The 106,260-nt window shown below is 35.7% G+C and overlaps 1 protein-coding gene and 1 long non-coding RNA gene across 5 annotated transcripts; one reads left to right on the top strand and one right to left on the bottom strand.

Annotated features, from left to right (window-relative positions):
- Positions 1-6,667: 6,667 nt before the first annotated feature.
- TMEM196 (transmembrane protein 196) lies at positions 6,668-64,587 on the bottom strand. 4 transcript variants are annotated; one of them, XM_077856603.1, is made up of 5 exons: positions 63,625-64,586; positions 16,458-16,514; positions 13,397-13,651; positions 12,158-12,231; positions 6,668-9,494 (listed from the first exon to the last, which is right to left on the bottom strand). In XM_077856603.1, exons 1-5 carry the CDS (start codon positions 63,787-63,789, stop codon positions 9,488-9,490), a joined length of 558 nt encoding a protein of 185 aa, XP_077712729.1. In that variant the 5' UTR covers positions 63,790-64,586; the 3' UTR covers positions 6,668-9,487. The 4 variants fall into 4 exon arrangements, with proteins under 4 accessions (XP_077712729.1, XP_077712730.1, XP_077712731.1 ...); XM_077856604.1 differs by having other exon boundaries at positions 63,643-64,585; XM_077856605.1 differs by lacking the exon at positions 12,158-12,231 and having other exon boundaries at positions 63,625-64,587.
- Positions 38,471-55,368, top strand: LOC144288315 (uncharacterized). The gene is made up of 3 exons (XR_013356274.1): positions 38,471-38,802; positions 41,300-41,374; positions 55,230-55,368. It is a non-coding gene; the product is annotated as an uncharacterized LOC144288315 (long non-coding RNA).
- Positions 64,588-106,260: the final 41,673 nt, after the last annotated feature.

Below are 106,260 nucleotides of genomic sequence, written 5' to 3'. Positions count from 1 at the left end.
AGACCTGTTCTCCTGTGTCTCCTGGTTTGGCTGCCTCTCAAATAAAACCCTTTCCTTGCTACATACCTGGTGTTTCAGTGATTGGCTTTACTGTGCATCCATCGGGAAGGGAGATATGGGTTTGGTTACAGTAGTCCTTAAAGTCAGGTCCCTGGGTGTCTTCAGCATCACCTGAAATGTGGTTAGAAATGCAAATCTCAGGCCCCACCCTAGGTTTACTGAATTAGAACTCTGGAGGTGGTGCTCAGCTATCTGTTTACCAAGCCCTCCAGGAGATTATAATACCTGGGAAGTTTGAGAACCAGGACCTTAAAAGAAACTTGAAATACGGGATGGAGATTCTGAACTGATCATTTTTATTTAGGTATAATTGACATAAATGCAATAAAATTTAACAATGTAGTTGATTATTTCTTTCATATGATTTAGTGTTCACACACAGTAAAGTTTGCAAAATAAGGAACGTAAAATAGCACATAATTTACATAGACTCAGGGAGGTAAAATGCCATTATTTAATTTCCACACATTTCTTAAATGGAATGAAAAATTTCAGTTTATGTACCCTTCTAGATTTACTAAAAGGGATAATATTATGGTAAATTATATGTTGGAACTTAACCAACAAATTAAAATTACATCAAAATGTGATTATTTCCAAGGAGTATAGAACAATCTTTAGGAAGCTAAATAGTTCCCTATTAAAAGGGTGTTACTCTTATTTGTATTAACACATGGGCATATTCCATTCTTTCTCAGGCATAGTTAAATTGTCCTGCAATTCCGTTACTGAAATAAGGGGTATAACCACTTAAATTAACAACAAATCCACCCGGGCCACATTTTCATTTGTAAATAAGAGAAAGTATGCAAAAATTGTTTATCACTGTGATAATTTTATCCTAAATACTTCTTTGCCTCAATTACCTTCCTACCAATTTTTTTTTAGTAATTTTTGTACTAATTCAGAATTTTTTTTTAATTCAGAATTTCTAAAGAACACATAAACTACTGATTCCCATGAAGAGGCAGTGTTTACTCAACTTCAGTCTAGAGGCAACCTTTCTTCTTGTTAATGTATGAATAGTTTTTACAGTGTTAGTAAATGGATTATTTGTAAATCACATTAGGTACTTTTGAGGGAAATAAAAGAGCAAAAAAACCCATAAGTAATCATTGTATTCTTACTCTCTCTAACAATGGAATTGTGTCTTTCTCACTTTTGTGGTAATCAGATGCAATAATGTGCAAACACCCTGATGTTTATGCTTGGATTTTATCTCTTGGCCGTAGTATAGATGCTTTGATTATTACCTAGAATTTTTGTGTTAGAATTCAATAAATATATACATGCATAGTTTAAACCTGAACTTTAAAATGTAGACTTTCATAAAATCATACTAATTTTCAGCTCCACTTACCTGGGGTTACAAGTATCTATCTAGGTATCAATTATTAGCAGGAAGGCAACTACATACCCTTTGGATGAAAGATTCTAGTTAAAATTAGGATTGTTTTAAATAGTAAAATGAACATAATGCTCTCTAGCTCCATCCATGTTGTTACAAATGGCAATATTTCATCCTTTTTTATAGCTGAATAATATGGTAGAATAAATACATATATTTATCTGCTTTTTTATGGCTGAATAATATGGTGGATAAATACATATATATTTATCTACCATATATATCCCATTATATATATTTACCACAACTTATTTTTTTATTCACATACACTTGAGATACTTCCATAATTTGACTACTGTAAATAATATTGCTATAAACATAAGGGTGCATGTATCCCTTTGAATTAGTATTTTTGTATTTTGGGGGTAAATATCCAGTAGCGTAATTAGTGAAATAAGTCAATCAGAGAAAGACAAATACCATATGATTTCACTCATATGTGGAATTTAAGAAACAAAACAAATGAGCAAGGGAGAAAGAGAGAGGGAGAAGGTGAGAGAGAGAAAGAGAAAACAAGAAACAGACTCTTAACTGTAGAGAACAAACTGATGGTTACCAGATGGTAAGTGGGTGGGGAGATGGGAGAAATAAGTGTTGGGAGTTGAGGAGTGCACTTTTCCTGGTGAACACTGGGTAATATATGTGATGTATGGAATTGTTTAGAATTCCAAAATTCCATGTTTGGAATTTGATGTATGGAATTGAGTCACTATTTTATATACCTGAAAATAATACAACACTGCATGTTAACTATACTGGAATTAAACATTTTTTTAAAGAAAAAAAACAGTAAAATAGTTTGTATGTGTGAGTAGCTATGTAATCTTGAGAGTCTTGGTTAGGAAGGAATAAAGGAGGTACAAGATGGGGGTGGGGCTACTTTCGGAAGCTATGATGTCATCTTTATATAATTTACTGACCTTTTATGAAAATTAGAGTTAGTATTTCTTTTAAGGCCCTAGTTCCTTCCCAACCAGACTTTACTGCAGCAGAGTTTCAACATCTTTTGAAAGGTTTTTTAATCCAAGGAATCTAGCCAGTAAAATTAACCATGGTGCTTGCAAGAATACCTATTGACATTCCCCTTTACTTCCATCTGCCTTTAGCTCACTGCAGAACAAAAATAGGAAATGACTTCCTTTTTTCTTTGACTATTACCTTAAAATTGTAGTTGAATAAACCACCTGCTGGCTGCAGAGTTTGCGTGGGTGTGAATTCACAGATCCTTGACACTAAATACATTCCAAAGAATGTGATATGGGAAGTTTGAGGGTGGAAAGTAGATAAAAATGAAATTTAGACACAGTACATTTTTGATACACAATTTACTCTCAAGTCATTAAATACATGCTTATTAATGAATCATATGCTAGACTCCCTCTTATGGTCACAGGGTGCTCTTAATATCTCTATGCTTTGGAAATTATTACAATAATGAATTCATCTTTATCCAGTGGCAAAGGGGACCTTCCCAGTTGTGAAAGAATGCAACAGCAAACAGAATTTTATAAGGGAAGATACTACATAAAAGCCACAATTTGTCAATAAAATAAAAATCCAGAACTCCAAGATTCACACTGAAAGGAGTATTCCTAGTCAAGAAGGATCAATGACTAATGAAAGCATCCCTTGTGTCTCACTTTCTCTTGACGTTTCTTGTGATCCCTGCTGTCATGCATATATCGACTTTAGTGTGACACATACAGGGTTAGCTCCCTTGAATAAAACCTCTTCCTCTAATGTTCTTGGCAAAGATAAGTAGGTTAAGCTAGAGATTTAAAAGAAGAAAAAGACAACTACTACAAGAAATGAACATATCTGATAATAAAGGCAAAATTTTGTCATGACAAAATTCATTTTTTTCTATAGCTTACTGATCTAATCCCCTGATGAAACCCAGGGGGAATATGATCTTGCCTCAGTTTCTTACTTACAGCTCCCTGCCTGTTTCCAAAGACCTCGTATAGATTTTCCAACCTTTTTACATTCAAGTTATGGAGAGCTCATGTTTTCTCTTTAGTTATCTGGGATCCTTTTTTTTTTGCATTCCTAGTTCCATTTGGAGCACATGCCTGTTTGCTTGTGACTAACATTTGTGTTGAGGCTGCTTTTGTCACTAGCTGCCACTGGCTTGGTGACCAAGGCTGGACTTCACCAGCTGGCTCAGGGGTAGGGAGTCCTGTTAAACAAACCCAAGTGCCTAGAGTGAAGTGAGTAGCTGTAGCGGTGAAAACTTGACAACTACAGAGATAATGTCTCAGGTTCGAGTGCAGGAACCAGAAACGGAAATCAAAGTACCACCACAGAACCAGAAATTTGGATCTGAAATCAAAAGAAGCTGAACAAATAAAGAGCAGTGGTTCCTATATGATAGAGCTGTGGTTTTATAAACTTACGGGTGTATAAATTGCAAGATTTGGTTGAATGGCTCTATGATTCATGGGTACAGCAAGAAATGACCTTACTTTTCAGATGAAATATTAATAATGTCTTAACACATTATCCACATTTCATATTAAATAAATTATATTAATATGATAGAGGAATATTTACATTTATAGACAATGCACATTATAATAACACTTGATAGATGTTTTTCAACTGCTGCACTGCCATCCTTTTTGCTGATAGATAGCAACAGGCTAATATTAACACTACTTATTCTATTGTGACTTGGAGACAGTCTTTTTTCCAGCAATTTGTTTTATTTTAGAAGACCTAGGGCCCTTTTAAATCAAATTAAAATTTTAAAATTCTTTTTTCTCAGACATTGATGCGGAAGTATTAGTATAATTAAAAGATAGAGAAGACCCAGAAGTCCAGATATCAAAAGGCATTTTAGATATTAATGAATGGAGTGGACATCTAAGCACAGGGTCCTTAGAGTACATTTATATAAGACTGAGTGTTACCTCTTTCCTGTCTGACTTACAATGAGGAACAGAGTGAGGGGTGGTAGATCCCTTCCTGCAACCCCCAATGAAGGAAACTGTAGCTTTTCTTTCCTGAGCAATGGTCTTAGAGAGCCCAAGGGGTATCTTCCAGCCCTCCATCAGGATGCTGTGAAATGACATTTCTGTCTTAATGAGTAGGTGAGGACAAATAGCCTGATTAATAACAAGGAACAGTCATGAGTCCTGATTCCTTGAGGTTAATAGAACACTTGCTGAAAATGTGACAAGATTTTAGGATTTTCTGTGAAGCTTCAGCCAAATTCTAAAGTGTCTCTGGCAATTTCCAGTAACACAATGCACTTTGGCTTTTGGAATAGGGCTTGCAATGTATTATGTGGCTAAGAGAGTAGAGTCTTAGGGTGTTAATGAAGAAAAACTTCAAAATCAATAGTCCCTACTTGATGTGAAGGAAAGTTTAAAGACGGAACCTAGTTCTTAAAGATTTCCAGGTAAATGAAAGCTGTGTGCCTATAACTAGTTAATGCATACAATATTGAACTATTAAAATATTGAATCAATTTGTTTAGATCTAGAGTTTGACTTTTTACAATATATTTCTTGGGAAATACATTCCTAATAAAAGGCTTTTGTATTCAGTAAATATTTTTCCTGCCAATAGGAGTAAAAAACCAAAACCAACAAGAACCAAAAAACTTTAGTGTAATTTTACGAGGCACCCACATTTCAAGCAATTTCTGAATTGGTTTCCTCTTCTCTGAGTAACTCACAACCTGTGATTTATGGTTTTGGAATAATTGAATTTCTTGGTTGTCACACACTTTGAGTAAGAAATATTACATAAGTTTCCAGAAAAAAAAATGATTTAAGGAAGACAAGAGTGAAGTGATGCCAAGTTCTAAAACTTTATTTGGAAACTGTGTTCTAACCAAATGGTACTTAAGATGCTCGATCTAAATTTCTGAAACATGTTTGCTAAATAATCTTTGAAAATGCAGCCTTGGACATACGGTTTCTAAACATGCCACGCTTGAGCTCAAGTCAGTGAAAAAAGTGGAGGGCCGCATATTGTTCTCACCTTCCCAAGCATAAGAAATGCAGAGTTTTTCATTGATGTGTGGTAATAGGCTGAGTAAATTTCTTCAAAAATAGAAGTTACACAACATCTCATTTTACCTGTCAAACATAAAATATTTAGTTATTTAGTGGAATGTTTCTGTGAACAGAATTTTTTAAACATGAAACCTCTACAACTTTTCGACTTTATTAAGGATTTGGCCTACACTGCATTTTTGCTAGTTTTTCCTAGTCCATGGATTTAACTGGTCCATCAACTTTAAATTCCATGGAGAGTTTACTAATTTTTTTCACATATTTTATTATAATGATAATTGGTTGACTGAGGGTTAAGGACAGTTTTCCTCTCTGTGGTTTTGACTAGCATTGTCTGATAGGATGTTCTGAGGTGATGTTGTCCATATGTGGCTATTCAGCACTTGGAATGTGGCTAGCTCAGTTCAACTGAGAAACTGAATATTTAATATTGTTTTGATTAATTTATATATATATGTTTAACCACACATGGTTAGGTTAGTGGCTACTGTATCAGATAATATAGGTAGATCTTAGAACAGTGAGTTTATGACCCTGAGCAATTCAAGTCTACATTTGTAAAAAAACATTAATATTGGCCAGTCTGCATTGTATTCAAGGGTTATTCTCAGTGGTTCTAGGTTAGGAATCAATACTTACCTGCCAAAAAGATAGGTTAAAATTTGTTAGGACACTTCTGTTTGCTATGCCTGCAGTATCTTCCTGACATTTAGTACATGGGGGATCAAAGATGCTTAATGGCCTAAGATGCATAGGACAGTCTGCACAATGAATTACTGTCCACCCCAAATGCCAGTAACAATTATTTGACAAATATAAGGACAGCAGAGTTCTCTGAATATTGTGGTTTCATCTGTGAGATCTCCCATAACTTCAGTCCTATCTATCACTAAATCCGTCTCCTATAAAGTGTATCTTATGGACGAACGCCTGCCTCCATGGGACCTCACTTTCTCACATTCATTTTGTCCTGCATCATCAACCACTCCCTCTCTATATTTGAACACACTTTAATCTCTTCTATCTCAGAAAAACCCCTTTCTGAATTCCATATCCTCTAGCTGGCACTCTCTCTGTCTCTTCACTCACAGCATCCTGTCCCCTGCCAATCTCAGAACCTAGCAGGAGAAATTATTTTTTTCTATCATGATGAAAAGAGAGGTCACACCATATGTAGTTTCAAAGCACACCATTTTATTATATAGACATATCAATAGAGTCATCATACCATGTTCCACTTCTAAACAATTGTATATGTGTTTGTGTGTGCACACATATACATATATGTTTAAAAATTTCAAAGCAGAGTCCACTTTTATTCTTTTATGCTTATTATAACTTTACCTTTGTGTAGCTAGTCTTTACAGCACACCACCACACTAGTTTCACATATTTTTTCCTAATTTACTTTCCCCCAAAGGTAGGCTCATACTAAAAGTGTAAAGTAGTCACTTAAAATATTCTAATTCATAGTTTGATTTATTGTGAAAAATAAATTTTCAAGTACTTGAACAATGTCTTCCAACTTCCCCTACTAATCTCAGAAAGAATCACTATACATCCTAAATAAATCCCTCTAAATACTGAGCCCTGAAAATATTGGGTTAAAAGAACTACATTTAAAGACATATCTATACCTGGTTATATACACTGTAGACTATTTGGATAATTGTAATGGTTGCATCTCTTCTTAACTCTATATCAAAGCAGTGATATGCCTACTTTTGTCCTTTGATGGGTGATTTCATAAATTATTTCAAAAGGCATTAAAACATATTACTGATGTACTAGAACTCTGCATTATACAAATATGTCTACAAAGAAACACCACCTAAAATTAGTCAGTGGTTATCCCTTCAGTACAAAACTACATCCTTGCATAAACTCAGTAGAGTCATATATATATACAAAATGTCTGCATTGTATAGTTCAGATTTTCAGTGATAAAGATTATGTCAGTTTGTGGCATCAAAAGAAATGTGATAATGCTGATTCACTATTTGAGGTTGCATTTATGGGCAACTTCTGTAATCTGGATAATGAAGTTTTTCATATGAGTTAGGAGACTTCAAATGCTACACCAAACAACCATAGTCCAGCTATTTCTTTTGACTATATATGGGTAGAATTTTTTTATGAGTTGACTTAAATAGGGTAGGTGATGATCATGTTGCTTTAAAACTAGAAGAACTTCAGATTTCTGTTAACTAGAATTATTATTTTGTTATCACAATTAAAACCCATATTTTGTTTCTAAATTACAACATGTTCTCCTCCTGAATATTAAAGGTTGAATCTACCTGTCGTTCAATAAGTAACTCATAAAAATGGCTCAAAAATAGATAAGCCTTAGGGAAAAATAAAAGCATACAATACAGTGAGAATTACATATTTTAAAATATTAGATTTCTTTATCTGTTACCAGAGGTTGTGTTCTCATAAATATTTTTAAAGACCATGCTATTTTCTTGCCTATTCATAATGTCATGAATTGCTATTTTAACATTTCATTATGGAAGAGAAGGATTGAATCTAGCTATATAAATGTAAGCCTATGTTTTGTATTTCCTTCTACAAAAAAAAAAAAACTCTTTTAGATTCTTTGGGTATATATATTTATTCTTAAAAGTGGTCTTTTGTATTATTTCATGTAAATTAAAATTTTTTAATTTTAAATTAAATTCTAGCAAAATGAATTGTAAATTTAACTTTGGGACATACATCATTTGTCCTTCTATATAATTTAATTGGGTTGTAAAGTGTTTGAAATGTAAGTATCATGAATAATCACAAGTCATTATGTCTATTTTTATAAATGTGTAAGCATGTGATTTAAAGTTAGGTTTATAAATCAGTATTAATCATTGTTATTACATAAATACCATAATAGTAAAATAGTCAAATAATTAATCTATCTTTATACTACACTATTCAGATCACTCAATTCCATAAATATCAGTCACAATGATATTTACACACAGCATATATAATAAAAAGAATAAAAATGAACAAATTTAGTAGAAATCAAACATGTGATTTTGTGGGCATAGAAAAGCCTTGAAAAAATGCTTTCCCAACTCTTTGGGAATAGAATTTTAGTAATACCCCAAAAGCATTACAATTTCTTTTCAACTACCTATTTACATTCATGAATGCTATAAATATATGCTGTATATATTTTCTATATTTACAGTCTATATACACACATACATACACATATTTTATTCTTAGGCTCATTCATAAACATGCAGATCAATCTGCACGGTATAATCAAAACATATTTATTTTCCTTAAGTGATATTCATTTATAACTTTTCACCCTTGTGCAAAAATGCAAAAATATGATACAGATTAGTATTGTCTCTCTAAAAAAAATTTCTTTTTTATATGTCAGGGTTTTTGTCATTTACAAATAAATTATGAAATATAGTTCATTCACAAATTGGAAATAATTATGTTTTTACAACAAGGCATTACTGAGGTCTTGAATTGTGGTATTCTTGAAGCCATTGTCTTTAAAAACAAAGACATTGATAAGTTATTGTTATTCTTGATATTCGCACTTTTGATTATTTATATGAAATATGTCATTACAAATCTAATACTCATGCTAGTGAAATACTGTGTTTATAGAATAGGAGTCTTTCTGTTTATTCCTTTTTTTTTTTTTTCCTGAAAAGTCTTTAGAATAATCTAGAAAGTCTGTTCAAATTACTGCACCAGAACATTTCAGGAAAGTTCTCACCCAATATAAAAAGCTGAAGAAATAAGTGAGGCAAAACTGAGGGAGAATGTTTATATTGGGTGCTCACAAGAGATAATAGCAAATTCAAGAACTGTTTTAATTTTATCCCCTAGTCCTTTGGTATTTCCTCTCCTCATGAAAATCCTAAAAAAAAAAAAAAAAAAAAAAAAAAATGTACGGGTCTTTAAAATATTGATTATACTCTTCCATTAAATATCAGTTGTGGTCCTCCATTGCTCATGTTGTCTGTCATTTCCTGTTAGGAAAATAAGATGAATTAGTTAAAATTTACTTCCAGAGTAAGATATTGACTTGGTTAATGGGTTTGCAAAACATAGACTTCAAGCTACTGAAAAACTTGCTGAGTTTTGGGGAAGGACGAGGATTGATACTGTTGTTGCATTTGAGAAAATAAAATTTCATGGCATCTTGGAGCACATGAAAATGCTGAAATGACAGTCTGTTAGACCAAAGTCTTCTACACATAAAAATAGTTCAATCTGTGCCTAGTCCCCTGAGTCTCCCCTTTTATTTCTCAACTTTATTTTGGAAAGACCTCACCTAGAAAGAAGAAGATGGTTAAATGCCTACATTTCCCCCCCTTGCATTGGCTTCTCTGCTGAGCATATCAACAAAGTGCCAACATATTCTGGGGGTTACCTCATTCTACAGAAAAATGTGTGGCCTTTTTGCAAAGAACTGAAATAGGCCCACAGGCGATCACTGCTTACATGTAACAGTGGATCACAAATAAATCAGGGTGGGAAAGATTGGTTTTCATGACACTATCACTCATACAGTAAAAAAAAAAACCCAACAAACAAATAAAAGCTCTTAATATGTTTCTTAAGGGATCAATTACTAGGATATTAATAAGGAAAACTATATGGAAAGCAAATGAAAACTTAGATAGAAAGGATGAACTGATAAAAGTTTCATTTGCAATTTTAGAAAATGTTAATTTAAGAAAAATTTAGATGTTTTGAATTCATATATTTTATTGAACATTAAATTCCTCCCTAAACATTAAAGGGTAATGAGATGTGAAGCCCATTCACATTTATAATGGTCAGTACACCATATTATAAATAACATTTAGGCAAAAATATCTAAAAATCTTTCATCCTTGAACAAGCCTATTTGCAAAAGTGTGGTAAAGAAAATTCAAATCAAAATTATTGCTCATTTATCTCAAGCCTATCAGTTTATATTTGATTTCTGTTTGGGAGAATTAGGAATGTTTGCTTTTGTAAACTTCAGAAATTCTTCCAAATATTTATTTGAAAAATGAAAAGGTATCCATGTCTTATTTTGACTATCTTCTCTTTGAAAATTCAATATAGGAGATAAAATAGAATAAAGATGCTTGCTCCTTGTTTTGACTGGTTTGGAAAGTTCCTTAGAAGGAGGATCCATGAGGGACTGGAAGGTAAAAATTGGCCTGGTCACTGAGCTTTGTTTTTGAAAACATTATTGTCTTTTGAAAGTTGTGGAAATTCTTCCAAGGAAATTCTGAGAAAGGAGACTATTTGCACTGGAGACTTGTTCTCCTTTCACATCAAGATCTGTCTTTCCAGGCAAAGAGCTTGCCCCTTCTAGGCCCTAGGGAGTTATCTCACACCTGAGTATCCATTATATCTCCCCAGTAAGATGCCAAGGAATTACAAGAAAAAGCCTAGAAACTCAAACTCCTTTAGTGTAAAAACTCTGACAGAAGGCGAAGGTCCTTTGGCACCAGCTGCCTGTTTCTATGGCCCAGCAATGGCTCAGTGACTGGCTCTGCTAGACGTGCACATGGCAAAAGTGTAGAAACATAGTAGGGTTGTCAGGCTGAGGTTAAGTTTATAGGTAAGAAACCTGATTTGAGGTTTCATTCAAGAACTCACTGTGGGTGGCAAGATAAATAGAAACAATTCTTCAAAAATGATTTTTAACAAAATTACTCATATAGCTTTTCTATTCTTCATACTAGTACAAAAACAATTTTCTAGTGAATTTATAGAAGTAAGATTCTTAGGTGCTTGTTCTTCTCCTAAAATAAATTTGCATAAAAAATTAGCTTAAAAACCATAAAAATTAATGTATAATGTTTTATTATAGGATTAAGAAAAAAATCCAGTTTTTAAAAATCTTACAAAGAAAAGCATTTTCTTAGCTAAATTCACACTACTATGGACACAGCAAAATCATAGAAGAAAACACAAAAATTAGATTTTAAATGTATTAGTATTTTCAGTTTATTTGCAAATAGGCATGTCCAATTTACATAAAGAATATTCTCTAAATTTACACAGGACCAAATGTGACTATTTGCAAGTGGGTATACTTTCTGCCATTGGGCTATAGTATCAGTGTGACTTTCTACATTTTCAATTATATTGTATAGCCAAAGTGAGAGTGGTGACTATTTTTAGCAATCCAAAATATAATAAATAAATTTGAAATTTATCACATAAGATAATCTTATAAAAAGATGGCTTTCATAAAGCATTTTTACTGTATTAGTGTCAAACTTAATGTCTGCTCATGCAATTTTGGCACGAGGAAGATACAGTCTGTCTTTATCAGACACACCTATTATTAAAAACAAAACTCTGGTCTGTGAATGATGGTATTGAGTCAGAATCATGATACAGCAGAAAATAAAGGAGTCATGAATCATCCAAACAGAAATGTGTTTGGATGTTTATAGGAGGTTGAATATTTTAAATACTCAACCAACTTTCAAGCTGCAAGACTCTGCCATGTAGGTTTATGTTGGTCCTCAAAAGCAGTTCCCATGAAAGTGCTACTTTGAGGAACAACAAACATCACAGCATCAGCCCAGACTGATCTGCTGACATCATGGCTTCCTACAAGAGGCATTGCTGCTTCCTGCAGTGACATTACAACATGGTAACTCCCTAGAAATCAGCGTACCTTGTAGGTAACTCTGGTGTCGGGGGCACCACCGGGCAGCTGGGCAAGTCGGTAATTTCAATAGCCCTCAATCTCTAATATAAATATAACAATCATATAATAAATATTGCACAAACATATACACAAAAAAACTAAATCACAGTAGTATAAAAATAGAGCACAAAAGAGTCACTATCCAAATACGTAATGGTAATCTATTTTTAACAACCCATTTCTTTAAATTACCAGTCCTGCTAATTGTCCTATAAAACTTTTTTTGAAGAACATGTGTACATCTGTTTCACATTGCTTTTTTCATGGAACAATTTAAGAATATCTATTCTCTTTATTTTAATGTATTGATTGCATACAAAATGGAAACATAAAACTATAGAATAAATATTTTTGCTTCAAAAGAACATTATAAAGAAATATGCCGTTGTAACTCTTGCTACTCTGTCTTCTATCCTGTGGTTATGCAGTTTTATTTCCATGGTATCAAGTGAAATATCATGTGGTCATTATCTTAGCTGGTTTATTTTACAGATGTTTTATCTTTTCCTTCATAGATCCAGTAACAGGAACTGAATTAAGAAATACGTACAAAATGTAATAGAAACACAGCTCACTATATCATTTGTCCTCCAAGCAATAAATGTTACTCCCTGTTTGAATGAGTTTCATGAAACAAGTATGCAAGAATACTATTTAAAATATAGGCAAAGCTACCCAAATATGCATGAAGTTTAGATGAGAATTTAATGAAGCCTTATGTGGATTGTACTATCTGCACTGTTAGGCAAGGCTTTTTGCTGTCTTATTAAAAGGTCCTTTTATGCTTCCAAATCTAATTTACATAATCAAATGCATCTACTTACAAGCACAAGAGGTGAGCTAGAAAGGAGAATTCATCAGATTTCTAAAACTGGCATTATTGAGTTGAGAGAGTATTTAGTTTATATGTTTTTCCTCAGCACAATACATAAAAATCCATATTTATAAGGTATTCAATATTTTATGAAATGCTATTTTAGGAATGGTGTTTTTGTATAGCTAGAGAGCTATGAAATTGTTGAGAATAGGTGTACCCAAAATAGCAGAGAAAAAAAAAGAAAGAATTCTATTCTTAGCCCAATAGGGCCCAACTTTTATAAAACTCAATTCCTCAAGTTCTCGCCTAGAGCTGCAAGTTGATTGACCATGATTTGACTGCAGTCTTCATCACATGCTAGCAGTGAGTGAAAAAGGTATAAAACTCACTTTTTCAGCCATTTCATGAGAGTGGTGCAGCGAATGCTCCCTTTCTGAGAACATCCTCCTCTGTTCGTAGCTGGCTAGTCGACAAGTGAGCCAGGAAGACAGGGTGCAACCACCGATCCCAATGCATGCAAGGGACATGGAGGCGAGATGCAGAGGGTAGAGAGAAGAGGTCTTCTTTGTCACTGCCCGAAGAAACTGAAAATTCAGGATGCCCCCAATGAGTCCACAGATGCAGCAGGCAGAAAAAAGGATCATCTGATAAGAAAAAGAAAGGGAATGTCAAAGTTGAGGAAGCAAAGCTGACCAGAACACAGTGTGCTGTCCTGTGGCACCTCTAGGATGGCAGAGCTATATTAAAGAGAAGAGGCTTTGGGTGCTTCCTGGAGGACAGGAGCTCTCCTTTCTGAGTTTCTGTGCAATCTGACTCAATGGTGAGAGAGCCGACCACAGTGTTTCAGAATTAATAATTGACTGTATGAAGGCCAGGGATAGATCTTTCAAAAATCCTAAAATAAGCAAAATTTATCTTCAAGGTAGATTCAGATTTCAATAATATTTACTCACTATCTATCATGCGCTTACTACACTAGGAGCTTGAACACATAGCTCAATTAACCCAACCAGTAAACCTCAGAGAGAAGTTATAATATACATTTTGGACAATGAACAGTGAGCAGGTAAACACTCAAGTTGAGGGACTGAATCCAGATTTTCTGACTCTAAATCCAGTTTCACTATGTTAATGCTCCTATCACATGTCTTCTCATTGAACTATCTACCAAACTTCCGATCTTTATATTTCTCTAGCTAAGTGAGCTTGGGGAATCTGGTTACTTCTCTTTTTCATACCTAGGAGTTTGTGTATCTAGTTCCCCAAAGGAGAATTTAGGGATTCCTTGTGAGCTGGCCCATTCTATTACATTTTTTTTTGTTACTCTGTAGCACCACAGTGAAGAATACACAATAGACATTACAAAAATACAGAATGGTTGGTTTGGGGAAACATAGGATGTGCCTTTGCTTTTGATCCAATTATTGGTTTGATTTGGATCTCTGTTAAGAACCGTGAGTGTTTAATTCTACCTAAATATTATAAATTTAACTGAATATTACAAAAGCTTTAATGATTTTATTTTGTATTTGCATTTAGTCTAAATTCCCCTGGGGGCTTTCCTTATATTTTATAGTGTGATACTAATTTAATTATCTACACCTATTTCCATTTTTCTCCTGAACATGGTCTCCACTCCAGCTATCTCTCTTTGCCAATCCTACAGCTTGTTCATTCCCATCTCAATGATATTTTCCATTTCCTGGAAATGATTTTGCTTCTTTCATGGACTCCTAGACAGAAGGCCCAAAGGGAATCCTAACTTCTTCAGAAAGCCTTCCTGGATTTGATTGTCTCCTTTGGCATAATTCCATAGGGAAAACAGCTGTAAAACTCAATTTAGCATTTAATTTTACATTATCAGAAACTATTTGCTGTAGACAGTTGAGTTTAACAAGCATTTATTGAGCACCTAGCATCTGTTAGGCCCTGAGCGAGGCAGCTGTTGGCATAATATTTGCAGGTGGGATATTGAAGGTAATTAGGTCAGGAAGGTAGAGTCCGCATAAATGGAGTCAGTGCCTTTTTGAAAGATTCTAGAGAGTTCTCATGCCCCTTTGCCACATGAAGACACAATCAAACATTTGCAACCTGGAGAAGAACCTTACCAGAACCCAATCACACTAATCTGGGCCCAGCCTCTATCACTGTGAGTAATAAATTTCTGTTGTTTATAAGTCACCCAGTCTATGGTACTTCGTTATAACAGCCCAGATAGATGAAGATATCTCCCCTCTCTTCCTTTCCCCCTCACTGATTCCCTTTCTCCTCTCTCTCCCTCCCTATTTTCTTCTCCCTCCCTCATTCTTTCTATCCTTGACTTCTCTTTTCTTCTCTCTCTCTCTCTCTCTCTTTCTTTTTTCTAAGTGCCAAGAAATTGTTATTATACAGCCATAAAGATTCTGGTAAAATAAAAGTAGAGAGACAATGAAGGCCATGTCTAAAAAGTGATGGAAGATTCAGATGCAAATTACAAGCCTGAAGAAATTTGTATCTAATGGTTTCCTTTTAGGTAACTTTTAAAAAGTACATCTCACATGTCTAAAGCAATGGGTGCTTCATTTTTTTGTCACAATAGGTATTCTCACAAAAAAAGATATAATTTCAGAAAAAAGTAGTGAAACAGAAATAATTCTCCCATCCCTGCCCTCCTCAGATAACTGGCCTCCCCCTGGAAAGCTCTTTTTAGACTCAAAGACCACTTTCTAGGGTCCAAGTGTAGTATTAATTTTGTCAACTTATAAAGGTCTATGATCTTTCCTTTTACACACAACAAAATAATGTTTTTTCCTTCTTTTGAACTCTCAAAAAAATGTCACAGAGGGAAGTGGAGAATCTACCCTTCAGCATACAGCAGTTCTCCTCCAGCCATTATCAGAGGTAACAGGGAGCATGTTCCATACCCTGGAAACCCATGATAGTACTGTAAAACATCTGAAAACACTTACGTTTGCATTCACAGTAATAAAATAAAATTAAATAAAAAATCATTGGGAATTAACTGTAACTATAACAACACAGCTGTTTTGCTGCATTGCAAAATTGACTTCACAGTCAAAGCCAGTAATCCATAGGCCAAGTTCCACATTTAAACAGTTAAATTTCCCATGAACTCAAGCTATGTCTTTTTTAGCTTACTGAAGGATTCATGTGAGTGTCTGGGCGTCTTTAAACTGGAAAAGTGGAGATTGTCAACCACAGCAGTCATTATGAGTTGCATATTCATGCATTTAAAGAGTATATCAAAGCTTTTCTTTCTTTTTCTTTTGTCATGGTCTCTAATAATCTTGATTTTTTTAAAATGAAAAAGCCAGTATTTATTTGTCAGTCCTCTTTTCATCCTCAATGAGTAACATTCTCTATGTGAAAGTTGGCATGTCATCATTTCCATTTTCGCGTTCCTACATTTCAAATGCTTCAATGCAAAATATAAACGAGGCAGAAACTTACGACAAGTCCAGATTTTTTTTTGGCGCACAATATTCCACATATGCCACAAAGAAGAAACTGAAAGGGAAAAGAATAAAAATTATTCCATATTCAAAGATAAGAAAACTGCTAGTTTTTAGCTTATAGCTCACTCATGACACTTGCTCCAGGGAAGCTTGAAAATTTTTATATTCCCATCAAAAGCCAGAAAGAAAAATACCTCATTCTAGAGTAGTAAGAAATAAAAATGCTAACTCTAGTGAAAATTTGTTCTTTGCAAGGTTGATATAGGTAATTGTGGGACTTAAGCAAAACCTGAGTCAGTTTTATGCCAGGCAAATTATGAAGTAAATAAATTTAGAGTTTTATTCCGCCTATTTTCTTTCACTGTCTTCTTATCCCTTTCTACTTTCTTAAGGAGAGAAGTAGTGTGATACATTCATTCAGAATTGACTTTTAAGCAATTAGAAATCAGTGGGCTTCACTACAGGTAGTGAACCTCATGTAAACAAAAAGATAAGGCTGAAAGGGAGGTGTTCTTTAGAGACATTCTTTGTACCTCTCAAACTATGTCAGGTAAAATGGTGACATCTTCATTCTCCCAGAAATATGGTCCTTGTAGATACGTTGGAAGAACTCAAGGAAATGAAGCTATTAATGGCATGTCATTTCTTGTAAATAAGCACTTTGGTGACAAAATTGCTTTGCAAAGCAGATGCATCAAAAAGTCTACCAATGATGCACTATTAGATATTTTGGTTATTGGAAAGTGATAAATCATTTAACTTGGTTAGAAACATTTAGGGATATTTGAATGCACATTTATACATACATCTGGCTGGAAGCAAACCATTAAAAAAAAAAAAAAGCCCACTAAGGGCTTTCAGACTAACAAATAAAGCTTTGAATGCAGTTAAGTTTATCTTTTTGATTTTCTTTTAAATTGTGCTGTTTCAAGTCAACTAATAATTTAAATGGTTTCAACTAAGTGTTTCACACATATGTAGATTTTTAAGTATACACATAAAACTATTCTAAGAATTACCTGAAATAAATAATATGCTTGTGAGAAAGACCAACAAAATTTGATAAAGAAATAATGAATTAGGGAAGTTTACCTTAACAGGAAACTTTCCTTATAAAAAGAACAAAATAATTACAAAGCAGACAATGATGCAGCAAGACAGATAAGAGAACACAAGGATATATAAGAATTTTCTTATAATTAGATGATATTTCAAATTAATGCAAAAAAAAGAGCAAGATCCAAAGGAATTAGGACAGTTTATAAACCTCCCCTAACGTCGTACACTAAAATGTCAATGAAACAGGTGAATATTTAAGAGTATAAGAAAATAAGTATAGTAACATTCAACAAAGTAAAATATTTATGTAATTTTACAGGAGTGGGAAAGATTTACTAAACATAACAGCAAAGTCACAGACCAAAATGGAAAATATTTATAAATATTAATACATAAAATTATATTTTTATAGTAAAAAGTAACATAACTCTCAAAGGCAAAAAAGAAATTGGGATTATATTTAGAAAGCATATGCAGACAAGGGTTAACATACCATAGAAATTGATCTAATAAGATAATTTTAATACCTCAAAACCATGAGAAGATAAAAACTCAGAAATTTATAAAACTTGAATATTTGCATGCTTTACTTTTCCGAAGTTTTAACAAGCTACTTCTGAGTAACCATTTGTCACCCTTGCCCCACTTTGTGTCCTGGTCTTGATGAACTTGTCTTTAAGAGTCCTTCAGGACTCTTCCTAACTTACTGATCCTGTCTCCTATCTACCAAGGCTGTGCTCAGTCCATTCCAGTTTGGACCAGTTGTGTACCTCTCCATGCTTCCAGGCTTCAGATCAAAGCCTCAGCATGTCCTTCTTGCTTGCCTGACTAACCCATTACTCACCCTGAAAGTCCATTTAACCAGAATTCATTCCTGAAATAATTTGAAAGCAATGTAGTTTTGTATTCCTTGGACCTCCTCTGAAATCTATAAACATTGCCATTATTTATTCACAGCCAAGCTTGAGGGGACCTCTGGAGTTTTAGCAGAGTTCTCCTTCCCAGCCACTTGGTTAAAACATCTAGGTGGCAATAAAATTGCTTCCTTCCATGGTCCACTAAGGAAAGAAAGTTCAGGGCTTGGGAGGGGGAAAGAGAGACTATGAGGGCAATCAAACAATATGTTTCTACTCCCAATCAGGCCTGGAGTGTAAATACATCTCGATAGTTACTCGATAGTCAGGGTAACCAAAATCCACATTTCCTGGAGGAAACTTGTAATCTGAGAAAAAACTTACCCATGTAATCCACCCTATATAAAAGCACAGAATTTTTAAGGAGTCTTTTAAGGGATGCTAGCTAAAATTCAGCTGTTACAGTTTATAGAGAAGTGTAAAAGGAGCACAAAAAAAGCAGTAAATGATCTTTTGGTTTCACCGGCTATCTGTATCCCAAGTGAGAGCACTGGAAGGGATCTTAAAAGATGACTTAATTCAGTCCTTGCATTTTTGCATGTGGGGGAGTACAGGTCCAAATAGGCTTAGTGCCTCAAGGTCACTCATCAAGGTCACAAATCACATAATTTAAGGCTCCTATTAGTGTCGAGGGTAATTTATTTCTAAAAACGTAATGAAATGCTCTTCAAAAGGATTTTTCAGTTCTAATACAGTGCGTTATACTAGCAAATCCAACCAGAAGTGATTGGTGAACACTTAGTCATCTATAATTACTCTCTTTGACCCTGCCATTGTTAATTTTTGTTGTAATAAGAATGATTATAAGATAATCAGTTGAATTACAGTCTACAGTTAAGTGTATCCTATTATATAGGGAATTTGTTATATTTCAAAATACTCTTTTTTGCTCAATATCACTTTATCAAGGATGCTAAGCATTTATACCACATTATGAAAAAAGTGAAAAAAATCTGTTTACAAAAGTAAAATTCATGGCTGGAGGTATACATTATCTGAATTAGATATACAACTTTATATATAATATAATAATATAAAATAAAATATAATTTTATTTCTGAGAAGATGGGATATTTAAACCCAGGGAGAGTTATTTCCTTTGCTTTTACTACAAAGTTGTATAAATGAAGTGATCCAATAGGAAGTGGAACTATATAATGAAACTAGTTAGCCCTCCAAGTGGAATTCATTTGATTCCAATTTAGATTAAATTCAATAGATAACTAAGGTGTGACTTGTTGTAGGATGAAAGGGAGAATAATGGAAATAGCATTCTATATTTTGAATGGATTTTCTTCATGAAAGGTCTATGGAGCCTTCTGCTTTAGTTAAGATGCAGAAAGAACAAAGATGCCATTCCCACTTAAACAATACAAAAAAGCAGAAAAACTAATAGATTGATAACTTTAAGAACCCATCAGAATGCTGAGGTCCAAGACAATAAAATAACTGCAATTCAAAGAGGAATAAGGCCCTCGGAAGAAATTCTGGTTACACAAAGCATGTCATTTGTTGCAGAGACAGGAAGAGGGAACAAGGGTTGTCACATAAATGGGTATGTGGGGAGGCAAGGGAGGTAGTGCATAGCTCTGCTCTGTCCTTAGGCCTTCTTTCTTATGAAGCACATGTTTAAGCCCCTGGCCAAGGAGTAGCAAAGTCTATTATTTCCAGGATATATGCAAATATGGATTGCAACTCTAACTAGAGGAAACAGAAAAAGATATCTGCACCAAACATAATCACTGCAATAGTACAATCAGTTCCTCACTAGAATGACTCTGCCTTTTGTACTAACAGCCTAAAAGAATTTATCAAGATATAATACAAGATTCTGAAAAAAAGTACATTTGAACTTTTGACATCCAGTCAAATTCTCATTCACACAAGAGATTATAAAAAAGACAAGATCATTTGGACAGAAGCACTGTGGTGGGCTGAATTATGGCTTTCCAAAGAGATGTGTGTCCTAATCCCCAGAATCCATGAATGCTGACTTTATATGGGGAAAAAGAAAAAAAAGGGGGGGGGGGCTTTGCAAATGTGATTAAATTAAGAAGCTCAAGATGACACAATTGTGCATTGTCCAGGTAGGCCCTAAATATATTCACAAGAGTCCTTTAAAAGGAAGACAAGAAGGTCAAAAGACACAAGTTCCAAGAAGGCATAAAGAGACACAGAGAAAGAGATCTGAAGGAGTCATACGGCTGGCTTTGAAGGGAGAGGAGATCTGTGAGGCTGAAGCTATAGGCAGCTTCTGTGAGCTAGGAGTGGATTCTCCCCTGTGGCCTCCAAAAGGAATCTAGCCCCACAGACATATTTTAGATTTCTGGCCCCCAGAACTTTCAGAGAATAAATGTCTGTTGTTTTAAGCCACAATGTTTGTGGCAATTTGTTCTAGCAGCAAGGGAAACTAACACAGGCTCCGAAACGTCTGACATGAGACACTCTACAAGCACCACTAAAAACTGTTCAGGAAAACAAACCAAGAAAGCCATAGGATAAGAAAGAAATGTAGTAGAAAAAACACAAAAGAAAACAAAACAGTAAATCATTTGGATTGAAAAGTATTGATTGGAAAAATTACCATCTGTTTAGAATGAATATCCCAGGCGATTTTACCATGGGAGATGGTGAGGTGCAGGTAAAGAAGACGTAAGTAGTGTTCTAAAACTCTTATCATTTAGAACATAACAGAAGAGCTGACTAGTTCTAGATAGTTTTTAGACAGAAAAGTACAACTTTAAATTTGTGCATTGATATAGAGACAGAGAAAATAAAAATAAAGAGAAAAATACAATTTGACAGTAAAGATTGAACCAAGATATATCAGAGAAGTTGAAAATTAATGAGAGGAAATGAAGTGAAAATATAAAATAAGTTACAATAAATAATTCAATATTATAAGCAATCACACTACATGTGAATGTATTCAATTTCCCTAATAAGAGGGAAAAACAGAAAGGAAAAAACAGTCTACTAGGCAAAGAAGGAAAGGAATTTGTTTAAAGATCCCTAAAATAAATAAATGAATGAAAACGTCTTCTTTCCTTCTGCTTTTCTCTCTCTGTGTCTCTCTCTGTTTTGTTTCTCTCTGTTTCTCTCTCAGCACTGACCAAGATGCTCATTAATAAATTCTTTATTAGGATTTTTTTCTGTCCAAGGAAGTTTATTTTGGGAAAGACTAAGAGTGAAAAAGGCTATTGTAGAATTTCTCAATTTTAAATTGTGAGTGGAAAATGTTGAAACCATGATTGTAATGGAAGCAGATAAAAACAATAGCCAGAAGAACAAACAAGTGTGTGGTGAGGGGGTTTTATGAAAGATGGTGGGTCTACCTTGTTTTAAGAGAACTTATTAACATTTTTGCCACACCACATTTAACGACCTCAGATGAAATAATTTTCACTGAAATTTACTAGTCATTACATAAAATATACATACTAGAAAGTAGAAATGATGCTACTTCCCCCACACTAAGATAATGAACTGAACCACAAATTGAATGTAATACTTTGATAAACATTAATGATTTATACATTTTTGTCAAAATTAATGTTTCTTTAAAATATATAGAAAAATATCAAGAAAACAAATATTAAATGTTGGGAGACTGATTGGAAAGAAATCTATTTCTGGTTAAACAATATATTTTTCCTTGTAAATAGATTAAAAGTTTGGTAATTTACTTTGCTACTACCAGTTCTCGAATATTTTTATTCTACTTCAATCACCTGTTAAAGATTGATAACTGGAGTCTTTTTACGGATTATTTTGTAGTTTAGCACACAAAATGCTACTGTGCTAATGTAGTTCATATTTTCCCTGACACTATCCTGGTGTGATAGTAATTTTCTGGCTAGACTCATCAGGATGAGTAGTTTTATTCTCAGTTAAATATAACGAATCATAAACCACTGCATATTAAAGTAGATGCAGCTTCAATGACAACCATATTTTATTTTTACTTAGAATTTTTTTTAGTTCTACACATTCATAATAGTGGCTGAAATAAAGCTTTTATGCTGTAAAGCATTTTGATAGTCTCTCAATTCTCTAGAAAAAAGTGTATTGAAAAAGGGAACTTTCATGATGGGCAAGTCAGTGAAGAAATTATGGAGCAAAGAAACAGTTCTGAACCTCATGCTACATAAAAAAGAAATAGAATGTGTTATTTCATTCGCCATTACTGGTATTGCTAGGGTGAGAGATCATCTATTTTTATATCTAGCGTTGCCATAGCTCCTCAGACAAAGCTGTGCTGTTGAAATGAAGTTTCTAGATAACATAATGGAATTTCAAACTGAATAAATGAATTAGTAAATGGGTGGAAGAATGTATCACAGTATGCATGGAGAGGGGGAGAAATTAATCAGATTTAGCCAATTCCAGACACATAACTGGATGCAATTAGTCTTTTTACTGAATCAAATCCCATTAACTTTTTTTTTCCTGAAACACTCATGATTGGTCAGATTAGGTTAATTCTCTTCTCAATGGTGGCATTTGAAAATAATTTGGATGGTGTTAACCTTTTAAATGTTGCAATCATAGCTTTGTGGGTTTCAAAAGTTTCCTTCTCAAACCTCAGATGTCCTTGAGATGTCAGCATGAGTAGACCTTTCTATAGGAAAAGGAACACACACACACACACACAAAACCTCATTGAAAAAGATATGGCCTTGACACTGAGTGGTAACTGCCGAGATCCTTTTTAAACATGAGAAGTACCTTCCCAAACTAGAAAATGTTGTGCTGTTTTTAAATTTTTTATTGATGGGCAACCCGGGTGGCTCAGCAGTTTAGCGCTTCAGCCCAGGGTATAATCCTGGAGACCCAGGATGGAGTCCCACGTCAGGCTCCCTGCATGGAGCCTGTTTCTCCCTCCTCCTGTGTCTCTGCCTGTCTCTCTCTCTGTGTCTCTCATGAATTAATAAAATATTTAAAAATAAATAAATAATTTTTGATTGATATTTAATTGACAAATTACATTATATTGATTTGTGTACTCAGTTGAGACAAAATGGCTTGAGAAAGAGCCCTATGAGTATATAATCCAGCTTTTGATTTATTTTCCCTCAACAGACACACTATAGGTATTTTCCCTTGGTGAAACTAGAAATTGGGCAGTGTCTCAGCACTCTCAAATGAATGCAATTACCTACTATCACCTAATCTGTTTTGTAAGCTGCTCTGAGTGATTAGAATCCATTCTCCCCAATAGTTCATTTTTGCTTTTGTTTCTTTTGCCTTCGTGGATGTATCTTGCAAGAACTTACTGTGGCTGAATTCAAAAAGGGTGTTGCCTGTGTTCTCCTCTAGAATTTTGATGGAATCTTGTCTCACATTTAGATCTTTCATCCATTTTGAGTTTATCTTTGTGTATGGTGCAAGAGAGTGGTCTAGTTTCATTCTTCTGCATGTGGATGTCCAATTTTCCCAGCACCATTTATTGAAGAGACTTTCTTCCAGTGGGTAGTCTTTCCTCCTTTATCGAATATTAGTTGACCATAAAGTTGAGGGTCCACTTCTGGATTCTCTATTCTGTTCCATTGATCTATGTGTCTGTTTTTGTGCCAATACCACACTGTCTTGATGACCACAGCTTTGTAGTACAACCTGAAATCTGGCATTGTGATGCCCCCAGATATGGTTTTCTTTTTTAAAATTCCCCTGGCTATTTGGGGTCTTTTCTGATTCCACACAAATCTTAAAATAATTTGTCCTAACTCTCTGAAGAAAGTCCATGGTATTTTGATAGGGATTGCATTAAACGTGTAAATTGCCGTGGGTAACATTGACATTTTCACAATATTAATTCTGCCAATCCATGAGCATGGGATATTTTTCCATCTCTTTGTGTCTTCCTCAATTTCTTTATAGTGTTCTATAGTTTTTAGGGTATATAAGAAGCTTTTGCACAGCAAAGGATACAGTCAACAAAACTAAAAGACAACCTACAGAATGGGAGAAGATAGTTGCAAATGACGTATCAGATAAAGGGCTAGTTTCCAATATCTGTAAAGAACTTATTAACCTCAACACCAAAGAAACAAACAATCCAATCATGAAATGGGCAAAAGACATGAAGAGAAATCTCACAGAGGAAGACATAGACATGGCCAACATGCACATGAGAAAGTGCTCTGCATCACTTGCCATCAGGGAAATACAAATCAAAACCACAATGAGATACCACCTCACACCAGTGAGAATGGGGAAAATTAACAAGGCAGGAAACCACAAATGTTGGAGAGGATGTGGAGAAAAGGGAACCCTCTTACACTGTTGGTGGGAATGTGAACTGGTGCAGCCACTCTGGAAAACTGTGTGGAGGTTCCTCAAACAGTTAAAAATAGACCTGCCCTATGACCCAGCAATTGCACTGTTGGGGATTTACCCCAAAGATACAGATGCAATGAAACCCCGGGACACCTGCACCCCAATGTTTATAAGCAGCAATGGCCACAATAGCCAAACTGTGGAAGGAGCCTCGGTGTCCATCGAAAGATGAATGGATAAAGAAGATGTGGTCTATGTATACAATGGAATATTCCTCAGCCATTAGAAACGACAAATACCCACCATTTGCTTCAACGTGGATGGAACTGGAGGGTATTATGCTGAGGGAAATAAGTCAATCAGAGAAGGACAAACATTATATGTTCTCATTCATTTGAGGAATATAAATGATAATGAAAGGTAATATAAGGGAAGGGAGAAGAAATGTGTAGGAAATATCAGAAAGGGAGACAGAACATAAAGACTCCTAACTCTGGGAAATGAACTAGGGGTGGTGGAAAGGGAGGAGGGCAGGGGATGGGGGTGAATGGGTGATGGGCACTGAGGGGGGCACTTGACAGGATGAGCACTGGGTGTTATTCTGTATGTTGGTAAATTGAACAACAATAAAAAATAAATTTATTATAAAAAAAAAAGAATCCATTCTCCCCTTTGAATACCCTTTATACAGACACTATCCCTTGATGCACACACTATCCCAATCACATTCAGAAATTTGCTCCAGGAAGAAATCAAGATACTTGTCATTTAGTCAAGATCAAGCAATGTAAAAAAAACAAAAAAACAAAAAAAAACCAAAAAAACTGCACACCACAAAACAGTCAACAGTTATGACAAAAAGCTTCAGGACATTAAAAAAGCAGAATATAATTCTTTAAAATATAAGATTAATTGGTTTGTTACTTTGGGGTACTTTCAAGCCCTCAGGTACCATAGCTGGCAAGCCTTTCTGTCTAAAAGCAGAGATTCTAAAGGAAGGAGAGGAGTTCCACATTTAATGATTGTAAACAATGGCCTGTCCTGGATGGACCATGGCTAAAGATAGGTAACTACCACCTGTATGTGTTCTGTCTGGGAAAACAGAGTAGGGAGATTAGGATCCCTAAAAACAACTTCATCAAACTTTATAGAGCTTTTGTCACAATTATAACAATCCTGACCATATGTAACCTCCTTGAAATCCTTTGTAAGATCTCAAAGTGAAAGGTTCTCTTCCCATTTGAGGACATGTCTCACACAATCATCCCTTCTGAATATGTAGCTATCTAGTTTCAGGTAACAAGATTTTCCTCAACACTCTTGAGATTTAGGCAGGGTACAAAAGTTGCTCATGCTACCTCCCTTTTGATTTTACCAGGATAATCTTTGAGAATACACTTTGGCTACCTTATTGATTAGACCCAATTTGACTTATATGACCTCAGTTACGAAACCTTGATAAGGATTTTTTAAATAATGGCATCTGTAAACTATTTTTATCAGGATGTCTTGAGGATACTTATCATAAATGCAGAGTTGTGAGCCCCCATCGAATCAAATTTTGGTGAGGTGGAGCCCAAGAACCAGCATCTTAGATAAATTCTGGGGTAACTGCTATGCTCCTTAGAGTAGGAGAACATTAGGTGTAGAATCACTGGATTGACTTAATTGTCTAGTTTGACTTAGGTGAGCTGTCCCTACCAAGAGCTGGCCAGATGTGGGACCTACCATGGGAGTAGTATGCCTGAAGGGAGCAGCAATGGATGGATGTCTAATACCAGACTCTAGAGATACCCTACACTTATATGATGAACAAAGCTTCTTCTCTTTCCTGAAGGATTTAATAGAGAATATTTGTCTCTTTATTCCCACGTGTAAAGACAGTTATCAGCAGCACTCCAGCAGAAGTAAGGATGTTTTATTCATACATACCTCTATCAAACATGGTGGGTGGAGTGGGGAAGGAAATTGATTTTGCTTTCTCTGAATCCTACTGTTGACATTTTATGCCTTTACATGGTAAGTTTTAAGGGGCTTATTTTTGATAGGTTCATTTGTTCATTTCCCCGAATAAAAAATAGTGGCTTTTAAGGTCTTCAAGCACTTTTCTTTCCTTCCCTGTTTCTCCTGATGACAAATCACTTCTAGTGATCAGAACACCTAGACAGAAGCACAGGTGAGGCTGTCAGTGCTCCACACAGAGCCTCTAAGCAATGAGAGACTAGTTCCTTTAAAGGACATTAACAAAAGGGAAATTTTCTTGTCCAACTTTTCCTGTTCATTGTTTTCTGTCTTCTAAGAGAGTTTGGAGCAGTCGATTAGCGTCTCTCAAAAGTAACACAGAGAAGAATTTTATTCCCACTCTGTGGTCCAGCATTATAGTTCATATTATTTTGCCAGGTTTCTGTGTCTGCTACAGTTCTCATAATGAATATTCTGGATCAGGTAAGAAATTATAGTTTTCTTCCTGAATGTATTTATGCCAGAGCCTGTCAGTATATGTAATTGGACTGTGAAAACCATTAAGTTGGAAAGAGTAAACTAGAATAAGATGCTTCCAAACTCCCTGGGTAATCAGAGTGCAGAGCACTATTTATAAGGCACCTGAAATTCACCAGAGGTGGAAGTGTCTTTTCTCTCCACATACCTGTTTAGTTAACTTCAAACTGATTTTAAATGATGGCAAACATGCATTACATCTTTCCTGTAACCTGGCTCAATTTGATTGCCAGAGAGCCCTAAAACCTTAACAAAGTAAATAGGGAAATTTGTAGGTCAATCCTCAAAAGAGGTCATTGGAAAACTTAAAAATTGGGAGCTGATTAAAAATCTTTGTTGCCTGAAAAGATCTAAAATAATATCTTTTCAGAACATGAGTTAGGCTGTTAAAACTAGCAGATTCTGGGAAGTGACTCTAGAGAGTGAGGTTTTTGAGGACTAAATTTTGGAAAGAATCATTTAATTGAAGTGCAATAATAGTGTAGAAGATTTATAAATGTAAGTTAATAAAGGACCCAGGGAAGATGCCGAGTTTCTGAATTGTTTTGGAATAGCTCTAAATGGTGGTTTCTGAGCCTCGGTGATTTATGTTATTAATCTGACGGCTTTCAGCTTTCTCTGGATAAAGAGGACCATCATAAAATAATTTCGAGACCTCCTTCCAATCTCCCACTGATTCATTTCTTCATTACTCAGCAACTCTATTATCCCCCTGAAGTTGCATAGACACTAATCCATCTTTGTAGTTTATAAAGTGATACAACAGTGAGTAAAAAATAAGTTAGACACTTAGTTGAACCAGACAATAGGTGCTGGCTCTTAAGGAGGTAAAAAGATTAAGTCTGACAGATTTTCTATTTCCTGGAGTTAAGGTGTACTTTTACCGAAACCCCCACAAAGATTGCAGAAAGAAATAAAAATGTAACAAAAAGAAATAATTTCGGATCATTAAAAACATGCTTGGGTAATGGGCTCCGAAGAAAATATCACATGCTGTATTTTCCATCAATATCCTTCAGCACAAAGATTATTTGCCTTACTGGAAGAAAGTTTACAAGATATCTTAGCAGATGGACTTTTACCCTCATCTTCCAGTCCTTTTAGTTTGGTTCCTGTTAAAGGACCCAAAATGGAAACATTTTCTCAAGTATTCTGTTAGGATAAATTCTCAAATTTCCAAAGTTTACTTTTTCAAAAGTTCACAACACTTACTATTTGGGTTCTCTCTCCCAGTATTTCTGGGAAGGCTAAAAAAACCACTCTTTGCTATTTCCACTTTGTGGGTAGAGGAATTAAGACGCCAAAAAAATCATACAGTAAGTCAGTTGCAGAAATTCAATAAGAGTGGAAAATGGGGGTTCACAAATAATTGCTTATTGTACACTATACCCCTTTTCACGTTAGCTCTGTGTAGATTAGAAACACCTTGTCAAAAAATATTCTTTTTAGTAGACAAGTCATAAAATGTCCCTAATGAAAAGCTTGTAAGAGAAATCTATCTGGTGGGAAGGATGGCTATGTAAGAATGACTGTCACCTTGGCTTTAAACTTCCTTTTGGAATTGGTTTTCCTTTTCCTCACAGTGACTATCATACTTGGTCTCCCATTCCCAGCTGCATCTCTAGCTTACTTGCAGATAAAACCTAATGTAAGATAAATCCCTGTTTAATCCTCCCCACACAACTAAAATAAGGTTATACTTTCCAAAGTACTTGGTAAAAAACCAAAGGGAGTACAAGAGCAAAATTAAGGAAGAAATTGTAAGCTACATGGCAGTTGTCCCCTTCTTGATGTATATCTCATCTCCTCTGGAGGACCTGGGCCAACCCACATCCAATCTGCAGGACCCAAGATTAACGATTCCAAGAGGATACAAAACCTTAGGAGACAAAGTGTCAGGGGCCTCTTTTGGGGTCATCTGCTCCCAATTAAAATTATTCTTTTGAGGATTCTGTGAGTTGATTTAATAAAAAATCATGATTCTTTTGCATTTCATTCTGATTTCTATCTAGATTTTATGAAATAACTCAGAGGACCTTTATTTTTATGTATTTTAAAGTACTGAGACCATAAAAATGCCTATCTGTGAGATAGCCTGATTGATGAAAGATAACTCATAAAGAAAAGGTGCATTCAGTACTGCAGGATGTGCATATTCATCAGTGGAAACTAGGACTACTGAAAATTCTGTTCATTGGTATATCTGGGAAATGGGGGGTAGTTTAAACTATTGCCTATTATTTCTGGATTTAAATGCTAGAATCAGGAATAATGGGTAGGAGTTACAAGGAGGGAAATTTCCACTCATCACCAGGAACCTTTTTCCAGTGAACAGATCAGTCCACAAAGTAGCTTGGGCTTCCTCATATTAATGAGGTCCCTTTGGAAATGTTTGGAGAGTGCCGGAATGACCACTTCCTAGGGTGCAGAGAACAAATTGGTACAATCCTGACAGGGGATTGAAGTAGGGTTTTATGTAATATACTAACATTCTGATTGAGATTAATTTACCACATGGCTACAAGATCCATTTTCAAAGAACTGGAAATCAGTGACAAAGTGGTGTTGTGCAATCTATCTCTGATGAAACAGAAGACATTTCAGGCTCCTCAGTGTCTTGGGCTATTTATTGTTGTGACCATAAATTAGCCAAGACAACATATAGATGTATGGTTAATTGACGCTACTGAATATAGAATGCCGGGTAACCCTTTACTTAACTGCAGAAACAGCTGTGCTATTTTTATCTTTCTTTTTCTTTCAGGTTAATAATAGATGACTCTTGATGGTTCTTAGTGTTTAAAATTATAACTGGCATCCACAAACAGATTTTATAGTTTAGGCCACTTTCTGAAACGTTAGTTAATATACATTCTTTATAGCACCGTGGGAGTTAGGGGACATTATTACTTTGTCTAGAACCTCAGCAGGAAAGAACTACAGTCAGATCTAAATTTAGAACTTAGAGTGACATGATTGAGATGGTAACAGAGATTGTTCCTGACTTCGCTCCCTGCCAGGAGAAGAAGGACTAACAGCCATTCAAGAAGACACCACTGAAGGAGCCCTGGAATCCAGCAGGGGTTGGGTGGGGACTGAGGGCATCCCTTAGTGCCAGGGACACCAGGACAGACTGCATCTGTAGGATAAGAGAAGCAGCTACCCAGTGACCACATTGCCCCTCCCCCAGGCCAGCGCATCACCATGCAGCAAGGTCTTCCCTGAGCCTCAGGCTCCTCCAGTGAGAGAAGAGAACTCGGGAGGGACAACCAACGCCACCAGCATTGTGGGTCATTTTGTGGGAGCCTCTACTCTGACCTCATACCGTGGGGATTGCAGGGAAATCTATGGAACTTACCCATTTGTAATGTGACTGTGATGGAGAAGTGGGGGAGGGGCTTACAACCACCAGCACAGGGATCTCAGGAGACTGAGTTCTTACCTTCAGGGCTCAAGTGGTAATCCCAATCAGCAGCTCTGGCCATCTGTAGAACCAACCAGGAACTCTGGGGTGTAGATATGCTCTGATTCAGATACTGAGTCAAGTAGTTCTGCTGGCCCTTGAGCCAGATCTGCCCATGCTCAGGCAAAGAGCTGAATCACAGCCCTACCTGCTGTTGGGAGTGTCTTCTGGGCCCATCTGTTCAGAAGGGCTGGCAACAACCCCTGAAGCTGTATGGCCCAGTGACACTCAGCCTCAAGCTGAGAGTGGGGAGGCAGAGCTAAACACCCCCAGAGCAAAGCTAGTACCAGGTGTGGAGCCCAAAATAAGCAGAAGAAAGGATATAATAGATACTGGAGCAGAAATTAATGTAGTAGAGAACAGAAAAATCATAGAAAAAATGAACCAAAGTAAGAATTGGCCCTTGAAGAGATAAATAAAATAGACAAACCCTTAGCTAGACTGACCAAGGAAAAAAGAGAAAGAACCCAAATCAACAGAATATAAATGAAAAAAAGGGACATTACAACTGAAACGTAAAAAGACTCCAAATAGCCAAAGAAATCCTAAGAAGAAAGAACAAAGCAGGAGGCATCACACTTCCTGAATTCAAACTGTACTATAAAGCTAGTCATCAAAACAGTATGTACAGGCATAAAAACAGACAAATAGAATGATGGAATAAACTCAAGAGCCCAGAAAAAAGTTAGGCATATATGCTCAATATATGACAAGGCAACCAAGAATGCTCAATGGAGAAAAGATAGTCTTTCCAATAAATGGTGCTGAGATAATTGGATATTCACATGTAAAAGAATGAAACTGGACCACTATCTTATATTACTAAGAAAAATTAACTCAAAATGGATTAAAGACTTAAATATAAAACCTGGAACCATGAAACTGCTAGAAGAGAGCATAGGAATAAAGCTGCTTAACATGGATTTTGACAACGATTTTTTAAGTATGACACTTAAAGCACCACCAACAAAATAAAAAATAAACATGTGGGATTACATCAAACTAAAAAACTTCTACACAGCAAAATAAACCATCAACAAAGTGAAAAGACAACCTACAGAATGAGAAAAAAAAATTGTACTCATATATCTGATAAGAGATTAATATCCAGAATATATAAATACATATCCCGAATGTATTAAAAACACATACAATCCAATATTAAAAAAAGTCACAAAACAACCCAATTAAAAAGCAAGCAAAGGACCCAAATAGAGAGTTCTACAAAGAAGATATGCAAAAAGCCAACACGTACATGAAAAGATGCTCAACATCACCAGTCATTAGGAAAATGCAAATTAAAACCTAAAGAGGTATTACCTGAAGCCCGTTACAATGGCCATTATCAAAAAGATAAGATATAACATTTATTGAGCACTTGCTAGATACCAGGCTCTGGGCAAAACATTTTATACACATCACCTAATTTAATTCACATATTCAGTTGAGAAAACTGATCCTTAGAACATTTTTTTTCACACTATACGGCTAGCATTTGGCAGAAGTGGTATTCAAACACTGGCTTCTCTAACTCTAGCGGCTGAAATAATTTAGGATTTTCCAATCATAATACTACCCCAGCTCTTTGTTGGTGTAATGATGCAATGGGAAAGGATGAAATAAATTGAGGTCCACAGGTAATTACTAAATTGTGATAAGGGAGCTTTTCCCCCTAAAGGCTGCTGGATTCTAGTCCCTAAAGAAGTATTTTCCTACCACTTGGTGGCAGTAGCTACCAATTAATTCACAGCGTTGTTTTTCTTTTTTTTTTTTTTTTTTTTCACAGCGTTGTTTTTCAATTTAACTGAAGAAGTCTATTTCTATTTAGGAGTTTTTTAAAAAGATTTCTCCTTTCAATTAATTAACTTTTTCATGTAATACATTTATTTCCAATTAAAAAATATATTTATTATTATTATTATTACTATTTATTTACTATTGTCATGGATCTCATTCAGTTCTTTGGATTTCCTTTGGAATAAAGGCCATAGACAATAACAGAGGAAAAGTTTCCAGTTTCCTCCATTCAACATTATAGCTTCAGAGGTGTTCACCGTGAGGATGACCAAAATAGGGTAATGACAGAGCTTGGAAAGAACGACAGGACTGCTTATCAAACCATAAATAGAAGGGAATCTATAATCAATGAGTATTAACTTAATATGGGTTTATAATAATCAAGAAACTTCAAGCATGTTTTCCCAATCCACACATGCAGTCCTTTTCACAGAAGAATAAGCTAAGGTCCACAGAAGTTTAAGTAATCTTATCCAAGATACACATGAATGGAGTTTACAGCTAATAAATAACAGAAGCAGATTCAAATCCAGATGGCTCTGACTCCAAAGTGTGTGCACTCCCCATTGTCTCATACGGCCTTTCTGACAGTGGTATTATTATTATTCTAAGAAAGTAGTCACAAAATACCTCTAATTTTCAGACTCAAGAGAAATATCAACATTCTAAGTATGTTTAACTCTCCAATATAGAGACCAGAGGAAGAAATGAGGGTATGGTGATAAAGAATATATTTCGTTTAGCTTTAAAGTCAGGTAGAAAGTTAGAGTAGTCTACCAAAATGAACTAAGGTGAATCTTTTTGGGGAGATGCAGATAATATTAGTCTTACATAATTGTATGACACTATTTGAAAGTAGTACTAAAATTTAGGACTTAAAATCATGGATTCTTTTTAGAATATGTTAGGCCATGATGAAATGCTTATAACTCTATTTTAACAAAACAGCAGACTGCAAAACTGTACACATTTTGTTCTTATATTACAAACATTATTAATTTCATACATGCAAAGCTGAGGCACAATGTAAATAGTGATTTTCTCTGAGTGGTGAGATCACTCGTCATTTTAATGTCATTTTGGCTCTTTTGTATTTTCCCAATTCTTTAAGGTAAACTTATTAAACTAATAGGATGTTTCATTTAATCTTTCCAGAACTTTGTTTTAATCCATCATATCATATTGGCGTATGGCTTTAGCATTTAGAGGAGTTAATGAATATAACAAGAAGGGGAAAAAAGCCAGCAGAGGCAATGTTCTCAAAAGTGAAGGAGGATCTCCTCATAAAGTACGCTATGGACAGAGCTCATCAAAATATTTTCACTGCTGACTTTTAAGTTCCTACCATGTGAATGACTTACTTGAATTAAGTCACAGAATCCCCAAAGGGCATCCATTTAAAATCCATCCTATAATTTGGGTGGGTTTTACATACACAAAACTAGCACCCATGTGGGAAACACTATTTTCCTGCTTTATGTCTGTGTGAGAACCCTCTATAATAATCCAGAACAATGCTAAATGTCCTGGAGAGTCCCATTTTCAGTGAAGCGGAAGGTCAAGGCTTTTTGTGAGTGAGCCTTGTATTCATTAACTCCTCCAGATTCCTCTTTTCCACTAATCTTCCTTCTTCCAAATAAACAACATTCACAAACAATTCTGTTAACGGAGGCTAAGCTCAGTCTGTGCCAGTGGAAACTAGAATGCTAGTGAATCATAAGGTGCCCAACATCAATAGATTATTTGCACTTCTGACTTGATGAGAGTCTTTACAGTTTAGGATCAATATCTTCCACTAAGAGAGGCAGGCTTTTTCACCTTTAAGGAATTCTGATTGTCAAAGTTTGTTCTTTCTTTCTTTCTTTCTTTCTTTCTTTCTTTCTTTCTTTCTTTCTCTTTCTTTCTTTCTTTCTTTCTTCTTTCTTTCTTCTTTCTTTCTTTCTTTCTTCTTTCTTTCTTTCTCTTTCTTTCTTTCTTTCTTTCTCTTTCTTTCTTTCTTTTTCTTTTTCTTTTCTTTCTTTCTTTCTTTCTTTCTTTCTTTCTTTCTTTCTTTCTTTCTTTCTTTCTTTCCTTCCTTCTTCTTCTTCTTTCTTTCTTTCTTTCTTTCTTTCTTTCTTTCTTTCATTAAGCCTGAAGACTTTATCCCTGTGATATACACTCATTGCTCCTCATTTTATGACAATTACACCATTTAACCCTGTGTTTTCTCTAGGGCAAACATACCCTGGTTTCTCAGCCATCTTGATGATAATTTTCTCTTAAATGTTCTGTTGTCTTTCTCTCTGTGTATGTCTCTCTCTTTTTAATTTTTTTAAGTAGGTTCCACGCCCAGTGAGGAGCCTAATTCAGGGCTTTAACTCATGACCCTGAGATCCAGACCCAAGCTGAGATCAAGAGTTGGGTGCTTAATTGACTCAGCCACCCAGGTGCCCTACTCTCTCTGTGCCTCTTTAAGGAAAAAAAATGCCACCCATAGAATTACCTGGTAAGTGAACTGATAAATTGGCAGACCTTCTTCTTTCAGTCAAGAGACTTCTTTCTAGAAAGTTTCCAGCTCATGATGCTCTTAATCATTATTATGTCTGTCCATAACATACGCCCTCACTACAGGTATCTGTATCTTAGGAGAATTAACACAAATCAGTTTTTACCTATGGTGATTGGCTGCCAGGTGGGAGATACTTTTAAGCATTGGCTTTTTGGTGTTCTTTATTAATTGCAGGCCATTTTCTACTCTCAAAAAGTACAACAGAAATTAAAATATATTGGGTCTATGACTTTTAGAAGTCTATAAACAAACACCATCCATTATCCAAATCCTTTCCGAGTAGTTCTCTAATTTATAAAACTCAATAGAAATGACATCATTCCCTCAGAAATAAAGTGAGGCTTGCACAATTTGTAACCAAAATACAGCTTCAGAATCTGTGAAGGAGGAACAATCACATATCATGTCTTTTTAAATATTTGTTTTAAAGATTACAATTTCCTAATGCTCGTTTCCTTGAAGAGTGTTTTGTTTGTTTGAATAGTGTTTGACAACCTTTGTCTCTGAGAAGCAACTAGAGCAGTTGGAAGAGGTTGAGAGGAATGGTTAAAATGTAATGTGACTTTAAGTTCTACTCTGATTTCAGGGGGGAAATAGTAAGGAGAGCATCTGATTAGATAAAAAGGATATTATGATTATTTTAGGGTTTAGTGCAGAACTAGAAAGAGGTGGGTTGGCATGATTTTTCTCTTAAATGGCATGAAGAGGAGACACATATATTGGGAGAGAAAATAATCCCTTTGCCCTGACAAGATAGATAGTGTGATGGTTATGCATCAGCTAGCAGAACGAGATTACAAGCAGGAAAAAGGTATTTGTGATGGCTTTTCAGATTGAACTTCTGGGGACTGTGAAGCATTAGAGGAGTCATATGTATGCTCCAGGACATTTCTCAGTCTTAGGAAAGATTAGTTGGTAGGTCTGTCTACTAGGGTCTGGGATATACATCAGCACTGTCTGTTAAGAACAGAGCTTTACAGACAGAGCTTAAAAGAAATGGATGGAGAATAGCATAATGGTTAAAAGTACAGAATTTGGAGTAAGGGAAACATGGGCTTTATATCTGGCTATGCCACATATTAGTGAGACTTGTAGCATCTACTTAAACTCTTTGAATCTCAACTTCCCCATTTGTAAAATAGGGATACTACTACAAGTATCCAAAGCTTATCCTGCGGTGCTATTAAAAGGATTAATGAAAAAAGGATTAATTATATAATGTTTATGATGTGCTTGGTATAATTTCTACTATCCAATAAACCATAAATCAATGGAGTTATTAATAACATTATTAAAATTATGTGATATTTTTTAGTATCTGATGAGTACAGACCAGTGTCTGAATTCCTGATAGGAATTATAAAAAAATATTTTAGATATTCATTCTTTTTTTTCTCATTCACAGAATCTTGCTATAGACCAAAATTGTGTCCTATGTTTGTTTGCTCATGTTCTCTCCTTCATGGAGGTAGATTGTTCCATATCAAATCAATATGTACTCATTAATGTATACACTACTACTTTCTCCAATTTCCATCCATGATATGCTGTGTAGCAGTATAAGACTTTAAGGCTTATGACTGGACTACCTTTCAGAAAGTAATTATCAAATGTATTAATTTCTATTTGATACAGGGAAGTCCTCTAAGTGTTTCCAATAATACTTGCCTTTGAATGTGATATTTCGAAGCAAAATGTCATGTCTACAGTGGGTCCATGTTCCAAGAGATCAGAGAATAACACAGGATGTTGGTCACCATGAAAGCTTCATCTATTTTTAGCTCAGCCTACAATCATTTCACAGTTTAGTGTGCTCACAGCCAGACGCATGAGAGTCAACAAAAGAGATCCAGCAGGGATACTATAGTCATAAAATATGAGTTTCAAATCTGCTTCCACTCATAGCTTTCTTGTTTATATCACTCTTACCGCTATTTTCTCAAAACTCAGAGGCACTTTGGATCCTCCCTTCCCCTTTCCATATAATTTCTATCAATCCAATTACTGTTTGCCATTAATTCTACATCCACAGTGAACCTCTTTTTTCATTCTGGCCTTTACTAGCTTGCCCCTGGATAATCTAAAAGCTTTCTAGAGAGCCTCTCTGCCTTCTGTTTCCCTAACATCATTTGTAGTCCATTCTAAGGATGATTTTTAGTACCTCACTCCTTCATACAATTTTTTTTAATGGCTCGACAAATGTCTTAGCTTGTTATCAGAGCCTAGATGGATAGTTTCAATCCAGTTTGCAAACTGGTCTCCTGCTGATATCCTACAGCCAAAGTGGACTTAATAATCCTTGTACATACTCAGTTTATCATCTTTGCTTATAACCACTTCTCTATTTGCAAAATTTTGTCCTTGTTCTTATCTATTCTCTAGGGCCTATCTCAAGTTTTCTGACCAGATGTGATTCTATCTTTTTTTTTCCTGATTTCTCATAGTGCATCTCCTTATGTGCATCTCTTTTGGACCTTGTTACATTTTGACTCATAGTTATTTTAGTGTTTGCTACCTGTATCACTAGATAGGTTTTCATGTTTTCTTGTCCTACAAACTTGTCTTTTTGAGGAAGAGACTTTTTTTCATATTTATATCTACCACCAATACCCCAGTCCCAAACAGAATAATTAAAATGGTCCCTGGTGTAACATTACTCACTTATGACATTGTTGGAATGGAAAAAGGAAGATCTTTGGTCATGGTACTATCAAGCAGAAGGTTCTCAATAATTTGTTGATTAAAGTAATACATACAGTTTTTGTTCCTACGCTTCACTAAAATTGCTCATTCAAAGATCATCAATGACACTCTCCTTACTATTCTTTTATTTTTCAAATAGTCTCCTCACAGAATTCCATTCCACTGTCCCAATTGCTTTCTTTCTTTTCTGTCCTTCACTCCTCAGTCCCTATTGTTGGGTTCATTTTTTCCTACCCTTACTGTACACTGGTATTCCTGAAGTGTTGGTTCCCACTCTATGCTCTTTGCAGCTTTTCACTATTACTTCTCTGCCAACAACTTCTCACATCTATTGAGTGATAGATTCTCACTCACATTGAGTGCTGGCTTCTATCTGAAGTCAGAAACAGAGTTCTAACTGTATTTTTCACAAAGATACCCTCCCCAAATTTCAACCTATACATTTTTATCTTTATTCAATTCTACAGTATCAGTTATTATATGTGGTGGCAGAAAGCCATTATTTTGGTCTTCAGAATGTATTTTCCCATTTTCTGACAATCATGTCTCATTTTTCTACGGAGGAGGTCATCTATCCCTCACTCTCAGTCATGTGTTTCCCATCTCCCACAGCCCTGTGAACCAACTTTAATGAATTAGGATGTTCTGTCCTCCTTGTCACAGTGATTGCTTCAGAGATGGCCACAAGATATAAGTAAGGCCAATCAGAGGGAATTAGAATACATTCTAGACATTTTATTTCATCATTCAAGGAGGCAGACTGTCTTTTCCACTGGCCTAGGTATGGTGATGATGTGACCTGAGGACTGCTCAGGGCCACAATGTGAAAAGTAAAAATGAAGTCAACCAGAAAAATCAGGCACAGAGGTGCCTCACAAAAATATCTGCAGTCAGAACATCCTAATAATTTCCTGAAGATATTGAGATAATATTCTCTTGAAAATACTGTCATCATCCCCCTGAAGATATTATTCTCCTCCAAAACTTCTCACGTCTGGAAATAGCATAGCCATCCACTGAGTTCTCATTCTTGACATCTGGGACTCCTTACTGACACCTCACTCAAACTCTCATATATGTAAGTGAACCGCACAGTATTCTTTATGTCTTCAGAATATAGCTGAAATATATCTGCTTCTGTTCACTCCCATTGCTTCCACTCTATCCCAAATCACTATCATCTCTAGTCAGTGTTACAGCAAAAGCTTCCAAATTTGTTCTTCCCATCCTTGCCTTCATCAAACCCACTCTTCTCTGAACTTGTTACTTTCACATTTCAAATCTTTCAATTTTATACCATTGCCTTTAAGAAAAAATGCAAAATCTTTACATGGTCTATAAAGTATTTCATAATCTGCCTTCTACAGCCTCAGCCTTCACTGACTTGTCTACTGACTTCTTGGAACTCACCAAATTCCTTTTCCCTCAAGGACTTCATATCTGATGTTTCCATAGCCTGAAATAGTACTATTCTTCTCTGCCTGGCTATTATTCCTGGTTTAAATATTAGCCAAATATTACTTCTTCATAGAAGACCCCCCCCCCTTAACTTTCTGGACTGAGTTTCCATTTTAAGCTCTTTTGGCATCCCGACTTTTTCCCTTTGTAGCGTTATAATTAAATACTTACTTGTATATTTATTTGTTAAATGTTTGTATCCCTGCCATAGATTGTGTCCTGAAGGCAGGAACATTATCTTCTTGTTCTTTATTGTATCCCCAGAATATAACACAAAGTCTATTATAAATTGATGGATGAATATTTTATGAATAAATGAATCAAAGAGGCACAACTTGTAATTTGTTTCCTTGCCCTACAAACTTGCCTCTGTTTTTGTTTTTCTGAGCACAGTATACTCTCATTCTCTTTAACCAGGGCAGAAAGTCAGCCTTAATTTCCGATCTCTTCCACTTTTATTTTTCATAGCCTGTTTCCTACCAAGTCTTGTTGAATCTTCCTCCATAAAGTTTCTCACATATGCCCTTTTTATTTCCATTCCCACTAGAGTGAGCTTCCTTTTGATTCTAAATTTCAACATGAAAGATATACATAATCCCCCGGCTCTAATTCTTTACACTGCTGCCTAGGTGATTATTCCTAAAATACATGTTGACTCATGTTACTCCTATCCTCAAAACCTTTAAAATATTCTTAGTACCATCCATTTCTTAAAAAGTGTGCTGTTCCAATTCCATAGTATACTACTCATATTTCATAATATACTACTCAAGGTCTTCACAGTTAGGTCAAGCCTCTCTTTACACTCTCTTCTTTCTGCATGTTGTGTGTTCTAAAACCAATGATCTCTTTACCATTCTTGAGCTCTCCATACATCATGTCTCCACCAACCTAGAATGCCTTTTTTTCCTCATTTCCCATCAAGCCCTCTCTACTTTATTTTTCCAGACTTGCCACCAAAAGCACATCTTCCATGAAGTTATCTGTCTCTCTCTTTACTTTCTTTTATGTAACCACAGGATGTTCATATGCTGCATTATGTATTTAACTATATTTATTTGGATTTAGTAGAAGACAATATAGTTTAGTGATAAGAATGGCTTCTCTACTGTCAAATGGGCTGGGTTTAGATCATGATATCATCATTTTCAATCTCTGTGACTTTGAGAGAGCTGCTTAAATTATCTGCCATAGTTTCCTCTTTAATTGGATGCAGAAGAGAACATACTTCATAGAATTTTTGTAAATAATTAGATGATATAATTGGTACAAAGCACTTAGAAGAATTCAAGTGTTCAATATCTGTTATTGTTTGCATACATTTGTGTTACCAGCTATAAAGCCCTTGAATCCAGAGTACAGATAATTATCTATCTCCAAATTCTCAGCAAAGTGCTTCATTTAGAGTAAAACCAGTAATTATTTGTCACATTAATTAATTGGGAAGTTCTAGCGTCCTGTATATCTTCAGGCTTTGTATTACCACAACTGCCTCAAGAAGATCTTGTTAAAGTTCCTGTTAAAGGAACAACTATTTAGGAAAGCAAAGAAAGGGAGGGGAAATTATTAGAATTTTTAAAAAGGAGGAAATTATGTGTAAACATTATCAATAATATTGTAATTGCAACTCTAAACAGGAGAATACACAAGGGAATCTTGCATAAACAAGCTGAAAACTTATAGCAAATGATGGTAGGGCTTGATATGTGCTGTTACCAAAATGCAGCTTTTGATGGAACTGTTTTTTGTAGTCGTGAGGTAAGAGGCTATGACCATGTACTACTGAGAAAAATCTTCTGTACTTTACAACAGAACACCTTGACTCCCATTCAGTCTTCCTCTGTCATTTAACTACATTGGGCAAATCAAATGAATTCTCTTGGGCTTAATCTTTAAAAGGGAAGAGTTAGATTGGATGGGATTCCTGCATTCCTCCTTGCTCTGACACTCTCTGATCACAAATTTAAGTGGCCCTGTTTTCTCTCCCACTCATTTTTAGCAGACATTTCACCAGTATTTACGAGGTATTTCCTGAGTATCTACGTTGACACTATCACAGCTCTCTGACACTGAATATGTCATTTATAATGAAATTATATTCTCTATTCCCTTTATAGAAAGGAGGAGACTAATGTCACATGATTATGGAATTAAAAGAAGCAATTCATGTGAAACTGCTCTGTCTTGCAATGGTATGTGGTGGGTGCTGATAAATGTTTATATTCTCCCTCTACTTGGGAAATTTTTATTAAGTTTCAGGATCCTGTATAAAGTTTATTTATGAAGACTTTTCAACCCCTCCATGTACTCCTGGTCAGAACCTAACAAAATACATTATATTCATGTCTATTATTACACTGATGCCCTGATCATATTATATAGTAATTATTCACTACTTATCTGTCATTCCAAAAGGTTCTGAACTCCTAGTCAGGTGTTATATATTTTTAATTTTAAAACTTCAGCACTAATACAGGTCCTCATATGTACAAAAAATTTAATGAATCCTTGTTGATGAATGGATAAAAGAATGATTAAATTTCCAGTTAGTAAGAGAAGTGGGAAAAAGCTTCTCTTCTTTCAAAACACCTTTGGTAGTTGGCAAACGATACTTGAAATTTTCTTAATGAAAGGTCACCCACAGGGGGGAGGAGCAAGATGGCGGAAGAGTAGGGTCCCCAAATCACCTGTCTCCACCAAACTACCTAGAAAACCTTCAAATTATCCTGAAAATCTATGAATTCGGCCTGAGATTTAAAGAGAGACCAGCTGGAATGCTACAGTAAGAAGAGTTCGCGCATCTATCAAGGTAGGAAGACGGGGAAAAAGAAGTAAAGGAACAAAGGCCTCCAAGGGGGAGGGGCCCCGCGAGGAGCCGGGCTGAGGCCGGGGCGAGTGTCCCCAGGACAGGAGAGCCCCGTCCCGGAGGAGCAGGAGCTGCACCGACCTTCCCGGGGGAAAGGGGCTCGCAGGGAGTTGGAGCAGGACCCAGGAGGGCGGGGATGCCCTCGGGCTCCCGGGGACAGTAACAGAGCAACTGCGCGCCCAGGAGAGTGCGCCGAGCTCCCTAAGGGCTGCAGCGCGCACGGCGGGACCCGGCGGGACCCGGAGCAGCTCGGAGGGGCTCGGGCGGCGGCTCCGCGGAGGGGGCTGCGCGGCCCCGGGAGCAGCTCGGGGGGGCTCGGGCAGAGGAAGAGGCTCCGTGCGGAGGGGGCTGCGCGGTTCCAGGAGCAGCTCGGAGGGACTTGGGCGGCGGCTCCGCGGAGGGGGTTGCGCGGCCCGGGAGCGCGAATCCAACAGCGCAGGCTCCGGAGCACAGGGCGCCGGGACACAGCCCAGGATCCGGCCTCCCCGGGACAGGCAGAGGCCGGGAGGGCCCAGGACAGCGAGGACGCTCCTGCCCCAGCTGAGCACATCAGCGGCCCCGCCCCGGAGCCTCCAGGCCCTGCAGAAGGAGTTCCTGCGGGAGCTGAATCCAGGTTTCCAGAGCTGCCCCGCCACTGGGGCTGTTCCTCCTGCGGCCTCACGGGGTAAACAACCCCCACCGAGCCCTGCACCAGGCAGGGGCACAGCAGCTCCCCCAACTGCTAACACCTGAAAATCAGCACAACAGGCCCCTCCCCCAGAACACCAGCTAGACGGACAACTTCCAGGAGAAGCCAAGGGACTTAAAGTACACAGAATCAGAAGATACTCCCCGATGGTTCTTTTTTTTGTTTGTTTTTGTTTTTGTTTTTGTTTTTGTTTTGTTTTGCTTTTTGATTTGTTTCCTTCCCCCACCCCCTTTTTTTCTCCTTTCTTTTTCTTTCTCTTTTTCTTCTTTTTTTTTTCTTTTTCTTCCCTTTTTTTTCTCTTTCTCTTTTCTTTCCTTCTTTCTCTCCTCTCTTTTTCTCTTTTTCCCAATACAACTTGCTTTTGGCCACTCTGCACTGAGCAAAATGACTAGAAGGAAAACCTCACCTCAAAAGAAAGAATCAGAAACAGTCCTCTCTCCCACAGAGTTACAAAATCTGGATTACAATTCAATGTCAGAAAGCCAATTCAGAAGCACTATTATACAGCTACTGGTGGCTCTAGAAAAAAGTATAAAGGACTCAAGAGACTTCATGACTGCAGAATTTAGAGCTAATCAGGCAGAAATTAAAAATCAATTGAATGAGATGCAATCCAAACTAGAAGTCCTAACGACGAGGGTTAACGAGGTGGAAGAACGAGTGAGTGACCTAGAAGACAAGTTGATAGCAAAGAGGGAAACTGAGGAAAAAAGAGACAAACAATTAAAAGACCATGAAGATAGATTAAGGGAAATAAACGACAGCCTGAGGAAGAAAAACCTACGTTTAATTGGGGTTCCCGAGGGCGCCGAAAGGGACAGAGGGCCAGAATATGTATTTGAACAAATTCTAGCTGAAAACTTTCCTAATCTGGGAAGGGAAACAGGCATTCAGATCCAGGAAATAGAGAGATCCCCCCCTAAAATCAATAAAAACCGTTCAACACCTCGACATTTAATTGTGAAGCTTGCAAATTCCAAAGATAAAGAGAAGATCCTTAAAGCAGCAAGAGACAAGAAATCCCTGACTTTTATGGGGAGGAGTATTAGGGTAACAGCAGACCTCTCCACAGAGACCTGGCAGGCCAGAAAGGGCTGGCAGGATATATTCAGGGTCCTAAATGAGAAGAACATGCAACCAAGAATACTTTATCCAGCAAGGCTCTCATTCAAAATGGAAGGAGAGAGAAAGAGCTTCCAAGACAGGCAGCAACTAAAAGAATATGTGACCTCCAAACCAGCTCTGCAAGAAATTTTAAGGGGGCCTCTTAAAATTCCCCTTTAAGAAGAAGTTCAGTGGAACAGTCCACAAAAACAAAGACTGAATAGATATCATGATGACACTAAACTCATATCTCTCAATAGTAACTCTGAATGTGAACGGGCTTAATGACCCCATCAAAAGGCGCAGGGTTTCAGACTGGATAAAAAAGCAGGACCCATCTATTTGCTGTCTACAAGAGACTCATTTTAGACAGAAGGACACCTACAGCCTGAAAATAAAAGGTTGGAGAACCATTTACCATTCGAATGGTCCTCAAAAGAAAGCAGGGGTAGCCATCCTTATATCAGATAAACTAAAATTTACCCCAAAGACTGTAGTGAGAGATGAAGAGGGACACTATATCATACTTAAAGGATCTATTCAACAAGAGGACTTAACAATCCTCAGTATATATGCTCCGAATGTGGGAGCTGCCAAATATATAAATCAATTATTAACCAAAGTGAAGAAATACTTAGATAATAATACACTTATACTTGGTGACTTCAATCTAGCTCTTTCTATACTCGATAGGTCTTCTAAGCAAAACATCTCCAAAGAAACGAGAGCTTTAAATGATACACTGGACCAGATGGATTTCACAGATATCTACAGAACTTTACATCCAAACTCAACTGAATACACATTCTTTTCAAGCGCACATGGAACTTTCTCCAGAATAGACCACATATTGGGTCACAAATCGGGTCTGAACCGATACCAAAAGATTCGGATTCTCCCCTGCATATTCTCAGACCATAATGCCTTGAAATTAGAACTAAATCACAACAAGAAGTTTGGAAGGACCTCAAACACATGGAGGTTAAGGACCATCCTGCTAAAAGATAAAAGGGTCAACCAGGAAATTAAGGAAGAATTAAAAAGATTCATGGAAACTAATGAGAATGAAGATACAACTGTTCAAAATCTTTGGGATGCAGCAAAAGCAGTCCTAAGGGGGAAATACATCGCAATACAAGCATCCATTCAAAAACTGGAAAGAACTCAAATACAAAAGCTAACCTTACACATAAAGGAGCTAGAGAAAAAACAGCAAATAGATCCTACACCCAAGAGAAGAAGGGAGTTAATAAAGATTCGAGCAGAACTCAACGAAATCGAGACCAGAAGAACTGTGGAACAGATCAACAGAACCAGGAGTTGGTTCTTTGAAAGAATTAATAAGATAGATAAACCATTAGCCAGCCTTATTAAAAAGAAGAGAGAGAAGACTCAAATTAATAAAATCATGAATGAGAAAGGAGAGATCACTACCAACACCAAGGAAATACAAACGATTTTAAAAACATATTATGAACAGCTATACGCCAATAAATTAGGCAATCTAGAAGAAATGGACGCATTCCTGGAAAGCCACAAACTACCAAAACTGGAACAGGAAGAAATAGAAAACCTGAACAGGCCAATAACCAGGGAGGAAATTGAAGCAGTCATCAAAAACCTCCCAAGACACAAGAGTCCAGGGCCAGATGGCTTCCCAGGAGAATTTTATCAAACGTTTAAAGAAGAAATCATACCTATTCTCCTAAAGCTGTTTGGAAAGATAGAAAGAGATGGAGTACTTCCAAATTCATTCTATGAAGCCAGCATCACCTTAATTCCAAAGCCAGACAAAGACCCCGCCAAAAAGGAGAATTACAGACCAATATCCCTGATGAACATGGATGCAAAAATTCTCAACAAGATACTGGCCAATAGGATCCAACAGTACATTAAGAAAATTATTCACCGTGACCAAGTAGGATTTATCCCTGGGACACAAGGCTGGTTCAACACCCGTAAAACAATCAATGTGATTCATCATATCAACAAGAGAAAAACCAAGAACCATATGATCCTCTCATTGGATGCAGAGAAAGCATTTGACAAAATACAGCATCCATTCCTGATCAAAACTCTTCAGAGTGTAGGGATAGAGGGAACATTCCTCGACATCTTAAAAGCCATCTATGAAAAGCCCACAGCAAATATCATTCTCAATGGGGAAGCACTGGGAGCCTTTCCCCTAAGATCAGGAACAAGACAGGGATGTCCACTCTCACCACTGCTGTTCAACATAGTACTGGAAGTCCTAGCCTCTGCAATCAGACAACAAAAAGACATTAAAGGCATTCAAATTGGCAAAGAAGAAGTCAAACTCTCCCTCTTCGCCGATGACATGATACTCTACATAGAAAACCCAAAAGTCTCCACCCCAAGATTGCTAGAACTCATACAGCAATTCGGTAGCGTGGCAGGATACAAAATCAATGCCCAGAAGTCAGTGGCATTTCTATACACAAACAATGAGACTGAAGAAAGAGAAATTAAGGAGTCAATCCCATTTACAATTGCACCCAAAAGCATAAGATACCTCGGAATAAACCTAACCAAATAGGTAAAGGATCTATACCCGAAAAACTATAGAACACTTCTGAAAGAAATTGAGGAAGACACAAAGAGATGGAAAAATATTCCATGCTCATGGATTGGCAGAATTAATATTGTGAAAATGTCAATGTTACCCAGGGCAATATACACGTTTAATGCAATCCCTATCAAAATACCATGGACTTTCTTCAGAGAGTTAGAACAAATTATTTTAAGATTTGTGTGGAATCAGAAAAGACCCCGAATAGCCAGGGGAATTTTAAAAAAGAAAACCATGTCTGGGGGCATCACAATGCCAGATTTCAGGTTGTACTACAAAGCTGTGGTCATCAAGACAGTGTGGTACTGGCACAAAAACAGACACATAGATCAGGGGAACAGAATAGAGAATCCAGAAGTGGACCCTGAACTTTATGGGCAACTAATATTCGATAAAGGAGGAAAGACTATCCATTGGAAGAAAGACAGTCTCTTCAATAAATGGTGCTGGGAAAATTGGACATCCACATGCAGAAGAATGAAACTAGACCACTCTCTTTCACCATACACAAAGATAAACTCAAAATGGATGAAAGATCTAAATGTGAGACAAGATTCCATCAAAATCCTAGAGAAGAACACAGGCAACACCCTTTTTGAACTCGGCCATAGTAACTTCTTGCAAGATACATCCACGAAGGCAAAAGAAACAAAAGCAAAAATGAACTATTGGGACTTCATCAAGATAAGAAGCTTTTGCACAGCAAAGGATACAGTCAACAAAACTCAAAGACAACCTACAGAATGGGAGAAGATATTTGCAAATGACGTATCAGATAAAGGGCTAGTTTCCAAGATCTATAAAGAACTTCTTAAACTCAACACCAAAGAAACAAACAATCCAATCATGAAATGGGCAAAAGACATGAACAGAAATCTCACAGAGGAAGACATAGACATGGCCAACATGCATATGAGAAAATGCTCTGCATCACTTGCCATCAGGGAAATACAAATCAAAACCACAATGAGATACCACCTCACACCAGTGAGAATGGGGAAAATTAACAAGGCAGGAAACCACAAATGTTGGAGAGGATGCGGAGAAAAGGGAACCCTCTTACACTATTGGTGGGAATGTGAACTGGTGCAGCCACTCTGGAAAACTGTGTGGAGGTTCCTCAAACAGTTAAAAATATACCTGCCCTACGACCCAGCAATTGCACTGTTGGGGATTTACCCCAAAGATACAAATGCAATGAAACGCCGGGACACCTGCACCCCGATGTTTCTAGCAGCAATGGCCACTATAGCCAAACTGTGGAAGGAGCCTCGGTGTCCAACGAAAGATGAATGGATAAAGAAGATGTGGTTTATGTATACAATGGAATATTACTCAGCTATTAGAAATGACAAATACCCACCATTTGCTTCAACGTGGATGGAACTGGAGGGTATTATGCTGAGTGAAGTAAGTCAGTCGGAGAAGGACAAACATTATATGTTCTCATTCATTTGGGGAATATAAATAATAGTGAAAGGGAAAATAAGGGAAGGGAGAAGAAATGTGTGGGAAATATCAGAAAGGGAGACAGAACGTAAAGACTGCTAACTCTGGGAAACGAACTAGGGGTGGTAGAAGGGGAGGAGGGCGGGGGGTGGGAGTGAATGGGTGATGGGCACTGGGTGTTATTCTGTATGTTAGTAAATTGAGCACCAATAAAAAAAAAACAAAAAAAAAAACAACAACAAAAAAAAAGAAAGGTCACCCACAGACTTGAATTTCACCATTTAAACAAGAAAGGTTGAAAGGGTTATGTCATGAGGACAGGAAACTTGGGTGTCCACTTCGGGAAATGCCACTGGAATACTCAGCAGTTTCTGCTGTCTCTACCAGCCAACTAAGACAATTTAGCCTTCCAGTTCACTAATAACTCAAATTGTCCTAAAGTTCCTCATCCATAGTTCACATCTTAGGTAAACAAAGCATGAAGATTTGCCTGACCAGCTAATTATTTCTTTTCATAAGAAAAATGTATCCAGATGAGAGAAATTAGAAATCTAACATAAGCCACAGATTTGAGTCACATATACAACTTTTCATTTTCTAAGTTACATTAAAAAGAAAAAAGTGAAAATGTTAATATTAAATTTTAATATTAATTTAATAATATATTTTATTCAACTCAATATATTCAAGTTATTAATATTTCTTGGGCTCAATCCCAAGACCCCAAGATCCTACCTGGGCAGAAATCAAGAGTTGGAGGCTTAATCAACTGAGCCACTCAGGTGACCCTCCCTCCCAAATATCTTATCACCCAGGAGATAAGATGCCTTCCTAAATTAATTAATTTCAGTTATGTGTGAGCATCAGAAGCAACTTACTTTCTATTGGCCCAGCTTTTCTGATAATCCATTGAGTGATGTCTGCCAAACTTGTATCTTTTAACTCATCCAATCCTTTTACTTTGATATTTCCTAAACTCCTCATGTATCTCTCTAAGACTATTTTGAAGGTCTGAGGGCCTAAGATGTTTGGTGGTACCCCTTAGCTACAGGTGAAAAGACATTAGCATAATCATGAGTTAAAGTTCTACCTCTTTCTCAAAAAAAAAAAAAAACTGTTCCTTTGAGAACATCATTTATTTTATAAGTGATTGGGGTATAAATGTGGTGAATACCAATTATCTTTCATAATGATATTTTAATTTCTTAATGTCACAGTAGAAAACAGCTTACCCTATCACTAGTAAGTACTACTCTGCTGTATCTACAGTCAAAGATAGATTTATGGAAAAGTGCACCTTTTTAATGTGGCCTTTTTAAAGTCATCTATGTTTATAAAATATTTTGACAATTTTTAAACCAGTATTGGATGAAAGCCTAATATATATACAAACATATACAAATATATATTTGTTCCTAGCCACTTTAGGCAAATTGTATACTAAATCTCATTGTTAATTTGATTTCTATATGTTTAAATTAAAAAAAGAAAAGCCTCAGAACTACAGGACTTTAACATTCCCTGTCCAAGCCCTGCAAATGTGTATAGTTTGATAAATGAACTTTGAATCTCTTCTTTAAAGGCTTCTTGAAAGCAATTTGCTTACTTATCTAAATTGATCACTAACTCTTGTGGTTTGAAATATTAGCTAACCTCTAAAAATTAGTTTAAATTTCCCCATTACTTTGGAAAAGCACCATGGAGTATATGCCACAATTTCTGTAGTAAGCCTTGAAACTCCCAACTGGGAGGAGATCCTTAAAATTCGTTAAAATACTTATCTCCTCATGATAGTTTAGCAGTGCCAATAATTTGAGATCATTCCTGTTCAGTTTGAGGCAGTAACCCAGTAACTGCATTTTCCTTTTGGTTTAGCACTTATCTTAAGGATTACTTAATATTTTGAGGCATCTGTGAGAACTATGTTAGACTAAGAATTAGATGAATTGCCCTCTTGTCCTGGCTCTATAGTGAGCCAGCAGTGCTATGCTAACTCTCTGAGCTTTAGTTTGCTTATCATAAAAGGATGAATTTGGAATAAATTATTTCTATGTTTCCATCCAGTTTATATTGTGTGACTTAACTATAATTCTCAACCAACAGGGAGAGGAAACATTTTAATGGCGTCCTTTCCCTTACCCTTAGCTATGACAGACCTCAGATTAGACAGAAAACGCAAAAGCCATCAGAGACTCCTCTCACCATTTGCCATTAAATGTGACAAACTGCATCAGTCATGCTCATCTTGCTTTCCTTTTTTAAATATACAAAAACGAAATTTGTCAGCACAAAACATGCATTTCATCTCTAAATTCAATCACCCGTTTTCTACTCAGAGACTTTCTCCTCCCTTTCTCCTCCATTATTCACCTCAGCAGGGAAAAAAATTCCAAAATATCTCTTAAAAACAAAAACCTTCCTTGACTCTGAATCCTTTTACATCATTTGCTCTATCTCTCTACACAGATTGATTTTCCCTTTACCACCACTATGCTTGTTATCTCCATATTCTTCCCATTCTTTCTTTAGCAAACTTCGCACTCAAGTATATGCCCATTACTTCAACTGCTTTTGCTAAGGTCAACAATGACTTCCATGTTACAGTCCTCACCTTACAAGGAAGCTCTCTCCTTTAGACATCTCTGACGCCCTACTATCCTGATTTTCCACACATTTCTCTGGTCACAACTTCTCAGTTTCTCTTTTCTATCTCCTCATTGATATCCAGCTTTTGAATATTATAATAACTAAAGTCTTTGTTTTGGGGTTTCAATCAGTAATATGGCTTTAAAAATACCTTTAAATGTGCTTAATGTATTTACAGACTACTCCCATGTTTAGATTTCTAGTACAGTCTTGTGTTCTGGACTCTAGACCCGTCCAATAGTCCACAGCATGTTTCCAATCTTACTTAACAGATAACAGGTAACTCTAACTTATAGATCACAAATAAATTCTTGATCTCTCCCCACCCAACACAATTATATCCTGCACACACATATGCACACACACGCATGCACACACATGCACGCACATGCACACATACACATAGTGTTTTTACTTTTCTATTTATTTATTTATTTATTTAAAAGAGTGAGAGAGAGCATGCACAAACTGAGTGGAGGGGCAGAGGGAGAGGGAGAAGCAGACTGCCTGCTGAGCAGGGAGCCGGATGCTGGACTGGGTCCCAGGACTCTGGGATCATGACCTGAACCAGATGCAGACATTTAACTGTCAGAGCCACATAGGCGCCACAGTTTTTCCTTTTCTAATCATCTAATTCTCAAAAGAATAAATGGGATCCTATCAGTTGTTAGTCCCCCAATCTAAGACTCATTCTTAATACTTTATTCAACAATGGCATCTAATCAAACACAAAGTCTTGTCAACCCTGTGTCTCAAATATCTGCTTCTATGTTTATTTTATTCTTTCACTGTCATCCATGCAACCATAATATCATACATGTCAGTAGCCTCCTAATAGACATGTGACTTTTTGTCCAATTCCAATATATTTTATAAACTGCAGGCCCAAATGAGCTTCTTTGAATGTCAATATAATCTTGTCACTTAATACCTTTCTACTGCTTTTAATAGACTCCTGTTATAATTAAGGCACTTTATGGCAAAGTGCCATAATCGAAACATTGTAGCTTGCATATAAAGCCTTATGTGAGCTTTTCCCTGTTTGCCTCTCCATCTCTATCTCCTCCTGCTCATGTGCCATAATCCAGTCACTCTGCCCCTCTTTCAGATTTTATTTTCTTTTTGTTTTTTAAATATTTTATTTATTTATTTATTTATTTATTTATTTATTAATGAAAGACACACACACACACACACAGAGAGAGAGAGAGAGAGAGAGGCAGAGACAGAGACAGAAGCAGGCTCCATGCAGGGAGCCTGACATGGGACTCGATCCCGGGGCCTCCAGGATCACACCCTGGGCTGAAGGTGGTGCTAAACCGCTGAGCTACCCAGGCTGCCCACTTCTTTCAGAACATGAAACCTTTCTTATCCAAGGATCTTACCCATGCTATTCCCTCCAGTTTCCCTGCTTCATGTGGCCAATGTCTCAACATCTTTTAGAAAATATTGCTTCCTTAGAGATGTTTTTGCTAATTCTCCCATTATTAATAAGTTATATTCTTCATAAGCCTACATATCTCCTGTTTAACATGTCACAACCCGTAATTGTTAATTTGTGCATTATTTGTTCGTTGTCTGTATTTTTTTAAATTAAGCTTCAGAAGACCAGGGATCATGATTATTTTATTCACAGCTAGATCCTCAAAACCTAAATCAGATTGTAAAACGCTGTAGCTGTAGAATAAATATTTGTTGACTAAATCTTATAAGAAAAAGAACTAAGGAGAATAAGCATCTGGCTCATGAAATTGGAATAAAACCTGACTCTTCTGACTTACTTTAGCGCTTTCTCCACATTACATTGTACATTTCTCTTCTTCACTCATCCCAACCCAGCACAGACCATGTAGCTCAGGCCCATTAAATATTTTTCCCTTTGATCTCTACATTGATTTGGCCCCATCTCCATGAGCCTAAACCCTATAGGTCCCAGGCCCTGAGTTGTGCTATTCCACAACCCAGCTCCCTGGGATTTCTCTGCCTTTATTAGATTTACAGATATTCTCAATGGCCTCTGCTTTCCCCTCTCCCAATTCTTTTGCATTTTTAGCATAGTGTTCATCTTTAAAAGAAATCACTTTTCCACATTCCTATTTATATTTCTTTCTTTTCTTAGTCCATGGAAAACCCTGCTATTTATGCAGTGTTATTTTTTCCCTTAAGCTAGAACTAATTTCTTATTTTCCACCCCAAAACAGAGCACTGAAAAAAGCAAGGCAAATAGATCCATATACCATATTTCTTCCACTCCAGAAAATGTTGAAATTTTCAATATTTCAAAAATTCAACTGGAAAAGGGTAAATGTACATTCTTATCAATAGAGCCATGAACTCTCATAAATATGATCAGATCACCTTCACATTAAAAAAATACCAAAAAGGTAAGATGTACAATAGATATGCTGTTGTGATAAGCAGTTCTCCATTAGCATGAGGCCATCTTGGTGGCTTAGCAGATAGCATGGGATAGAAGGCAACCACAGTGAATAAAGAAATTAACCAAAAGCACTAAAGAGAGAAATGGAAAAACAAACCCCACAGTTGTAAATGGGGATGCACAGCACGTAGTGAGAGAAGCCTTTTTTCAGAGACTGTAAAGCAACTGAATGAAACCAACAATCACGGAATGAATTTCAGAATAAATCATCATAGAATGTAGCTAGCTGGCATGTCAAACTCTTCTAAAAGAATCCACGTCCAAAAACCTCAGAAACTTCCCACTGCCCCAGAACCCAAACCCTTCTGTGTATAGAAAAAAAATCAGCCTTGATTCTCAGAATGCCATTCCTTCACATCTCCCTTTCAGTGTTGGTGGAATGCAATCTTTCTTGTATTTAATGCATTATGCATTGTATTCTATTCCAAGTCTGCTTTGTGATAGTGTTCCTTTTTAAAAAATAATCTGTTGACTATTTTGAGTATGCTAAGTAAATACAACGTTTTGATGTTAGACCTATTTCTGCTCCAAAAGTAGCAAGGGAAATTAAACTAAACTTGTGAATTTTGAATAAGAGGGACTTGGAATTTGCAGTATATTTAAGAGTCAATTGTCTAAGTCATTTTTATGTATACTTATTACTCATGTTAATCTTTAAAATAAAACATCTCATAGATTGTAGTAACACAATCAAAAGAATTTGTCTCCTGAGCCCAAATTTCTGTTATTTTAGCCAATTAAATAAATAAATGAATTTAAAATTTCAAACTAATATAAAAATTTAAGATAATGATTATTTCTGGAGGGAAGCAAAAGAGGATGTAATCAATATTGAACACCCACATATGGAAATATTGTCAAATAACATTCTGTTTATTAAGGCAACTTAATTTATGTCTCTTTTGAGTAAAATTAATGTAGGTGCTATAATATATTTGGACAACATTCAAATATAACACCCACTACTTGATACATGTGGAAAACATAACAAAGTTTATAATGTAGAAGATGGATTTGGTGAGGATGAAACAAACAAAAAAATATTCCCTTGGGTATTCGCCAGCTTTGAGTCTATGATTTGTGACCTGTTCTCACAGAATTGAAAACAGCCAGGGACTCCAGGGGACTAGAGGGTAGAAGTTATGCTCTTCCCAAGAATTGTCAACACCATAGAAGAATGTTCATCCAACATGCCAGGCAGTTTCTGAAAGCTAGCCAGTTATGGAAATAAGTTGCAGCTCATAGAGGATCACAACATTGTGAGGTTGTACCAAATCAGGGTACTAGCAGCCTAAATTCAGCATACATTGCATATCAATGACAATTAACAACTTCCTTGTATGATTTTATCTCTTCATCTCTCCTGCACACGCATATGAGCACATGCATGTGCACATGCACACACATACACACATGCACATGTGCTTTCTTCAGTTGATTTAGATCACTAAATCCTAAATTCTTTAGGTTTTCATCCTTTAAGTGAAGAAACTCATCTGCTGAGATAAATGGTACAAGAAAGCAGTTGGAATTCTTAGGCGATGTAGTACATTGTAAATATAAGCTGCCATTGTTACTATTATTAATGTCCTTATTATCATTATTATTTTAATTCCTCAGAGTAAATGATGTCCAAAAATAGTTGATGGAAAACAAATAGAAAGAACTAAGAATTTCAATAGTCCATCCAAAAATAATGATAAAATCAAACACACATCTCCATTTGGTAGAACAAACAAAAATTATGCCTTTCTATATCAACATTGACCCAGAAAATATTCTTAGGACCCTAGGACATGCAAACTAAATCACAACTAACTATTAATGTTCAAAATTGGTTATGAAAACTACATATTTTCTAAGAGGAAGTATACGACCTAACTGTTACCAAGCCTTGAGTCCAAGATCAATTTCATCAATGGCCTTACAAGAAGCTCCCCCTCGGAAATGTATAAAAATAAAATGTCTATTAATACACAAATAGAAACCACACACAGAAAATTGAATTTCCAAGAATACAGCACTAGCATGCAATCATTACTGTGGGCTAGTCATAGTTATTAAACACTTAACATGTATCAAGCCCTTTGTATAAGTATTACTTTTAATTTTTCGAACTCCATGAGATAGATAGTAATATTGTTATTTTACAGATAAATAGCTGATTGCTCTGGGAGATAATGTAACTCATTCAAACTTAAACAATTAACAAATGCTAGACCTAGAATTTAAACCAAGTCTTAACCTCTAAAATCTATTTTCAGGGCATCCCGGGAGGCTCAGCGGTTTAGCGCCGCCTTCCGCCCAGGGCCTGATCCTGGAGACCCAGGATCGAGTCCCATGTTGGTCTTCCCGCATGGAGCCTGCTTCTCCCTCTGCCTGTGTCTCTGCCTCTGTGTGTGTGTGTGTCTCTCATGAATAAATAAATAAAATCTAATAAAATAAAATATATTTTCATGTATTAATGTCATGCTAGTATCTCCTATTAAATAAATGAACTCTTTGTCAGGCAGCTGTAGGACTAATTGAACACAGGAAATTATGATCTTACAAATGCACCATCAACAGGAAAATCACCTGAAATGAGGTTAGGTTGTGATGGTAGATTTACACTTCCTTCAAGTCTCAAGATTTCCCTCAAGCCTTTCTTTTGACACAGGACACACACTTGGAATCAAAGGCTGGTGTTTTGACTTAAAATTGAGCAGCAATTCCTGGCCCATCTGCCTTGGCCTCATTGATTGTCAAGTTTTACACAGCAGACCTCACCAAGTTTAGTTAAGAATCAAGAGCACTGAGGTGGGCACTTGACAGGATGAGCACTGGGTGTTATTCTATATGTTGGCAAATTGAACACCAATAAAAAATAAATTTATATAAAAAAAAGAATCAAGGGCAGACTAATCCTATCATTCTTTCAGGACCCTTTTAAAGTTGGTCCCATTGTATTTAGATGAATTAGATCTTGCCACTTATTATGTGAACGTACCTTTGCTCTAACAACTCCAATCTCCTCTATCTTCCACAAATTCTCCAACTTTGCACATGTTAATAGCTCTGCTTAGCACTCCTTCTCTCTTCTGCCCACTGGAAAGCTACCCAATCTATCAGACCTGGATAAAAATCTCCCTCCACGGGGAGTCAACCCTGATCCCTCACTGATAACACTCATTTTGAACTACATTTAAATATATTGTTTGATGTCTTCCTGACTTGCTCTCATAACATTTAATGAACATTTGAGATGCATAATTTTGTTTTACTTTTTAAGGCTAAAGCCTAAGCTCTAAAGGTAGGAACAATTGAGTCAAATATTTCATGCTCTTCTTGGAATATGGAGGTGTGCTTGTTGATCAGTTGACTATGCCAATCTCTTCTGGAAAATAGATACAAAGGGTGATAGGGATTGATCTTTATGCCATTTTGCCTGACTCATATATTCAAGGATGGGAGCAAATAATGAGGTCAGACCTCAGTGAATGACTTTTTCATGACAATTTCCCATGTTCCACACAATGCAATAGAAAAAATACAAATTTTAAAATAAGACTACCAGCTTTAAATACGAATTCAACTGATTAAATAACAGTGGATTCTAGGGACGTCCTTTTCTCTACATAAACTTTATAAGGTACTATATTCTTTACAAAGTTGTTAATATTGGAAATAATAGCATATATAAAAGCATCTGGGGCACAGTTAACTATTAATAAATCACATATTGTATTATTTCTACAGGGCAAATAGCTTGAGGAACGCTATCTTCCAAGGTGGTCTTCTTAAACACTAATATTTTCTTTTTTGTATTGACTACATAATTTTGTCCAATATTTAATAATAGATCATGAACTAATAGAACTTAGAATTTCTTTTCAGGAGTCTTAATACTGGTGTTAAAAACATGAGCACTAATTAATGTCACAAGAAACATTATTGAAATCCAGATATTTGATTGATGCACCTATTAATAATACATGTTATAAGCATTGCTTCAAAAACTACTTGGGTAATTCAAGCAAAACCATATAAGTCTCTAAGATATTAAGTAATTTTATTAGACATATTAATTTGTACTTATAATTTGACTACTGACAAGAACTCATATAGTTTAAATGTTTTCAAGGACTTTGTTTTGTGGCATAAATAGTGGTTCCTATATCCCCACTGTTTCATTTGCCTAACTTAGATAATTGTTTAATGTCTGATTATAGCAGTAGCTGTTACCCCATGCAGTTTTAAGCTGAATATTTTATATGACCTATCCAATGCAGGTATTTTGGTACATTTTTGTAGTTGCTAATATATATATATATATATATATATATATATATATATATATATATATATATATATAAAATCAAAAGCTAAAGACACATACTATATAAAAAAAAAAGAAATTAAAGTTGATTGAGGGCGTTGGAGGAATGTTGAGAACCAGAGCAGTACTAGTGTGGTCTAGGTCCTAGGCAGTCATAGGACAGCATGAAGACAGTAGAGGAAAAAAGAAACTAATGCTCCCTGAGCACTTAATCTGTGCCAGGCTTGGTAATGGCAGTAACCCATGAAACTGGTACTGGTATTTCTCTCCTTGACTTCATGAAGAAACATAAGTTATCCAATACCACAGTTATATGGAGTGAGATACATGAATTCAATCTGTCATTCAATTTGAATTAATTTATAGAGATTAGATAGATCTACATACGTGAGAAGAACTGCATGGCTTCTTATATCACAACGGAAAGTAGTCATACAATTTCTTCTCTCTCTCTCCTAAAATATGTTGAATGAGAGTCTTTATATATCACCATCCATTTATTTTGGAACTGTCCACTTGGCATATTGAAATAAACATCTATCTGTAGAGTGACCACAGTAATTTTACTAAGACAGTGAAGTAAAATATATTTTAAGACTTTCAGCTTAGTTATTTATATATAGATATGCTTTTTGAATGAATAAGATTATATATAGATACATACAGTACAGTAGTAAAATGAAATTTTGTTTGCTTCACAAGTAAATGACCCAATATCATTTGGACATAAAATTGTTGGGGTTTCCCCCCTTCGTGGGTGTTTACACACACCGTGACCAAAATATATTCTAGTTTTTATAGAAGTTTAAAGGCAAGTATTTCAGTTTGAAGGGCTGGCCTGTGCCTCCCAACTACCAGTAGAATTAAATATTATCTGAGGCTAAGTGACTATACAAAAAGTTAAATTTCTTGACCATATCTGAAGTATATATTGGATGATCTGGCTAATAATCATGTCAATACTGAAAGCTAATTTGAATGCTTTAGGCAAAATCATCTAAATAAAAGAATGATTTTACTCATGTTTGCATCAACCAAATTGCCAACAAATAGGTGACCAATGCAATTATTAATTATTCTCTAATATTTCTATTCTAAAGTCTTCAAGATCAGTTATATCCTTGGATAAGGGTCAAAATCCTGAGACAGAATTTGTTACAGGCTCTAAATGGGAATTCAAACACATGTCACTTATATGTGAATGAAATATAGACTAAAACAAAATATCTCATTAGGTAATGGCAAAAGTCATCATTTTTCTTCTATCATACCATTACCAATCAATACTAGAAATAGACATTTTATTTATGTTTCCTTGGCACACAATATGGTTCCCTGATTAATAACTACACTTCCTAGTAGTTTGTCTTGTCTAACTGATTTAATTGTCCCAACCCCAGTAGATAAAAGTGGCACTTAAGAACAACAGTATGAATCAGATTAGGATGATATTCTTTAACTGAGGTTTACAGAGTCCACGAATGGGCTTTATTATATCAAAAAACTTAAAATTGATCTATATGTTCAAACAATACTATTTATATAACAGAAATACCTATGAGATTACATACTAAATTTATAATGGTGGCTAATTTTAATGAAGTGGTAGAGAACTTCAGTTTTGATTCTTTTTTTTAACCCTTTGAAATAAGAATTTATGCATGAATTACTTACATGATTAAAATTAATTCTAAAATTGGCTATAATGTATATTTGTAATTTTTATGAGGATGGGACAATGCTTTCATCTCATGCTAAGAAATACAAATCCCTTATGTTATATATTTTGAATCTGGAGAAAAGTGACGTATCTGATTAGAGATACACTAGCCTCAAATTCTATACATTTGAAGTAACTTCAAATATTTGAGGAGTTTCTTTCACCTCATTTTATTTGTTTTAGCATTAGTGAATTGGACTAGATTTAATTATTAAAAATAATACTTTGAGGTAGCTCTCATTTATATATAGCACCTCTCATATTGCTACATTATGGATCAGAATGTATAGTAGGTGAATTTCAGCACAAACTTATAATTGGCTAAGTTGTTGCCATGGTGAATCAAGAGTTCCCATAACAGGTAGCCTTGATTATGCTATAAATTTCACTCACCTCAAGAATCAGATTTAGTAAGTGGAGAAAGTCATAATATACAAATCAAGTATTGTCCATAAAGATAACCAATAAAAATCATTCAAACTTCATATGATTTAGATAAAATTTTTTGAATATTCAAGAAGACTGTGTTTGCATGTGGTGTAAACAAGGCTTAGAAAAGTTCCTCTTAATACATTTAATTTATAAAATAATTATCAGATATAGATGGATGAAATTTAGCATGATATATATCAAATACAACTTAGCACCAGATGTTCTGTACACAACCATTTGAATCTCTACATTTCCAAGTGCCAATCTAGGCAACAAAATAAAGTTTTCTTGAAACCATGAATCTATGTAGTACTAACTACAGTCCATTTCCATTATTGATGATGCACTGGAGACTGAGAAAAGTGACTATCATACAGCAACTTGAAACAGAACCCTGTCTATTTAACTCTGTCAATAAATCTTTCACATCAGTTATATTTCAAAAGACTGTCTTTTCCAAAGCAGATTACTCAATGGTTGTTTCATTGCTATCTAGCAGTAATGTCTTTTATTATGCTTTCAACAGGTGACTACATCAGCTATAACAAATGGACAACAAGAAACAAAAATCCTGTAAGGTTTTTATAGCTTTCTTTCTCTGTGAAATTATAGTGAAATATTTTTTTCTTGCTAATTGCCCACACCTTTAAACTGATCACAGGAAGCACTCTTGCCTGATTATGAAATAGTGACTAAAAATATAAGCATCTGGCCCGTGGATTTTTAAGCCCTTTATTTTATTTTACTATTTTAAGTCACATTTTAAAAACTTTGTATATTAGGGTTCAAAGATCAAAATAGTTGCCTGAATTCTTAGTGCACTCGACCTAGATAAAAAGCTTATGATGTCAGAATCCATAAAAAAAAGTAATCCTTAATAGTATGGTTTTATTTGACTTCTAAAATTTAATTCAAAGATCTTGTAATAATGACAATAATGTATTGAAAAAAACCTTCATGGCACCAATCCAAACACACTCTGATTATAGACTGGTTATCGTGACAGGTTAATTATTATAAAAATCCCATCTAGTGTCCATAAATAATACAGATTTTTAAATTCATAAAATACCAAAGAGATTAATATTTTTTATCTAGTTTTCCTCTGCATCTCCTTGACTCTCTTTGGGAAGTAGGAATTGATGTCATTATTATTATTAAAAATATGGGGGTGGGGATCCCTGGGTGGCTCAGCGGTTTGGTGCCTGCCTTTGGCCCAGGGCGTTATCCTGGAGACCCGGGATCGAGTCCCACATCAGGCTCCCGGTGCATGGAGGCTGCTTCTCCCTCTGCCTGTGTCTCTGCCTCTCTCTCTCTCTCTCTCTCTCTCTGTCTATTATAAATAAATAAATAAATAAATAAATAAATAAATAAATACATCTTTAAAAAAATAAAAATATGAGGAAATAAATCTATTGCCTTTGACTAGCACACAGCCTCTTGTGATCTGGTCCCAACCACTCTTTCCATCCTTATCTTCCCCTCACACATAAGCCCCAGAAAAATAGAAGATCCTGTTCCTCCTGGAACATAACCCACATCATCCCAGTTTGTGACTTCATCTATGCTACCTAAAAGGCTCTCATTTCTCATGCCCTTCACTGCCATTATGTGCACCCAGTATTAGCAGCTTGCATTTAATCAGGGCTTAGTATACACCATGCATTTACTAAGAGCATTATTTCATTTGTGCCTTTTAACAACCCTATTTTACAGAATATGAGAAACTTTGGAATTGTCCAGATGGTTAATGACAGATCTGGGATCTGCACCCAGGTAGACTTCAGATTTCACTCTGTGATGCATTACTTAGTACTGTGATACATAAATTACAAGTCCCAGCAAACTGTCAAGATCAAGATAAAACAACTGTTCTCCCATGGATATTTCATTGACCACCCAAATTTTCCTCCCCTTTTTCTGCCTCTGTATCACTCTGAGGTCAAACTTTAATTTCTCACCTCTGATAAAGTTAGTGATATACTCCTCTTGTTTTCTCTACTAGGTATTCTGATTCATCTTAATTGTCTTTGCATTAAATAGTAAAATGCATATGGTAAGCCTTCTGTTAATATAGGTTAAATGAATTCAGCATTAACCAATATAAGAGATAATTCAGAGTATATCACAAATGACTTCTGAAAAACAATTTAAAAAATCAATTTGGCAAGTCTATAATTTAATAAATAATGAACAAAACTGAGTATCTCTTCACAAATTTGATTTTCTAACTTGAGTTTATAAAAGCCAGCAAAAAAGTGACCCATTTGGGCATCCTAGTTTCAAATCCATTCATTCAATTACATTCGCTTTTAAAAATGTTTATTGAATCAGACAACAGAATTCAAAACTATTGTTCAAGGATCCTCGGTGAATTTTGGCTACTCTAAAGAACCAGTTGAAAACGGAACTAATTCTTTGTGATAATGATTATATATTCTTTTATTTGCTTTTTACTGAGCTGCTACAAAATTTTCATTTTTTTGTACAAATAAACATGTTGACTCATTTAGATAATGGTAAATAGTCTGGGAAAATAAAAAAAAAATAATTTAATTACTTTTCTTACATCATGCCAAGCAAATGTAACCATCTTTTTAAGTTCTTGAAGATAAAATGGATACTTTAATACTATTTAGAGACAACCTATGTTTATTCACCCAATTTTTCACATTTAAGAGGGGAAGTGATTTAAAGAGTATTTGAGGCTTCTCCTTCATAATCCATCAAAAGGTCATATTTTCCCCTTTGTTTTAAATGTTGGTATTATATTTCATTTTGACAGTTGTTTGATAGAAGTTTTAAAGTCTGATTTTTTCTGTTTAAATAAGAACTACAACTCACAAAATACTATGACATATAAGATGTAAAATGATTAATTTTAAGGTTTGCCTTTTAGCCTTTCATACTTAAATTTAAAATGCATATTGACAAAAATTATGTAATAAAGAAAAAATTTGCAAGTTGATAGTAACTTACTGAATTTAGAACAAGGATTCTTAGGAAAAATTCAGCGTTAAAATCGAGTACCATTTTTACTTTTCTTTTTAACTTCTGCAATTTAAAAACACTTGCCTTATTTTGAAAAATTAAAATACAAAAACTATTTTTCCAAAGCACAATTGTACCAGTTTTTAAGATGCTAGAACTTTCCTCAAAAATGAATTACTTCAAAGTGATTTTTCTTGAACTCATAGTCATTTTTTTTCCTCAGTGACTTAAAGCACAAATAACCAAACCATGATTGTTAATTACACCTATTGATCATCAGTGACAGAATAGCATCCTATTAAATTATCTTGGAAACTGAAATCAAGCTAGAAACCAAGAAGGACATAGCAGCTATACAACTTATAGAAGAAGGAAAGATTATTTTCACAATTAGGCCCCCAGTAGGTAGGAATAGTCCTGCTATTTTATTGATCATTGGTGGAAGGAATGGGTTTCTGAGGCTTCCTTGGAGATTCACCCAAAGTAAACAAGCAGGTCATTGGGTCTGACATCACAACTGACATAGAGGAAATTATGACATTTTCTCTGAGCTGTTAGGTACTCTTTAAGATGAGTTATTCTCCAATTAGAATGTTGTTACATATCATACTGTTTATTGTTTAACTTACAACTTACAATAGAGTCTTTAGATGTGAAGTATCAGAAAGCTAGCAAAGAAAGAATAAGAGCAATGTTTTCTGGAGTAAAATACTCCTTTTACACTCACACATTTCTTTTTGTTGTATCAGTGTTGCCTTTAGTGTACCTTGGGCACTGTTGCCCAGAAATAAATGCATAAATCTACCCTTGCTTGTTCCTGATACAAGAAAATGATGTAACACTTTCATTTTGATTTTCGTTGTAAAAAGAAACAGGCTAAGTGAGTCTGCCCTTGACAGGTGTGACTCCCTAATCAGCACCACTAGGCAGCCTTATGCAGCTTCAGCCAGTGGAAACTCCCCTCCCCCACCCCCAACTTTAAACAAAGCCATTTAATTTGGTCTTAAGCCGAGGTAAGGGGGGGGGGGACCAATTAGTAAATAAAGGGACAACATAAAAAGGCATAGTCTGCCAACAAGAAACTACATGCAAGCCAGAGGAGATTTATGGTTTTCATCCCCAGGGAAGGAGTGACTAACGCACGCACACTGACCATCACCGTAAAGAGGTAAAGAGAGAGTGAAATGGCTCAACGTACACACACCCCGCTCCATACCGGGGACGAGTCTCCGAGCTGCGGCTTGTGCTCTCGGAGGGCCAGGCTGAAGCTGACCGCCCCCACGGCCACGCTGGACACCCCCAGCCCTATCTCCAGCACAGAGAGCACCAAGAGGCTCCCAATAATCTGGCCGCTGGTGCACATCCTTCCTCGGTCATCATTCCTTCCAGATCACAGAGGGGAAACCAACCATCCACCTTCTTTCTTCCACTATCCTCCTTCCCCTTCCGCCCCCTACCCGACCCCAAAACTTTTCTTTCTTCACCAGTGAAGCATTATCCGCAAGGGTTAGATTTGCAGAATCGGAGACCCTCTTCCCTGACCGGGTGAGAGGCAAAAAAAAAAAAAAAAAAAAAAAGAAAGAAAGAAAGAAAGAAAAAAAAAGAGTCGCTCCACCCCCTGGCACGTTCCGACAGGAATCGTAGGATTTTCCTGGGTTCGGTGGTCCGAGTCCGGGGAGAGGGGCTTTCAAGAAGGAGCCAGAAACCTGGAGCCGGGAGCGCGGAGCCCCGCTCGCGAGGCGCTGTCCAGAGTCCTGCCGCGTCCCAAGTCTCCGCCAGAAACCCGCTCGCTTCTAACCTCCTAGACCCCCAGGCTCCCCTTTGGTTCCTTGCGGAGGAGATGGCCCTTGCTTCCCGGAGAACCAAAGCGGAACTGCTCAGAGCTTCTCTCTCTCTCTCTCTCTGCTCTCGTCTCCTCTCCTTTGTTTTCGTGGTAACACCAAGTGCTTCTGCGAGTCCCAGGCTGAGCGGGCGGATATATTCAGTACCACGCTCCTCTCAGTTGCTGTGTCGCCAGCAAAAGCGACCTTGTCTGATGGCCTTTTCCCGTCTGGGTTTCTTCTCCCTCGTCGTCGTCCTCTTCCTCCCCCCGCCCCCCCATCCTCTCTCTCTTGGTCTGATTTTCTTTCATTTCAGTGACCTCACTGGGGTTTGAGAGGTTGATGGAGGAAGGAAAAGCCTGATACATTCGTGGGTCTAGAACCAATACTCCTGGCTGACTCCTGATGGGGCCTCGCCTGGGGACCCTGACCACAGGGATCCGAACCATCCCTGCCTCCGCATCTCCCCCTACCCTGTTCCCTTCTGGGCTGTTAGCCAGATGGAAGGGGAAGGATGCCTGCGTCAACGTGGGGCTCATTCTGTGTAAAACTTTCTTCTGCGTGTCCATGGGGGTAAGGTCGGGGCGCAGTGGGCAAAGAGAGGCAGAAAGAGCAGAAAAGGGATGGAGAAAGGCCGGACTCCAAATTCACTGGGACTCTGCTAAGGATTCTCACCCAGGAACTTTCTCTCCCCTAAAGAGCTAGACTCAAGCCTGCTCATAAGGAGTGTCAACTCTCCATTGTCAGGACCTGTCCCTTGTGTGTAGGCAGTGGACTGGTGTGGAGATGCAATTGGCCGGACACTCTTCTGTGGGGATATTGGCAGAGGTTCCTGCCAGCAGACCCTTGGTCTTACCCAGTAGCAATGCTGTATGTTTGGGATGCATCCCCAGACTGAGCATGACTGGGACCGTGTGTTTTCACTCAAATTCAAGAGATGTGTACATTTAAGTGTTTTATTGGAAAGGGTTTATTAAAAACAAAAATCTGGCTCATTGAACAACTGACAGTCATCAGAATGATTAGCGCAGGAGCCAACCCTAGCTTGGTGTTTTCGCGTTGTAATCTGATGCACGTGAGGCTATAGAAGTCTAAGAATTGCTGTGTCTGGACCCTTTTTTTTGTCCCTGATTTTACCTTGTGAAAAAAGTATAAGGTAGTTCCTCAAGGAGACTCAGGAAGCAGGGAGACGAGAAGGTGTTTTGGGATGGGAGCCATCTTTCTCAAAAACTGGGTTTCACAGTTGGAGTTAGATTGAAGGAAAATAGAAGAAAGAAAGATTGAGTTAGGACATATTATACAAAACCAGGATATCTTGACCTCTGAATACATGCAGACTAGTGCAATGCAGGCATCTCTGATTAGAAATTTCTTTTTTTTAAAAGTCCCAATGCTGAGATCTTTAAACCTGAGTGATATACAATCTATAGCATAAGTGCCAATTTCAGTTTTCTTAAATTTGGTTCAGGGCTTGTTTTAATAGTTTAAATTCAATTTTACACTATAATTTACTTACTTTATGATATATTTATACTCTACATTTTCAAAAACTTGAGACATCTTCCTTCGAAAATATAAAAGCAGGAAGGAAGAATTTTAACTTATTAAGCCTTAGAGAGTCCTCAGTTATTGTGATATTTGGAGAACAACTCAAACATTTATGTTGACTAATTGGTGAATTCATTTTCCACATCTTGAAATTCATTCTGCTAAACAACCAATTGTTAGAATCCTTCAAATATTTTTTTTGGTTTTAATGAAGCACAGTTTATTTTATTTAGATCTTGTAGAAGTCATCTAAATGATCTGATTAATATGTACAAATAATGAAGTATCTAGGTTGCCTAACTTTGGTTTGTCTACAGTCATTGCTTTTCCTTTTTTTTTTTTTTATTCTTCCCCATTTGAAAGAGAATAACAAGCTACAGTAATTCTTAAAATAGATTGGCTAATGCAGACTTTTGGAAGGTGTGTAACTTATAGGAAGGGAAATTAATCTTATAGAGGATGCACAGGTAGTATTAATAATAGACGGATTTCAAGGAGAGAAAGAAATGAGTAAATCATATATTATGTTTGAACACTCTAAATGTGATGACTAAAAATATGTTTACTTAAATACCCCAAAGCCTAATCATACGCCTGAATACAACCAGTCTTGAGTGATCCTGGGTCAGTGGTGCAAAACCCAAATCTTTTGAAAATCAAAAGTACATAAAAAAATTATATCCATCTTCACTTATCAATGACTACCAGTGAGCCACACTTAAACAGAAACATTTATAGGAATAAAATAAAAACAATAATTATTCACAGGATCAATAAACACAGGATTTTGTGTTTCAAAACATGAGGATCGATGTTATTAGAACTTTCAAAAGAATATTACTAGTTCTGGGAACAAAGTAGATTTTACATGTCCCTTTAAGTTATATAGAGTTCCCCCCAAAGTAAACAAAAGGGCCACTAAAATTAATTATAGTCATGGAAATCATAACAAAAATGGACTCAAATTGGCATTCTATATTTCTCAAAACTATTTGTCAGAGAAAGAATTATAGGATAAAGCAGCAAGTCAAATTAAAACTAAATAAATACATGCATAAAAAAGTACATTGCTATCCAAATACCAATGGCTCTACATTTAGAGGGCTTAATTTTTCTCATGTCATGTTACCCTAAAAGAACTATTCATGAGATCCAGTGATACATGGCTTAATACTTGTACATCTTCAATAAAGGCCATAGTATAAAAAAATCTCAGGTTTGCCACCTGCTGGCTTGTATATGGTACAGTGAATATGAACATGTAGATAACTTTAAAATAATTCTAGTTAAACTCATTAGCTAATCAGAAAAAGTCCTTCACAACTGTTCTCTTTAAGGAACTTAGTTCTGCCAATAAGTATTTAAGAGTTCTGAGAAACTCAGGCCTTCATCTTCCCAAGTAAGACTTAAAGAAATTTTAATATATGGATAAAAGAAAAGCCAAGCGTTGGTAAACAAGTACCACCTGTCTTAATATAATGAAGTAAGTTGATGAAATGAGCAATTCAATCACTAATACAGGCAAATGAAAAGGTCAAAAATTTTAAATGATTAATTTGGGGATCTGATTTAAAATGTTTAAGCTTTTGTAAACTAAATTTGTATGGTGACCCTAAGCACTGGACTGAATCACTAATGTAGTATAAAGATTAAGGAAAAGAAAAATCACAAAATCATTACAAACCATTTAGCAGTTTTTTTTAAGTGTTACAAGTCTATTTTATATCTTAATGCTCTTGTCAATGTGGTTAGAAAAGATTGTCCCTAAAGACTCAGGATTTGATGAAGTGATTCTGATAAGAAAGGGGAAAAAGAAAACAATATTTGAAGATTTTTTTAATTTAAATATCAAGAAGCAAAGATAATTAAAACTGAATTTGTCTTTTGTTTTTATTTTGTCTTCTAGTGATAGTAGATCTTAGAAGTCATTATATGATAGTTTTGCCAGTGCTTATGAAAATTAGAGACTATAGTACTTAGTTCTGTATTTATTATAATTTTCCATTTATGGCTGAAATATCCTTTGATTACCAACAACTTCAAACATGAAAAAATTCCACAAATGACATATTTTATAGTGATTTCTACTTTTAAGAAGGTGTGGGTATTTCTACTTCTGGCTATTATGAAGTAAATGGGACTGGACTTACTTTCCTACTGTATATAGTGTATTCAAATAAAATGTTCAGATACTGAATGATAGGCAGTGCAGCACTGTAATCTCCAGGAGAGGAGAAATAAAGCAAGGTTTTCTGTCCTGATTTTTTTTTTTTTACAAGAAAAGTAGTACCAAGCAGAGCATTGTGGTCTTATTGAATTTCTGGGACAACTAGCAGAGTTTCTGGATACTCAGGTAGCCAACATTTGCCAGATGAAGTGCTAGAGGGGAGGGTGTTTCATGGAGAAAGAGGTCTTCATAAGGATTCCTTGATTCTGCTGTTAGATTCTTAGCCACACATCCATGGGGTGCAACTCCATAACACTAGAAACAGAATGACTAGAGAACTAAAATCTGAAGCTTACAAGATGTCATGGAATGTTAAGGTTCATAGCAGCCAACAAGAGTCTTTGGTGAACACTCAGCCTTCAGTGAAAATTCAAATTGGGCACACACAGATAGTAGGACTAAACTTATTCCAGGATTATAGGCGACTCTATATCTGACCTGAAAATACTTCAAAACAGGCCTCTAAAGTATCAGTGTGCTCTGTCAGTAACTAACAAAATCTAACACATTTTAAAGAAAATTACAAACCATCACTCAATGGTTAAAAGTCACAGTATGCACTATCTAATTATCTGAAATATGAAAAAAGCTGGAAAATGTGGTCCATAACTGAGATATCAAAGATGATAGAATTAGAAAACACATTAAAATCTCTATTATATATATTAGAAATATATTCCAAGATGAAGTGGAAAACATTAATGTGATACTATATAAATTGAAGATATACAACAAAGTACAATTTCTATAGGTGAAAAATTGTATACCTGAAATCAAAAACAGAACATTTGAAAATAATAGCAGATTAGACACTAAAGAATAAAAGACCAGTGAACATTAAGATAACAACAATAGAAATTAGAATTACAGCAAAAAACAAAACAAAACAAAACAAAAAAACCAAACATAAGAAAATGAAAAACCTACAATACACATTAAATCAGAGAGAAAAACAAGACTGAAAGAGAGAGAGAGAGAGAGTCAATGACCTGTAGGACAATTTAAGAAGTGAGGCATAGATATAATACAAATTCTAGAAGACACAGGTGAAAATACTTGAAGTAATCATGGCCTATTATTCCCCAAATGAGGTGAAAACTGCAAACCCACATATCCAAGAATCTCAATAAACTGCAAGTAAGATAAACACAACAAGGTATATCACAATCAAATTGCTGGAAACCAATGATAAGGATTAAAATTAAAAGCAGGCAGAGGAAAAATAACACATTATGTACAGAAGAAAAGAAGCAGGGATTCCAGATTTCTCATCTAAAATTATTCAGTCCAGAAGACAAATGAATGACATTTTAAAGTACTGAAATTTAAAAACAAAGAAATTAACCTAGAATTATATACATAGAAAAATGCCTTAAAAAATGAAAGGGAAACAGATTCTTTCAGACCAAATGCTGAGATAATTTACTTAGTAAATTTATTTAGTAAAGACATAAGATCTTCACGATAGGAAATATTAAAAGAAATATTCTTCAAGCAGAATTAAAATAAGCCAGAAGGAAACTTGGGTCTATACCAATGAATTTTGAGCATGATAGTGGCAGATATTTGGTAACCAGGAACAATGTTTCTGCAACTGAGACCAGAGATGCCATGCAAGATACAGAGTTTGCAATTCCAGCAGAGCCAAGCAAATTAATAGCTAAAACAAAGGAGAAGACCCCAATCTTGCAGCTGGAAATATGCAGGCTTCACACCTATCTATTTTTTATTTTTATTTTTTTAGGTTTTATTTAAATTCCAGTTAGTTACCATATTGTGTAATTAGTTTTAGGTGTACAATACAGTGCTTCAATACTTCCATACAACACTTGGTGCCCATCCACAACAATTGCCCTCTTTAATCCTTATCACCTATTTCACCCAACCCCCGAGTCACCTCCCCTCTGTAACCATCAGTTTGCCAGTCTCTATGGTTAAGAATCTGTTTCTTAGTTTGTTTCTCCCTCTTTCTGCTTCCCTTTGCTCATTTGTTTTGTTTCTTAAATTCCATATATAAATGAAATCATATGGTGTTTATCTTTCTCTGACTTATTACATTTAGCATAATATTCTTTAGCTCCATGTCATTGCAAATGGCAAAATTTCATTCTTTTCTATTGGCTAAGTAATACTCTATTATATATATGTATATTCCATTGTGTATATATGTGTGTGTATATATATATGTGTGTATATATATATGTATATATATATATATACCACTTTTTCTTTATCCATTCATCTATCGATGGACATTTGGACTCTTTCTATTGTCTGGCTATTGTTGATAAGTGCTGCTTTAAACACTGGGGTACATGTGCCCCTGAAATCAGTATTTTGTATCCTTTGGGTAAATACCTACTAGTACAATTGCTGGATTATAGGGTAGCTCTATTTTTAACTCTTTGAGGGAATGCCATATTGTTTTCCAGAGTGACTGCACCAGTTGGCATTCCTACCAACAATGCAAGAGGTTTCCCCTTCCTCCACATCCTCATCAACACCTGTTGTTTCCTGTGTTGTTAATTTTAGCCATTTTGACAGGTGTGGGGTGATATTTCATTGTACTTTTGATTTGCATCTTCCTAATGAGTGATGTTGAACATCTTGTCATGTGTCTATTAGTCAACTATATGTCTTCTTTGGGGAAACGTGTTCATGTCTTCTGCCCATTTTTTAATTGGATTACTTGTTTTTGAAGTGTGGAGTTTTATTTTTCTTTACAAATAAACAATCTAACCTTACATTTAAAGGAGCTAGAAAAAGAACACATAAAACCTAAAGTCACCAGAAGGAAGGAAATAATAAAGATTAGAGCAGAAATTAAAACAATAGATCAATGAAACCAGGAGCTGTTATTTTTTTGTAAAAAAATAATATTGATAAACCTCTAGTCAGACTTATAAAAAAGAAAAGAGAAGGACTCAAATAGATAAAATCACAAATGAGAAAGCAGAAATCATAACTAGCAGCATAGAAATAAAAACAATTATAAGAGAACATTATGAAAAACTATATGCCAGTATATTGGAAAACCTGGAAGAATGGATAAATGCCTAGAAACATATAAACTACCAAAAAAGAAACAGGAAGAAATAGAAAACTCAAACAGACCAATAACCAGTGAAGAAATGGAATCAGTAATAAAATAAACTCACAACAAACAAAAGTTCAGGGCCCATTGGCTTCACAGGGGAATTCTACCAAACATTTAAGAAAGAATTAAGACCTATTCTTTTCAACCTACACCCATTTCTAATTTGTGATACTCTTACACTTAAGAAATGAGTGCTGAGATATAATACTTTTGTTATGTATTTCTCAACTGAATGATCACTTACATAATTACTTCAGGGGCAAAGAAATGGATAAGAACAAACTAGTAGGTTGCATTAATAAACACAAAAAGTAGGTTAGCACAAAATGTAGAATTGATAGAATCCTGAGAACTCCTTTTGTGTTATTTCATCCTATATTTAGATCCTTTCTACCACATTCCTGACCTCTTCTTCAATTCTTCCCGTGACCAGGAACAGACTACATTTTAAAAAGTCTGTCTATTAAACCAACAGTTACATTTTTTGTGAATTCCACCCACTGCATTCAATTCTATCTTCTGGAATAACAAAAAACAAGTGAACACTATTTTTATTGTCAGAAGCATGCAAATATCTTGCAATTTTCATGACTGTGTCATAGCCAACGTTTACAGGAGAAATTTCCAAGTAGCTTCAAGATCACATAAAATGGTCCAGGTCACTGATAATAAAGAATCTTAACTTGTCCCTGTTTCTCTAAAGTAGAAATACGTATAACTGTTTAAACTACAGGGGATCCCTGGGTGGCGCAGTGGTTTAGCGCCTGCCTTTGGCCCAGGACGTGATCCTGGAGACCCGGGATCGAGTCCCACGTCGGGCTCCCGGTGCATGGAGCCTGCTTCTGCCTGTGTCTCTGCCTCTCTCTCTCACTGTGTGCCTATCATAAATAGTTTTTAAAAAAAATTAAAAAAAAATTAAAATACACCACATGTGTTCCAATAAGAACCAACTACTAGAGGAAAATTATCTCTGTAGTTCTATATTTTTGTAAATGTGCCCTATAATGACTGTGCCCATTTTTGGCCACACTCTGAACCACTGATTCAGGCCAAGTTATCAACCAATAAATACCCCATAGTATTTTTCCTGTGGACAGTCCTGTTTCCCCAATCTTGTACTTAAGTTGATTTTTTTAACCTAAGGGCGGGTTGATTCATTTATCACTACCTAATTTCATCTTATTGGCTTTGGCCCTTAATTCTTTCCTGCTGAGATCTTTTTGAATGCTTTCTGTCATCCCATGCACCAGCTATTCCTTCCAGAATTATATGTCATATACCCCCAAGCAGTGGGTCTATTCTGGCCTCATTCTTCTTGTTCTGAACATTTCTAAAAATGTCATTTTTATTGTTTTTGTCATTTTTAACAAGCTTCTGCTCATTTATGCTTTTGCTTTTCTGTCTCTGTATTTCCAGATTCCTGCTACTCTAGGGTTTATCAGTATGTAAATGTCCCAACTTTCAGCTTTTCATTTTTCCCTCAAGTATATACTTATCTGAATAGTTCTTGGACAGATACAAGATTTAATGATTTTTATTTATTTATTTTCCCTTAAATGGGGAATTTGTAGTTATAATCAGAATTTTGGTTTACAGAGATTCCTGTCCAGTTCAGCTATCTTACAATTAAAGTATGGGGCAAGGGGCTCATCTTACATATTGTAGAGATTCGAGTATATATCTCACTATGTCAATGTTTGTTTCTCCTATTTTGAGTTGGTGCTAACATGTAAACTCAACTGAATACTTAACAAATACCTGTTGAAAAATTTATGAAAAATTAAAATAAAAAAGAATTGATGAATGTTATTTTTCCAAAACTTTATCCACAACTCCTTCAATTACTTATATTTAATTACAAAAAATCAAATCAACATGGTAATTCCTCTCTTTGCTTCCTTCACGGACTCATTTAAAAAGAAAATGATAAAAGCAAATAACATCCTGGAAAAATGAGAAACAATTATGACAGTTCTCTTCTTCACCTATATATAAATAGCTATTTCCAACCAAAAAGAAAACAACTTGATTGAAAAGCTCACAATGCGGCAGCCCGGGTGGCTCCCAGTTTAGCACTGTCTTCAGCTCGAGGCCTGATCCTGGAGACCCGGGATCGAGTCCCACGTCAGACTCCCTGCATGGAGCCTGCTTCTCCCTCTGCCTGTGTCTCTGCCTCTCTCTCTCTCTCTCTCTCTGTGTCTCTCATGAATAAATAAATAAATAATCCTAAAAAAAAAAAAAAAAGGAAAGGTCACAACGTATGAACAGGCAGTGTTCATACCCAAACAAATATAACAAATGGCTAGTTATTTATTTTAAAATGATAATTAGGGATCCCTGAGTGGCGCAGTGGTTTAGCGCCTGTCTTTGGCCAAGGGCGCGATCCTGGAGACTGAGGATCGAATCCCACATCGGGCTCCCGGTGCATGGAGCCTGCTTCTCCCCTCTGTCTATGTCTCTGCCTCTCTCTCTCTCTGTGACTGTCATAAATAAATAAAAATTAAAAAAAATAAATAAAATGATAATTAGTATTGTTGAGTGAAGTTAGTTATTTTCATAAATACCATGGAAATTTAATTGGATAAGATATTTTTAAAAGATATTTAATAATATATATCTGGAACTAATCAAACTGCTTTTATACTTTGACTTGTAATTTAACATGCATTTTTAGTCTAATGAAATATTTATTGATGATCAAAAGGATTACATATAAAAAATGTTCATAACAGTATCATTTGCAGAAAAAGTTAAAACTATCCTAATTTTCCAATTACAGTAAAAAACTGTAAAGTTATAAAGTAGAATAATTTATAGTCATTAAAATTACACTTTAAATCACATATTATCTAGCAATAAATAATTTGAAACTATAAAATCATGTTAGTAAACAAAACAATCCTAATTTTCTTTAAAAGTATGAATACAAAGAACACTGTAAGGAATTACACGTTTTATTAGTGCTCTAGGTGGTGATTATAGGTATTGTATTCTCTCCTTTACACTTTGTGTACTTTTCAATTTTGAACAAAGAACTTGTATTAATTTTTAATCAGAGCAAGTTATACAATGAGAAACAGGAACTAAAAAGCATAGCAGTTTGGGGTTGCTTAATGTGGGTGGGAATTATCTATGAACCTCAATACCTCCATAGAACATCATTATATTTAAATTTAAAATTTAGTTAATGATAATGTTTGGAAATTAAAGTTATATTATGTCAAACATTCACAGCTTAAGAAGCCAGGGGAATAAATCAGGAGCTTAAAAGTATTTTTTTAAACAGAAATCTTAAAGCTTTAAAAGAATAAATTCTTCTGCCTTTAAGGAATTATAAGGGAATAGGGAAAATACAATGAGAAGAAAGAATTTATTCCTCCAGTGATAGGCCATAACTTTAGTAAATCAAAAGCCACAGTAAGGTTTCTGAGATTTCTTTTTTCTTTTTTAAAGATTTTATTTATTCATGAGACACGGAGAGAGAGGCAGAGACACAGGCAGAGGGAGAAGCAGGCTCCATGCAGGGAGACTGAAGCAGGACTCGATCCTGGGTCTCCAGGATCATGCCCTGGGCTGAAGGCAGAACTAAACCGCTGAACCACCCAGGCTGCCCAGTTTCTGAGATTTCAAAGCAAACTCTTTTTGTTCAGCTGACACTCTATTCTCTTAGCTTGTATGCCAATTGCTGGGAATAAATAAGAAACATCAGAAGTTCTGTTCACTTTTTGAGGCCACTGAGACACAAATAAAATTAGTATTATTTTACTTCCTGAATCTTCAATTAGTAAGATCTTAAAGAATAAAAGCAGGTTTTACATTTCATTGATAACTTAGGAATGTTCTTTGTTCAGAACTCTGTACATAGCCAACAGCAGTTAAAAATTTTAGGTTTACCAATTGACTGGGCAGTTGCATTGTCCATAACAGAAGATCTACAGAAGTAGGTCAATCCTTCTTTTGAAGGATGGAGTTAGAAAGATACTATTATATAATATCAAAAGTAAGTTAAATTAATTTTTCTTCTCAATTATTGTAATTAGTTTATACCCTCACCCACACACCAGATCCTGTGTATGGGCTCAGACTCTGGAAACATTTTCTGAGCAGAATAAGGCAATATTGATTTATGAGATAATATTGAAGATGAATAATAGCTAATATCCATGGAATGCTTACCCTGTACCAGACACTATTCTAGCAACTAAGGATAGATCATAAATACTCTGCCCTAAAGAGTTTACACTCTGTTGGGGATTCATATGACAAATAAGTCAATAAATGATTACATGATATAGTTTTAGATACAGAAGTAAGTTGTAAAAGTATGGGAATGAAGTAATAGATCAGTATTTTTTTTAAGATTTTATTTATTTATTTATTTATTTGAGAGAGAGATAGTGATAGCAACAGATAGCATGAGCTGGGGAGAAGGAGAAGCAGGCTCCCTGCTCAGCAGGGAGCTCTAAGGGGGCTTGATCCCAGGACCCTGGGATCATGACCTGAGCTGAAGGCAGATGCCAAACCAACTGAGCCACGGAGGCACCCATATAGATGGGTATCTTAGATAGCATCCAGTGGGTGACACATGATCAGAGAGACCTGGATGAAGTGAGTGTGTGAACCTGAGGAGGAGCTGGAGAAAAAGCATAGCAGGCAAAGGGCAGGAATGGGCATTGAATGTTTCTATAATGGCCAAAGCCTAGTTAGTTAGGCAGAAAGTAGTCAGAAATGAAGTTAAAGAGGTAGCCAGAGATTAGACTGCTTAAGGCCGCTCGACTGTGGTAATATTTTGTATTTAATTCTAAATTGAGAGATTAGAAGTTTTGAGAAGGGAAGTGACATGAAATGATTTATATTTTAATAAAATCTATTTCTGAAGCTACTGACTCCAGATATAATCCACTGAGGGGTGGGGTGGGAATGAAATAAATACAAGTCTATTACAATTATAAGTGACGGCTGGAACTAGAGAGGTAGTGCTATAGGTGGTAAGAAGAACATTTTGACAAATCATGCAAGGGGGAAAATCTGAATTAAAAAAAATAGAGTACTCAAGGAGGTGCCTGGCTGACTCAGTTGGTGGAGCAAGAAATTCCTGATTTTGGGGTTGTGAGTTCAAGCCCGATATTGGGTATAGAGATTACTTTAAAAAAATAAAAATATTTTTTAAAATCGAGTATTCAACTGTAATCTTATTTTACAGTGCCCTTTCATCTTATCTTCATTGGTGATATATCCTTCAATGGATATGTCTCACTGCAGGATGAATCTGCAATCACTGGAGCCAGAAGAGTACTCAGTATCTTCTGGAACTTGCTGGTATGGTATGTGATACTAAACATAGCCAAGGAGGTACTCTCTTTTTTGGGCACCTACTTCAATAGCCAACTGCAAATACACTCTGCGGATTAAGTAGCTAATGAGGTGACCCTAAGGATTACTAGTGCCTAAGAATCACTGAAGCAGCACAAGGTAACAAAGTCAGGGGAGAGGGACAGGTGGCCAGATAGAAGCTCCTAGAGGGTTCAGCCTTAGGTAGTAGTGTCTTTACTTTTATTGGAAAAAATAAATTTTATTTTTTTAAGATTTTTAAAATTTATGTGTTTGAGAGAGAGAAAGAGAGGGAGAGAGATAAAAAGCATGAGCGGGGGGGGGGGGGGCAGAGGGAGAGAGAGTAGCAGACTTCCCACTGAACAGAGAGCCTGAAGGTGGGCTCCATCCCAGGACTCTGCCTGAGAACATGACCTAAGCTGAAGGTAGATGCTTAACCATATGAACCACCCATGTTCTCTTAAAAAAGGTTTTTAAATAAGATTTATTTACTTATTTGAGAGAGAGAGAGAGGTAGCAGAGGGAGAGGAGGGGAAGAGGGAGAGGGAGAGAAAGATTCTCCAGCAGGCTCCCCTCTGATCACAGAGCCCAAAAAAGGGCTCCATATGGGGCTCCATGAGGGATCCACATGCGGTTTGATGCAGGGCTCAATCCCAGACTCAGATCAGCATTAGATGCTTAACCAACTGAGCCACTGAGGTGTCCCTATTGGGAAATATTTTTTTTGTGATTCTTGTGCCCTTGTAGTGCCATGTAAGCCAGTCAAAAGCAATCTTGCATTACAGATGGTTATTAGGAAACACTTGTAAAAAAATATCCACTTGAATTTGAGGAATATTCACATTATTATAACAAATTTCATAAATATGTATGTAAATTACAGAAAAGAAATAGTGTTAAAGTTTTTACATTCCAAATTTTATGATGATTTATAGCAATGACTAAAATTATCCAATACTGATCCAAAAATAGTTTCTTGTAAAGATTTGAAAAGATCAGGGACACCTGGGTGGTTCAGCAGTTGACCATCTGCCTTCAGCTCAGGGCGTGATCCTGGGTTCCTGGGATTGAGTCCTGCATGGAGATCCCCACGGGGAGCCTGCTTCTCCCTCTGCCTGTGTCTCTAACTCTTTCTCTGTGTCTCTCATGAGTAAATAAATAAAATCTTTAAAAAAGATTTGAAAAGATCATTTTGACAAAGGTTTAATTAGAGATGATATAGCCCATTAATAGGAAAAATTGATATATTCTTATTTTCATAATAGCTTTGTTAGATGATATTTGAAAATTTTATACAAATTCAAAATGTAATATTTTCTCTAATACTTTATATGGTTTTTAATCATATTTATGCCATATAATGATTTCTTTATCAAACCTCATAGGAATGTCCCCAAATTCCCTCCATTTTTTTACCAGTGGGTCATTCATCTTCAATCGTCTCTACGTGCCACAATTTGAAGAAGGCAAGGAAACTCACTTAATACTGTCTGTTAGAAGGAACAGTTAAGAACATGGAGATAGTTCAGATGCTCATGTCTAAATAAAGTGAGAACTTATCTTGCCCTACTGCTCCTTAGGCTCTTTCAGAAAGAATAGGAGTAATGTCTCCTATTTCAAAAGAGCAAATTCATCTGAGACTTCTTTTGCTCCAGAAGAAAGCCAAAAGCTTTGTTTTAGTAGAAGGAAAGAATTGGAGGGCTCCTGGTAGGGTTGAAAGAAAAGTTAGAGAAGACTGAATTTCCCAGGATCCAGGGGCAATTGGAGGAGGTAATTTCTCTGTGAGTGATAAAATCTGGTCCCTATGCTCATGCAGGACATTGGGAAGTGGAAAGACATTTGATGGAGCTTATATGTGACTGTTGGCATAGGAAGGATCCTTGGAAATATCAAAATGAATGGATACTCTAAGTAGTCAAGGAATAGGTTTAAAATGGACCACATGGTTTAGGCCACCCTTTCTCAACCAAGATTCTGGGAAAAAAAAAAAAAAAGCTTAACCGGAAATGAATATATTTTGTCGATTTTACCAAGGATGGTTCATAGGTAGTACTATTATTTTAGGACATAGGAGAAAAGATAATTCATTATATATAATGAATACCTTAGGGCTGTAGGGCTTAATTCTTATGGAACCCCTGGTTGAGAAGAGCTGATTCGGACAATAACCCTCTCAGGATGGACCATGATGGATCAAGGACAAAATTATTCTCCAACTTTTTGTATTGTGTAGATCTCTTGAACTCTTATACAACAATTCATGGGTGGAAAAAATATCTCCCTGGTCCACTATCATATTGACTTTTATGAGAAACTTTGGAAATAATAATTTAAATAAAAGAGTTTGAATTAAAAAACAATGTGATCTTTCATATTATATATAAGTTTTAAGGAGAATGTTTATGCTAATTTTATGTAATAAACAATTAAAAACCAGAAGACAGCAAGAGTGAACAAATGCTGTTTTCATGAGAATTTAATCATCCCATAAGGTATGACTTAGTCTAAGATTCTTAACATCATATTTCATATTACATGTTTAACTTAACACTTACAGAAGATGAGAAAAACATGGCCAAACAGATTTCCTCTGTAAGGAAAACTAGTACCCCAGCAAAACAGCAACTTTTCTATTTCATTGAATATGGTTTTGTTTATTCTTCTTATGGTAATGATACAAAAGTTTTGGTAAGTAGAATTTGGTAGATTCAGAAATTCTTACTGTAATTTCATTTCTACATAGGGAATCTAATACTGTTCTACTTTTTGAACTTCAAAGAGTTTTAAGGGATAAGAAAAGATAAAATAATTGATTTCTAAATATACAAGAATTGAACTTATTCCATAGCACTTAAATACCCTAATAGAATCTGGATTCAATATGGTGCCAATAATTGGACTTGGCATAGCATAATAATTTGTCCACTTTATGTATGAATACTGAGCCTAACTTAGGTATGGACATTTTCTTCTAAGTTCAATCTTTTCACCATTTATTAAAAAATATGTTTACTCCCTGCCTGCAAAGCACTGTTTTATGAGCTGAGGATAGAACGGAAAAACCTATTCTTTTTTTTTTGCTCAAAAATTTAAAATATCATTAGTTTTAATGACATTACAGACATTAATATATTTCATAAAACAGATCTTTTATCTTTTTTATCCACCCACTCAGACAGAGACAAACAATTGGTAACAAGACAAGCTAAAAACAAAGAAAAATATATATATGAAGTTAGTTAACTCTTAGTATATTTTAAAATGCTTAGTATGTATGGAGACCAATTTTTATATTTTGGATGCTACACCAAACTAAATCTTGTCAGCAAAGTATTACTCCCTATAACTCACCCTCTGGCTCCTCAGACTACTTTTGTTCGCAGTGTCGTTAGAAATGGAGATCACATTGCCTCTCTTAAATGAGTATTCCATATTTGAATAGCTGTTCCTCTGAGGAGACTTTTCTTTCTGATGTTTAACCCAAATTTTTATATTAAAAAATGATATCATACTATTCACACATATACCTTCTTACGCTTGGCTATAGTCACTTATCTCTTATTATTTTAGAATTTACACCTTTCCCGTATTTGTGAGCTTTATGTTCATTCTCACTGACAAAGCGAAGCAATGTACATTTTTAACCCATCATCTTTCATTTTTCTTTTTCCTACAGGCACAGAATGTCATGGAATCTTTGCACCACTTCCTAGACTCCCCACCACTTGGTCCACTGCTGGAGGCTCCTCAGCTGCCAAACCGTAAAAAAAAAAATAAATAAATAAAAAAAAAATAAAAATAAAAAAAAAAAAAAAACAACTCCAGGTGCAGTCTTAACACATATGGAAAGTGGAAATCATATCATATGGAAAGTGATAGTAATTCTTTCACCATGACACACTGCCCAAAAGAGCTATTGGTATCCCTTGACACTGTGAGGAGGCAAATTTTATATTATCTTATTTCACTTTATATCCACTTGGCAGTCATGCCATGTGACTCAAGCTTATAGATACAGGACTCCCTTGATGGCTGAGCTTGGGATAATCGTACTCTAGATAAAGAATACACAAGGTAATTGAAAATGAGTAATGCATCACTCATTTCTCCATCAGTGACACTGACAGTTCAGTAGTCTGAAACCCATTACATAAATAAGTATGGTCAACTCTGGTTAAATTCTTTTGTGATGATTTGACACACTTTGATTTTATTTAATCCATCAGATAACCCTCTGATAAATTGTAATTGAGTAAACTCAGTTTCAGAAGTTAAGTAGCTCAGGCTCCTACAGCTAATTACAGACAACTTCCATAAACACAATGACCTTTATGTGATGTTTTTTGTTTGCATGTTTTAAAATGTGAACAGCACCCGCTGCGTTGCACCCTTGATTTATTTTTGAGTAGAGAAAAGAAAAGAAGGTGGATAAACTGGTAAGAGGTGCAGAAAGGAAATGAAAACAAAACAAAAAACAAAAAACAAACCCATGTGTGGCATCATCACATATAGGTTTACTTCAGAATTTTTTTAAGATTTTATTTATTCATTCATGAGAGACACAGAGAGAGAAGCAGAGACATAGAGGGAGAAGCAGGCTTCTCGCAGGGAGCCTGATGTGGGACTGCATCTCCAGACCTGGGATCACACCCTGAGCTGAAGGAGATGCTCAACGGCCAAGCCACCCAAGCATCTCAGCGTTTTTTGCTTATTTTTTAATTAATTTAATTTATTATTTTTTTTATTGGAGTTTGATTTGCCAACATATAGTATAACACCTAGTGTTCATCCTGCCAAGTGCCCCCCTCAGTTCCTGTCACCCAGTCACCCCATTCTGGGTTTTTGCTTTTGAGGGGAAGTATAATATAGAAACAGAAAAGTGCATGTAAGTGCACAGATAGATGGGGTTTTGCAAATTAAACACATGTAACTAGCACCTGGACCATGAGCCTTAGACGCTCTCCATGCCCACTTTTTGTAACTATACATTCGAACACACTCCAAGATTAACTAGAATACCGACTTCAAACAAAACATATTTTGCTTGCTTCTGTATTTTACATCAGTGGAATTATATATTATACTCTTTTATATTTGCCTTCTTTAACTCAACATGATGGTTGTGTAATTCATCCGTATCCCATACAGTTCTATATTATTATTCTAATAGCTGTATACTATTCCACAAATTGTAAATATACCATAATTTATTTATCCACTCTACTGTTGATAGGAATTTAGGTATTACAAAGAGTACTGTTATGAATATTCTAGGATATGCCGTTTGGTGAAATATGTGCATATTTCAAATACACACACACATACACACACACTCTCCTGGGAATGGAATTGCTGAGACAGAGGTTGTACAAATATTCAACTTTGGTAGACACTGTCCAATAGGCTTCCAAAATAGTTCTACCAGTGCCTTTTATTATTATTATTAAATAATCACTATTTTTGATTATTTCTTCAATTATGATTCCTATCATCACCATTATTATTCTTTGAATAATGATTCTGAGCCAGACACTATTCTAAGTACTATATAGAAGTATACATCATGTATATATATAATATTTATATTGTACAAATACATGATATATAACATATTAAAAGCAATATAAATATAATGCATATATATAAATAATGTAATATATAAGCACTATATATGAATATAAATACTATATATACACATATAATATGCACATATATAGCAACAAAAATATAATATACTTCTTGAGGTTGAAGTATATACTCTTTGGTGAAGGTGGCTTATCTTCATAATTTTTTTGAAATTATTCTGCATAAGATATTGGTCTTTTTCCCTATTTATCATTCAATCATTCATTTATAACAGTATAAACTTATCAATATTTACTTTTTACTTTAGGTAATAATCCAATATGGCTTAATTTGCTCAACTTGTTTTCCCTTTGGCCATTAAGAACTCTTTCACTGGTTCCAACCCTAGTCTTAGATTTGGCCATTTATCCAAGGATGTATAGCGTATGGTATGGTATTAGAGTGTAGTATTAGAGACTATGTTCTGGATATTTGATGCCTAGTTTCTACTGGAATTTCATTGCTTGTAGGCCCCCTTAGCTGACAGAAAAAAGATGGTGTTTATACCAACTAGTGTACATACACATTATTAGATACTTCTAGGGATGCCTGCGTGGCTCAGTAATTGAGCATCTGGCTTTGGCTCAGTGCGTGATCTCGGAGTTCTGGGATCGAGTCCCACATCGGGTTTCCTGCATGGAGCCTGCTTCTCCCTCTGCCTGCGTCTCTGCCTCTCTGTCTCTGTGTGTCTCATGAATAAATAAATTTTTAAAATCTTAAACAGATAAAAAGATAGATATTTCTAAATGTAGCCTTCAATATCTATATTAATCTAAACATTGAGTTCATACTGATATTTAATTCTAATGTATTCCCACAGGAATCATTCTAGGTTCTCCCCATCCTTATTCATAAATTCCTATAACGATAGTGAAAAACATGACTCTTACCATCCACCATCTATTTATTTAATTGTTCAATTCTAGTATATATGTATAGCAGTGTCAGAAATGTTAACCAGTACTCCTGTGGGAATTAACTTTATCAACTAAAGTATTGCAGTTTCTTTTACCCTATTCTTAGAGAATATACTTACTTCAAAATTACTTAGGTCAGCAACTTCTCCCCACTCCCTTTGTGAGTTGTTTCCTATATTTGTAATTCAGTTAGATTTTCTTGTCATAATCTGCATTCTTTCTTGGGTTACCCAATACCCTAAATGACTTTTATAATGTTTACAAACATAATTAACTCTCTTTCCTATAAAGTTCTGTGGGTTTTGGCCAATTCACAATGTCACATATCTACCATCAGAGCGTAACATACAGAATTGGTTTACTGTTCCCAACAAACCCTCATTTTTCACTTATTCAATCCTCCCCCCAAACCCCGCACCAAAACCTATAGGTACCTGTGAGGAACCAGCTGTGGAGCTTATCTGAGAGCTGAATCTTGTAGTCATTGGCACATTGCAGATACCTTGAGGTCCTGAGTTGGCACATTGACTTTTGACCTCATTCATTGCTCTCCAGATTCAGCTCCTCCACTCCCCCTTCTTGAGTTAATAGCCTATTCTTTTACCTTTTGAAGTAAACATATTTTTCTCTGCTTCCCAAAATTAATCATTCCTATAGTCAATCTGGTAGCTTTCTTAATAAAAGCTGGAGGAGACAAAGCCTTGGGGTCTGAGTCCGAGTCCCAGTTCAAATTCGAGTCTTGGTCCCCCGCCCCCTAGATTAAAATTCAGGGAGACTTTGAGTCTTCATATTGTTACCTCTGACTACTCTGACTCCATGGCAGCTACCACTGATCTATTTACTGCCTCTTTAGTTTGCCTTTTCCAGGATGTCATATAATTATAATCATTTAATAATATAATCATAAAACTTCTCAGGCTTCTTATATTTAGCAATATGCATTTAAAATTCAACTATGTATTTTCACGGCTCGACAACTCATTTCTTTTATTACTGAATAACATTCCATTATATGAGTGTCCCAGTTTGTTTATCCATTCACCTATTGGAGGTTGCATCTATCTTTTGCCACTCATAAACAACACAGTTATAAACATTTATGTGCAAGTTTTTGTGTGGACCTAAGATTTTGAATCCCTCAAATCTTCACATTGTTGAGTCTTTCAGCCATGTTCATGCACTATCTCTTCATTTATTTTAATCTGTTATCATTTTTTAAATCATATTTGTAAAATTTTTTTCAGCTCTGGTCACAGGAGGATCTAAAAACTCAGCAATGACTTCAGGAAAATGTCTGTCCTCCATATCTGACTTCTGTGTTTTTCTATACTGGCTCTATTCTCAGGTTGACTCTCTCCAAATAATGACCTTGGAAAATTCACTTAATTTCAGGAAGTTTAGCAACATCAGGGGAAAGAAATACCTTTTTCAAGCAGTGAAAGCTTAGGGTGGGACACTTGAGCCCAAGCTGTATTCCATGCCCATTCTGAACCAGGTACAGTTAATGAAACTAGGGGATGAGATCAGTCCCATTGCAACCACAAAGACTGAGAATGAGAGAAGACTGGTTCTCTAAAAGGAACACTGAAGTTACCAGAAATGGGATAGGGATTACTAAGGCTAGCCAAGCAAGAGTCTGCTACAGTGAGGAAGTCTGACATCCAGCCACAATCTAATCATGCATGGTTTTGATAGTAGTTGGTCCATTTGGGTTGTACCCAAATAAAACAGAAATAAGTGGGTAAAAGCAGTTACTATGGTGGCTGGCAAAAAACAACTAGTTTGGCAGGTTTCTATTTTTAATTGATTCAATTATCAGTGTAAAATATAGTCTTAAATTTCTACCTCCTCTGATTAATTTCTGATTCATAACCCAGAGTTTCCTGACAATTTGCCTTTAGAAATTTTCCAATAGAAATGAACTTGAGAAATGAGTATTAGCTAATTTGAAGAGCCTGGGGCCAAGAGGAAAGAAATAGAGCCAATTTACATAATGAAGCTCTAACTTATTCAACTATAAAAGACTATACAAAATTTGGGCTCTTGAATTTTTAAGAATATGGTTTAGATATATCATTTGCAAATTTCTTCTCCCATTCCGAAGACTGCCTTTTGGTTCTGTTGATTGTTTCCTTCACTATGCAGAAACCTTTTATCTTGATGATTTCCAATAGTTTATTTTTGCTTTTCTTTCCCTTGCCTCAGGAGACAAATCTAATAAGAAGTTTCTATGGCCAATGTCAAAGAGGTTGCTGCCTGTGTTCTCTAGGATTTTGATGGTTTCTTGTCTCACATTTTCGTCTTTCATTCATTTTTAATTTACTTTTGTATATGGTGTAAGAAAGTAGTTCAGTTTCATTATTTTGCATGTTGCTGCCCAGTTTTCCCAACACAATTTGTTGAAGAGAATTTTTCCATTGGATAGTCTTTCTTGGTTTGGTGGAGATTAGTTAAACGTATAGTAGTAGGTCCATTTCTGGGTTTTCTATTCTGTTTCCTTGATCTATGTATCTGTTTTTGTGCTGGTACATTTCTGGGTTTTCTATTCTGTTCCACTGATCTATGTTTTTGTGCTAATACTATCCTGTCTTGATCACTACAGCTTCATAATGTAACTTGAATCCCAGGATTATGATGCCTACAGCTTTGCTATTATTTTTCAAGACCACTTTGACTATTTGGAGTCTCCTGTTTCCATACACATTTTAGGATTATTTGTTCTAGCTCTGCGAAAAATGCTGATAGTTTTTTGATAGGGATTGCATTATATGTGTAGATTGTTTTGGGTAGCACAGACATTTTACAGATATTTAAGAATCTTTGTTCTTCCAATCCATGAGTGTGGAATGTTTTTCTATTTCTTTGTGTCATCTTCCATTTCTTTCATAAATGTTTTATAGTTTTTGGAGTACAAATCTTGCAAATGACATATCTGATAAAAGGTTAGAGTCCAAAGCATATATGGAACTTATATACCTCAACACCCAAAAAACAATGAATCCAGTTTAAAAAATGAGCAGAAGACATGAATAGATATTTTTCCAAAGAAGACATACAGATGTCTAATAGACACATGAAAAGATGCTCAACATCACTCATTATCAGGGGAATACAAATCAAAACTACAATTAGATGCCATCTCACACCTGTCAGAATGGCTAAAATTAACAAAACAGGAAACAACAGGTGTTGGTGAGGATGTGGAGGAAGGGGAAACCTCTTGCATTGTTGGTAGGAATGCCAACTGGTGCAGTTACTCTGGAGAACAATATGGCATTCCCTCAAAGAGTTAAAAATAGAGCTACCCTATAATCCAGCAATTGTACTAGTAGGTACCTACCCAAAGGATACAAAATACTGATTTCAAGGGGGCACATGTACCCCAATGTTTATAGCAGCAGTTATCAACAATAACCAAATTATGGAAAGAGCCCAAATGTCCATTAACTGATGAATGGATGAAGAAGATATGGTATACATGTATATAATGGGATATTACTCAGGCATCAAAAAGAATGAGATCTTGCCATTTACAACAATGTAGATGGAGGTAGGCAGTATTATGCTAAGCAAAATAACTCAGTCAAAGATATACCACATGATTTCACTTTTACATGGAATTTAAGAAACGAAATAGATGAACACTGGAGAAAAGAAAAGAGAGAGGCAAACCATTAAACCAGAGAACAAACTGAAGGTTGCTGGATGGGAAGTAGGCAGGGGGATAGGTTAAATGGGTAGCGAGTATTAAGGAAGGCACTTTTCTTGATGAGCACTGCGTATTGTATGTTAGTAATCAATCAGTAAACTCTACACCTGAAATTAATATTACACTATATGTTAACTAACTGGAATTTAAATAAAAACTTGAAACTACCAAAAAACATGGTTTAGGCCTGAATTTCATAGTAAACATCCACATTTACATTCATTATGTATAAATTATCATTCTCATAGAGCAGATAAGGTCAGAGCATTTTTAAAGTTGTAATATAATTGACATACAATATTGTATATAACATAGTGCTTTGATATTTCCATATATTGTGAAATGATTATTGTAGTAAGTTTAGTTAACATCCATAACCACACATAGTTACATTTTTTTTCTTGTGATAAGAACTTCTAAGGTCTAATCTCTTAGCAACTTTCAAATATACAATACAGTATTGTTAACTATAGTAATCATGCTGTACATTACATCCCCAGGACTAATTCATCCTATAACTGGAAATTTGTATCTTTTGATGACCTTCACCCATTTTTTCCACCCCCAACCCCTAGTCTCCACTCTTGGAACCACCAATCTGTTCTCTGCATCTGTGAAGTGTGTCTTTTTTTTTTTTTTTAAGATTCTACATGTAAGTGAGATCATACAGTATTTGTCTTTTTTTGTCTTATTTATTTCACTATGCATAATTTAAATTTTTAAAAAAGATTTTATTTATTTATTTGACAGAAAATGCAAGAGAGCATAAGCAGGGGAAGTAGAGGGAGAGGTCAAAACAGGCTCCCCACTGAACAAGGAGCCCGACCCAGGTCTAGATCCCAGGACCCTGGGATCATGACCTGAGCTGAAGGCAGATGCTTAACTTATTGAGCTACCCAGGTGCCCCTCACTATGTTTATTTTTAAAAACAAACTGTGCTTAAGCTATTCTTCCTTTAGAGGAAGCATTGATGAGAACTATCTCTCCTTCATAAGCAATCATAAAGTTCCTATGTGTAGTAGGAGAAATCGTAGTTAACTATATCTAATCAAGGTAGTGTTGCTACATATTAAGAGAGCAGATATGGATGAATTAGAAATACACTATCAAATGAATGAACAAGTTCATTTTTGAAATATCAATACAAATGTTTTCTCTGTGTGGCAGACTCCCTGGAGCATAGGCAAAGTCAATAGTGAAGGAGGCACATATTTAAAAATAGCTCTCATAAAATGTGAATTAGTCAAGAGAAGAAACATATTATTTGTTCAGTTGAACTTTGCAAGGTAAACATTTCATCACTCATTCTATTCCCTTCACTCTTATTGAGCTCCTCCAATATCCTTAGGAGGGAGAACACACTGAATGTGCTATTTTTATAACAGTCCAGAAAGCAATAAGCAGGTTACAGAACAGTTTACAAATCAGCAGTGATCTGAAATGGAGCACACACATTATTTGTTCCCTTGGCATTATTTCAACTCTTTGTCCATACTGATCTTTCTTATTTATAAACATAGTAATAATATATCCTGACAGGTGCAAAGAATGGAAAAGAGATTCTTTTAACTCATTAAATATTCTTTCCTGGATTTAGGCTTGAGCCTTATGCTTGGACAGATAACAACCATACCCTGTTGTGACTATTAACAATGTAGCTTCTTTCCATTGTCTGGAAAGCCATGTTTCTAGGAGGCTATTATTGGGGGGCTACAGAGGCCTTGCTCTCAGCTACTTGCTGACTATGCTGCCTTTCAGGAATAGATTCAGGACACATCGTAGGGGAGAGGCTCTATTAAAAATAACCCATTTAGAGGGCACTTGGGTGGCACAGTTGGTTAAGCATCCAACTCCTGGTTTTAGCTCAGGTCATGATCTCAGGGTCATGGGATCCAGCCCTGTGTCAGGCTTCACACTCAGTGCAGTCTGCTTGGGAATCTCTCTCCCTCTCTTTCTGCCCCATACTGCCTCTTGCTCTCCCTCTCAAATAAATAAATAGAATCTAAAAAAAAATGTTTTAGGGGAGCATTTGGGTATTGAAATGGAATATTCCACTGTTTCCCAAACCAGGTGGTATTTCAAGGTATATTTCAGCTCACTGTTCTTGACTCTTCCTCAATGAAACATGAGTCATTAAATCTTTGTTTCACTACATTTATAGATGCTTGAAAATGCAGAAAAATGGATTATTAATAATTTACAATTTACTTTTAAACACCTAAAGTGGAAAGTTTGTATATATGTTTCTCAAGGGAGATTATTTATCATATCCAATCACTTTAAACTAAGCATTCATTCCATCACACCCTTTTAATTCAGTGAACATTTATTCATCATGGACCAAGTGGAAGGTACTCTACTGAGATGAATGGCACATGGTTCTTTCACTTACAATATGGAGAATAAAAAAAGATAGACATACATACAACTTACTATAACATACGGTAGAATAGAATGCTGCCCAATTTTTATTAATCTGTCTAGCGTGAGCTTCACAAAAAACATTTAAGTAGAGAACCTCAAAATTCAGTTATCTATCTTGATTCTTCCCCCTTCTTCCATGAGAACAGGGACCACGCCTGTCTTCGTCTTTTGTTTTCCTCAATGTATTTGGACCATATTGTCTACTCAGTGTATACACATTGAATAAATGAATGAATGAATGAATGTGTAAATAAATGATTCAATAAAAGATAAAAAGGGCAGGTTTATCTAGGGGTAGAGGTGATGAGAGACAGGAATCTTGCGTGGTTCCCAGGTTTCTGATTTTGGTAACTAGATGGGTATTAAGGGTAGGATTTGGGGGAGGAGTGATACACAGGTTTGGAAATGTGGAATGGGAAGAGAAACAATTCTATTGAGACATTCAGGATGAGATAAACAGTAAAGATAAACACAAGTATGGATCTCAGATGAATACAGCATGGTACAGATGCAATTTTGGGATACATTACTTGAAGTCACGGGTGTGAATTAAAGGTATGAAGCAAGCAAAGAAGATAGTTAAGAACAGATTCTTTAAGAATGATTCTATAAGAGCTGGTATTATGAGAATTAAAGGTTTTTTCAATGGCATTCCACTGCAGATTTAACTTTATAAGACAGAGGGTCTTGATTTGACTGAATGTCTGAAGACATTTTGACCTGACTTTTTCTTGAGGTTTCAGATATATAAGCACATTGAAAATCAGCCACAAATGCAAAGTTTAGAGGACAGTAGAAAACAGGATTTAGACTAGGTTAATTAAAAAGAATTACAAAGGAAAATATACTGCTCATCTGTTCATTTTGGAACAAAGATTTTCTTTTTTACTTGCACCATTTCTTTCGATCAATCCATTTGAGAAGCAGAGGGTGGTAAAAGAGAAGGAAGAAAACCAACTCAGGAGTCATGATGAGTGAAGGATAGTATCCAGGATCACATCTCCTCTGTATCAGGAGCTATGAGGCCCTAGTCACACATTAATTTAGTCTTGATAAATGTCTAAATAATAGATGTTATGATCCCTGTTTCCACAGGAGAAAACAGACTCTGAGAGGTAAGGGATTACTTGAGGAGGAGGGCACGTAGCTCTAAGCAGGAGCATGAAGCACAGATCTCTTCAAAGTCTTCCCATTACTCCTTGAATGAATGCTTCGAGTCAGAACTTGTTATGACAATTAAGTATATAAAAGATGAGAGATGCAGCCAACCAGGAATGTGTTTGGATGATAATACTGTTTGTCAATTCCAGTGAGGTATTGACACGAGACATATTTCAGTTGTCTGTATCAGAACTGCCATTCTCTTTGTTTATGACTGAGCCTGATTGCTTAGCAGTCGCTTCTTATTGGTTGCTGCCATGTCATATTGGTTATTAAGTATTTTGAATATTTTCTGTCAGAACCACAAATATCATAAAGAGGAAAAAAAATCTTATTTGAGATCTCTATTATGGAAATTCAAATGTAGAATTGATTGCAAGATGTAACCTAAACTAATAAAATGTATAGGATTCTTTAAAATTTTATTTATTTATTTATTTATTTATTTATTTATTAAAAACCCAGAGAGAGAGAGAGAGGCAGAGGGAGAAGCAGGCTCCATGCAGGGAACCCTATGCGGGACTCGATCCCAGGACTCCAGGATCATGACCCAGGCCAAAGGCAGGCGTTAAACTGCTGAGCCACTCAGGGGTCCCCTATTTAAAGGATTTTTATGCAAGAAATACTAGAGGTACAATTTACTGCATTTTCAATTATTATGATGGATAGACTATGCTTATTTTGGAGACAAAGCATCCTGTGTTCAATTTTTTTTTTTAAGATTTTATTTATTTATTCATGAGAGACACACAGAGAGAGAGAGGTAGAAACATAGGCAGAGAGAGAGGCAAGCTCCATACAGGAAGCCCAATGTGAGACTTGATCCTGGGATCCAGGCCAAGGCAGGCGTTCAACCCCTGAACCACCCAGGCATCCCCCTGTGTTCAAATCTTATCTCTCTTAACATGCTACTTATAAGACAATGAAAGAGTGATTTTGTCTCTCAGATTCTCAGTTTCATTATGTGTAAAATTAGCTCAATAATACTATACTTGTAGATTTATTATGAGAATTAAATAATACCTTTTAATAGGCTTGTCATAGTGTCAGGGATATAATAGACACTCAATGAATCATACTTTTATTATCATATTATTAATAGTTGAAATTATTTTTTTGGAAGAGAAATTTTGGCTTGGACATATAAACAAACTCCTCTTACAGGAGAAGAAATGTCAAATAATTGAAGGTGATACATTCTTGTTTTAGTAAACTGAGAAATAGGAAATGAAAGCAAAGGGTTATGCAAATATCCCCTCTTTCCAGTGCTGGCTTGAAAAGCATTAATCTTTGGAGTCCTTCTGAAGAGGACTATTACATCTGTAACCCAGAATGGGCCTTTATCCTGATCTCAGCTATTGTATTCTCACACACTCTTAAAGGTAGCTCTCAGTTAAATTCACTATATGATTTAAATTTTAGCCAATACTCTAAAATAAAAGAAATACATTTACCATGCTATCCAAAGTCCTCTAAAGATTGGACCCAAACTGCATTTTCAGACATTGTCTACTATTGCATTTCAGTCATTCTGTGCTCTAAATCAACCAAACTATTTGCTCTTTTCTATCTAGATCCCACACTTTCCTACTTTATTTCCTATTGCTTTGCTTGCATTGTTGTTTTTCCCTGACATAACTTCTTCATAATCTCTGTCTATATCTATCCACACTGACAAGCTCTGTTCATGAGTCCTGATCTACAAAGACTTCTTTCAAGCAGAAGTAATCCTCCCTGCTCTAAATTATTCTAATACTTTGTCTTAAATCCCCCTGATGACATTTGTCATTTTCTTCATTAGATTATATTTTGATATTTTTACCTTCTGTATGAGACATTATTAGCATCCAGAGAGAAGATTTGTAGCTGATCCACCTTTGTACTCCCACAATGACTGACATAGTACCTGCATGCAATATAGGAAATAAACAAAAAATGGAAGAGATAATTTATCTAGGTTTCATTGTATATACTGTATCCATTACCATTTTAAGTTTATATCTAGGATTTTGAGGTCACTTGTTTCTCTCAGGACATGCACTACGTATGGACTCTGTCTTTTTTGGAGAGCATATGTCATTTCTATGCTACAGAATCTTAACGAGGCATCTTGACTTTGCAGCCATCACCTGAGTTAAACAGATATTGAAGGGTTTTCAAGTCTTTGGTACTTTGGCTATTGCCTATGTTCTCTAAAATTATTTTTCTGTTTTATAATGTTAGGAGTCAAGACTTTTCTCAGTATCGCAATAAGTAACTTACAAACAATTTGGCAAATTCTAAGTTCTTTAAAAAATTTTTCTTTCAAGTGTTAAAATTTCCTGTGCTGCCTTCTCTTTCTTACACATATTTTCAGTATTCTTTGATAAAAATCAGATGTTTTCATATGTTATAAATGTGTTTAAAGACCAATCCTTATGTATTTTCAGTAGTCTAGTGGTTCATTACCCCTCTAATACAAGTACATTACACTTTTACATTTAATATGTTGATCTGAAAATTTATGAAGATGATAAAATGGGATACTCATACTAGTACATACTTTATATTGAATAAAACCACATATTTTCATTTATTTAGTAGTCTAAAGTCTTCTTTAAAACAGAATTGTGTTTGCTGCTATTTATAAGCTGAGTGTATAACTTATACACTATAATCAAAAGAGAAGAGACAGCTTTTATAAAATGTAAAGTGATGCTTAAACTATTCCACTACAAACCTATCAGCATGGCCAAAATCCAGAGCACTAACAATACTAAATGCTGGCAAGAATGTGGAGCATCAGGAACTCTCATTCATTGCTGGTAGGAATCAGAAAAGGTACAGTCACTTTGGAAGGCATTTTGGCAGTTGCTTACAAGACTATACATACTCTTGCCATATGATCCAACAATTGTGTTTCTTGGTATCCCCAAGGAGATGAAAACTTGTGTCCATATAAAAGGCTGTATATGGATGCCTATAGCAGCTTTATTCATAATTGCCAAAACTTGAAAGCAGCCCAAATGTCCTTCAGTGGATGAATGGATACATAAACTTTAGAACATGCAACAATGAGATACTATTCAGCATTACAGGGAAATAAGCAATCAAACCTTGGGCTGACCTTGAAGGCATATGCTAGGTGACCTTGAAGGCATTATGCTAGGTGAAATAGGGAAATATATGTACAATCTCACTTATATGTGGAATCTTAAAAAAAAAAAAAAAAAAAAAAAAAAAAAAGGCCAAACTTAGAGAGAGTGGTATGGTGGTTATTGGGAGCTGGGGCGGTTGGGGGCTGGGAGATGTTGATCAGAGTACAAACTTCCATCTGCAAGATGAATAAGCTCTGGGGATCTAATCTACAACATAGTGACTCTAGTTATTATACAGTTGAAAGTTTGAGTCCATAATTGGTTGGTTTAAGACATGTGGAGTTTGAGTTGCTATGGAATTTTCAAGTAGATTAATGGAGAGCTAAGTAGTCAGACTTATATTTAAGGGGTGGGGATTTTGATTGGGGAGTCATGTGGTAACTAAAGACTAAGAAATGGGTGAAATGCCCAATAAGAGAAGAGAGTCCTAGTAGAAAAAACCCAGAGAATCACCAATATGCAAAGAATTGGCAGGGGAAGACAGTGCAGCAGTGTCTGTGGGAAAAAATTGAGCTATAGTAGCCAGGAATATAAGGAAAGGAAAACAGAGGTATGACAGGATTCTAGAAAATATTTTAAAAAGTACTTCAAGGAGGATAGAATGGGCATCAGTTAATTATTGAGAGGTTAAATAAAATATATTATTCAAGGTATACATTATATGTGGTACTTTATTTATTAAAATCTACTACCAGTAAGAACATAGGTGATTATAACAATGGTACATTATTATCATTATTTTTGTTATCAACACCATTCTATTATTATTAAGTCCTGATTAAAGATATACTAATTAAAGATATAATTTTATTTTTAAGTTTTATAATTTCAGTTTTATAAACATATTTTTGTTTATCCTCTTAAAGTAGAATGAATACTCTATAATTGAACTAAAATTAACAATCATGCATACTTCAAAATCCAAGGAGTAATATCCAGTTAATTATCTGATACTAATCTAAAGATGCCTATAGTGACACTTAATTTTTTAAATATTAAATAGCTGTTGTTCTGTAATTTAAATTTAGCTAGCTGATGTTCTTAAGATGTTTTATATGGTCTGTGTAGTGATTTATTTTAAAATCCTTCAGAATAAGCAGTATGCTGTCTGATTTACTTGGATGTAAACCCAAGGAGTGGTCTTTAGTGTCTGATTTACCCTAATTAGGAGTCAATACTCTGGAGGTGGCTCTTTATACATTATAAATATCATTATCAGAATTGTTATCAGAAGTGCATTAATTAGCAAAAAGAATATTCGAAATAATTCGAGATGTGTTGTTAGCTGTAAAATTGTATGAAATATAAGGGATTTATTTTTAAACTAAGGAATGGAATAAGTTGATATAACTTTTCAATATACAAAGTTGATATTCTAAAACACATAGAAATAAACATGCTTATTTTCTGTATAAACAAAAACACACAAACATTTTTAGAGGTCATTGGCTTACTATTCTTTAGAAGGAGGAATTAAAATTAAAAATCATCTGCAGATTATGACTTTGTTGAATTCAGTGATATTAAAATTTAAAACCATAAATGAGTTTATCCATTTGTACATGTCCCAAAAAAGTACATTAAGAGGTATAAACTTTTTTATTTGAATGAAGGACTGTGTACATTTTAGGTTGTTCACTACATGATTTTTAATCCTGTAGATTTAATCCTGGAGATCAACAGAGGTGTCTGATAAAATTTTGGATTTTAGAAACCACTATCCTCCACCTTCTCTCTCTCTCTCTCTGACCCTTCCTACTGTAAGAAACCTACAGATGTTTAGCCCTTAGGGATAAGCAAGAGAAGTCCAGGTAGAGATCAGTCCTGATGGGTAGAGGGAAGGAAGTAGAAGAAAACATAACTCTCACAACCCTAATTATCTCTCTGATTTCCAGCAGAATTTCATGTTAACCATCCTAGAAACTTCCAGAGAAAGCTATTACACATCCAGTGTTTTATAATCTTCAGTGTCAAGATTTTTTTCTGCATCTAATGCAAATGCTTAACTGACAAAATCCTTAGAGCTGCTTCCTTTTCTTCTACCTCTAAGCGACATGCTATACTCAGGAAGATGACATGTACTAAGATATTATTATTATTTAGCTGCTCCCTTCTTGTTATTCAAAGGATGGTGGCCATTGCTCATAGTAATCTAACTCATGCCAGTTGGAAACTCCATATCCGGGGTGGAGAATAATCCATCATTCCTGTGGAGCTGAGGAAGAAGGCTAGACAAAGAGCAGATAGCAAAAATCACAGATGACAGCAGTCCACGTAGGGATGACAAACCAAGTGCGGAAGTTTTCTGGCAGAGAGGAAAAAGGCAACCAGAAGCTAGCCAGAAATAGCATATCCTAGAATATAACATAAGTGACAACACTGTGGATTTCTTAGAAAGCTAAACTTGTAACAGTTCATAGATACAAGTTAATTTTGCCTTTGAAAGTTAATGAGGGAGACCATGCATTTATTGAAATGCTGGTGTGATTACCCAAAACCATTTTAGAATTTTTTTGCAAAAACCTTCAGAAACTTTCATAGGTTCATTTAGCTGTCATTAATGGAAGGAGATTTCCATCAATTAAAATATTTATAAAAGTATATGGTTCCCCATAAACTGCCTCAGAATCATCTAATATGGCTAGATAAATAGGAATTTCTCAGGGATTGCATTTTTGCAGGCTTTTCGGGTTCTCAATAAACTACTGTATTAAAATATATTTTGGGGGCCACCTGGATGGCTCAGTCAGTTAAGCATTTGAATCTTGATTTCAGCTCATGTCAAGATCTCAGGGTTGTGAGATCAAGCCCTGTGGGCTCCCTGTTGGGCATGGAGCCTGCTTGAGATTATCTCTTTCTCTCTCCCACATCTCCCTCTTGTGCTCATTAAACAAACAAACAAACAAACAAACAAACAAAATCTTTTTAAAAAAAGATGATTTGGCAAACATAGAATTCTGTAGGGCCAAATCTAGTGGCTATGGAAATGATGTTCACACAGCTATAAAATATGGACCATAGTACATATGACTATAAAGGAAAGCAATGGATTTTCTTGTGTTGCTTGTCAGTTACATTAGACTTTTCCAGAAGAAAATTTCCGAATGTTTTGTGCAACAGTGTAATAGTAACATTTAGATCATAGTTCTTTGAAAAATTTGAAGGTCTTTGAAAATATATGAAATGTGATAGGTCTATTTTTAAAAGGTGTCATTTAAAAACAGTCATGCCTTGCAGTAAATTATTTAAGTCTTTTTAAACCCTTGTCTGTATATTACTATACTGTAAAAATATCCTTTTTCTCCCCCAGGAGATTTTGAATATGCCCTTGTGAAGGGCATGTTTGGTTGAGCCTTACTATTTGTTTGCATTCAAAAGAGCAAGAGTTATTTTTTCCCAAAATTACAAAATTTAATTGGAATGTACTTTACTGAACAGGCTCTATAAGCTTCCCTTCAAGGTTCTGATGCTTCCCTGAAAGGAATCATTTTTTTCCCTAACTGAGAGACCACTGTCATACAGAGAATGTGGGAGGGACACTGGAAAGTAAACACTTATTTATGTACATTCTTTTTTTTTTTTTTCCAGGCAAGTGGTGTTAGTAAACTTCAACACCCACCAAGTTCCATGATCCTCCCCAGCCATTTGGAGGTGCCATTTAGCTATAATTTTTCACGTCTACTATAATCAAATTTATGATGATTTCATTTTCTTTCCATTTTATTGAAGACTTCATATCTTGAAGACAGTGGTAAAACCTACCTCCTCCCCCTACTAAATTAAAGGTATTCTCAGTTAAGCAGGGGCCACAGGCAGGTGTTTTGTCCTCTTCTGTGAAAAGACAGTGGCAAAAGTCGGTGAACACAATTACCAAAATTACCATTACAACAGTGTTGTCTCAGGTGGCTGCTAAATCTTGAATGTCCAAGTTCAGCTCAGATTCCAACTTGGTAAAAACAATGATGTGTTAAATGACATCCAGATGTGGAGATGGTTGCTGCTCTCCTGGGAGTTCAAGACCTTCTTGGCCACTTTGAAAATTAGTTTGTAAATTCCACATATTTGCACTTCCTTCTTTCTGTTCAGCACAATAGTTCTGTGCTGCTAAGGAAACTTTGCTAACATCTCACAGAGTTGGTAAGTGGTATTCACAGAATGGACAAGATAAACTGAAATCTTAATGGGACAGCAGCAGATCTTTGAGAGAAGGTTTGCTGAAGACTACAAGTTTCCTCATTTGGACTTGGATGCTTAGGCTTGAATACTTGGGGAAAATTCTCACACCATAAGAATGCTGACTCTGGAATCACTGTCTCATCAATATCTAGCTAACTTAGCTGCATTTGAGGGTGTAGTATAATGAAAATTTTAAGCTGTCAATTTAGTCTTTGGTATTCAAGCTGTATTGACTGATTTTCAATTTCTCTAGACATACTTCATAATACTGAGTTTCTTACAGCAGTTTCTATTTAAGGCGATACTTTCTCATAAGTTATTTTTTGTTAGTTTTGGGGGCTTAATAATTAAACTATGTATTATGACAGAAGGCGTCTGAATAATGCATGAAGTGCTTTTCTCCGTTGTTACAAAATAGAATGTCTCTCCCCTACTCATCCCATAAGAAAGAGAAATATAAGTCACAAATGAAGGTGTCATTGCTATCCATGAAGTTTCAGCTCTAAGTCAGAAAACCTGTTTCTAAATAATGCAGTGATTGGTGTCATAGAATTGGTTTGCGTTTCATAGGGAAAAGGCACAGAATAGGGAATGAATAAGAGCTATCTAGTTTCTAACTGTAACACAGTTTCTTTATACCCCAGTAATGATGTTCCTGTTTCCTCAGATGGGACAGTGAAAGTATGGAAATTATTACCTCATTAGTTCTAGAGGATGGGAAGTCTGGGAAGATAAGGAGCAAAGACACTTTCCATCCTGCTTTGTTTCTGATAATCTAAAGGTAAAGGCTTTAAGGGTATTGAGGGGGAAGAAGGACTGCCTTCATTTAGGACAGTAAGGGATCTAGCTCCATCCCTCCAGGGGCGCTGCAAAATCCTACACCTTAAGACTGCTACATATATAATGGATTTGCCTGTGAGTGTGTTTGAGGGTGAGTTATGGCTCTTTGTGCAAACAGGAAATGGAGATGGTAAAGAAGGCTTGTGTCTTATTGCAGATGTAGTTCCTCATAGTGGTTTTGAAGCTCCCTAAATTATTCTTATTGAATTATTTCTTTAGAGTAGGGAAAGATTAAAATTTATTTAAGGCTTAAAGTCAGACTCTAAGACTATATGTCTTTCTCACTGTAATTTTTTATCAATTTTCTTTTTTAGAGAGAAAGCATGCATGTGACGGGGAGGGGGAAGGGTAGAGGGACAGAGAGAGACTCTCAAGCAGGCTCCATGCCCAGTGCAAAGCCCACAGCATACATCTAACAACCCTGAGATTATGACCTGAGCTGAAATCAGAGCTGAGGCTTAACTGACTGAGCCCCCCAGGTACCTCTGTCACTGAAGTTTTTAAGATGATGCATTCATAACCCATTACCATGGTTTTTTACTAATAGAGCATCCAAGTAACTTCTTTATGTATCATTAGCAATACTTGAATAGAACATGATCCTGAACCAACAAAAAAGGCTCTTTTCTCCTCCTCCAGGGCCAACAGACAATAACCTCCTTCCTCTACTAAGATACTTGACTGCTTGACCTGGAATCACTCTTCCCTAGGAACTTGGTGAGTTAATAGCATTGTAGATATGATATAAAAAATATTTGGTGATGGGCACTGAGGGAGGCACTTGGCAGGATGAGCACTGGGTGTTATGCTATATGTTGGCAAATTGAACTCCAATAAAAAATTAATTAAAAAATATATTTGTAAATCATGAGTGGTGTAGTTGGTTGAGTGTCTGACTCTTGGTTTCCAGTCAGGTCATGATCTCAGGGTCTTGAGATTGAGCCCAGCTTTGGGCTCTATGCTCAGAGTGGGGTCTGCTTGAGATTCTTTCTCCTCTCCCTCTGCCATTCCTCCCCCACTCTTTTTCTCTCTCTCTCAAATAAATAAATAGAATCTTTAGAAAAAATATCATATTATCTGATAAAGGACTTGTATCAAAAATATATAAAGGACTTTATATATATTATAGTTATATATATAATATATATAATATATATAACTTTATATCTTAAGATATAAACAAACATCTCACCAAAGGATATATATATATATATATAAAATCAGAAGAGACAAGACAGATTTGTTTCAAGTTATATATGACTCATTATATGTAAGTCATATACATATAGTCATATATTATAAGGTATTGATACATTTGATTATAGGATCTGGGAAGTCCCAAGATCTGTAGTAGGCAAGCTGGAGACTCAGGATCAAGTCTGAGTTCAAAGGCCTGAGAACTGGGAGAACAAATGATGTACGTTCCAGTTCTGGAACCAGCTGGCAGGCTCAAGATCCAAGGAGAGCCTGTGCATTAAAGGCACATAGTTCCTGATGACAGTATTCTTGATTCCAGCAGGAGTCTACCAGTAAGCTGCTGGAAAAATGTGTTGTGTGTCTTATTGTAGGGGCAGCTACATCAGCCACATGACATTGTGAATTTGTCAAAACTCATAGAACTTATAGGAAAAAAGTGTACTTTGGTGCAAAAATTTTGTTTTAAATAATATTTAGAACATTAAAGGATCTCAGGATGGAATGCAGATGTGATTCTTAAAATCTAATTATATTATAGTATATAACATAACCTCACTGAAGAGATAGTAGAAAAGTTGTTGACTTCATTAACTTTGGAAATGAAGAATGTAAGACTTCATTTTATATCATCTATATAAAACACCATCCTCAAGTAGAAAAAGTCATTTCCCATGGAGGATACAAATTAATGAATATAAAACAATTCAGAAACAACCCACATATTCAGTCTCCCTTATATCTACCTATTTATGTATTATGTGTCTTGCCCATTGTTTCCTCCTATTTGAATTGAGCTCTATAGAGTTGGGTATATAGAGCCTAGATCATAGTAGATTCTCAATAAATTTTATTGAATCATTTTGAATGAACTGAACATGCTTTATTAAATATTCATATAATGTCTTCTGGAGACTCCACTGCAAAAACACTTTAATGTGGAGACTCCAGAGCCAACTTACCTAGAAATGCATCCTATTTCCAACACAAACTTGCTCTATAACCCTGAAAATGCAGCTAGGGAAACTGCTATGGCATATGGTTAAAAAGAAGGTTTAAACATATCATAGTCCTCCCACCCATATACTTAAATTTCATTTTTTGGAGGGACTAAAAATGGAATTTTCTTCTCTATCAGTAATTTTAGTGCTATTAAACCCAATATTGAAGCAGAAGGGAAAAAAAAAACTTTATCATAGATTTTAAAGATGTGTGTCTCTAAAGACTTTTCAAAAATCTATTTTATTAGCAATAAAAAGTACATGGACAACCTGAAGTCCTCAAAGGTGAAAGAAATAATATTTTAGTTTATTGTCTACCTAAAGGTTTAGTCACGGTAGTATTTCTACAAAAACAGTGTAATGAATAGATCAGTTAGAAAGGTTATTTGTTGTATAAGCTTTCAAGTTGAAATTTTTGGTTTTCTGATTTACCACAGATATGAGACACCAATAATATTGTGGAAATAATAGGCTATTCTAAAAATTGGGCCAATCTGGTAGTGATTATCATAGATTAGAATGAGAAAAATCAAATACCCAATTCTAATGAATAAAGTGTTAGGAGAAAATGCTTGATTCTCAATTAACCACTAAATTCTGAAGGTTGAATGCCAAAGGTTTTATCTAATGTACTTAAAATACCTTATTCCTCTTCAAATAATTATAAAAAATATGTCTGAGAAAGATATTATAATTATTTCAAAAGAGTAGAGTAGCCTTAAGTATTTTTCAAACATTTAAGACATTTAAGCATATTAGGAGTAGCTAAACTGCTGAATTAAAAAAATTAGAAATAATATTATCTATTGTGAGCCTGAATAACAAAATAACACGACCAAATTATATGAAGAATAAATAAGCCTATGAATATAGGACCTAATGATAAATTCTCTGTAATGAAACTTGACAGAAAGAGAATTTCATTAAAATATGAATTCATAATCAAATCGTTTCCTTGCAAAGGTCTCAGTGTTGTTGGCTAATCTCATGGTACCAAAATGGTCTTGGTATCAGTTGCAATCTATTTTCTTCTAACTCTCCAAGACCCTTGTCCTCTTTGACCAGCCCAACTATAACAGTAGCTTAATACAAGATAATTCTAAAGTCTAATTAATGTAGATAATAGTTCTGAATGATTTTGGTTTTAATTAGGGTGACCCAGGATGCCATCATCTCTTGGAGGTTTATTAATTAACAGTATCCCAAAAAGGAGACACATTCAATCCATAGTCTTCAAATATTTCCTGAGTTACCTGCATAATTTTTCCCCAGATTCTAACACAGGATTTGGAGGTACAAAAATGAACAGTACATTCTATCTGCCCTTAGGATCTCCATAGTCATGTAAAGGAAACAGACTGTCCATGGTCTTATAAAAGAAAATAAATAATAATAATACAAGGTGATATACCAACAAAATTATATGCAGTGAATTTTACCAAGTGAAGACTGTATTTAGCAAGTCAGAACATCGTGAAATCTTCAAAGGAAAACTTAAATATTTTTTTTAAAGATTTATTTATTTATTTATTCATAGAGACAGAGAGAGAGAGAGAGAGAGAGAGAGGCAGATACACAGGCAGAGGGAGAAGCAGGCTCCATGCAGGGAGCCCGACGTGGGACTCGAACCCAAGTCTCCAGGATCACGCTCTGGGCTGCGGGCGGCGCTAAACCGCTGCACCACAGGGGCTGCCCCTTAAATATGTTTTTAATTGATAACTGATAAGAGTTTTATAGCCATCAGTCTGAGAACAGGCAAGCCAGAGCCTTAACTAGGCACAGAAGGAGTATGCAGGGACCTACCAGTGTTTTGATATTTTCTAGAGCGCAAAGCAAGAAATAAGGGCAATCTCTCTCTCTCTCTCTCTCTCTCTCTTCCTCCCCCCCCCCCCCCTCTATATATATACTAAATAAATGTACCTGGCTGGAAATTAGTCACTGAGGGTATGTGACCTTGAGGGTGAGAAGAGAGGACTCTGATAGGATAATCCTTTCAGAGAGCACACCCTGGCAGCCTGGCAGCCCTGTGGATGACATACCTTAAGGAAGTGAGACTGAGGCAGATGAGTTAGCACCTGCTGCAATGCTAAGGTGACAGATGACGAGTGTTTCAACTAAAACAATGAAATTGCAGACAGAGAGAGCAGAAAATTTGAAATCAGTTTAAGAAATTAAAGTGACAAGGACTTGGTGATTAATTGGCTATTGGGGTGGATTATAAAGGAAAGAGAAATTCTAGAGGGACTCTTGGGGATTTTGTATATTGCGTTAGTCAGGAATCACCTTCTACCGCTAGTAACAAAATAGCAGAAATAACAGTGGCTAAAATAAGCAGCAGTTTGTTTCTCTCTTCAGTGAGGCAAGTGTGAAGGTAAGCACGTCGGACTAGGACTAGATAATAGCAACGGAGCCCTAACAGAGACCTACAGCCTTCTTTGATCTGCTGCTCCACCACCTGTTTTTCTTCTTCATTAGATTTTATATTGTCCAAGATAATTGCCGGAGCTCAATTATTATTTTCCTATACCAGGCAGGGAGCAGGAAGTGAAAGGATCAAAATGAACACAGGTTAGCGTTTTCTCTCCCTTTTAAGAGGCCCACAGAATTTCCACCTAACAACTTGCACATATATCACTTTGGCCGGAACTTAGCAACATGGTCACATCTCACAGCATGAAGTGTTGTATTTTATCTGAACACTTTGCCACTTTGAATACTTAATGCTGGGTTACTAAACAAGAAATAGTGATAGAAAACCGTTTTTTATGAGTATCTTGTAACCAACGAGAAGAAGTATACTGGAGGAAAATTAGGTGTGAGATAGAAAATAGGGAGGAAGAGATAATGTGTGTACTTTTGGATATTTTGAATATGATACACTGTTGGTTTTAAGGAATATACAATCAGTATCAGTCAGGTGTACAAGTGTCCAATGGACAACCAAACTCAGTTTAAAAGGAAAAGGAGTGTCAGCTATATTGATTTGAGTCATCTGTAGTATGAAAATACTAAAGATAATCTAAAATTCCTGCTTTCATCAATAGTATTGAAGCTGAAAGCAGACAAAAATCATGATAATGGAGTCAGGTACAATAATCACAATCAAGTATATTATTACATTTCCCCCAGAATATTGTTTTTATTTGAACTGTTAAGGAATATGTAGAATATTCTCAAATACAAACCAGCCTGAGGTCAGTAATGGCTTCTGCTCTTAGGAAGGTATCATAACCATGATCTTGAGTGAAGCAGAATACCTCCGGATCTTTTATTTTTTTTTATTTATTTTTTATTTTTTATGATAGTCACAGAAAGAGAGAGAGAGAGGCAGAGCTTTTTTAAGTTGCATTATTACTTTATTTTTTTAAAGATTTTATTTATTTATTCATAAGAGACAGAGAGGGGGGTGGGGAGAGAGAGAGAGAGAGAGGCACAGGCAGAGGGAGAAGCAGGCTCCATTCAGGGAGCCCGACGCAGCACTGGATCCCAGGTCTCCAGGATCACACCCTGGACTGAAGGTGGCGCTAAACGCTGAGCCACCTGGCCTGCCCCGAATTATTACTTTAGATTAATGAGAAAAAGATACTCTTTCTACCTTTTCTTATCTAAGTAAACATTTCTAGTGTGCTTACTACCAAGCTCTAGGCACTGGACTGAAGAAAAACAAGGTCAAAAAGGATCTATGTTATTGATAAATATGACTCAAATCATGTTCTTTCATCAATCAGCATGAAAATGAAAACAAGTAGCCTATTACCTAGACATCCATGTTCTTGTCAGAAACTTTTCAAAATCTGTGGCATGTAACAACAAAGCAGAGTTATGACTCTGGCATGTGTCGGAATTCCTGATTTTTTGAATATGCCACTATTTCAGAGTCAAAGCATTCTTTTTTATAAGTTGCATAGGTGAATATATTGTATATTTATTTTTATATCTTAAGGCTTATCTTATAGGCTTGAAAGATCAAGCCTATAACTATAGAGATGATTCTTCCAATAAAACCCTTAAGACATGAGCCCAAAAAACAAGTTGGTTGAATGTGTTCTTTATGGAATATTAAGCTTTGTATTGTTTGAAAATTTTGTAATAAGAATGATTTCATGTATTGAACATTAATTGTTTTGATAAGCAGGTCCATTAGACTAAATACAATTTTGTTCCTTTTATAATAATGTCTTAATTTTCAAGTACACTTTTTATACTTTACTTATTTTCTATAAACAAGACTGGTGTAATACGTCTCGGCTATAAAGGTCAAAACTTATTTTAGACTGATTCCTAGATTAAAATCATTTAGTTTCTTTTTTTTTAATTTTTTAAATTTTTATTTATTTATGATAGTCACAGAGAGAGAGAGAGGCAGAGACATAGGCAGAGGGAGAAGCAGGCTCCATGCAGGGAGCCTGATGTGGAACTGGATCCCAGGTCTCCAGGATCATGCCCTGGGCCAAAGGCAGACACTAAACCGCTGAGCCACCCGGGCTGCCCAAAATCATTTAGTTTCTTAAAAAGGTTTGGATGTATCTGCAAGCTAAATTCAGTCTTCTTGGCTTATCACATTTTTGAACTGAAAGGAATGTTAATTTTAAAGTATTTTATTTCTCTGGAAATTATAGTTATCTGTCCTAGGATTAAAATTCAGAAATGTTAAGTTATTGACACTGGACCTAGTGCTAATTTTCAGTCATCATTTAACTATTCTCTGTGAACGAATCAGTAAAGAATATATGTTTGTGTGTGTCTATGTGTGTGTGTGTAAATTCCATAACTGGGGAATTCAAAACATAATGACATTTTTCCAGTTATACAAGATAAATGTATTCCTTCTTCACTTTCTATTCCGTTTACTGTTGACTTTAATAATACTGAACAAACTGGGTATCCTTTGAAACATCAGTGTAATCCTCTCATACTGGTAACTGGGCTTCACCAATCTTTTTAATAATATAATCTCTTTGGTAACATCATACTCTAAGCTTTAACGATGCAGTATTTAAAGAATTAAATAGAATCGCTCTGTAAAATCCCTGATATAATGTGTAACAGTAGTATGCTCTAATCACTATATAATTTCCCTCCTAAGTAAATTCTTTCTAATCCTCAGGACCACATTTCTAAATCCTTAAAACTGTGCCTTTTGGAAAGGGATGCTTTATTCCTTATTAAAAAGCTTTTCAAGAGCTTTTCCTCAAAGAGATGATCAAGCGAGATAAAACAGAAAAGGTTAAAAGAAAAATATTTTATTGTACTCATCAGCTATGAGCCCATGTGTTTTTCCTTTAGAAAAATATGGTTGAAAATCTTTTCATATTCTCAAATATACAGTTGCCTTCACAGAATTTATTAAAAATAAGCATAAATTATAATGTCTCAAAGTCCAGTATGATTTTAAACCTCATTTGAATAGAGCACTTAGTTTAACTGTGTTGATTAATTCCATGCTACACTTTGGTTTTAAACCTTGTGATTAAAATTATCTATCAGATATTTTATTGCTTTCTTTACATAGTAAGAAAAATGAAATGTTAAACATAATTGACTTTCTTAGGTAATGAAGGACCTCATAGCATCACTATAGTTTTATGCAGTCACTTTCATGGGGTAGCACTCCATACATGTAGATG

The sequence above is a fragment of the Canis aureus genome, chromosome 18 (assembly GCF_053574225.1).
Source record: "Canis aureus isolate CA01 chromosome 18, VMU_Caureus_v.1.0, whole genome shotgun sequence".
NCBI classification, from domain to species: domain Eukaryota; kingdom Metazoa; phylum Chordata; class Mammalia; order Carnivora; family Canidae; genus Canis; species Canis aureus.
This window is presented reverse-complemented; position numbering and strand designations above follow the sequence as displayed.

Coding starts and splice junctions, on each gene's coding strand:
- TMEM196 (XM_077856603.1), bottom strand. CDS start 63,789: ATGTGCACCAGCGGCCAGATTATTGGGAGCCTCTTGGTGCTCTCTGTG. Junction 16,515..63,624: donor CGGTATGGAGCGGGGTGTGT/GTACGTTGAGCC, acceptor TTTCCCTTTCAG/TTTCTTCTTTGTGGCATATG. Junction 12,232..13,396: donor CTCATGAAATGGCTGAAAAA/GTGAGTTTTATA, acceptor TATTTATATTAG/AGATTGAGGGCTATTGAAAT.